The 144,179-nt window shown below is 39.3% G+C and overlaps 3 protein-coding genes across 6 annotated transcripts; 2 read left to right on the top strand and 1 right to left on the bottom strand.

Annotated features, from left to right (window-relative positions):
* The first annotated feature begins 2,528 nt into the window (after positions 1-2,528).
* On the top strand, positions 2,529-41,964 carry ARHGEF38 (Rho guanine nucleotide exchange factor 38). The gene is made up of 14 exons (XM_057404597.1): positions 2,529-2,724; positions 12,730-12,920; positions 14,951-15,074; positions 19,936-20,083; positions 23,033-23,050; positions 27,320-27,519; positions 28,016-28,149; positions 29,814-29,918; positions 31,100-31,222; positions 35,565-35,885; positions 37,500-37,640; positions 38,862-39,060; positions 39,242-39,498; positions 40,255-41,964. Exons 1-14 carry the CDS (start codon positions 2,529-2,531, stop codon positions 40,438-40,440), a joined length of 2,343 nt encoding a protein of 780 aa, XP_057260580.1. The 3' UTR covers positions 40,441-41,964.
* Positions 41,965-57,397: 15,433 nt separating this feature from the next.
* On the bottom strand, positions 57,398-74,448 carry INTS12 (integrator complex subunit 12). Of its 3 annotated transcripts, none has more exons than XM_057404588.1 (8): positions 74,138-74,448; positions 70,339-70,448; positions 68,669-68,832; positions 66,552-66,701; positions 65,834-66,021; positions 61,917-62,076; positions 60,390-60,542; positions 57,398-58,348 (listed from the first exon to the last, which is right to left on the bottom strand). In XM_057404588.1, the coding sequence occupies exons 3-8, from the start codon at positions 68,822-68,824 to the stop codon at positions 57,767-57,769; spliced, it is 1,389 nt and encodes a 462-aa protein (XP_057260571.1). In that variant the 5' UTR covers positions 68,825-68,832; positions 70,339-70,448; positions 74,138-74,448; the 3' UTR covers positions 57,398-57,766. The 3 variants fall into 3 exon arrangements, with proteins under 3 accessions (XP_057260571.1, XP_057260573.1, XP_057260572.1); XM_057404590.1 differs by having other exon boundaries at positions 70,339-70,445; XM_057404589.1 differs by lacking the exon at positions 74,138-74,448 and having other exon boundaries at positions 70,360-70,725.
* A 576-nt stretch (positions 74,449-75,024) lies between these two features.
* On the top strand, positions 75,025-132,635 carry GSTCD (glutathione S-transferase C-terminal domain containing). 2 transcript variants are annotated; one of them, XM_057404587.1, is made up of 13 exons: positions 75,025-75,042; positions 76,538-76,776; positions 79,423-79,854; positions 81,413-81,862; positions 87,263-87,517; positions 88,058-88,151; positions 120,447-120,562; positions 120,768-120,812; positions 121,222-121,350; positions 123,878-124,011; positions 125,616-125,646; positions 128,460-128,529; positions 131,966-132,635. In XM_057404587.1, exons 2-13 carry the CDS (start codon positions 76,753-76,755, stop codon positions 132,100-132,102), a joined length of 1,917 nt encoding a protein of 638 aa, XP_057260570.1. In that variant the 5' UTR covers positions 75,025-75,042; positions 76,538-76,752; the 3' UTR covers positions 132,103-132,635. The 2 variants fall into 2 exon arrangements, with proteins under 2 accessions (XP_057260570.1, XP_057260569.1); XM_057404586.1 differs by lacking the exon at positions 75,025-75,042 and having other exon boundaries at positions 76,166-76,776.
* The last annotated feature ends 11,544 nt before the right edge of the window (positions 132,636-144,179 follow it).

Below are 144,179 nucleotides of genomic sequence, written 5' to 3'. Positions count from 1 at the left end.
AAAAGGAAGACAAATTTTGCATGTGGGTAGATTGCTGTCGTAATAAACACCTGGGCAAACTCTACAATATCCTATCATGGCTGTAACTCTGCATATGTGGCAGAGTGCCTACAAAGCCAAGAGTTTCCTGAAGTTTGTTCATCCGCCTCCAAAATGTATTCCCCAGTTCTCCCCCAAACCACCTTAATTTAAATAAATATAATGAAATCGCATATAAATGATGGGACCTCTGTCTTCTGAAAAGCACAACACAGTACAATCCTGGCTGGTGGAATCACTTTCCCTGTGTTACACTTTTCCTGGCTTAAGCAACCACCAGTTTTACCCTCAGCTGCTTACACGTGCCCCTGCATCATAGAATCATAGAATCAACTAGACCTTTAAGATCATCAAGTCCAAAAAGTCTATCTTCCCCTGCCTCATGCTGCCACAACTGCTTGCGTAGCTGGATGATGAACTAAATACAAGCACAGACCCAGATGGAAAATAGCCCAGGGGGAAAGGGGGGAGGGAGGGATTTTCCAGACAGATCAGTTCCTCCATCTCTTCTCAAATGCAGGTGTTTACACCCTGCAGCAATAGTGGGAACAAACTTATCTGGGGAAGGGGGGCAGTCAGGGCGGTGACTGTTTAAACCAGTTTTACCATGCTCACTGAATGCCAAGCCATTGCTTAGAGGAAAAAAAAAAACAAAACCCTCAGGAAGTCCCCAGTGTAAGGAAATGGTGTGGCTGATTTCCCTCAACTCCCACCTTCATCTGTGTAGTTGTTGCTGGGGCTTTCATTCTTGTCATAAGGCCATCACTGCGTCTGTCCCTGCCTCCGCCTCTCCCCGCTGTCACCACTGCTCTTTCAAGGAACTTCTGTGGTCTGACTTGCAAAAGAAAGAGTTTCTTAGGGAATACCAAAGAGGAGGCAAGACATAACACATGAATTGCCTACGTAATATGTGACTTCTCTGTGCGAGCACAAAGTCTTCCCAGTATTCCCCTCTCCGCTTTATTCCTCTGCCAGGCTGTGTTTGGGCTGGACACTTTGTGCAGCACTGGCATGGTGCTGCAGTTTGACCCAGTAAATTGCTAAACAGTTTCATAACCTTTTCCTTTCACTGCTGGGTAGAAATGATGGGCTTTGATCAGGAGCTTGCATCACAGGGAAAATAAAAGTCGGAAACAAGTTTGTGCTACTACGTTGCATCCCTGTTTGTTATTTTTTACTACACGTCCTTCAGGGACAGAGCGTGGCAATACTGAAGCAATACGCTCTGCCAGTGTATGTCAGAGGGACATTAGCTGTGTCCCCTGGCAGATGCTGCAGCAATGAGCGTGCATGAGGCTGACACCGATTAGGCTGCACCACGGGGCTCCTGCCAGGCGTTTCCTAGGGCAGGGAGGGCCACAGTGGGTGCGTATCACAGCCGTGGCAGTGATTGCTACTGATGGCTGCTGGGGCTCTTCCCAGGGTAAGTCCCTTCCAAGCTTAGATGCCAGCAGCTCCTGCTGTTTTAACATGAGTTTGATTAGACTGGCGCTACAGAGGATCACTAGACAGTGCATGCATGCCAGAGGCCCTTGCTAACAGACAGGATAATGAGATCTCTTCCAGGGGCTGATCCAGAGGTATTACGAACAGGTGTTTTAGTGTCCACTTCCTCAGCCATCAGAGTGTGGTAATTTGTTCCAACAGCCTCCACAGGTTCTTGGCAGGCTTTCATGTTGCCTCTGTGTGTGTAGTGTAAAGCAGGACAGAGCCTGGCTTGAGGCAAGCTGCAGCTCCACACTGCTTCCCATCTCCTGGAGGGGCTTTCATCTCCTTCTCAGCCTTTTTCTTCATTGTCCTGGGGTTTCCCTTCAAACCTGTAGGTCAGGAATTAATCTACAGTTGGAACCTAGAGGCTACGCCTCTCGGTGGGGTGGGAGTCTGGCAGGTGCAATTCCGTATGTGAGGAGTTGGGGTCTTGAACGGGCTGCCGGTTAGGCACTAGCCTTTGGGAAGGGCAGAGTGTCAAGGGGGTGGCTGGCCTCCCCTTCCCATTTGTCTTGCCCTCTGCTTCTCCACTGCCCCGACAGTGCAGAGAGAGGTGGTGTCCAAAAGGGAAGGCATCAAGTGAAAGCATGGCATTGCCCTGCCGCACTGGAGTATCACCCTGCCAGCACACGGCCCAGGCAAAGCCGGGAGGATGCCTCCGCTTCAGGGTGCCGGAACGCACGGCCCCCGCGGCGGGGTGAGAAGCGCACCCTGAAGCAGAGAAAGGGGCCGTGAATGGCTGCGGTTTGGGGCTGGCTCTGAAACCGGCCCCGCCAGGCGTCCTTGCACACAAGGCAGGTGAATGCAAACACCGCCCGGGGCGTCAGCTTCCCGGAGGTGGAGCTGCTCCGTACAGGTGCCCTGCGGAGCCTGGGCAGCCCTGCTCCAAAATCAAGCCCAGAGCAGCCAGCCTTCACCTGGGTAGCGGGTTCACCAGCATAAAAGTCAAGCTGTTGACCCCCTGCCGCCACCACCACCATCACCACTGAGCAAGGCTGGCCATGACGAGCATGGACTGCCCAGGGAAGGAAGGTGGAGGGAGCAGGAAGAGGAATTTGGCCTTGCTGAGGAATAAGCTGTACGTGGGGGAGAGGAGGAGGACAGAGCCTGTGATGGAGAGCACGGCCGACCCTGGGGACCATAGCACCTTGAGGAGGAGTCAGTCTGACCGGACAGAGTACAGCCAGAAATTACAAGGTACCAGGGAAGCATGCTTGGTGCCTGGTTGCGAGGGATGCTCTGGGCTGGGATATCTTGATGATCTCCGGGCTACAGCCTCCAGTTAAAGAAGGGAATGGCAGTCTTTGCCCCCATGCACTCACAGTGACAAATTGTCCCTTCTCACCCTAGCCCCCTACTTCCACGGTGGAAATGCCTCCCCTATTTTTTCTGAATAATGTTGAGTAGAGAGGATGTAAAATGCAATTGAAGGGTTTGGGGTCTTACTGCAAAATGTGTATGCAACCGGGATCTTTCTCATTCGTCATCAGAACGCATTTGCAATGCTAACAGTAATATGGAAATATGGTGGCTCTATCCTATCTTTTTTTTGGCTGTTGTATCAAGTGGAGTATATGCTAAGTAATTAGAAGCACCAAGGGAACTTTTTCTTTCAGTTAAAAATACCATGATCTATAATATGTTTATCATTGCTCAGATTGTGCAAGCTTAAACTGAACTATGTCCAAATACATGTTTTGATGGATATGCTGATTGAAATTACACCACTATGGAGAGGGTTTCTTCCAAATAACCAAATTGCATCTGGACCCCAAATTGGTAAAGTATGTCAGTACTGGGCCTGTCAGTCAAAATTTAAATGCAATGCCACAAATTGAAGAAAAACATGAAGAGTGTGTATGGCTATCTCTGGGAGTGCTCTGGAACACAAACTGACAAGTTTCTGTGGGTTTCCAGGGTCTGGAACAACAGGGCCCCATCACAAATGGGGGGTTTGAGTACTGCTGTAATATAAATATTTATTACTAATAGTGATGTAACTGCCTCGTGACAGTCACTATTGTGGCAATAATCATTTATGGGGAGATAAAACAGGAAGATACTTTGGGTTGCTGTATTATGGTTTTGACACACTTAATTAGGAAGTAGCATTACTTCAGAGAGACAATAAAAGCAGAAAATAAAATAATAAACCTGAAAGTAATGGGATTTCTGGGGGGGCTAGGAACAACAGAGTGGCCCATTGATTATGCTGTTCCCTCCTGTGATAGCTAATCGATGAGAAGGGAAAAAATTTTAGTTAAGTCAGGCACTCGCTGCAGGTATCAGCGTGGTGCTTCTGGGCACAAACAGATTGCTGTGGCTGGTCAGGCAAGCTCCTGGCACATGTCCCACCAAAACAGTAGCTCTTTACTTGTGAAGGTGGTTGCCCAGGTGAGGTCAAGGTTATCAGAGCTGTATCCAGCAAAAAGACAGGTTTTCTGTCCTGTGTCAGCTGTATTGAAGCCATTAACGTCTCCTGTTTAAAATCTGGAGCAAAGGAGGCGGGGAAGCCTAGGTAGTCATGGCAGAGCATGAGGCTATGTTTATGGCAGCGGTCCAAGGAGACAGTAAATCCAGCTTTACAGCTCCTGCCACCAGCTGAGGCTGCCGTGGCCACCTATTGCAAAACACGGGTCTGGTATCAGCTTGCTCTGCTTGCTCACTTATGCTCAACACAAATGGTGATGAGTTAACAAGGTACCTGCAGGCTTTATATTGGATTAGAAGTTGCCTGTCCTCAGAGTGAAAAACAAAGTCAGTAGAAATTCCTGTGAAGTGTATTTACAGTTACAATGGAAAGAAATGTGGTTGTGTGCCAAGGCCTGATCTGGATCAAGTTTTGGATCATGGATCCCAGACCTAATGTAATACCTGCCAGCAGTTTATGATGTACTATGGTTCTATGCCTTTATGTTCTTCATTTTTCTCACTAGCACTTGGATGTGAAGCAGCTGACTCCAAGGTGAGGGAAGTGGTTTTGTTGGCACAAAGCTTTTGAGTTCTCCGTTCTTGGTAAGAAAATCCCAACTGCTCTGTTGGTGACATAAACAGTTCTGCCAGGTTAGGACTCCCTGATTACCCTGGAATGGTAAATGCTTTGCAAAAAGATACACATGGTAATAATCTACACTTGCTTCCCATATGAATTGAAGGGAAAACTCTGTGTTTAGTTTCCCCTCCATTCTTTAGTCCCCTGTTCATATGTTTTCTAACACACAGGCTGCAGAGCTGTGGTGGGTATTAGCACAGATGTGGATATGTAAGCCAAGGAGGTGCAACAAGAGCAAACTTCGCCAAGGGGAATCTCCTGTGTGTGGGGCAGGTTTCCACAGCAAGAGTCAGAGGCTGCAGGACCTCCATCCCTGGTAATGGCAAGCAACCCTGGCTGAGCATGGGAAAGAAGGTGTCTTTACGCCCCAATGCTTATGTCAGCATTGCAGCATGTTTGTGCATGGTGAGGCATGGTATAAACATCTCTTGAGGGCCTTCCAGCCCTTTGTGTGCTTAAAAAAGTTCCCTAAGTAGAAAACAGGCTATTTCCCCCCCCCCCCCCCCCCCAAACATGACCACAATAGCATTGTCAAAGGTGCAAACTTCTGTGACTGCTTTTCACTTTAAAATTAAGGATTCATTAAAAACACAAGAAAGCATTTTCATGGTTACTTATTATACCAGACACATCTATTCAATACCTTATCTGGTGTGAATGGTCATGCAACACCTCCTGGCTTTACTCTTCTTGAAAAGGAAATAAGATGCAAAGTAACCATTATATTCTCAGAGAGCTTGGCAAGCATTATTTCACTTATTTCAACTCATCCTGTGAGATAAGCAATTGTCTGCAGCCCCATTTTAGATAGGGGAAAATAAGGTGATTGCTATCAACTGGCAGGTTTGTGATACAACCATGCAGTCATCTACAACTCAGGTTGTAATTGCAATCCTGGATGAGTCCAGGAATACCTTGATCAAGCCATACATATATATTTTTCTTTCATAGTTCTGCATCAACTGGACAGAAGCATCACTTTTCTAAAGAGGGAAGAATGGGGTTAAGGGAGATATATTGATTAGCATTTGTGGTGGGTGCAGAAATAACATTAAGGGTCATTATAAGAGCTAAGACAGAGTTTCTGTGATATTTCTATGCAGTGCTCTGCTCTACATTCACTAGGAAATCCTGCACATACATCCTTCCAAGAGGAATGAAGAACCTGCTACTATCCTTAAGCAGTGGCACAAAATGGTATTTAGCAGCTCTGTTTTCTGAAGCTGTTTAGCTGGTAGGAATCGCTCTCTTTTCTACAGTGAAAATCCATCAGTAGCAGCTGTAAAAGTAACTAGTAATATCTATATATTACATTAATGTTGGGATCAGTCTTCGAATTAACCTAAAGCTGCCGTGCTGTGAATACCTATATATTTTATTAAGAGTTGTTTGGTGTCATTATTTGCACATAGATGTTTGCAAGATCAGGGCATATTAAGATACAATGTTTCATGGGGATAGGTGTTGTCAACCAAAAAGGGCAGATCATAGTTCACAGGGACAGGTTGTTGCTATTTTCCAGTGTAAGAAGGATATGGACCTTTTGGGGCAAGTCCAGAGAATGCTGTGATGGCTGGAGCACCTCTCCTATGAGGACAGAGAGCTGGGCTTGTTCAGCCTGGAGAAGATAAAGCTCTGAGGAGACCTCAGAGCATCCTTGCAGGATCTAAAGGGGGCTGACAAGAATGTTGGAGAGGGACATTTTAGAAGGGCATGAAGTGATAGGACAAGAGGTAATGGCTTTAAATAGAAAAAGGGTAGATTTAGATTAGATATAGGGAAGAAGCTCTTCCCTGTGAGGGTGGTAAGGCACTGGCACAGGTTGATCAGAGAAGCTGTGGCTGCCCACCCCTGGCAGTGTTCAAGGCCAGGTTGGATGGGGCTTTGAGCAACCCGGTCTAGGGAAAGGTGTCCCTGCCCATGGCAGGGGGTTGGAACTTAATGAGCTTTAAAGTCCTTTCGAACGCAAACCATTCTGTAATGCTATAATTCTATGATTTTTTTAATAATCATATACCAAACTTGTGCTTGCTGTGAAAAATGAGCTACAGAAAATGGTGGGTTTCCAGAAGGCATCAGAGATCCCATTTGCAGTGTTCAATGTGACCATGCATACTTTGAAATTACTCCTTGTTTTACAAATCATATTAACTCCCTTATAACTTTAGCTCTGAATGGGCCAACTGTGCTGTTAAATGACTTGCACATGCTTCAGTTTAAAATACATCAGTGACATACCTGTAATAGACAGTGATTCAAATCACACAGCTGCCACAATATATTGACTCAGAGCTTGTGTCTGAACGTCAGATTTGACATTCTGCCTGTGTCTAATGTAGTTACAAAAAATAACCAACACCAAAAATGACACAAAACCCTGCAAGCTTATACAAATTCCTGGAAAGCTGCTATCCATTGGTATAGTAAAGCCCAGTCAGAAGCAGCTCATCCCCCTTCAGTCCATTACAAGCAGAGAACCTTCCTTTATCCTCTCCTCCTCCCTGCCCGCAGAGTACACCAATTTTCTTGCATGGACTGCTGATGCACACAGCTCCTTGGCATCTCCCACCAGGAGTACAGATCCTCCACACCTCTTCCCAGTTCCTTATTTGCTTTGTGCTGTACTTACTGATTAACTTTCTATGGACCACAATGCAGAGAGTATCCTATTTCACTGCAAAATGTATTGATCTTTGGAGCAGTTGATTTGCTGAAGTACAGTAGAGGGCCAAAGTCCAGATTATTTCCTGAAGTGCAGGAGATGGCTTGATGAAAATATCTGTGTGTCCTGTGATGAGAAATCACAACCTAACCAATACCTTTTTCTCCTGTGCAAATTTAAGCTCAGAGGATCTAATTCTGTTAACTTGCATGGCAATAAAGCTGCAGTTACTCCTTGAACTTACTGCAGTGGCAGCCAGGCTGGGAAGCAAGCTCATCTTTTCAGAGCAGAATCCATTTTGTGCTGCTGTGTTTGCACACACAACCAAGTCCTTAGGCTTAGGTCTCTCAGGAGCTACTGCAGCATGACTAGTAACAGCAACTGGGTAAAAGAGTGAAGACTAGGACCCAAGGAGCTTTACAGATCCTTCTCTGATCATATTAGCAAGCATGTTATTAATTTGGATACTTTGCGTTGTGCCAAATCCTGAGGTGCATGTGTCCCAGGAGAAGTGGTTCAGATGCAGCCCTTCCTCAGTTCTTTATTAACATAAGCTCAATGCCACAGGAGTGGTATAGTTATACCAGTATATAACACACTGGAAAGGTTTATTTGTAAGTACTGACACTAACAATAAGGGCATTCTTCTGTCACCTGATGATAAGCTTTCTTCCTTTCCAGTGCGGTCACATGGGATCTCTCTGTAGTCCTGTCAGCACACATATAATTAAAGCGGTCTGCTGTCAAGGAATTGAAAACAGAACTTGTGCGTTGAATATAAATATTTTCTGTACCTTATGGAACAGAGAAATGAACAAAGATCAAATGACCTAATTGCAAAGAAGTCTCTGATGCAGGTTTTACGAGCAAACCTATGGCCTAGGAAGACTGGTGCAAGGTCAGTCTGCTCCTGCAGTGTTCTCCTCCTGTGCTCAAAAAAGGGGCTTTTTGCATGTGGAACTCACAGTCCCTGTGCAACAAACCCACTCCTGAACAATGCTGCTGTTACGTGCAGCTCTGAGTAAAAGGAAAAACTGTATTTTCCACAACCCTCTCACAATCCTTTTGTATTTCAGTGACCAACTTGGAATACAGTAGATCTGATTTGCACCATGTTTGCACCGTATTGTTGTACTGTAACAACTCTGGTGTAAAACCATAACAACACTCCTATGAAGTGGTCCCTCACAAGGGGAGTGGGATCTGGAGTAAAACTCCTTGTGTATTAACTCATGTGATAAACTTCTCCCACACAGAGCAGGACACTCCATCCTTTCCCACTGCTTGTCCCATTTCCATGTCTCTTACTTCCAAGGATCGCAAAGTCCCTGTGCCCCGCTGCCTTCCTGAAAGCCACAGTGGAAGCAGGAGTGTTAAGGGGCAGAGCTGGGGCCATGGCACAAGCAGATGTGTGGAAGGAGAGGAAAGCTGCCACAGCAGCAGTCTCTGAACTTGACTGCCTGCGTTTCCCAAATCCAGCTGATAAAAGCCAGTGTATATTCCCATGTGTAATAGCTAGGTTATCTGAGGGTATAGGCTATCTGAGGACTTGCTTTCACAGACAAGTAATTTTATCCAGGGTGATATGAGGTTCAGGTTTCACACATGAAAACAATAATGCTGTGATTTGTTTGTTATACCTTGATAACTTGTGCCTTCATGGCTCTCTTGTGTCAGGCAAAATCCCTGTGTCCACACAGCGCAAGTGTAGAACTTGGTGTTTCTTTGGCATCCTCCAAATGCTGCCTCAGTAGTGAAAAGGCCTGTTACTCACTCCATGCACTGACATCACTGTACTTGTTGCTATATTCTGCACCACTATCTTCACTTCCAGAGGGAAACCACTGGATGGGAGAGACCTGGGTCCCATCCCCAGGAGTAAACATAATGTCTAACCTGAGCGTTTTACCTAGGAGGAAGGATGGATAGAGCAGACCTCTCAGAGCTGCTCACTCTGGGTGGGAAAGTCAGGTAAATTTGCACACATTGATCTTGCAAATCTGCTATGACTGCTCATCTGGCCACTTGCTGTGGATCCCCCAATAGCCTAGAAGAGAGCTACTGCACTTGCACTGGGCAAGCTCTTTCCCTCCATGCTCTTATTCTGCATTGTTGGATGTCTCCATCTGGGGGATGGTTTTAGACTTCACACTTGCAAGAAACTTTTGTTAAGACATGTGGCTGCTTTGTCCATGTCATCACATAGTGAACCTCTTGTTGAATGCAACTAGAGCCGTGCACTTCAATACACAGCTAGAAAGCCAGTCATCACCTTCCTCTCCAAAGCAAAGTCCTCCAGAGAGGCAACTCCTGCAGGTAACTGACATTACAAAGCAACAATTGCAAACATTACCTTCTAAATGACATTCTTATACCAACTAAAAGTACCAATTAGTTTCCTGTAAACTGGCCTTAAGAAACAGCTGTCTAATAAACCATTCAGCAGACAGTTTTTCCTAAACCTGGTATCTCTGAGGATGAATGAGTCAAATTCTTACCGTAACAGTTAATCCTCAGCAATGTCTCTTCCTGCTAATCCTCTCTCTGAAACCGTTCTGGGGCTGGTACATATTACCAGGTAGAAACAAGTCTGCTTATATTCCAGGTATACACTTGCTGTTTGTACATTCATTAAACTTTCACTTATTCCACAAGGATTTCTGCAGCTACTAATATTCTCAAACTGGTCAAAAGCAATCAGCTGAACATGAAATCACAGGTTTTGGCTGTAATCATCACTTCAGGTTCTTGCTGTTGCATTCTATAGAGACAGACATGCCTGAAATGAAAAAGTGAACATATTGAGTGAAAATGGAAAATTATATTACTTTTAACAAAAGGATACATTTATTAAAAAACATGTTTTCTACAAGGAAACAGCATCTACCTGGTATTTCTCATGGTTAGTTCTTCCTGTTGAGAATAGTTTTTCTTTCCTGGCATTATTATCTATCATGCAATAAGGATAATAGATGAACCCTGACATAATTCAGGAATCAGATTTGATCAGGGTGATCTAATGACATAAACTGAAAGAACAGCCTCTTGAGGGATTGTGACTTCAAGCCTGAAGTGGGATAGAGTGGCTTTATTTTGCTCATATAATGCCATCCCCTGCCACCAGTATAAAACATTACAAAGTTCTTTCGCACATCATCTTGTGTTTACCTTAAAATTCCATCTGATACTGTAACAGTGCTGCATCTGAGATGAAATGACAGTTCTGAGGTCTTCCAGGATGTCTGGTCCTCTCTGCACTTTCTCAGGAGTCACCCTGAACTCTCACAGTCACACACACACAAACATTTTCACACCCAATCTTGAGAAAAATGCTGATTTTGGCACAGAACTGGAATGGAAATGGATTGTTCATGTGGTTCCTTGTGAATTTATAAGTGTGGTTATGTACTGTAAGTTTCTCGAGGAACAAGTACCTGCCATTTTAGTGCATAAGCAGCAGGCAAGGTGGTCTCATTCCGCAGCCCTAGCAAAAATTGCTCAGAAGGAGCTGTGAAATGATACTGGTAACCAGTTTTGCTCCGCTCCTGACTAAAATAAGGACAGAGTCTGATTTGTCTGGCACACTGCACCTTTGGTGCATGAGCTCTGCAGGAGTGAGCTCCTGTGCATTACGTGCCCTCACACCAGCACAGACTCGCTAGGACAAGATTCAGTTTAAAATTCATTTGATAGCTCAAGCTTTGCAGAGGGGAGATGTTTTCATTTTACTGTCTGTGTACAAACTTGAGGACAAAATGTTCCCAGTGTTATACACAGACTTCCAGGCTAAAATGGTAAAAAGTACATCTAAATACAAAAAAGGCTGAAAATACAGCCCCTCTCCCCTGGTTTGTTTGGGCTTCTTGTCCTCGCTGTTTAGAACTATCAGTAAAGAGGCAGAGGTGCAGCCCCAAAAGCCACTATTTAAAACAATAACTGTGGTCACATCAGTCTCACCAGAAAAGCTGATGGAGAAGCATTAATAACAAAACTATCCTTTCTGAATATCAGCAGTCAGCATAGCTGTAGAAGGGGTTGGGATGACAATACACTGGATTTATAACATTTTACACCTCTTAGCTAAAGACATCCCAGAGCTGTCCATCTTCTGAAAGCTGCTTGGTTTTCCCACAAGTCCAGCTCCAGGTTATTGTTTACAGCCTTGGCCAGTGTTGTCTGGGTGAGCTGTGCACTGTTCTATGTTCACTTGTGCGCTCCTGCCTTTACCCTTGACAATCAGTTCAAACAACTACAGTATATTCAGTATTGGCTATCAGTGAGCAAAGCATCAGATACAGCTTGCTATTGCCCCATTATACAGTGTGCTCCCTGCAAGAAGTTGACATGAAGGCATAGCTGTCTGATCCTCAGCAGAGATTCCCATCCTTTGCTGCTAAGTGCAATAAAACCCTTGCTGTCAAAGCTCAACCTGGGTAATGCAGAGTTGAGTACAGTAATGATATGTCCATCTTTGTTGGTGCTCTGCACCATCTTGTGGCTAGCAGAAAAACACCAGAATAACCTCTGAAATCCTTCATTTGATGTTATTTGTGTGTGTGTGGGGGGGTGTTTCCTAATGAAAAATACAGATTGTCAGTGTACACAGAAAAAAATTAGTGCCCTTTTAACAGCTGATGTGAATGTCTGCAGGCTGGCTTATGAACCAGCAAAAGGGAAGAGCATCATTACAGATAAGTAGGTTATGTGCAGGTCCTGTGTCATACATAAATTAGCTGTCTGTAGAAGTCTCGCTTGCATTTCCATGTATTTGGAATAAATCAGATATTCTAGGTCTTAAGTATGGAAATAATTTCTGTTATTCCAAGAGATGTTTTTATTGATTATTGAAGGTTTTCCATATTCTCCTGTAATTCCTTTGCCTTTTTCAACTAAATCTTTTTAAACAAAATTACGGGTTTCGTCATCATTGTTATTAATATTGTCTTCATTTGAAAAGTTGTCTTCCTGTATCTGCAGCCCTCAGCTTCCCATGAACAGACTCAACATTACATTGTACAGAGCAAAGGTTATTCCAGTGAAGCTTATTTACAGTAAACACAGCCTTCTTCTTCCACAGGAACATACTTTCTCCCATCCTCCAAATCATAATAGATGTCTGACCCAGACTGTGTTTTTCAAAGGAGTAGAAGGGCATCAGCTGTCTTTGAATTTCAGTATGACAAGAATCAGACTCTCCTGTGCTGGCAATGGAAATGGAAAATTTCTGCTGACATACATAACATCAAAGCCAAGAGAGCCAGTGATGAGAATCCCCTTATTGTCAAACCTGTGTTTGGCATGAGGAGGGAGATGGGACAGCAATTGGTGTGATCCAGGATTGCAATTTCTTATGCTTCTTTTCCTGCTCTCCATGGTGACTGGGGACTTTCCAACAGGCATGACTTCCATTCCCCCACAGCTGTGCAGGGCAAACTGAGTGAACACATGAGATTACAATGCTCCTCACAAACCTCCCTCTTTTAAACAGAAAAAATGGCCCCGCAGGTGGGGTCCACAATCCCTGCTGCTTCGCTGCAGGAGGATGAAGAACAAGTCAGCAGACGCATGATGGCCAAGAGGGTGAAAATCATCACAGAACTCATGCAGACAGAGAAGGACTATATCAGCGACCTGGATCTCTGCATCAAGGAAGTGATTCAGCCCCTGAGAAACAAGCAGGTGAGCTGGGGGCGGTGGATGAGTTGGTGATGTCAAGGTCTGAACTCACTCACATTCTGCTGGCAGATAATGTTAATGCAGGCACAAGTGTCAGCGTGAGTGACGTGGTACTGGGAGCTGTCCGGTGGTAGCTTTCCAGAAAGGGACATGCCAGGGCTCTAGCTGGGAATTCATAGAACCTTTTCCTCAGCAGTATTTACAGCTGTAGATAAACTGTGCAGCTGAAAGCTGGGAATAGAAGAGGCTGTCCAGAGAAAGATTTGTGGGGCCTGCCACATAGCATTCACTGAGGCTGCACAAATGATATCTGCTGCTGATATAGAATAAAAATTATTTTAAACATACCTTAAACCAAGTATTCTGTATGTAGGGTTTCTTACAAGATTGGTGATAAAATATAGGTATAGAGACCAAAGTGCCTTTAGATGACATTGGCACTGTCTCTTCAGGGAACGCTGGGGCCAGCTGAAGCCTGTGCTGTTTAAGCTCCTGCAAGACCTTTTATCTTTCTTGAAACTCTGTCAGAGTTTGTTCCAACCCATTTTCAGAAGAGCTGACATCTGCTGACATAACTTTAAAGAGTTCTTGACTTTTTTCTGCTTACTTGTTCACCCATTTAGAAGTAGTCACATCTTGACTCCCTCCCCAGCCTGGCCAGCACCAAACCAGAGTGTTCCCTGTTGAACTTGCTGTATTCCTTTGCACTTTTCCAGCCAACTGAAAATGTATATTTCAAATCTGTCCTTTGTCACTGTATTAACACGTGGAAGTGTCCATGCACAGCATAGTTCCAAATACTATGTAGGCAGTGTGCTGGAGTGGAGGTCAGAAGTCCTGTGTTAGATATATACAGGAAAAGTAATTTAGAGATTATAACAGTCTTAATTTAATAACCTCTGCATTTTTTAAGAATGTTGTATGGTTTTAAGGCTAGTTCTCAGATAAACTACCATATTGAAAGTTTGTAATGTATTTAGAGAAGGATTGCATTTAGAAAATTGACCTAGCAATGAATCTGTTTCATATTTCCAAGTGGATAAAACCTATCTTCGCCCCTATAATACTATAAAGAAATTAACTGCATTAGTAGTGAAAGTATATTTCTGATTCTGTTACAATGGCATGCAATTTGATCCTCCTGGCATCTGGTAAGCTGCTATGTAAGTCAGCAATTCAGTTTCTAATGGAGAGATACATTCAAAGGCTATCAGTATAGATGGAAATCAGTCTTGCCTTTGTTCTCAGTATTAGCACATTACCACTGGCTATCTCCAGTTGTCTCTGAATATTAACTATTGCCCGGCCCTGCAAGATAATAACTTCTGCATGAAAAATATGTGGCCTGGAAATTTTTTACTTGCTCTAAAATGAGTAGGGACATGGAACCCAGTTTTCTACTGCAGCAAATTGATGCAGTTCACTGAAGTCAGTGTTGTGTGCCCAAGCTCTGTAGGAAGCTCTTTAGGTTATACTAATAGTCAGAATTATAAATGAGTTTTTTTAGGGGAAGTTGTATGATCTTGATTGTATTTTTGGGTTTGTAGAACAACTAACTTAAAATGGTACCACCATCTGGAAGTCTTTGTACCTGGTAGCTGGCACCAAAGCACCACGGTCTGAGTTTATGTAGTGGCCTCTATTAGCAACTGGGAATCAAACCCATTGTCAACTATTCTGTTCCTCAGTGGGAAAGTAAACAAATATTTGAAAGCCAGCTAAGGATCTTTTCTGTATTCAGGTGATAATATTTATTTCCTTCCTAGGTAAACACTTTCAGATTAAGAATAGTTCAAAATAAGGTTAAAAGCACTTGATAACATGCCCTTTGTTAACTGCATCAACTATATTATACTAATCTGAAAACTGTGTATGTGTTCTTGAAGTCACAGGGAGGATGTTTATATGAGGTTTTGCAGAAGCGGTGCTTCCTGGAGTATTAAGCATTGAGGGCATAGCAAGATTAAGTCTGTAATACACAACATCCTTCTTTATTCTTCATCAGTAGCTGCTTAATATTTGTATTCCGCTAGATTGCTCGCTTTGACGTGGATGGCTTGTTTAGCAACATTGAATTGGTCCATCAAGTATCAGCCAAACTGCTGTCATTGTTGGAAGAAGCCACGACAGATGTGGAACCACCCATGCAAATAATCGGTATGTTTACTGTCCTCTTGAGTTCTACAAAGCTACCTGAAAGAATAAACATAACACTCTCCTGTCCTCTGCCCTCATCAGACTTAACTAGTACCACTCCCAGAGGCTAACATGCTATAAGATATCCAGAGTGACATAGGAAAAATGACATGTGAAACCTGTCCAGTTGTTCTATGATACTCCTATGATCATGATGCCCTTTTTTCATTCATCTGGATGTTGAGGAGGAGAGAATGAGTTTACCATGAGTGAAAACCTGCATCACTGATTTATGCCACCTACTAATAATGTAATAGAACCACAGAATTATAGAATGGTTTTCATTGGAAGGGACCTTAATGCTTATGTAATTCCAACTCCCCCTGCAATGGGCAGGGACACCTTACACTAGACCAGGTTGCTCAAAGCCCCATCTAATCTTGCTTTGAACACTTCCAGGGATGGGGCAGCCACAACTTCTCTGGGGAACCTGTTCCAGTGCCTCACCACCCTCAGTGTAATGCATTTTGTCCTGATGTCTAATCTAAATCTCCCCTCTTTCAGTTTAAAGGCATTCTCCCTTGTTGTATCACTACATGTCCTTGTAAAAAGTCCCTCTCCAGCTTTCTTGTAGCCCCCTTTAGATTCTCGAAGGCTGCTCTAGGGTTTTCATAGAGCCTTCTCTTCTGCAAGCTGAACAAGCATCCAACTCTCTCAGCCTGTCTCCATAGGAGAGGTGCCTCAGCTCTCTGATTATCATTGTGGTCTCCTCTGAACTTGCTCTTTCATCCAGGAAGGTCCACATCCTTCTTATGTTGGGGCCCCAGAGCTGAACACAGTATCCTTCTCATCTAGTTTGATACTGTCTAGTTAACTCTACTCACACTTAACACTGACTCTTAAATTGCATACTTGTAATTGTACTAGTCAAGAAAAGCATTAAAAATTATTTTGAGTAATAAATATGTCACAACCCCACCCCAAATGTTGTAAACATTGTAAACATGCATCTACTGGCAATACAATTTGTGTAAGATACGGTTAAATGTGCTTAACAGGGACATAGTCAGTAAAGGCAAGAAAGCTATATGATAGGGTGTTTGTGGGAATCTGGGCAGGCATATCTGCAGGAATTGTGGGTATTTAAAGCATGACAGCCATACATTCTGCAGGCCAGGCCATGAATGTTAAGGCTGTGATCTGTTCACTTGACATTCTGGCACAGCTGGAGAGATTTAAGAAGTTACCACTCATGAGCTCCCCCATAACTACTTCTTCAGTGCAGAGGCAGTAGGTGATCCACCTTAAGGGGTCAAGTGCGACTTCTTAGATTGCTTCAGTGCAAAGTCATCCAGTCTAGTTTAAAAAACTTCCAGCCATGATTAAGATGTCAGAGAGATTCTTTCTTCCCTAAACTGACCACATACAACAGGCAACATATTATAGAAAGGCCCCCTATTCTTGCAAATAATGGGGTAAAAAATTATTGGTTGCCATTTGACTAAGAAACATGGTATTAAAGCATATGAGTCTTGGGAAAAATATTAATCCTAGCACGTCTCAATCTGGTTTGCCAAGGCAACAGCTTAACGTAGTTTGATGCCACTGTGTTGTTTGGCGGTATTTCAGTAAAAGTGCATCATGATGAGTCATACCCTTAATAAGCAATGTTCTATTCTAGCAGGAAGTGCCTTTCTCTCAGCCAAGAGAATCATCCTTTTAGCTCCCTGCCACATCCAGAAGTAAAGACAACACTTTCATCCATCTATTGGGCTGTATTTCTCCAGAATCAGACAAAGAACTGTAAAAATGTATGGGATAATGGGTCACAGAGTTGTCTAACTTACGGCAGGGAAAAAGATGGCAAGTAAGGTGTGAGACGTTCTTCCAAAAGCCGAGACAAAAGCAGGAAGAATAATTGCATCACTATTAGCAATAAGTTACTAAGTTTCTCATCCTCTAAAAGTACATCAAGGTGATAATTTTGTTCTCAGGATTTTCATAATCAGTGTAAAAGTTGTTAAAGCCAGTCTATAGCAAAAGTAGGCTGAGAATGTTTAACATATCCATCATATTCTATCATGTTTATGTCATTTAAACAACTTGCATTGAAATATCTTAACTTTGGAAGGCAATCCTGTCATGGTGAGGTTGAAGAGAGCTGCTAGTTCACTGGTTTGAAATTAAAACAATGGGGTTGCTCATATTCCCATCTTATTTTAGTCTGTGTTCTCCATACCTTATGCTATGTCCACATTGATGAGTAGTAATCTCCAATAGGAGCAGACTTGTAGAGTGAAACAGTTGCTGCTGAGGACCTGATATCCATACTACCTGTTTCAAGAGGTTGTACTTTAGATTGCCTGTAGCCTGTTTCTGTGGCTTGAGAGATGCCCTTTATAATTGGACTGCATAAGATGTACCCTTGGAGTGCATCTTATGGTAATTACCATCCTCAAAGGGATCCAGTTTGTGTGTCTGTGACTGCTCTGCTGCATGGCCAAGGATGGGAGATCAGGGGTCCTGAGAAACTGGCTTCAAAAGCCCTCTCCTAATCTGAGCTAAAATGCTAATGTAGACGGACCTTTTGAGGTGCTTGGTCTTCTGATGCTAAACACTGTTGAGTTAAAAGCCCTTTCTGGTTCTCTCCTATATTTTTTTCTCCTCTCTGGTCTGGATACTGTGTATGGAGGAGTATGAAGACTTAGTAACCTTACCCTGACTTTAGCTAGTAGACCCCTTCTTCCTCCACCTCCCTATGCTGTCCTCATAGCACCACTGAAAGCCACAGGGAGAAACTGTTTCTGTCACTCAAACCTTCCTCCTAGGATTTTCTCTTTGAGACTAATGATCACCACACTTAAGATGAGGCATCAGGCAGATCTACATCTGTCATAGTCTGCAAAAAACTATTTTAAAGCTGTGCCCAAATACAATATGGTTTTAGTCCATAAAGCAAGTTTCCACAGTGATATGCCCAAAGCTCATCGGATTTGGTCCACATGGCTCAGAACCAGGAAGAGCTTTAGGCTTAAGAAATCTGTCTGCTCTTAAAAATCCCTATCCGTGAAATCAGCACATTATTTTTCTCATCATTGAGCATCAATGAAAATATCTGTCATTGTGGCACAATACATCACTGAAAGATCTTGCTCATTCCTTTCCTTGTGGAGAACAGAATGAATTTCTAGCCTCTAGTATATACTGAAATGAGCTCTAAGTCTACAGTTTTTATTTTTGATACTGAAAACATAACCTCACTTCATGGCTAGGCATAGTACGGGCTGTGCTAAACACTGGTAGCTCTGCATAAAGTTAGTGAAAAATGTTGAGAGCTCAGCATCTCTGAGAATCAGGCACCAAGGGAGCAGGATCAAGAGAAAGCTTGTTAAGGTTTCCCCTTTTGCTATAACATTGCCTGTATAGAGAGTTCATGGGAAAGTCAGGATGCAATGTACGTTGGTATCCATGAGCATTAGCATTATGCACAAGACAGAGAAGACAGACAGCTAAAGAGCAATTAACTATAGGATGCTCGTGCTTTTCTGACTGTGGCAGTACAGTAACTAAAATGAACTCGTGTGGTTTTAGCTCCAGCATTGTTCCCTTATTCGCACCTTGAAACCAACATGCATTAGACAGCCCAGTTAACCTTTGCTGGTAGGGGAAAAACCCAGAGCTGTGTTACTGTGGTAACTGAAACATTTTTCACTTTAAGAAGGAGCAGTTCAATGCAATGTGTTATGAAACAGCCCACTCTGGTCAGGATGAAACATGCAGGATGCCTGACAGCTTGGTGTTTACTCTGTAAATGAATAGAGAGCTCCCAATTAATGTGATGTTTGGCTTTTAACTTTAATAATAATTGCTGTAACTCAACATGAATGTTCATAAAACATTGGACAGGTTGCCACATAGCTGTAATTTTCAGTAAATGTCCAAGACAAGAGTTCTCACCATTGCTGTTGTTTCTTATATGCATTTGTGAGGATGCTGATCAGGGCACTGCTACATAAGGGTGTTAGAACTGAGTGAATATCTCAGCAGAAGAGATGAAGCATAATATCTCTTACATACACAGGAACTGACACAGGGGTTTTAGGCTGAAGAGGCATCAGAATTAAATGGGAAATGGGTGCAGGACTACTTTAGTGCCTCTAAAATTCCCAACTGTTCTTTGGGGGAAATGGTGGCGTGGAGGACTGGAAATGGAAATGGTTTCCTCCTTCAGTTATATATAACCTTAGACACTATATAAAAATGGCTGTAATCCACGGTTGTTTTATTCAATTAGGGGAGGGGTGAAGGTTGTTCCTCTGCCATGTGAAGAAAAAAATCTCTATTCTGGGCCATAGCAATTGCCATTTCAGGATTTTGCAAAACAGATAAAAGTGGAATGGCTAATGGGAGATAGAGTCATTATTCCTGTTATAACCCATTTAAGTTCATATTCAGTTGAAGAAAAAAAAAAAGTCAAAAGGAAAATTAACAGGCTGACATTCATCTCCCCTGCCAGCCCATGACACAAAAATGATCTCTCCTTAGCAGTCAAGCTCTTCTGTGTGGTTTCCACTGAAGGGGCAATAAGCTGGGGCAGTGAATTAGGGGGCTGTGTACAAAGGGTGCAAGGTATAGAGATTTCATGTCTTTTCCTGAGGGAATTTTTCTGCATTAACACTGATATAATGGTGCCTGGCTATGACAAAGATGAGCAGCTGAGAAATACATGTAATAAATAATGCACATAAACACACAAGATCATTTCTAAGGGAAGTAAAGTGGAAGCCAGCCTTTTTAGCTCACGGCTAATGTGGTGGAATAATAAAACTCCCTCTAAGATGCTGTTGTCTGGCTTGACATGCTTTGTTTTCCTCCTTAACAGGGGAAGTGTTCTTGCAGATTAAAGGCCCACTAGAAGACACATATAAAATCTACTGCTATCGCCATGATGATGCACACACCATGCTGGAATCCTATGAAAAGGATGAAGAACTGAAGCAGTATTTGAGAGACTGTGTACAGTCCTTAAAGTAAGATCTTTTCAAATGATGATTTCCATCCATAGTCAGTTGCCTGGCAGGGAACATTTTAAATGGATGTAGATGAAAGGTCCCCTGTAAATCCGGAGTTTTATGAGGCTTGCTGGGAGCTCTGGCTTACGCTGCTTTCATGAAAAGATGACAAGCCAGGGGCCATGATTAGATTTCTTTTTCTCTAAGACGGCCAAAAATAGCTCAAGAAAGGCTGCTCTTCCCTTAGCTTCGGTGCCCCATACTGGCAAAAGAAATGCTGCATCATATCATGGGCTATTTGTAACACCTTGCCCAGATGCCAGGAAACTTGCTGCCTCTGTCTTCAGCAATTCTATTCCTTGAATTTAAGTACCCTGTAATGGAGCTATTCACAAGCAGTGGTATATCTGGGTCCCTGTGGCAAGGCCCAAGGGATCTGGAGCAGCTGTGTGGTGCTGGACCCTTCATGATGAAGGGTATTTGAGAGTGATCAGTATTTGACCAAGCTGCCAGGTCCCGCCAGTGGAAAGCACTTTGTGCCACCATCTTCAGTGCCAGCCCCTTGGGGAAATGTGTCAAGAAGTGGGGATATTGCAGAATAACAGATCCATCCTCCTCCTGCAGCCAGCCACAGGAACCAGCTCATCCTCTCCATGGAGGGTGCTTCTCTTCCCACCCATAAATCTCCTTGCCCCCTCACTTTCCCAAGCTGTCAGGAGGGAATGTGCCATGGTCTTTCAGATCAGAGGTCTAATTCCAGCCCCAGGAAAGTGTGCTTATAGGAGAGATGTAACACTACCACAAATAATAGAGTGTTCATCAGCAATAGATATTTCAATCACACCCCAGTTAGTGGTCGGTCTGCAGAGATGTGTAAGGACCTAGGAGATGGGAAGTACGGCAAAGTGAAATCTAGGAAGAGTGGTAAAGTATTAACAGCATTAAAAAAGAAATGTACACTTTGAAGACAGGTTATATTGAAAATAAGGCTTATTCTGTGCAATATGTCCAGTTATTAATTACGTAATAAAGTGTATGTGCAGAGTACTTAGGTTTTAGCTACCCTGGAAGTTGAAGGAAATGGATTTTCATACAAACTCAGGCTTTCACCCTAATGGATGGTCAGATATCTCCCCTAAAGGGGTGTTTTACTTGCTGATGCTTACAGTATTCTTTTCTGGCTAATCAAGAGAAACCGCTACTGTCATTCATTCATTCCTGCTGCTGAGGCAAGGGGACATGGAAAGAAATAAAGATAAAAGATAGCATCCCCCTACATCCTAGGGTGGATGGTGCTACCTGAATTCCAGAGCCAGCAAGAAGAGCTCCTGTTCCAGTATCACAGCTGGGATTTGTGAAGAGAAAGGATGTTTTGTGCTGAGCCATTATAGCCTTTGCTAGCAGGAAGTGCAAAGCCTTCTTTTCACAATGAAGCCTTGTTTTGTTTTGTTCTTTCGTGATTAGCCTTTGAACAGGAACTAATGAAAAAAGCACTGGTGTGTGCATACTATGTTGTGTTTTTTTCCTGGTGCCTAGAGATTGCATAGGAAGACTTGAAAGTGCATACTCAAATGCAGAGCTGTGGTCATCTAAACCTTTACTACAGATTGGAGAATTCTTGCCCTGGGAAGAAAGCTACGCAACATTTTTACCAAAGAAGTTGTAGGCTGTTTTCCACTGTGAGACACAATATATGCAGGGGCTGGCGACAGCTATTCTTGAGCAATGTTTACTTAAACATTTCTTTTGTTCCTTGGAAAGAATATTGTTCCATTTAAAAAAAAAATATAATTCAAATGGGCTAACGTCAGCAGGAGCTTCTGTTTCTGAGATGAGTAATATCTGCCATGTGAAAAACAACTTCTATATCGGGAGCAATTTGAGAGTGGATCTCTGCACATCTGTACAGACAAATCAGATTCAATTAGCCATGCTGCGATGCCTATTCTTCCTGTTGACTGAAGAGGAGAAATTCCATCCCAAACTGTAGGTGTCTGCCTTGGAGTCATGTGCAAATCCCAATTCTGTGGAGTCTTGTGTTTCAGCAGCGATTATGCAAACTGGGGATGTTGTTTGCTAGCTTAGCCAAAGAAATGCAGCTAGTAAAAATGAAAGGATGCTGGCAACTACCTGCTCTGCTTTCAGCCTGAAGTAGCTTGGTCAACTATTACAGGAGCAGAGGGATGTCATAAGCATGCAAAGTGCTGACAGTGCAGAATCAATGAAAGCACCAGCTTCCAGATGCTCAGTTAGGCACCGGTGGACAAGGAGATAAGAGTGCAGGCAATAAGAAGGCAGTGACTGACAATGTGATACCAAGTAAGCCTAAGGCACAGATGGAGTGACATTTTGGTTCCCCCACATTTGAGCATATTCATACAATAAGCAAAATATTCTATATGCGTGCTTGCATGTTTCCAAACTTCAATTGGAAACATTGCTTCTTCCAGCATATGTATCAGCACCATCCTACTCTGAAGAGGTTTCAGCCTACAAAATACTTAACAGATTAATTGAGTCTATATCCTAAAAGTCTGAAATGTATTCTTTGACATTTAAAAATACATTTCTATTTTAAGAGAGTAGATAGGAATGTATGTAAAGTGTAAGAATTACTGTTTAATTTTACTTTTTTATATTAAGGACTTGATGTTACTTACCTTGGCACAGTGACCCAAACTTCCTACCAGTGTTAGGACAAGGCTGGGTCTTACAGCCAAAGCCAGGTTTCTGACAATCCTTTCTTATTTGGGGCTGTCCTTTCAAAAAGATATAGGGCCAGATTCACCAGTACCCTCTGGCTGTTTTGTGCAGCTCTGCTGACACACAGCAGCCATAAACCTGAGTTAATCGGGCCAGTTACAGCTGCTCTGTGTCACTGAAGTGTATCTGAGAATCTGGCCCCTGATCAGTACAAATCCTTTTGGGAGGAATCTAATATATGTTTTGTTTTCTTCTTTTTTGCAGAAAGATGTATGAGGAAGAGTAAGTACCATGCCTTTTTTACATGTAAAATAATCTTTAAAATATTGTTAATTTATCTTCAATACGCTTAAAACTGTGCATGTAGAAATTTTAAGAAGACGAGCCTTTTGTATCAGTATAAACCATAGATTTTTCTGGGACAGATGTGATAAAGAATCTCAGTTTTAATTTCCCTAAGCCTGTCTAGTTTTCTAATTACTACTACACTAACTTGCAGTATCTTTGAAAACTTGTGGTTTATGAAGCTACTTAATTTGGTTGCCCTTTCTTATCACCTTGATGTCTTATCCATGTGCTCCGAGAGCTCTGAGGTCCACAAGAGCGCTTGTCAAAACATGCTATTTGTCTTTGAAATCCAAACACTCTGAAACCATTTTGCATAGGCCTCTGTAGTCCTGCTGCAAAACACATTAGGTTCACAGGTAAAGCTATTTCTAAGACGATGACCTCTTTGGTAGCCCTATATGAGATGTCCACCATAAGGTCTTCCCACTGACAGTGGCTGGAAAAGCATCAGAAAAGGAACCAGCTTATTGCAGCACTTTGCCAGAATACTCACCCAGCCACCAATAACTTGTGGTTAAGAAACTTCTGTGCCAAATGCAACATCTTTGAAAAGCTGTAGAGTTTATCACAGCTACAGTTTCTGGATATCCAGCAGGTTGGGATCATTGAAATGCAGCGTCTCCTGAAATTACCTGCAGGGAGAGGTCAGAGGAGGGGTTAGCTGAACTGAAGAAGATGATTGCAATTCCAGATAGAAATGTTAAAAGAGAAAAGAGGAGCAAGTGTGCTCTGTATTGGTAGAGGAGGAACATCTGTCAAGTCAGTAAATTTGTTAGTCGATCACACATAATAAATAACATCAGTGTAAAATACACTTTGAAGGATTTGCATGTTGAAATTCTGTATCAGGGGTTTTCAAAGTTTAGTCTGTGACAGAAAATAGCTTTTCTTCCTTTTGTTTTGAGAAAGGACACTCCTGTATACTCCTGTGTCCCAAGGAGTGGGGCTCCAAGAGGAACACAATATCCAGAGTCACAATAAGACCATGTGAGACATCAATGCATATAGAACTGGCTGCTCTGCTTTGCATAATGAATGCCTAGTTTTCTCCTTCAAAAAGTTTCCAGTGGTGTGTAGGATACAACTCACTTTCTGAGTTTAAACTGGCGTTTATAAAGCAGTGCAGAATGCAATAAGACAGGTTTAAATGTGGTACCCACCTTTGGCTTGGCTGCCTCCCTTGATGTGGTGGTGTTTGCCTTCCCTGCTGATGGCAGGGCGCTCAGAAACACTATCTGCAACTCAGCCTAGAAGTTGCAGAGCCTCAGAAGCCCCTGGGCAGGACTGAGCCCCCAAATCTGGTTAATGTTAAACTGTAAAATACAGTGTTAACTCACCCCAAATGGTCTGTGATGTTGCTGCTCCCACATTGCTTTTCACTCGAGCATAATCAAGAAAACAATTACATAAATATCAGACAGTGCTGCCCTTTGCTAGCAGCAAGATAGATAGGTTAAATTCTGCTTGGCTTAACAGCTGTGCAGTCTCAGTGAATTCCCTGGGTTTGCATGGGAGTCTTACAGCACAGTGGATTGTTTGCCCTACGTGTCTTGTACTAAAACGAACTCATGCACAGTAAACTATGAAGCTTGAGACTTTTCAGTTGTGCTGCAGCCTATGATGCCTGCACAGTGTTTCAAAACTGCCAAGCTGAATATGACACCAGCCTCAGCTTTGCTGTACTGTGCTGGCTATTGTGTTTGCACTGTACCTAATTGCTGTATAATGACAGCAAATGAAACTAAATCCTGAATCACCTGTCTTTGCAGAGCTCACCACCATGTGTGTTTTAAACAGGCAGGAATCTTCCTGCATTTGTGATTTCGTTTTACTGGGATGAGGGAGGAAGGGTATATGCTATGAAGCTCACTGCAGCTAAGCCAGCTGCATGTACTGCAGAGCTACAGTAATAATTTACAATGAGATTAGTACAGCAATGTATGACCTAGAATACTTGCTAAATTCACAGTAACATGGGGGGACGGCTGAAGGAGCATCACAAATGAATTATCAACTTAATTTTCTGCACAATAGAAGTCACAAGCCGTTACTCACCTGTTTCGGTTGCGTGGCAAGGCCGTGTCCTGCCCATGTCCGTGTGTGTCCTAATGAGGGGTATTGCAAATGGGGCCTGTCCAGGGACAGTGGCTATCATCAGCTAATCTTGCTAGGGAGAATTAGATGAGCTGAACTTTCTGGCATTGAGTGCCCTAGGGAGTCATTATCTTATAACAAACCTACTATCTCTCCAACCATATTGCAAGACTGTGTCATGCAGATACGCGAACAGAGGGCTGTTTATCACTTGGGCAGCTGTCCAAAGTGCAACTATAAAAAGAGAAGACACTTGAAGATTTTTCCATTCATGAGGCAGCTTTTATAGATTTGCATTCATGGGCCTTTTCAGAGAAAACAATAACAATTTAAGATTTTTTTTTTTTCATTATTGCTGCCAGAAGCTGAAAGAAGGGAAAATAGCTCTCTATTTAATGTAGGATACAGGGGAAATGAGGGGGATTGAAATGATGAGAAGGTTTGAGGACATCAAGAAGCCTTAAAAGGCATCTACTGTTAATTTTTTTTCATGCAGAACTTTTTTACAGATAATGCCTGTGCGAGAGAGATGGTTTAAATATGCAGATGTCTCTTCTCAAAGGCATTCAAATTGTTATTTAATTCATCAGCAGTAAGGATCGGCTCTTGTACTTTTTATACATATAAAAGTGGAAATGGAAGCGCTTTTTTTCTGCTTTCTCTTACTCTTTCTACTGCACAAAACAATAGATGTCAGTCCACAAAACCAAGTGGCTGTTCCCTGGCTTTTGTACTCTCCTACTACATTGTGTTATTCCATCTTTCCACATGCAGAAATCCTTCTTTCCTAGCATTAACTCTTGCATAGTTAACACCAAACAACCTTTTCCCCTCCTAAGCAGCCCTTTTGGGCTTGCAAATGGAAAGCTTGCTCTGCTTTACTGCCCTTCACACTGTTACCAACAGCTGACATTGCATGCCAAAAGGGAGGTCTGTGAGTCACAGGTAGTCCATGCCAGCACTGGCGCTAGAGCATTGCCTGGTTATGAGGAGAGACAATGAAAATGTCAAGCAGGGATTGAGCCTGGAGCTGCAGAGCTCTTCCTGTGCTGGAAACTACCCTCATCCTTCTGCCACCTATGGCAGCTGCCTGCTTTGCCTTTGTGTAAGTGGCTTCCAGCAGGCTGGATCAAGCCTGGGTGAACATCCTGTATGTTCAGTGTTTCCTGAGGCTAGATCTGGTACCTTTTGTAAGCCCAGGCATTATTATACATAACCTACCAGCAGCCAAACCACAGGTAAAAGACAGTAAAGCTTAAGAGTCACTGTGGTGAGTCAAGAGATCATATAATCATAGAATAGTTTGGGTTGGAAGGTACCCTCAGATGACATCTCCCTGCAATGAGCAGGAACACCTTCAGCTAGATCAGGTTGCCCAGAACCGCATCCAGTCTGAATGTGACCTCTGTGGGGAACCTGCACCAATGTTTCACCACACTCGTAAAAAATTTTCTCACCTCTAGCCTGAATCTCCCCTCTTTTAGTTTAAAACTACTACACCTCATCCTATCACAACAGACCCTGCTAAAAAGTATTTCTTATAGCCCCCTTTCAAGTAATGAAAGGCTGCAATAAAGATGTGAGTGGGCATCCCAGTTACTCACAGCAGGGAGATGTTGCAATTTCAAGCCTGAGGGGCCAGGAAGCAATAACCCCACTCAGATACATTTCTCAAACTTCCTGTTATTTGTTCTTCCACCTACATCTCCCTTCCTGGGTGTTGCTGAGTGTAAGTTGTACTACACACCCCCTCAGACTGAGTTGGACAGTTTCAGAGGTAATGTCTAAACCATAGTCTGGTAGGTTGCTGAAAATACAGTGAACTCAGACCCAGTGTGTATTTCTTACTGAGGGGGTAAGAGGAGGGTTTTGTTTACAACAGCCCCTGTTCCCAATAGATGTATCTTATTTTTGACTTAAGTGGTAATGAATATGACTTGGTGCAGAGCAGTGCTTTGGTTTTGATAATTTCTGTGGTTGAAAGATCAGCTGAAGGATATAAAAGGCAGTGGCTTCAATGACTAGACAGAAATAATGGAAAGTTTTTGTCTTCAAGGAGTTTCCATTATGTGTCAATTTTTTATTTTTTATTTTTTAAATAAATTGTAGAGGAAAGCCAAATCTAATGGACATGGGATCCCTGATGATCAAACCAGTGCAACGGGTGATGAAATACCCCTTGTTACTCTGTGAACTCTTGAATGCTACTCCTGCTTCTCACCCTGACCATAAGGTGCTACAAGATGCCCTTTCTGCTATGAGAAACATAAATGTGAACATTAATGAACTTAAAAGGAGGAAAGACTTAGGTAAGGAAAAGGAACATCAAGTTCTTCTGTCTTTGTAGGTTTGGCGATTATGAGAGAGGTTTTAGCTCCAGTCATATCACTACAACAGTTTTGGCTGCTGCTACCCAACTTGTGTAGTACGCTGGGTTTCAAGAATGTAACAGATGCCTTAATGTTACTTGTCCTTAGTCAGCTATGTTATCTGACTGGTAACTTCAGAAGCGTGAAGGTTCATGTTATATCCATGTTCATTGTCCAGAATACAATTACAAACACTGGTAATAATTAAGATGCAGTAATAGCAATGTCTTACAGATGCCTTGTCGAAGCCCTAACTTCACTCTTCCCAAGGCTAGCATTGATAACAGGGTTTTCATCATCTCAAGCATTTTCACACAAGATTACAGCAAGTGACATCAAAGTGTCTGCTCTCAAATGGTTTCATATTTGTGTGCCTATCTCTGTGAAAAGGCCTGCGAATACAGATTATTAGTGTCATGAAATTCTCTATCTGCAGTGCTGAAGTATAAGAGGAATGATGATGATGAAACCCTTAAAGAAAAGTTTTCCCGACTGAATATCCACTCTATTAGCAAGAAATCCAAGAGGGTCACCAGCCACCTGAAAATACTGACAGGGGGAGAACCTCAGGTACTCATCCAACTGCAGATTTGCATTGACAGCTTCAGTTCTGCTTTTGCACTGGGTTTTTTTTAAAAAACATGTTGGAAATGGCGTTTGTGGTGTTACTTTTTTTTCTGCATCATTTATAAAGTCATTTTCTGATTGTCACAGAAGACAGGAAAGATCTTTGTGATTGAAATAGAAAATAATGTAATGTGTTCCCCACCTTTTCCTTTTTTATCTCAGAGTTTCTCAGACTTCTGATCTTCAGCAGAGAGGAAGTGACTGGTAGTTTTGTGAAGCTCAGCCTGAGATCAGTGCTTTGCAGGATAGACTGGCAATAGTTATTGTGGGTGCTGAGACTGCGTTCTGTCCGCCTTGCTCTACATTGTAACATTCAGGTTCTGAACCCACCAAAGAAGATGAGCAATACTTCTGATTAGGAAAGGCCCTGGGGTTTGCCTCTCTGTGTGTAAGGATATGGAACCATCAAAAAACACCAGAGGCAAAGAACTCTGTGATAAGCCTGATGGGTCCTGGTTGCCAAAAGTAAAATGCTCGTTCATAATTTCGAGGTTGTAATTCAAAACCTAGCAGGATAAACATTTTCAGGAAAGCTTAAATCTAAGTCGCAAAGAAAATCAATTACAACTGACCTTGAAAATAATATCCAGTGCACTTCACTGCATGAGATGGATGATTATACAAGGTCACTTGCCTTTCTAGATGTGACTTTACAAGACGTGCTGGTTTTTCCTGGTTTGTTTTTTATCAGTTTTCTCCCTTTCTCTGGTGCAAATTACCCACATATATATTTTCTGTTCATTTATTTGTACAGAGGGAAATTTTTGTATTCAGAATGGGACACCAGCAAGGCTACAAAATCAGAGAAAAACAGGGAATTAAATTTTGTTAAGAGGAGCTGTGATTTTTCTTCCTTTCTTTTTCATGAGAAGATTCTGGTTTATGTTTTGGGTTTGGTTTTGTTTTTAATTAAGCTTAAAACATTTGAGAATAATTTGTGAATCAGGATATATTTGTTAAATATTCAGCCCTCTGTCCTGCTTAATTAGACTGAGAAAGTTCCCAATTCACATCTCTGAAACACGCTGTGACCCTTACAGCAAGACCACTGAAAACAAGACTTGAGATTTCTCAAATTCCCCAAATAAAGGTAGGCAGAAATAAACGTATTTTCAGGTTTTTTTCAGCTAGCATAAAAAAACTAGTACAAGCCCATTTCCAGCTGCTGAGATTTCGTTGCTCTAGAGGTAACAGCTCCATCTACAGTGTGCCGGGGGGAAATCTCCCCATCACCCACACATAAGTACCCAGAGAAGCAATGCCATGACATAAAAAATATCTGAAACAATTTTCACCATTCTTTCCTCAAATTGAGTAATAACATACAGAAAACGAGGAGTTTTATTAGTAAATGTAAGTGTGCTTTTAATAAAGCAACTCCCTGCTTCCACAAGGATTAAAAATAAAACTCTCAGTCATGTTGCCCTGTGCCTTTGGCTTTTCTTGGATTAAAAGTGGAGCTTGGAAGAATTAGGGGCCGATCATTCTGTTTTCAAAGGGAGGAGTTCAGGGAGAGTTTGCGTTTTTTCCAGCAGTGCTCTGGATGTTTTTTTCATTAGCCAGACTCTTTTGGGCTGCCAAAATAACAGTGCAAATATCTATTTTAGGTGAAAGATCAAACTTTTAATAAGGAAGAAAAGTTGTTTCGAAGTTTAGAGAAGACTGTGAAACTGTGTGTGAAGAACATTGCACTCTTCTCACAACATCTACAGGTAGGTACAGGCCTTTTTGAAATCTGTGGCCACCAGCCATGTCCATGACCAGTTTAACACTGGTTAGGCACCACCAAATTACAAGCAGGCATACCTACACCACAATGTTAAATAAATGAGCTGTGCTGCCGCTGCATTACTGAGCCTGTGGCAAAGACATTTGGAAGCCCACAAGTCTCCATTCTTCCTCTTAGAAAAGCAGGCGCTATAGAGACCCATGGGTACAGTGCAGAAAAGAAGGTTCTGTCTGGTGGCACAGTTATGGCTTTCAATCACTGTGAAGCTGTCATAGGAGTCATGCACATCTGCTGCAGTGGTGCACCAACTGCTTCTCATTAAAAATGGAAGAACTGAGGTGCAGCCACATGAATTAAAATGTCCTAAAATGCATGTTTCAGCTGTGAGGACTCCTTTTAGCCTGTTGCTAGGTTGTGTTGAGGACTAGCATTACATCTACAGAATGTTCAAGCCCAGTAAAAGTCTTTGCTTTTATCCTCTCCAAGAATGTGGGTTGGCTTGTAATTTAGCCACACTCCCCTTCTCATGGACAACTTACCAACTCTGTAGATGGCATGAGGCCCTTCAAAGTGTAAGTGTGCCCAAACTGGACATGCAGGTTGCTTGAGAGGTAGGTAAGATCAACAGCCAGCTGCCAGAGCTTGTAGCAAATGCATGTTGTTTTGCAACTGTTCAGCAAACAGTGAAAGGCCAGTGAGGTTAGCCAACAAAGGTTGTTGCCTTGAACGGTGTTAACAGTTCCTTATTCAAATAGATGTGTACTTCATTAAGATTAAAATTCAGAGTAAGTGAAATAAATACACCACTGTAGTCCTACTTAGTCCCGCAAAAGAGGCCTTTGAGGGTGCATGGTCTTGACCTGGCTTCTTTCTGAGTAGTACCTAAATTCCAGCAAAACATTTATGAGGTTGGGGCATATTTTTTTCAGTTGAATATTAACTACTTGATTCTTAAATAGTTTACATGAAAACAGACAAAACACAGGAAAATGTTATCACAGTAAACTATTCCACAATGGCTGAACACTGCACAGCAGCTGCATGGGTGCCAGAGATGGAAAATATTTCTGATTCCATCAGTATTATTACAGCATTTGCATGAGTGAATGCAGTATAGTAAAACAGATCGTAATAGTTTCATCTTCCTACTACCTTCTTGATTAGGATTCTATACATCTGGCTGCACAGAATATAACTGGTCTGCAGGAAATCTTGCAAGACAAAGATGATGAAGTCAACAACTGTTTGAAAACAAGGAACAACAGAACAAATCTCTGCGAAGACCTGGTAAGTTTATGCAATGTCCAGCATTACCCAGCTATCTGTATGTGTGAGAAAACAGGTGGTCTATGTAAGGAAGACTAGGACAAAAAAGAGCAAAAAACCTTAGGAATCCTTTGGAAAAGATGAGTGAGTTTTTTGGCTAAGTTTCTGTAAGAAACAAGATAAAATTCAGTGCACTGGGTTTTCCTTTGAAGAAAACTTATCAAGCTAAATTCCTGAGTTTAAATGAAAATCTTTACGCTAAATTTGCATGTTTCACTTGAGCTTCAGACAAGAGCAACAGATCTTTAATTTGCTACTTTTGTTATCAACATTTGTAGTTTTAGATTGACTTTTGACTTTTGTGGTCTTTGTTGTGCTCATGAACATGCTCCTGAAATCAGAGATCTGTGCAAATCTCAGCTTTATTACATTTTTAAGTAAGTTACTATCCTTCATGTAGGAAAACCATGGAAATTCTGAATATAGCCTATAAGAATTACATAGCAATTAAAAAAAAAAAGTAATAGTTTTTCCAATAGTCATTGCTTTCAAGGTCCAAATGAACTCTAATGCCTGGCTCTACTAAGATAGAATCATAGAATAGTTAGGGCTGGAAAGAACCTTAAGATCATCAAGTTCCAACCCCCCTGCCATGGGCAGGGACACCTCCCACTAAACCATGTCACCCAAGGCTCTGTCCAACCTGGTCTTGAACACTGCCAGGGATGGAGCATTCACGACTTCCCTGGGCAACCCATTCCAGTGCCTCATCACCCTTACAGGAAAGAACTTCTTCCTTATATCCAACCTAAACTTCCCCTGTTTAAGTTTTAACCCGTTACCCCTTGTCCTATCACTACAGTCCCTAATAAAGAGTCCCTCCCCAGCACCCTTATAAGCCCCCTTCAGATACTGGAAGGCTGCTATGAGGTCTCCATGCAGCCTTCTCTTCTCCAGGCTGAACAGCCCCAACTTCCTCAGCCTGTCTTCATACAGGAGGTGCTCCAGTCCCCTGATCATCCTCGTGGCCCTTCTCTGGACTTGTTCCAACAGTTCCATGTCCTTTTTATGTTGAGGACACCAGAACTGCACACAATACTCCAGGTGACGTCTCACAAGAGTAGAGAGCAGAGTAGAGGGGCAGGATCACCTCCTTTGACCTGCTGGTCACACTCCTTTTGATGCAGCCCAGGATACGGTTGGCTTTCTGGGCTGCGAGCGCACACTGAAGCCGGCTCATGTTCAATTTCTCATCAACCAACACCCCCAAGTCCTTCTCTGCAGGGCTGCTCTGAATCTCTTCTCTGCCCACCCTGTAGCTGTACCTGGGATTGCTCCGACCCAGGTGTAGGACCTTGCACTTGGCATGGTTAAACTTCATGAGGCTGGCATCAGCCCACCTCACAAGCATGTCGAGGTCCCTCTGGATGGCATTCCTTCCCTCCAGGGTATCAACCGAACCACACAGCTTGGTGACATTGGCAAACTTGCTGAGGGCGCACTCAATCCCACTGTCCATGTCAGCCTTCCAGGAGAATCTGCTCCAAGATTTTGCCAGGCACAGAGGTGAGACTGACTGGTCTGTAATTCCCCGGGTCATCCATTTTCCCCTTCTTGAAAATGGGGGTTATATTTCCCTTTTTTCAGTCGTGGGGAACTACACCTGACTGCCATGAATTTTCAAATATGATGCTCATTGCTTAGCACCTTCATTCGCCAGCTCGTTCAGGACCTGCAGATGGATTTCATTAGGTCCCATGGACTTGTGCACATTCAGGTTCTTAAGATGGTCTCGAATCAGATCCTCTCCTACAGTGGGCCCAAGGTCTTCATTCTCACATCCCTGAGTCTGCCTTCCAGGACTCATGTGATGTGGTCAGTGAAGACTTTTTGTGTTTGTCAGTGAAGACTGAGGCAAAGAAATCATTAAGAACCTCAGTCTTCTCCAAATCCTGTGTAGCCAGTTCTCCTGATAGCTTCCAGAGAGGGCCCAAGTTGTCCCTAGTCTGTCTTTTATTTGCTATGTACCTGTAGAATCCCTTCCTGTTATCTTTCACATCCCCAGCCAAGGTCAATTCTAACTGGGCCTTAGCCTTCCTAACCTGGTCCCTAGCTTCCCGGACAGCATCCCTGTACTCTTCCCAGGCCGCCTGTCCTTGCTTCCACCTTTTATAAGCCTCTTTTTTCCTTTGAATTTTCCTCAGCGGCTCCTTTTCCATCCAAGGAGGTCTCCTGGCCTTCCTGCTGCACTTCCTTCTACTTGGGATGCAACCCTCCTGGGCTTGTAGCAGGTGATCCTTGAATATCAACCAACAGTCTTGGGCCCCTCTGCCCTCTAGGGCTGTATCCCATGGAACCTTACTAAGCAGGTTCCTGAAGAGGCCAAAGTCTGCTCTCTTGCAGTCCAGGGCAGTGAGCTTGCTGCACGCTCCTCTCACTGTCCTGAGGATCTCAAATTCAACCATCTCATGATCACTTCAACCAAGGCTGCCCTGGAGAGTCACATTTCCAACCAGCCCTTCCCTGTTGGTGAGCACGAGGTCAAGCATGGCACCTCTCCTTGTTGGCTCCTCTATTACTTGCAGAAGGAAGTTGTCTTCCACACAATCGAGGAACCTCCTGGATTGCCTGTGCTGGGCCATACCATCCCTCCAACAGATATCAGGGTGGCTGAAGTCCCCTAAAATGTCTCTTCAATATGGGACAGCTGCTCAAGCTGGAAAAATTCAGAGATGAAGGTTTCCTTACCCTTTCCTAGTTCTTTTCAGAGTAAAAAGTAGCCATCCAGTCCTTTCCAAAATACTGGAAACAGAGTCTGCCAAGAAACTGAAGGATCTTTGACAGGCCACATCCTCCCAGATAATGACAGGGAAGTAAGATGTATTTCCTTTCCTTTGAAGTTTTCACATTTGAAAAGAATCTCAAAAAATAATCACAACAATCAGAAAGATATTTTCAATGTCTCTACAATGAATGAGTTCGTAAAGTGCAGAATAATACCCCTCTATCATTGCAGTGGTGAGTGAGTCCAGTATGGACGATGCCCCCATATTCAGAAACATCAAAGAAAAGCAGAGGCAATTCCATATGCTATTAACCATGTTAATTTCTATTTGTTATCTATTTATTTCTGTGTCTTAGGTTTACAAGATCACAAAGATTCTCTCTCCCATGTATAAGGGGTTTTTTAAAAGAAGTTTTGTCCTGACATTGCGCAATGAGTAGGTGTTCTCACTGAATAACCCAGTGTTCTTCACATGTTCTCCTGAAAGGCTATTATCAATGGAGATCTCAGCAGTGAGCTTAGGTTATTATTCTTTTTTCCTTTTGTGCATTTGTCAATAATGAATACCTTCCTCTCCCATTATATTTTAGTGAAAAGTTTAGGACAGAAATCCACAATAGCTTCTTCTCTTCCAGAAATCAGCAGTGTGGAAAAACAGTTTTCTTAATGCATCAATCAAAAATTTGCTAAACACAGTCCGGTTTTTCAGGTGGAAATAAAGGGACTATCTCTACAGTATGCATCATCTTGGCCTTGGGAGAGCAATTGTGGTGCCAAAATGGATCTGTCCTCTGTGCTGTGTTATGGAGGGTAGAGGGACAGATGCTCTTTTATGCTCACATTCAACCCAACAGCTTAATTCACATAGAATGTGGAAGAGCTTTAATATGATGATGAGTTTTACTCACTACAAGCCTGTGCTGTATTTGAACAAGTGACTTACAAAAATAAATTTTATTTCATGCAATATTAATCCCTTGAGACAATTAGAGACTAATGGAAAAGTCTGAGACTTCTTTTTTTTTTACCAGGTGTCTAATTTTGTTGATTACCAGAGATAAAACCAACAAGCATAACATAATTTAATCAAATCAACTGATTGTTTGTGTTTGCTTAAACAGGAATTGAGTTACAGCTGTCGCCAGGAAAAAAAAAAAGGGGGAAAAAAAAAAGCTGCTACATGACTGCCATTTAACAAGACTCCATTGCCTCTAGACTGTATACTGGCATGGGCCTTCCAGTTAGGGAAATCCCACTTTCATTGCACCACTTCACTTATACTTGCCCAGTTTTTCCTCAGTGGGAACACAATGAGGGCCACACCACAGGCTGCATACTCCAAGGGACCACTACTATTACTAGACATTTTAAGCTACGAAACTGTTACCTCTCCTTTGCAGTGTTATGAAGAAGATTCCAAGTCATGATAGATGATGCTTGAAGCTGCCTCTAACAGCAATGCTTTGTGAAGAGTAATTAACAGGTTGCTTGATAGGCTACCATCGGGCTTAACCTTTACTGGGCTTGAAGGAGTGTATAAATAAAGTAATAAGTAGGTGTGTTTTTTTACCTTTCCAGATGGCTCAGCTGGACAAGCTTGTTTTGACTCCTCTCTCAACACTGCGAGCCTTGTTTTCAGGCCCCCAGAAGCTCATCCAAAAGCGCTATGACAAGTTGTTGGACTATAACAGCTACCTTCAGAGGTCAACAGGAGAAGAGCTGGACCTGGCAAAGAAAGACTATGAGGCTCTAAATGCACAGCTAGTGGAAGAACTTCAGGTATTTAACAGAGCAGCCAAAAAAATTCTGCTGAACTGCCTGCATTGCTTCATCACCCTCCTCAGGAATATTATGTCTGCAGCACTTCAATCAAATTCTGCTGTGGTGGTGCCTGTTCCAGTAAGTACCTTAGAAACAGGTGTAGCTCTGACTTCGTCTCTTTTCTTTCTGTATGATTTGGCTAGAGTTATTAAGGACACATGCCTGCAAACTACACTGATTTTGTTTGTTCTGCTGAATATAGGTTTGTTTTTTTTCCCCTTGCAAGCTCAGTAGAGGTTAAGTTCTGAGCTTGTCAGGCCTGGACTTTTGAATGAGAATGATCCAAATGCAGCTGTTGCAGCTGTTACAGCGATAGTATTGACAAGAACTTTACAGTAAGGCAAAAAAGGGGGCAGAGGCTAGCAGTTTAGTCATTGATTCTTAGCATCTACCCTGAGTAGCCCAGAAAACACAGGAAGAGAAATTCTAAGAAAGTACCTGCACACTCCTGGTGCTGCTAGACCTTCAGAGTCACAGATGACTGCAAAAGCCAGAAAGTTTGCAGATCTGATTAAATAATTTCTATGAAAAGCAAGTTGCTTTTAAACCCAATATACTGCAGAAATCTCTAGGCAGTAAGGAATAGCTTTGTCTATGCTGACATTTTTAAAATGTTCAAATCATTTCACTTAGTAGCCAAAGGTATTAAAGATGCCTGTGTGAGCTACACAGAAGGGCAGCAGTTGTTTCCAGCCCACACTACTCTTTCTGGGCATTCTCAGAGAATCATAGAATCAGCTAAGTTGGAAAGATCTTTAAGATCATCATGATAATTTCCTGAAGAATAACATTGAGAAATTATTGTTAATTTCTGTGAAAGTCACACAGTCAGTTTTGTTGTACTTTTGCCTAAAAGACTTGAACCCCTGGAGAAATGCAACTGCAACAATGCCTTCTGCACATCCAGATCCACTCACCTGAACCAGGGCAAGACTCTATATAGGAAACACACTGTAGTGAGGCAATTCTGGAGTATTCCTTTCCATCAGCCTTGAACAGCACATTACAGCCAGGAGCAGCTGAAAAATTAAGCAAGCAAGGTCATGATCAAAACAGAGCTGCAGTGTTTAATGGGAAAATGAAAGTTTTTCCTGCATGAAGAAATTGCATCCCTGTAATTTGACTATTTAATGTTTTGAAGGCTGTTGTATTGAGCATTGTTTTCTGTGAGGCTCTGCCTACAAAATTACCTTATTTTTCTTTTTTTTCTGTTTACATCAGCAAATACATTTATGGTTAGCACAGACCAAAAGCACTTACACAGTGCCACAGACAGAGCTTCAGCTTTCCACACAATTTTTAACCTGGTGACAGCTTCCAGTTGCACAAACACACAGCTGTGATGTAAGCTACTCCAAGCCTTACAGCATATTGGCCACTCCTGAGAGCTGCTGAGATGCACATTTGCATCTGAAAGCAGGTGGCTCGGTAGCATAAGAGCAAGGCTGTTCATTTTCATCGCTGTTTAGATTATTTTTTAAATGATTTAACTTAAATTAGTATGTCTTTTAAATCCAATAATGACTTTTTTTATTTTCCATCTTGGACCTAGCATGCCATAGTCTCTGCAGAAAACAGAAGTAACTTGTCAGATATCCTGGCTCCTAGGGTTCAGCCCCTTAAACCAGATCTGCTCTCTCAAATCTCCTTACCATTTTGTTTGTGAGATCTAATCCACCTTTGTGTTTGCAGCTGTCTTCCACAAGCATCTGTGAAGTGCAGAATCAATTGATGGAAGAGGTTCACAAGCTGAATTTTGTAAAAGAAAACAGCAGCGCCACTTTTATTGAGAGAAAATTGAGCTTGGAAAAAAAGAAAGTTGTCCCTTCTCCAGTGAGTACCATACATCCAAACTGTGCATGATGCATCCCCTTTTGGTCACTTTTGAAACAAATCCATCTTTATGCCACCTAGAGGTCTGGGCTTGATGATTTTACTGGGACTCTGAATCAGCTTGTTGCAATGAAGCTGTTCCGTTGACCAGTAACTTCTGAAGATCTTTCACTCTGTTTTCATGTTACCACCTTGAAAACCCACTTGAAATTATCTCTGATTACCCTTAGGTCTTCAAGCACATGTTAAATCTAACGTTCTATGTGTAAACTTTGATTATTTCTTTTATTAAATACTCTTACAGTGCATCTTAGTCTTCTAATTCAGAACATTTTTTTCCTCATCTTCAGCTCTGGCTATGTGTAGTGGTGTTCACACACATATGCACCCACATGCACCCCCATAGCAGAAGGTTCAGAAATTTACTAGGAAATCTGTGTCCCCCTGGTTCCCAATCTTACCAGACACTTCCAGAGCTTTTAGGAGTCTAGTTTGCAGTAAAATAAAAACTCAAGTGCAGTTCAAGTTTTTGGGAGGAGCTGAGGAAGCTGTAGAATTCCTTTTATCATCAGCAAGGCACAGGTGCTTTTGCTCCTATGGTGCATTAAGTTCACATTAATGTGCAGCACTTCCTTCCCTACCCTCTAACCAAAACCTGAGTGAATATGGTACCAGCAGTTAATAGCACCTTGCCCTTATTTAGCGAGGTAATTTCACACAAAAAGCAGACTGTTTGAGTACTACTGATTTTATTGTCTCATGCCTTACCATGCAAGTTGTTATGTGACCTTAGCACACCTCAGCTGATTTTTGCATTATGCTTTTTTTGGTGATATTACATAGATATTTGATAGGTATATTTTATATATATTACAAGATCATTGTTACAGGAAAACAATGAAGCAAGTGACACTTCACATACAGAACACCAGCTCTTTGAGAGCGCAGGGCAGACTAAGAGGTCTTTAATTAGTGCAATTCCTATGTTTCTTTAAAATCTGCCCCTTATTGCTCACCTATTAATATAGCAGTTCCACAGGTCATTGCTACATATGCAAAGGACACTTGGCTACATATAGCTGTGTAAGTAACTCCTTGATTTGTATTTAAAAATGTAGGGTCAGTCGCTGCATGCAACATACACTGGGTTTTATGCACCTGTATTGCGCTAGAAATGGCCTCAGCATTGTTTCCAGTGAATAATGTTTCTTTGATTTTAAGCTCGAATCCCCACGTCAAACAGAAGACCACAGGTCCAAGCTGCTGTCTACATACAGCACAGAAGTGCTATACCAAGCTAAGCGCAAGTGCAATGCCACACAGGAATTTGATATTGATTTACATGAAGGAGAACTGGTGGCTGTTGTGGAGCAAAAGGACCCCTTCGGAAGTATGAGCAGATGGCTTGTTGACACAGGAAGTAAGTTCTTTGCACAAACATCCCAATAACAGCTTCCCTTTGGGATATTGATTTGTTTTCATTCTGGCCCCATCTGTTTGCCTCTGTCACACTGACAGCTGCATAAAATGTTTGGTTTTGAAATGCTTTTAGCAGTGTCTTGCTGTTTGCTTATTTTCTCTCTTTTCATTCTGGCATCTAGTTCTTAAAGGGTATGTGTATTCCTCCTTCCTGAGGCCTTACAATCCAGCCAAAATGCAGAAGGACATGGCAGAAACCAGCTTTGATGGTGATGATTTTGATAATATCAGCCTCTTTGTCTCTTCACGGCCCTCTACTGACAGCAGCACAAGAAGTCCAGGGCACAAGAAGAGTGACAGCACCTCATCTCTTCAATTCTGCAAAAATCCCACAATTAATGGCACAGGGACCGATGCTTTTCAGGATACGGATGATCATGTATGTATGGTACACACTGTGCCTGTCTTCTTGTTCCTATTTCAAATCTAGAATTATAATTTAAATGTTTTCCTTTACACCGGAAAAACTGGCACTAATCTGTTAGTATGACATGGGAATCAATTATCCTCTGTTCTTTGCCTTTCTTAAATAGCTACAGGGTAGGAAAAGATAATCAGTTAAACTGTGAATCGCAGTCCTTGCTTACAGAATACACACCCCACCTCATGTCCAACAGGTCAAGGTTCTCCTGTGGAGCAGGTACCTGCAAAACAGCTCAGCTGGGGGGATTTTTTTCACTTACTATTGATAAGAAAGATGTGGAAATGCTGATCAGCAAGGCACCGAAGTTATAGACGGGTGCCACGTTTGAGTACAGGAGCTTTAGGAAAGGCGGTTCGCCCTGACAAAACCTTGCTGGAAATTTCTCCATCCAGTTCCAAGGCTGCTTGGTGTGACAGAAACAGACACCTGGTGTGAGCTGACAAGCTTACTAGTGTAGTAATGTGACGAGGTCTCAGAGCTTGATTTGTTCCTCCCCATGCAGAATTCCCCAGATCCTTCAATTTTACTTTTGATTTTGGCCCTGTTCATTGTAGCGTGTCTAGAAACTGCAGACCACATAGTTCCGTACTGGTTTGTATACATTATTACGCATTTTCTGCATACAGAATTCATACTAATACACAATGACAAAGTAAGATGTGGCTACATTTCTGAATTCAGATATTGTTTTTTGTGGATTTTGTTTTTCAGACCTTCTATGCTGTTTATGCATTTCAAGCAAGAAATGATCAGGAACTCAGTCTTCAAGAGTACCAGAAGGTTAGGATACTTCAGTTTTCTGACCTGAGTGGCAATAAAGAATGGTGGCTAGCAGAAGCAAAAGGTCAAAAAGGGTATGTACCATCCAATTATCTTGGGAAGATGACATATGCTTAGGAACAGAAAGGCCCATTGAGCCATTTTCCTATGAAGTAGACAGAATAATCATCTATCACGGTTTGCAGCAAGCAAGACAAACTCACAAATGATTGACAGAAGCCATAGTATCTGGTACAGCACACAGGTGATATTGAGAACCTCCATCCTCTAAAAGCCATCACCTTGTCAAGACCTGAGGGAGGAAACACTTCACAGGAAGACTGATTCTGATTAACATCCCAAAGAAGTTGCTTTTCTATTACCCCATAATTTTCTCTTTTGTCAAAGCATCCTACATCAAGAGTAAACCTGCAAGTACAAATTACAGGTAAAATCATGTTTTTCTTCCATGATATTTAGCAAATAATAGTCAAGATGAAGAGAATTAACCTTGGAAAAGGACAAATTCAGACTTCAGGGATGCTGTAGTTCTGCCTTAATTGTTCCTGAACCACTATATCAATGAACGCAGACACTTCTTAGATTTCATGCTTTTTGATTGTCTGTTTTTATCCTCAGCCACTTTTGTAATGAACTTTTTTCTCAGTGGAAATTATTGGAGTTGGAAAAGAAAATGGGTTTTATTTTTGTATGAAACATTTCAACTTAAAACGTATGAAAAGTGGTGTACCAGTGGCTGGTCCCAGGGCAGAAAGTATATTTAGTTAAATATGGGAATGGGGGCAGGGAAAGCGAGGGCACAAGAAACAGGTACTGTGAAACAAAATTTATAATTTTTAAAAGAATTACACAACTACTTCATATGGTAGGAAGCAGTTTCAACAATATGGAAGTGCCTCAGGTTTGAAATTCCACATATGTCTCCACACTAAGTGCTTTATAGCAAGTAGTGAATTGAAACATGTGTTATCAGACTTGGGAAATTTATTAAGATAAAAAAAGTAAAGTCAAGCAGTGCCTTTCAATGAATATATACTGCCTATCTGATTCCTTAGGTCAGCTACAGGGATCATAATGTCTAGTAAATAAGCTAAGACTTAAGATTCATCGAAAGTTCTCTGCCAGAAAAATAAGAAAATCATTCTTCCCAAAGTGTCTGACATTAGATTGAACAGTGAAGAATGTATCCCTGAGCTGATTCAGTGTTTACAGAATTCAGAATCAAAAGCCCTGTATTTTGCTAAAGTATCTTCAAAATGGTCAAGGCTGTTTTAACAAATTAATATAGTTCACATTGCATCCTCAATGAGCATAGAAAACAAAAAATCCCAAGGAAGAATCTGAATGTCAAGTTCATTAGGTTCACCAACTGCAGCAATCCTTGGGTCAGGCTGGTGCTCTACACTTGAATTAGATTGAATAGTGGTATAACAACAATTAGTCATAGAACAACATCTCAGTGTTGTTACCATCAATAACTGAGTGTTCATCACAGTTTATTTCAGTACAGCAGCGCCTAGGTCCTCTTGTGATAAGTGAGGACCTTCTTGTGCTAAGCATTGCAAAAAGGAAACAAAAAAAGGGACTATGCCTGCAGCAGACTGTGTGATTGAAGGTAAACTCCTGTCAGGTATTTTCTGTACTGCTGCATAATTGCTTATTACTGACTTCTAAAATTAAGGAGGAAGAGGAGTGTGTGTTTGGGGATCAAGGGTGTTGTTCTAAATTGTTCTAAAACCTTTGTGTAAATTTCTACTTCCTGTAGTTGAAGTGTGGGGCATGAGGATGAAACGATTCAAAAACTTTACTTAGACATGATGGGAAATAACGTATCAGCAAAGAAAGAATGACAAAAACTAGAGCAGTCAATGCAAATAATAGCTTTTGTTACATTAATGAACCCAGTTTCATTTTATTTAGTGCCCCAAATTTTCATATTATTTTCCAAAGAATGTAAAGAAAGTTCTCAGCCTTGCTCAGAAGGTGAGTGCAGTGGATCACAGAGATGAAAACCTGAAATTTGTGCTGGATTAAATCATATGATAGAGAAACCTTTTGCATTCTCTGAGATGGACATCCAGAAACTGGTTTGTGAAACTCTGAACTATTGCCATCCAATGAGCAGTGACAATAGGTAACACATTATTTTGCCTAATTGTACATCTCTTAATGCACTTAAATCTTGCTATTTCCATAGCAAACAAAAAGGTTCTAATTCCTCTTATTAATGGTGTATCTTTTTCTTAAGGAGGGCTTTTCCTTTATTTAGATGAAGAAAATAAAACATTGGAAAGGGAGCATCAGGTTGGAAGAGTGAACTGAAAGACTCTCCCCTCCCAAGCTTGCACTATTTTGGCTTTTGTATTTTAAGATTACAGGGAAGATGCACACAAGAAACTTCAGTATGTCTTACAATTTAGAATATTTTATTTGGAGATGATCTATACTTTGCAATAGTTGAAACAGTTTTAGAAATGACTGAATTGTACTTAATAGGCTTAATGCCATCATGTAAGCACAATGATGATGTTTTGTATTTTATACTGTGAAATTAATTAAGGGTAAGAATTGAAAAAAAAGATTCATGAAGCCCTAAGCTCTGAGAACTCTGAGTCATAGGGAGAGCTCTGATTTTGAGTGCTAAGTATATTCCCTATGAAAAATCAGGCTCTGTGAAGGTGTCTCAAAGCATACTCAAATGCTGCTCTCCAAAAGGTATCCTGAAGTATCAAGGAATGAAGGATTAAATAAACTGGAGCTGGCCACTTAAATTTCATTGAACTTTCGTGGGACTTGGGAACTCCCAGTAGGCCATATGAAACCCCAGTGTATGGTTAGGACCCATAATGATTTTTATATTGTGGTATAATTAATATGACTTTATTATAGCCTCAAAAGTTGGGATCCAGAAAAAGTACTTTATTGCATTCCCAGGTGGATTGATTTACTTCATTTCAGAAATTCAAAGCTTTAGCTGTTATTGTTTGATACTACAGATATGTTGCAAACTTTTATTTTTGTTTAAAACAGACGAATGCAAACATCAGTTGCAAAAAAGTAAGAGATGCTCTTTGAATCTAAAGCCTCCCTGTATTAAAGAGATTTGCAGAAATTCATGTTAGACTTGCTCAGACACATTTTTATTAAGTTACTGCTTCAAATATAAGAAATGAAGCTATGTTACAGGTTCCAGAAATTCCTAAGAATATGCAGTGGTTTTGCAGCTGTTTCTTTAATGTATTGAATGTTACAGTATTCCACAAGTTTTCTGATTGTGATTAATGACAAATCTAATTTATTTTGACTGAAGCAGGGACAGTCTGCAGTGTAATGGACCGATCTTACATTTATTCAAATGTGTGTTTTACTTATTGGAATTGTTGTGACAAGAAGAATGTACAAGTACTTCCAAGATCAGGTCCACTCAAACTGAAGTGCTTCTCCATTCAGGGAATATTTTTAAGTGTTGCCATTGATAACCTAGAATCCAGAAAATGTCCAAGCTGATGAACAGCAGTGTCTCTGGCTCTGACCTCTGCCACCTGCATGCTTCACTATCTTCCCTCTGCTTGGATGGTGCTTGTGAACTTTAAGTAAGGATTCACTTTTTCAAAGCAAAAACAGATTGAAGAATTATTCCTCGACTTTTTATCTTAGGAAGCTTCACTGAGAAATTATGTCTTTCAGACACTGAAGCACACTTTTGCTGTCATTTTAAGATAGCTTGTAAAGATGTGGATAAATGAAGCAGACCTAACACCAGCAATAGGAAACACAGCCATCATAATTCTTGTGTCTGTAGATCTACTACTCTGGCAATATTCCTCTGGCAATATTGTTTGTCCAAAAATAGTGGGGGAAAAAATATTCTTTTATTATAATAATAAAAATCTATTTTTATAAAGTTGTCTTCCTTTTTTTTTTTCTAAACAAGACCTTTTCCAGAAGCAGATTGCTTTATATGCTATCCAAGATCGGCCTTCTCTTGTGAACTATAAAAAGCATCACTGCAAAATTAGCAGAGGAAATAGACAGTTTCCTCAGGTAAAAAGTTGCATTCTAGTACACATCCCAGTTTATCTATCAGTTCATTAGAACTTGTCAAACACTATCAAAATACTGAGCAAGTTTCAAAATACGCTTCAAGTTGCCAAATGTCAGTTTAGGTCTGTTCTGTTCTTTTCTAGCTGCTCCTGAGGTCGTGACCATTATTTACTGTGTGTCCAGCCAGAGATCTTGATGAGTTGTAACAGATAAAAGCTGGTGTTACTAAAATAGCACAAAGTTAGATCTTTCCTCTTAGATTCAGGCATCACCAGCATCCCGTAGTCCAACCAGAAGGAGGACTCACGGAACCAGAGTGAACTATCATTTCACACTACTAAGTGTGTCGGAATTTGAGCATCAATGAAAAAACATATTTAAGTGGAAGTTTAAGTATTACCATACTAATTTATAAAATGGATAAGGAAACTCACATAGCTATTTTTTATAGTAAATCACAGAGCAATTTGATTTGGGGATAGGAAAATCGCAGGACTATTTTCCAGGCTTTTTTTCTAAATACAAGGTATGCTCCTCAAAATGCAGAAGGGCTTTCCTTCTTTCTGCCCTACAATAGATTCCTCAATCTGATGTGCGAATTCAAACAATCCTGTAGAACAGACTTCTTTCCTGAAAATATAGTTGTTAATTCCATCCTAACTATAACTTCAAAGCAAAAAAGCAACTGTTCTCTTCAATCTACTCTGGTTTTCAGCAGTGCCCATCTTACATATTCAAGCTAAACACTTGATTTAAAAGACCAGGTCTGTGATACAAATCCTTCATGATACAATACTTCAAAGAACCACAATCCTAACTGACATTTTTATACCAACAGAAGGAGACTTCATATTTCATTTACAAAGCTGTGAAAGTTAACGGTGGAAGAGTTTTTTGCTGAGAAAATTGCAGCTCTATTGCAGATTTTGCTAATACAGTCATATCAGCAAGACCAGCTAGACTTGGCCTTATTAAAGGGACAAGACAGACACACATAAAAGTTATAGCATAAAGTTATTTTATTCTAAGTGAATAAGAGATAACTTACAGTGTTATAGATGTAGAAATGTCAGAATACACTTGAATGAGGTCTCAGCACTAGCTGCCACAACTTGCAAAACAAAGATCAATTTTTTCTGCCCTTGTTCACTTCATGCATGTACCTAAAGTAACCTGCACAGTTCATATTAAGCCCCTGCACTCCTACAAGCAAAACTATATGCAGAGGCAAGAAAGACACAGATAGTACCCTCACCCGTCCTGTGGGAGCACGTTTTACTGCTGGAGTGTACACTTTACATAGGAGCACTCTAGCCATTAAAAAATCTACTCTCACACTCTTGATTCATAGTGCAGGCAACATTCTTCTGATTAACATTTAGGAAGAAAATATGTGTTCTGTTTGCTAATGAAACTGCTTCAGTGTCTTTTCCTACTATACCACCATTAAAAACCTTTTCTGCTAGAGAGGAAGAAGGATGGGCTGATCGAAAAGCAATAGAAGTTCTGGATTCCTCCTCTTTCTGCTGTTATTTTTAAATCACCCTGGAAGCCGCAGTCACTACAAAGACAAAGCCTTTCTTTTTTTCCTCCACAGGAAATAATAGTTGAAAAAGCATACAAAGTCCCCAGGTAGATAAAGCAATCCTGAATAAATGAAAATATTCCTTTGGATGTTTAAAGAACCTTAGCCTAAATCTTAATTGTGGAGAAGGGAAAAGAGGTATGGAAAATAGCTGCATGTATCAGCTTTATACGTACTTAAAATACAGGATGGCTAAGATGCAGCTTTTACCTGCCTACAAATATCTGTATGGGTTGACCTTGGCTGGATGCCCGGTGCCTACCAAAGCCACCCTACCACTCCCCTTCCTCAGCTGGACAGGGAGGGGAGAAAATAAAGAGGGAAAGCTTGTGGGTCGAGATAAGGACAGGGAGAGATCACTCACCAGTTACCATCATGAGCAAAACAGACTTGGCTTGGGGAAATTAATTTATTACCAAACAAATCAGAACAGGATAATGAGAAATAAATCCAAATCTTAAAAATACCTTCCCCCCACCCCTCTCTTCTTCCTAGGCTCCACTTCACTCCTGAACAGGGAATGGGTGTTGTGGTCAGTTAATCACATGTCCCTGCTGCTCCTTCCTCCTCAGGGGAGGACTCTTCATACTCTCTCCCTGCTCCAGTGTGGGGTCCCTCCCACAGGAGACATCCTCCACCAACTTCTCCTACATGGGTCCTTCCCATGGACTGCAGTTCTTCATGAACTGTCCCATTGTGGGTCCCTTCCGTGGGGTGCAGTCCTTCAGGAAGAACCTGCTCCAGTGCAGGTCACAGGTCTGCAGCAAACCTGCTCCAGCTGGGGTCCTCTCCATAGGGCCACAGGTCCTGCCAGAAGCCGCTCCAGCACAGGCATCCCACAGTGTCACAGCCTCCTTTGGGCATCCCTCTGCTCTGGTGTGGGGTCCTCCCCAGGCTGCACATGGATATCTGCTCCACCATAGACCTCCATGAGCCACAGGGGCAGAGCCTGCCTCACCATCATTGCACCACAGGCTGCAGGGGAATCTCTGCTCCAGTACCTGGAGCACCTCCTCCACTCCTTCTGCACTGACCTTGGTGTCTGCAGAGCTGTGCCTCTCACATGTTCTCACTCCTCTCTCCAGCTGTATTTGTTCTGGAGTGCAGTTTTCTTTCCCACTCCCCAGTTCTGAAACTCTTTATCCCAGAGATGGGCTCAGCCTTGGAAAGCGGCAAGTCCATCTTGGAGCCCGCTGGCATTGGCTCTATCAGACAAATTTCTCTTCCAGCACCCTTTCAGGTTTGTAGTATTATTAGCAGTTAAGCAGAGGACCCAAGATGCTGGTAGAATACAAGTCAGCTTGGACACCACCAACGTCTGGGTGCAAGTCTGCCTTGGCACAGCTTCTCTCCTGCACTAATCCCACAGCATCTGCTTAATTTGCTCCTGGAACTGAGACACTTATGTCTCTAACATGTCCTGGTCCTTCTGTCCAAATTGCATCTGTAAATCCAACCCTTCTCCTTAGGCTTAAACCAATCTATATACAAACCTTGACAGACACAATGCCAACATGCAGTTCAAAGAAGTTCCACAACAAACACTTGCTAGTAATTTCAAATACAGAGTTTTTCCAGAAGATCTGGGGAAGTGTGCATGAGCAGAGTGTTCCCTTTAAAACAGAAAACACGGAGGGGAAGGGGAAGTAACTGAACTTTTAGATTACACAGAATCCATTTGCTACTTAAAGTATCATGAATGAAGATATGCACTCATATATATCTACTGTCTCCTACAGAAATTGCTGGAAAAGCTTTTCCATCTGATTTCAAAACTCTGTAATAAACATTTTTTAAAAGTCAACAAACAACTACCTCCCCTTAGAAACTAGCTGACAGGAATGCAAAAGGGTTTTTTACCTATCTGAACTGTTGAACAGTGACCAACACTGTCACTAACTACTAAAGAGATTTCTGCCTTTGCTCCTTCCTGGTATGTAATTTCAGTACAGTAATTTCAGACAATAACCATACAGGCTGTGTTAGAAAAATTAAGAGACTAGAGTCTTCATTTTCCAAAATAGGCTAGCAGCCAATACTATTCTGACACATGCAAGGTTGTGAATATGATAACAAAACAGCATGGAATACCTAGGTAATCAAAAAGTCTTCTGTGTTCCAGGTGTGCCAGGAACGAAGCTAACTTACTGAAATATAAGACAATTTCCTTAGTTTTCCTCTATTCCCCCCTAACCCCCACATCATCAAAACAGTGTGGTTCAATTGGACTGGGTTTTAACTAAAATATATACTGCCTACCACTTATTTTCCATCCATATTCAACAAGACAGTATGAAGACTCTTTAAGAAAGCTGGAAAACACTTCTAGCTTTCTTCTGCACTTTTTACACTTTAGAGGCCATTTATCTTCTGGCAATGCTCTTTCTTCCTTCCTCAGGGAATTACAACAAGATGACACATACCCAAAGACACAGCGTTTGTCCCTGGGCAGTTTTCCCAAGTAGCCCTTCTCTCTGCAGTCAGGAAAAGCTAGGATATTTCACATTAAAACACCTCTGGGTTGTCGTCTACAGCAATTGGCAGGCAGAGCAAGTCCCTGATAGTAGAGAGTTGTTTCTCTGCTGATGGAAGAGAAGGCCTAGAAGTGAAAATTTGACCCAGAGTGATGCAAAAAGCCCAAGAGAATTCCTGCCCTGGCATTCAAAGGGCACATGCTGAGTCTGCAGAGCCAGAGTAAGTCTTCAAGAGTCCTACACCAAGGCTGCAAACACAACCTTATCTCCAATTCTGCTTTGCAGGTAGTTTAAGGCCAGAGGCAGGGTGACATGATCAAGAATATTGACAGATTACAGAGGTATGTAGGCCTTTTTTCCTGTTAAAATATGAAATTGGACGCAAACACCTTTGAGTATCCAGCCATAGGTGGCTTAGCAGCCTGTTTTCCCTAGACTTGCAATGAGATTAGGTTTACTTGTCCACATCTGGTTTGAAAATTAGTTACCTGGGGACCTTGGAAACCTCACTGCATCTATCTGTGTAAGTCCAGCTTGTCCCTGCTTTGAAAATGATGATACTGACCCTGTGTTAAGACTGAGCAGGACAGCATTGCTCACACTGCACAAGCTAATGAGGGAATAACAATGCTTTGTGTTCCCTAATGCCCTTCCAAGGAGATCAGGGTTACTGCTCTCTCTCCTCTGTATGGGGAGCAGGGTGGCAGAGAGACCCAGGCAATTTTCAGAGCCTGTATATTCCAGAGCCCCTCTGACACATGGTTCATTACAGGAGTTTTTTTTCAGAGCCTGCTGAGGAAGCTAGGCAGATTCGGTGTGCACATCAACACCATCAGGGGCGCTGTTGGTGCACCGGCTGTTGCAGTCGAAACAGCATTCACTGTTTTGGTGGTGTGCTTCTTCCGGCAGAGGCAGCAGGCCATTACCACTGGTCAGCTTGCTAAAGAGAAAAGGTTACTGGAGAAAAAAACAGCATCTCAATCCAAGTCTCCAAGTCCAACTTGGGTAACACACAGATAACCAACGCCACCATGGTTTTGCTTCAATTTCTTCTACATCTCTGGAAAACTTCCAGTGGGTGCTTATGTTCTCCTAATTTCTCAGAGAGGTTTCAAGTAGAAGGTAGGTTTTGCCATTGGCATCAAAACATTGATTTTACCTTTGAAAATGGAACTAGTCACAAAACGCAATTTGAAACAGAAACACACCCCACCTTGATTTAAAACTTACCTTTGAAAAAACTGGAACATGTCATCGAAAAGGTTGAATTCTGTTTCTCAGCAGGGGATTTGGGGAGGTTCTTAAAAATAACCAGTGAACCCTAAGCTTACTGGGGCTATTCTGATTTAGTGGCAGGCAGGTTTGTTCCCAAGCAGACCCCTTGTTTCAGCAGCTAGAGCTGCTGGCAACTGGGACCCTGCCCCTGCACTCTAACAGCATTTCCAATCTGCCTGTTGTCAGGAGGAGCATGAGCAACTCTGCCAAGAACACAAGTAGAAGTGAATTTCCACTAATCATTGTAAAGTATTTCTGTGATCAGTGAGCTTTTCCTGTTTGCCAGGTGTCACAGAACCTAGCAATTGTTCAATTCTGTCTTATTGCCCAGGGTTTGTCCCTTATTGATGCTCAGTATCACCAGGTACTGCAACAGTTCTTGCTAGCCACCAAGCCCCTAAGAATTTAATGTCTTGTCTGGGACCTTGGCATTTGGAGGGCAGAACATTTAGCCCATTTTTATTCACTAGAGTCCAGATGGCTCCAGCCTCTTGCCCCACTTGTTCTGTATTGTCTCCACCAATTAGGATATAATCTATATATTGGTATATGTGGACCCCTGCTGGCACCTCTACAGTATGGAGGGACTTGGCTAAAACATTGTGGGTAATTGTGGGGAAATGTTTACACCCTTGCAGGAGTCAGTTAAAAGTGTATTGCATCCCCTCCCAAGTGAAAGCAAACTCAGGTTTATCTTCCTCCCCTTAGAGGAGCCATAAAAACATAATATCTAGGGTGCTCATGTACTGTTGTCACTACAGAGGTTATGCTTGGGACAGCAGCAGTCAGTGATGGAGTATTACCATTCAGTTTCTTGTAATGAAATGTTAAACACCTCTGGCCTTACACAGTCACCAGACTGGATAGTTATAAGGGGAGCACATAGACTGATAACTGACTGATTACTTCAGAGATGCCCTGGTTGGCAGCAGTTTGCAGTGGATATTGAGAGACACAGGTTGTATAGATTGTGGTAGTGCAGGCACAGTCTGCAAAAGCCTCACATTAGTGGCTTCTGCCTGTCTGCATCCAAAACTCCATACCCTTCCTTTGGGTAAACACCATTGCTTGCCTGCTAGCATGTCAAATCCTAATATATTCTCTTTGTGAGGACTAAGAGCCACTTCCACAGCTGTCATCCTCTTCTCTCTGGTAGCTAGAGTTGGTTTTGAGCTATGGGGAATTTTTCCACTACATCAGTTATCTCCACTATATAGCTTTCCTTGTTGGTTTCATTCCCAACCTCTCGCCTTGCTGTTTACTTAAAACACTAATCTGGGCCCCAAATAAATAAGAATTTCCAAACTTACTTGCTGTCCTGGGTTCAGCAGTAGCAATCATTTTTCTCCTTCTTGGTAGCTGGTGCAGTGCTGTGTTTTGACTTTTAGCCTGGGAACAGTGCTGATAACAATGATGTTTTGGTTTGGCCAAGGGAGGAGGGGAGGCTGGGAGGAGGCAGAGACAGGACACCTGACCCAAACTGACCAAAGAGGTATTCCATACCACAGCACGTCATGCCCAGGAGGTAACTGGGAGTTAGCCGGAAGGGCTGGGAGTCTGCGGGGTTGGAGGAGGTATTGATTGGTGCTTGGTCAGGCTGGGGGGGGCAAGTTATTGGTCGGCTGGTGCTGAGGTGTTGTATTCTCTTCCCTTGTTATTTCCTTTATCATTATTATCATTGGTGGTAGCAGTAGTGATTTGTGTTATACCTTAGTTACTAAACTGTTCTTATCTCAGCCCATGGGTGTTGCATTCTTTTCGATTCTCCTCTCCGTCCCTCCGGGAGTAGGGGGAGGGCAAGAAGGGGGGGAAGTGAGTGAACAAGCTGTCTGGCTGGGTTTAAACCACGACACTCGCTTTGTCCCCACGGGGATATGCCCATAGGGCTCCTCATCAGCGGGCCATAGGCAGGTGTTCACCAAGCCGAGCAGGCAGCCTGAGACCCAAACTGCGGTTTCCAGGGTTTTAACCCCTTCAGGTCCCCTTGCCAAGGTGTGAACTGTTAAAGGCGCCATCGCTGGGGGCGAGGTGTCGCCTTTGTGTCTTTCTGGCTGCAAACCGCTCCTCCTGACAATGCCACCGGTTTCTGGATGTGATCGGTGGGTTGAACATGAAGCGCCTCTGGGGTTAGCCCTAGAAGGAATGCTCTTCACCAAAGATAATGTCTTTCTGAATACTAACTCCGTCCCGCTCTGTCTGTGGAAGGTTTGAGATCCCAGTGGATGGCGGCAGCCGAGCTGAGTGGGGCCAGGGTATGTGTCCGGCCCTGTTGGACTCCCCTGCACCGGCCCACGCCACGCTCTGGATTAGCCCAGCCCGTCTCGCGCCCACGGGTGACCATTTTGTGTGACATCTCTGCCCAAGTCAAAATCTGCATGGGGGGTGAGAAGAGCTGGGCTTGCTCAGTGGCTGAATTCTTCCCCACAAGAGCCTGAATGAATACTACCAGGGTGTCTGGTAATCCCTTAAGGAGGTGTCTGAGGTGGCTGGCCACCGGTACACTGTGTTGCTCTCATAATCACTCTCAGACTCCCAAACCCGCTTTTTTCTCCACAACACCCACTGTCCCCCCCGTCAGGGTGACTCTCCACGAAGCCGCCGCTGCCCTGTCGCCCTGCTTGCACCATTTGCAATTCCCTGAGCTCAGGTCTCGACCAGCAGCCGCACGGACCGTTGTTCGGGGTTCCTGGCTGCGGACCTGTGCCTTTTTGGTTGCAATAGGAGCTCTCACATTCCTTTCCTTGAGCTCCTCCACCTCTTCAGAACTGCTCTCATCAGAATCTCCCCATGTCTCCCCCTCCCAGTCCTCCGTGTCTGTGCCTGCAGTTCTGAATTTGGACAACACTGGGGTCTTTTTTTGCTGTTGCCAGCATAATTTCAATTCCTTGTTTCAATAAACACATCCGCTCACTTTCTCTTTTCAATTCCTCTTTTAAACAGTCCATCTCCAACTGCTTCTCCAGGTCAGTCCTTGCAAAATAGTCCTGTGCTGGCACCAAGCACAAGCCTAAGATGGCGCACATGCTCTCTTTACCATATCCTCCATAGCACAGCTCTGTCCCAGTCTCTTCAGGAGCACCTGTGGGCCGAACCACTCCTACACCCACTGTACACTTAAGGGAGAAGGGACCCACCAGTACTCCATAACAATTCCTCTATGGACATCCTGCCGAGTACACTAAGCTAAGTGTCATAGAAGAGGCTGTGTGGTGGACTTCCAGTAACTGAAGGGGGCTTACAAAGATGCTGGAGAGGGGCTCTTCCTCAGGGGCTGTAGTGATAGGCCAAAAGGTAAAGGGTTTAAACTAAAACAGGGGAAGTTCAGGTTAGATATAAGGAAGAAGTTCTTTACTGTGGGGGTGGTGAGGCACTGGAATGGGTTGCCCAGAGAAGTGGTGAATGCTCCATCCCTGGCAGTGTTCAAGGCCAGCTTGGACAGAGCCTTGTGCAACGTGGTCTAGTGTGAGGTGTCCCTGCCCATGGCAGGGGGGTTTGGAACTAGATGACCTGAAGGTCCTTTCCAACCCTAACTCTTCTGTGATTCTATGGAACAAATAAACTGAGACTAAACAAAATTGATCGTTCAAACTCAATTAAAGCTCCACCAACATCAGCTACAGATTCAGGATGTCACATGAGTCCATCACTAAACTGCTGGCTCTTAAAGTTTATGGCCAGTGATCCAAAATGTGCAATCATTCACCTGAAAAGGGAGAGCTTTCAACCTCGAGGAATTTCCTTGGCCAGCGTCGCAACCCAAGGGGAGAGTCTCTGACTGCAGGCCCACTGCTCCAAGGAGTACCGACTGCCAGTGGCTCTCTGGCAGGGCTCCTTTTATACCCTGGTTGAATCTGAGTTGTGGTCACATATGGTCATGTAGTCCCCCATGGGCTCAGGACTGAAATTCCTTGTCCCTGTCCCTGCTGACCACCACCTTGTCCTCCTGGGTGGGACAAGAGCCATGTGTGAGGGCAGTTGTCTGAGGGTTCTTGTCTGTGGCTGGAAGCTTTTGTGGGCTTTTGTTAGTGTTTTGTCAGGGCTTTGTCAGGACCTTGTCAAAAATACCACACCTGCATTTCCACCCTTTGAATATCAGGGAGGCCCAAGGGGAGTTGTGCCTGTTGTATCTGATTACAGTGGAATTACACTGAAATCCCCTTTCCAAGCTCCTCTCTACAGGGTGAGTGGTGTCAGGAGGTTTATGGTGGATAAGGATCCAGCTGACTTTTGTGCATGGCAGATGTGAATTTGGCTGAACAATTTATACTAAACCTCCCCAAACAATTTCCTTCCATGTGGAGAGCAAACACAGGAAATTTTAGCCTGAAGATAAACAATTGGCTCAGTGCTACATATGTGAGCAAGGGCCTGGGATGAAAGCTAGAGGCAGGATCAGATGCAGAAGGGCTGATTCACAAAACTTTATCAAGCCCAAATTAATCTCCTGCTAAAAAAGCAAAAGTCCAGAAGTGCTTCTTCTGGAAAACACAATGTCTCTTCCTTCTGTCCTCAGCTCATGCCTTCTCTTTGCTTCCCTGCACTAGGACTTCAGTGTTATTTTGGAGTCTTACTTTCCATATTTTCTTACATTTCCACTGTCCATAAACTTTTACTCTTTTCCTGCATCCAGCCAGGCAAAGCTCTTGCCTAGTCCTATAAGAATTGTCATTCATTATTCATTCTGCCACCTGTTTAGTGTATGATGGGAGAAGCATTGCACTTTTCAGGAGAGCAGGGAGACTGTAGCCTTTTCTTTATGGATATGAACCCTTGGTGGGGAAGACTGGCTGCCCACTCACTTCAGGTCCAGATGGAAACAGTGATACTGTGCCTGGAAGGGCTTCTTGATAGAACCAACTATGGATTAAGTCACATTTTCTCAAGACACTGAAAGAAGAAAGTTTCCTTCCTGTGGATGTTTTTGAGACCCTTTACTTTTAAATGCAAATATTTCTGGATAGAAAGCTGGGTCACACCCCATCATCCTCCTCACCCTGCCTCTTCTCCCCGCAGCATTTCTTTCTCGTCCTCTGGGCTCCCATTGCTGATGTTGGAACCTGCTGCTGGTGCAAGGAAGTAATGGAGAAGATAAAGAGGCCAGGAAAAAGCTGCTTTCAGGCTGCAGACTGCTGGGAGACACCAGGTGACATCTGTAGTAGGATTCAGTACTTTCCAGAGAGCAAATCTGCTCTTCCCTACTGTCACTGTGGAGTCCAACTCTGATCCACCTTTAGACCTTGTTATACTTGTAGCATCTGTAAAAACTGCATCGCATGCCATGCCTGGAAAGTGTCATTCCAGATCTCTTTGATGGGATTTCCATCAAGGTTTCTGGGGAAAAAATAACAGAAATTAATTGGGTCTCTCCTATGGGAAGCTGGAGCGAAGCAGTATTGCTTTGTAGGCAATATGCGAATCCAAGGTAGAACAGGGAGGAGACTGCCGTTTTATCTGTTCCAGGGTACAGCAAGCCTTCAAGAAATGGCTGTGTTTAGATAACCATGCTATGATCTCTCATCCTGTTGTGGGTCATGCAGCCATGCACTGATCTCTTTAGGTCAGTAGGTCTTTTAGCAGGAGAAACTTAGTCATTGTTTCAAAACCAGGAAGATTTTCTAGCACAAAAAGGGTTCTAGATGCAAACAGACTTCACTGAATACACTAGAAAGAAACTTCTGTAACTCATATAAGCTTCAGAAAAGGAACTGTCTCAAAAGCACATTCATCAAGCAAATGGATTTTATAGAAAGATAAATCCCTGTTAAAATGAGAGCACAAAATGTTAATGACATTTGCACCGTCATGTTTACTTTCATTTGCTTTTACACTGGCAGCACATATGTTAAATGGCTCTGATCTCACGTGGTGTTTCTGTCTGATACTAGCTTGCAGTGGTGTGTAACTTGTGATAGCACTCCTGACTGGAGGTGGCCTTCATCTCAGTCATTTTTTTCCTAGCACTGATCCCACCAGTTATTTAAGGGTTTGATTTTCCTCCCTGATAACAGAAATGGTACTTTATGCAAGCACAGTTCAGCAGCTGAGGATGAATTTGCATGGACCACACTGATATGAGAGCCTCTGGATGTGCCAGAGAGGCAACCTGCCTTCCCCTGGTGCCATTAGTAATTGGCTTGCTGAAGTCAGCCAGAAAAGCCTGAACAGCACCTCTTGTTTGAGGGCTCAGGGAGAGGCTGGTAACCACGTGTGTGACCGAAATGGTTATTTTTTTTCTTAATCCCTCTATCCTACAGCACTTTTGGTGTCCCAGGAGTGGCTACCAGGAATGAAAAGCCAAGGCAGGGAAGATGGAGGGGGTCTGCTCAGTTGGACTGTATGTGGTACTCACCAAATGGAAAAGGCCCAGAGGTGGGTGGCCAGAGGCATGCAGGCCAGGGCAGCATAGATGTAGTCCAGTCAATGCCATTGGCAGCAGCAGGGGCCTGGGAAGGGTACCGTGGGCTGCCTCAGGCAGGGAGCCATCGCCAACAGCAGCACCAGCAGGAGTGGGCCCATGGTGGAACAGGCCTGGCCAGGGGTTGTCAGGCAGTGGGAGAGCAGCAGGGCTGTGGCCTGGCACAGGTCTTGCTACCATGATCCCTCACTTCATGCCTGGGAGTGGGATGTGGGGCCTCTGGTGACCCCGTCACTGACAGAACATGTAATATAACATGTCATAATAGAATCTCCTTCAGAGAGCTTGTCAGAGAACTCTAGATTCTGGAGCAGCCTAAACCCAGAGCAGACCGAATCTGAAACATCTTATCCATGTACTGCACCAGCCAGTCCTGTTGCAGCAGCAGGTCAAGAACTCTTTGGAGACAAAGCCCCAATTTATCCTGTGTTTCCAGAGTTCACAGACAATTGCATAGAAAAGGAAACTTTTCAGCACTCGTCCTATGATTTCCTCTCTTTGAGTTGCAACACAGAAATGGGGGAGCACAGTGATTATGGGAACATTAACCTTTGGCTCAGGGCGCTGCTGGGGTTTTGAGGGGGAGCGAGGGCACATCTCAATGACAGCAACGGTTGATGAGGACCAGAGAGCCCTCCCCATCTCTGCCTCCTGCATGGGAGGTTCAGTCTCCTTGGAGAGCCTTTCCCCCCCACCTCCTGCATATGTAACCCTGCAAAGATAATACACATCCCACCCAAGACAAACTCAAGGTGCATGAGCTGGGCGTGGGACACCCAAGAGTTGGAGAAGCAAGCTGTGGGCACAGGGTGGCATTTCTCAGAGAGGAAGCATGGCTGCTTCAGCTGCGGGACTGCACCCACTGTTTCTTGACACTGGCCACCCCAGTGTCCCCAGCCAGTCACAAGGGAGAGTGGGACAGCAGTGTCCTTATAAAGACTCATCCACATGCCCCATCCTTGGAAGTGTTCAAGAACAGACCGGACTGGGGTTCACCAGAATTGTGGAAAGATGGAATAGAAAGGATTAACAATCCCTTGTTAATCCTCCTCCCTCAGAGAACTGCAACTAAGTGACACATGAAGTTTCTCACTGTAAAAACCAAACCAGGCCACTTAAAATACTCAATTTAAACAGCTAATTATTGAAATTGTTTAAAATAAAATACAATTTTTCCTAGGGAACTGTGTGATTTGCGGTAACTCTGCACAATATAGACAACTCTAAACAGCTGAAGCATTTTAAGTACTGGAAAACAAGATGAAAGAGAAGCAGCAATGATTTCTGAGGTTAACAGTACTTTTATTAGTAACATTTGAGAATGACAGTTTCAGTAAGTTCAATTTAGTAAGAGTCCACAGACATCTTTCTTTCTTTTACACTCCAAAATACCCAACTTTTTCAATTTCGCGTTTCAGTGCTTTGGGCTAAAAAGCCAGGCGTGAATTCGTCCAATATATTCAATTCACAGATTTGCAAAGTCAGAAGGAATACTAGGATTATCAAAGTTTGACCTCCTGTATAACACAGATTTTGGGTTTCCCTGATTTGACTACCATTTCAGTCCAGTAACCAGGGGATTTTCTTTAAGAAAAACACCAATGATGCTGTTTCACAGAACACAACCAACAAAATTAGCAAGCAGCCATACTACTTCTTCAGCTTCTTTTGAGCAGCCTTCTTCTTGACCATTTGTAACCTTTTCATAGCATTGAGTTGAGATTCCTGAGAAGTTGGGCCTTTTAAGGAGGCTGACTGATTACCAGTGTCTGCTGAGGTTTTACTTGCACTGCCCCCACTGCTACCTGCAGTCCCACTGTTGCCATTCCCACTGCTCAGCTGGCTGCTGGAGCTCGGCACAGTGCTGCTGGGACTGGGAAGACCCGCTTTGCTGACATTGTCACTGCTTACTGAACGGCTGAGAGTGGTCTTCCCCAGTGTCAGAGGTGGAGGAGGTTTCAGCTGACCAGGGTTTGTGCTGTTGTTGGCAGAAGCTATTTTTGACCCTAGTCCAGTTTTGGAAGTTGCCAACCCTGATAAACCCACAGGTTTCTGGTTATTTGAAGAAGCTGCAGGTTTCCCACTGGTGCTCTGTGCTGTTGATCCTAGTTTGGCAGTTGATGGATTGGCAGAGGAGGTTTTGGCTGCAAAAGCAGCCCATCCTGTAAGGCCACTGGTTGCTGAAGAGGAAACACTTGTACTGGCTGAGTTCCCTGAAATTGCTGCTGAGGTCTAGAATAAATAAAGCATTCTTATTATAGTAGCATCTATTTGTGTAACACACCACAGCAGGAATAGATCAAACCTCTGTCGCAGTTCTTTTCCAAGGATCACCCAGTGAATAATATTTCATCACTGATCATTACAGTTAAAAGTATTATCAAGAAAAGGAAGGGATGCCAGGCACGGCCAACTTTTAATTTCCCAGCCACATAAAGGCGGTATTACGTTTTCTTCCCTTCCTTGTATGGTTTGCAGGATACAATGTGGGTGATCCACCCATAAACTCTAAAAGATGGTTTAACTGAAGTAACTACAAAAAGCTCAAATTTGTAAAGTGTAAAAAATGGGAGGCAAGCCATCACCTTTGATTTTCTTTCTACTGTCATTACCTGCTGTCACTTTTTAATAAGATGGCAAATGCTCAGGCAAAATTCAGACACTGAGCAATTAAGAACTGCATTTATTAGTCTTTTGGTCAAAGTAGCAGTGTTTAAATTTTTTAATTTCCTTCTGTCCCCTCCTCTTGGTTCTTAGCAGCCTGTACCATAGATAGAATTAAAAAGGCACTAGACTTTTTCATGTAGTCCATCCATTCAGATATTGCAGATGACAAACTTATTGCAAACAATTTTTTCCTTCTCTGCAAAGACCTATACACATGAACTGCAGTTTCCACACCTTAAACCCTATAATCCTCAGTTTTCAGGTGGGGATAATACACAGTTGAAATACTACACCAGAGTTACACCAAACAACAGAGTCAAAGCGGAAATTAAATTCCTCTATTCAAGTAATACCTCTTCCATAATACATCCAGACAGCTTCTAAACAGTAAAGATGACAAATGAAACCAAGCCTATTACAACCCATTTAGGCATAGAAATAACTATGGAAGTGAAAAAAGTTATTCATTAAGTGTAACTGCTTAAGCAACAGCCATCATACTATTCATGATGGTTTGCATGCAGGCAGAGCAATGGCAAACATAACATTGAGCACATGAATAACTTTAATTCTGAGTTAAAGATGTGTTTTCCTAGGTAAGAGTCATGCTTTGGTAGACTACTGTGTTATTTATTACACTGCTTCTGCTTTACCAGCTTTGGCCAATTTGTGACTGTTTAATATTTGTGACTATTAAATAACTTGGAGAAACAGAAACATGAGGCAACATATGTAAGAAGCAGACACCTCTTAAATTAAATCTTGCAGAGTCAGCTGTTTCGCTATTATGGAATCATCCAGCTAGGCCGGAAAAGACCTTAAAGATCATTAAGTCCAACCACTAACGAGGCACTGCCAAGTTCACTATTATCATGATGAGAAACCTTCAAACTATCAAAATATGAATATGTTAATTGACCACACAGAAAAATTCATAGAATCATGGAATTGCTTGGGTTGAAATGGACCTTAATGATCATCTAGTTCTGACCTCCCTGCCACTCCTAAGAAACTAGACCAGGTTGCTCAAAGCCCTGTCCAGCCTGGCCTTCCAGTATCCACAGGGGCATCAACAACTTCTCTGGGCAACATGTTCCAGTGCCTCACCACCCTCACAGTAAAAAATTTCCTCCTAATATCTAATTTGAATCTACTCTCTTTCAGTTTAAAACCTTGTCCTATCTCTAGACTCCCTGATAAAGAGCCCCTCCCCATCTTTCCAGCAGGCTCCCTTTAGGTACTGGAAGGCTGCCACAAGGTCTCTGTGAAGCCTTCTCTTCTCCAGGCTCAACAAGCCCAACTCTCTTAGCCTGTCTTCATAGTGGAGGTGCTCCAGCCCCCTGATCATCTTTGCGGCCCTCCTATGGACCTGCTTGAGCAGGTTTCTGTCTGTCATATGCTAGGGGCCCCAGAGCTGAATGCAGTACTGCAGGTGGGGTCTTATGAGAACCAAGCACAGGGGGGAAATCACCTCCCTTAACCTTTTGATGCAGTCCAAGACTGCATCCAAGCCTGGCTTTCTGGGCTATAAATAACATAATTGAAAAAATTATAATATATGCAGTAAAATGTAAACTCTTCCTCTGGAAAATTTAAATTACATTACCTTGACCTCTGTTCTCTTAAATGCTAGAAAAGTTGTTGGGGTCTCAGGTTTTAACTTGATTTCTGGCTTCTTGACCAGTGGATCCTTCACAGCTGGTGCAACTGAAACCACTGCAGGAGCTGGTTTTTGAGGTGGCTTTTGTGTCTTCTGAGCCTGTATAAGTGGTAGGAAAAAAACAAAACAAACCCAAACCAAATTAGTTACAGGCCCAATAACACTGACTGTTTGGTCAATGGTTAACATTGACAGAAAAAGTGGTTTGACTCAGCAAAAAGCATGAACATTAGCAAATTGTAATCTAGCCTGTAAAATTTCAAGATGAATGGTGCTTGAGAAATAATGAAATAGGGTATGTGGAGGTAGTCCTGATTATGGCACTGAGGATGGGGTCCATCCAAAAAAAGATATTGAATAGGACTTGCTATTTCAGCATGGAAAGAGAGGCAGTGTTGGCACTTAGGGAACAGGAAAGCACTGGGCTTTCACAGAAATAAGGTAAAGACAAGTGGTCTTGAAGAGGACAGGCATAATCCAGCAGTACTGAGACGCAGGCTGCAAGAATGCTAAGAAGTAGCAGGTAAAATGGTGGAACTTATGCTGAAAGAAAAAACAGTAAAAGGCATATTGAAGGCAAATGCTGAATAGCTGTAATGGCTATCCTGTGCAGTAACTGACCTCAGGCAAACACTCCTCTGAGTTCAAAGGCCTGACAATCATCAGAATAATCATGTTTTTCAGTCACTGACGGTAACTCCCATGCTAGGATCTTACATGGATGCCTTCTCTTGTTTCTTAGTAGAGCCATTTCAACAGGTTACAATTTGCTAAGTTGTCACAGAACAGTTCCAAAATCGAACACACTTTCTGCTGTATAGAGGGCTTGATTTTCAAGTGTCAAAACTAAAGTCATGTGAACTAATACTTAATGTTTCCTGCAGCCAAAGAAGCTTTCTTACTCTGATGTTTTTTTCTTTTAATGAGATGAGTGGGATTCCTGTGGGATCAGGAATAATTAGTCTGTTTAGTCAAGAAATTAACATACAGATCAATCAAAATAAAGAAATTTATTTCCTGGAATATGCTACCCTCAGCTTGTTGTTGAGCCTGACAATACTTGTGTTGAGTGTTAGTAGTTGGACTGAAATTTGCAGTCTTGCCTTACAGGAAAACAACCATTCCTGTCCAAAGCTGAGAAGAAAACTAAACCTGTAGGGCTATCTGGTAGACATGTACTAAAACCTGAAATTAAAAAAAAGTTTTAAACTGCTGCATAGCAGGTAGGAAATAATCCTACTTCACTCTTCTTAAATTCTGCTTTTTAAAAAGCTTTGTTTAAGAAGCACATTACAGAATACTCTTTCAGATGCTACATTAAAAACCACAGCTGCAGCAAGGGAAGCACTGCTGAGAAAAGTTGCTCTCCAACATGCCTCCAAAGATTTCTGCAACCCATAGAATACTGTCATGGATCAGAAATAGCCTGCTGTATTCAAATAGAGTCATGCAAGACAAAAAACTGACTCCTACCATTCTTTTCATCTGCCTGGTACAGCGGGCACAATACCATACAAGTCGAGGATCATTCGCTTCCTTGTCTGTCACCTGAGGTTTATGGCAATCCTGGTGGTAGAGATTATGGCACTCCTGACACTCCACTAGCTGATTCCCAGAAATAACTGTCATTTGCCTGCAGAGCAAATAGTTGAGAACAGATTATAGAAGAAAGTACTTAAAGGATTATCCAATTGTTGCAAATTTTGCAAGGCTTAAGACAAAAACTAAAAAATATTTGCTTTCACTTATATTTTCTACCTGTGAAAAATGAAACACCGCGCGAGTTCTTCCCAACAAATATTTTAGAAATTTTGTATTTTTTTAAGGTAATTTCTTTCAAGAAAATTTAAAACTTCTATACTATTAAACGTGTGTAGATGACACTTTTGATTTCCCTGCTTGACTTTTGTATTAGAAATGTCTCACATGCTTTACTTCACCTGGGCATTTTATGGGTACCTCACTGTATACCAATTCTGACTTCCTCATTATGTTAGCATATGAAGGCCTAGTCTACATTTGGATAATTTTGCTATAGGCTGTACAGCAGTACAGTTCGAGAACAAATAATTTCTCAATTACAAGCCTTTAAGAGTGCTTTCTGCTACAGGATTTAAAACCATCATCATCCGAGCTGTATAGTACTTTAAAGATATTTTAGTAGCTATCCTTTTGGTCCCTACTACATAGAGAGATACTTGGAATTTGAGATAATACCAGCACCATGGAAAGATAGAATAGAAAGGATTAACTGTGCAGTCCTGCCTTGAAGCAAACATATAAGCTGCTGATGAGGACTTCATTTTGCGTGGGCTTCTAGTGAAAGTAATCATGCTGTATGAATGACAAATTAGTGATACACACATGACTGCGAATATGTCTGTGAATTAGCCAAATACCATTTTCCTTATGATTTCAGATGACAAATCAAGCTATTTAATTGCTAAGCTGCTTTTGCTCATATCCCCGAGGAGCAGGTATCCAGGTAACCATGGAAACTCTATTTGTACATGGGTGGGGAAAGGTAATCCCTTATTTCTTTATATAACAGGAAAATGAAGTCTGAAGGCATTGTCCATATGGATACTAGAGCATTTTCTAAGAAATATTTCTCTTTTAAATGGGTTATATAGAAAGAGAGGGAGAAACCTTTCTGAAATTCCAGGGCCCATTATTTTAGACACAGGATATTTCAAAAAGCCATGTTTGTTTCTTATTCCTAAGTAAACCGGGTCAGAACAAAGCAATGATGTTTCAACCCCAAGTCTCAAGGGGAGATACTCATCCTATTTTAAAATTACAAAGAACAATCCCAGACTGATTAAAAAAACATGAACTCTTCATTCCCAGAAACAAGTTAAACTGGAGATATTTTAAAATTATATGATAACAGAGAAACAAACCTGATGATTTTTTACCTTCAGAAAACAAATAGACAAAACAGTATTAATAAAAAATAAGGTTGTCCTTTCAAAACCAGGCTTTCTAAAAGACATTTTTGTTTTTTTTTTGTTGTGAGAGACAGAGCTCACTATCACCAGCAAATTGCATGTAGTATTTATAACTGAGCAGACATGTAACTGGCGAGTCTTGTTTTTCTAAGATCTGCAGGTATTAGAGTTATTTTAATACTCTCTCTCTCCTTATTCCTAACTTGGTATAAATGAAGAAGAAAAACACCACAGGCATCAACATTTGATACTCCTAATCACTATGAAAATACATTTCACACTTGGCAAATCTTGAAGAAACATCTGATTTCTCTAGTTTTTACATCTATAGAAAAGGAATAGCTAATATCCAGATGCACTCTTTTTGCATTTGTGAACCCAGAGCTGGATTCCTGTTAATTTGTCATCTTAAGCAACTTAAAATATAAACTCTTTTGCTGTGAACCTCACCTACTCTGCAATCAGACACAATGTTTTTATTCACGATTGAATAATGTATTGAGTTATTAAAACATGCCATTTTCTAAATACTACTCATACTTGAGTTATTTTACAAAGTGCTTTTGTATTTCCTATTTACTGGGATGTTATAATTTCAGCTTAAGACTGCCAACCCCAAAGACAGCCCACATGTTGACTGCCGAGCAGTAAATAGTGGAATACTGTCTAACTAGCGTGCTGGATTTGGAAAGTCTGAAGTATAAGTACTTCAAAAACATCCTGTCCAGCATGAGCTGGAGACTGAAAACCACATGACATCAGTTCCAGCAGGTTTCATGTAAAATGAAAACAAATACTGAGTGGTGGGTAGCTATTGCCAGCCCTCTATAATGGGTTGTTTCTTTCCCTGATGTGCTTCTCCCTTTTGCACCAGCTTAATGAGAGATATTTTAGTTAGCCAGGATAAATGTATCTTTTGCAAGAGCACTATGAATTTGTGACCATGACTAGCCAGAAGCAACACCTTTGGCTGCCTGGTTAAATGCTGAGTAAGTAACAGCTAATGGAACCATACACCTTGCTGGTGCTTTTTAAAGCAAAGTCTTGGCTATGCTAGGCACAGTAATTGCATTTTCTTTTTGTACTTCGCAGGCATTTGTCCTTATGCCTGTCATTTTCCCTTTGCCAGGGAAGATGCAGAATTAATAATCCACAGCAGCTCAAGACTATCTAAACAAAACTTTTCTTTGTCCCCTCCTGCCAAGTAAGTTAATAGCATGCTGTTTTAGTGGCATTTTAACATACTGCTGAACATGGCTTTGCCCCTTTAGGACACAGCAAAAATGGAATTTGCAAGAATATTTAATACTTCAAATGTTGTAACTGTTCTTCCTTTTTCAATGTCTATAATAAGAAATTAAACATTTGTGCTAACACAAGGGAATAATGGGACATGAAATATCATCAGTCCACGACTGGTTAACAGTATAACTAGTTGTAATAATTCTTCTCCAAGCATTGGAGAAACCTCCTTATCTGTAGAACAGGAATGACCATAGAAATGAGTGAAGAACAAAGTTATGAAGTACAGTTTCCTAACTGACTTAAGCTGAACTAAAATACATACTGCTCCCCGAAGCTCAGTCCAATGTTCATCTGTCCTGGCTCTCCATTGCTGCATCCACACATGTGCCAGCATAAGCATTTATACACACTAAACTGACTGAAAACTAAACCAACTGAAAAACCCAAGTGGAGAGATGATCCAGAAGCTGATTCAGCTGATCACAAACCTAAGTGGGTAATACATCCCCTAAACAGGACAGAGAAGGAGGTACAACTGGGATAGCCAAACTCTTCCTTTTGGCAGCAGTGAGGACATACAACGATATAAATAATCTGTGAAACCAAAGCCTAATGTGATTTGATCCCAGGGTGGATATTCAAAAGCGTATTTTACACTTCTCTTAACCCTAAATATATTGTTAGTGGAATGCTACTAAGATCCAATTTTAGAGCCCTTACTGAAAAGTAAAAAGAACCTGTGTTGACTGCAAGACGTATTTACACTATTAACTGAAAAAAACATTGCTACGTGTAAACTACAGTCAAATGATTACGAAGAGGACCAACACATATCGATCTTGTAATAACGCCTCTTAAAAGGTTTTAATTTCAGCTGATTTGTTTAAAAATGCTTATCATTGCCATTAATATTTTAACTTGTTTTCCAATAATTAAAAATTAGTGTTTGTCATGATAGGTTTGCACCATGTCTAATTATTTTATTTGTCACTTACCTTTTCCTGAAGAAGAAAAGCTGGTTTTCTCATTAAGGGTTGTATTTTCAAAAAAACATTCTTATTCATGAAGGCTGCTTAAATGTATTATCAATTTTGGATATGTGCTTAAGTGATTTTCAGAATAAAAACTACAGAAAGTATTAATACACAACATGAACAAAAAAGTGACAATTTCAATGAAGCAATGTTGACTGACCTGCAAACAACACAGGCTAATCCCATTTCCATAGCAAAGTCATCAGCACTGGTTTCCTCAAAGCTAGACAAATCAGGCATGGACAAATCCTTGCTTGTCTGAACCGTAATAGGAGAGGAACGAGCCTCTGGCTTCTCTACTCTGGGCTTCTTTGGTGTATCAGCTCCTTCAGTGGAATCCCCTTTTATCTATAACACACACACAGAGAATGTGAAAATGCAACAAGCTAATGGATATTATCAAAATGAAAAAACTACTGGAAAAATTAGGCTAGCAGTATAAGAAGATGTACTTTACACAGCATACACAAAACATTTTCCTCAGATATGTATTTTCATCAAAATATTTATGAGCTAGAAGCTCAAGTCCACTTTTTGTACTTCACCTCAACATCTCTAAAAAAGTTTTGGGAATCCCACATTTCATCTTGCTGCATACCAGTAACCTCTCATTACCAGGACATTTAAAACATAGGATCTCAGATTGGAAGGGACATTTTAAAGCTCATCTAGTTCAAACCACCTGCAATGATCAGGGAAAACATTCACAGAATAATTATGACAAGACTTCTGCTGGATTGCCTAAATGGCAATGTGACTGGATAACACAGCTCCCAGACTATGCACCATTAGATAAGTCAACAGGTTAAAAAGGAGAGCTTTTGCCTAAAACGCCTTCAAGTTTATTAACGAAGTTATTTTTAACAAAAATTACTTACTTTATCAGCAGACCTTTTTTCTGCTTCTTTTTTCACCTTTTCTGATGCAGTGGGCTTGCCATTGTTGTTGCCAGAAGGCAAACTAGAAGCTTTAGGCTCTTGCTTACTGGAAATAGGTTTGGTAACAGATACTTTCGGTTGCTCTACTTCCTAAAAACAGAAACAAAAATTGAAGGTAAATCCTACATTTCAATTAATTCCTAGTTTGCAATTACTTAGAAAACAGGATATACAAATAACATGTCATACAACATGATCATCGATTTAACGTTTCTTAAATGTCTTCATATCACACTGACAATTTAGTGTGTTTAAGCTGCAGACAATTATTAAAACCTCCCCTTATCAGTCATCTTCCAAGGGAAAAGGACTCCTTTTCCAAAAACAGATGCTCTTTGGAACATTATTAAAAAGGAAAACTTTTCTGCTTTGAAAATTCAAAGAAAGAATGAACACAAATTTTCAAATTAATTCTCAGGTCAAAATTCCATATAAGCTGAAAACTTAAGTTGACATCTGATGTCACTAGACAGCAATACTGCATTCCCTCATGGCGAAAAACATTGACTTCTGCTTAATCTCAGTCCACATTCACCTATCAGATTAATAAATTTAGCTCTCAACAGAAACCAATAGTTATTCATGATGCATTAGTGGCAGCAGCGGATAAGCACCAAGCGAGTCTGTAAATGAGTGATTAATCACACCGATATACATAGCCCCCCCCAGCCTGGTAAGAAGGGAATAATTGCCTGCTGTTTACTGGGACAGGTCCTGAGCCCTGAGCTTCAGCCGCATCGCCACCAAGTTTGCTGACTTCCTGTTGCATCCAGAATCAGAAATGGATTTCCTCATCTACTCGACAGTGGTTATCCTGTGCTCCTTACTCTGTTCTTGGATTTCATGGTCAACCATAAATTAACCCTACAACCTGAGAATGCAAGGAAAGGAATTCTTGTACTTTTTTTCCATTTCTGAGCTTTGCAGCCCAGCTGATACTGAAGACACACTGAAAAGAGGAGAACAAAAGATTTCTTCCTCTGGCATGAGCTTCAGTCTCACCTAAGGACAGGCAATTACCAGCCAAGCTATTATCAGAATTGGCTTCCAAGCCTCTCTGCACTATGATTTGGCTCCCTGCTTCCTCTTTGAACCACAAACTAATGCTTCTTTGAGTTCTGACACAGAGGGCACCTCAGAGTTTTGAGACCTGTGTTAGAAGGAACTGCAGTTTAGGTTTCAGGGAGTTAACAATTTGAATAGAAAGGAGTTAGACCAAACAGTACAAGCATGATGTATGCTGTAACAGTAATAATGCCTTTTAGTTATTTGGAACCATGTACATGTAGAAATGAAATATTACTAATATATCAGCATATAGACCATCATTTGCACATACCCATCTGACTTCTAGGCATCCTAAGGGAGAACACTACCTCATTATCCATATGGCAATATGTAGCAATATGAGGATGTCCCTGCTTGGTTATTTCCATACACTAATCTCAGATTCAAATATTCTCTCTAGCAGGTGTTTAGTGATTTCCAGGAGATGAAAAATAATGTTTATCCATTGGATGGCAATGGTTTCAGCCTGCAAATCATTTTTGCTTTGAACCATTTGGTGTTCTTCATTCTCATATGACTTCATCAACAGAATTTCAAGAAAACAGATCCAGCTTTATCAATAAATAGCTTGTTTTGTTGCATATTTATCTGTGGCATAAATAATCTGAATTTTAAAGACCTTTTAGCTCTGACTGTAACTGGAGAAATACATATTTCTGGGTTCACCTTAGTGTGTATGATGGCTTACATACAAAAATGACAAAACTGATATAAAAGTGAACACAAAAAATACTATTACAAAATCATGACAACCACAATATAGTACAGATCTTGGTACACTAAAAAGGTAAAGAAGGGTTGTTTTTTTTTTTCTATTAACTTTAATTTAATGGATTATGTTGCATAAAAGGGGAATGATGAACATTCCATAATTATATTTTCCTTCATTTCTGATTCTCTTTCAAGTTTTCAGCTATAGAAGACAGACGAGGAATAGCAAGAGCTTTAAAAAGGCATACAAAAAAATACATGCTCTCTTATACCAATACCTTCTGAGGGGGACGATAGCTTGAGTCAGTTCCTCTGGCCAAAGACTCATCAAGAAGGGCCTTCAGCTTTTCAGCAGAGTCCTTACTCTTCGAATGCAAGAAGCCCAGGGCTTTCAGAAAAATGGGATCAAGCTCCAAATTCACTGTAGCAGCCATAGTGTTATCTTTGGAAAGGAAAAATAATGACAACTTATATGGAGCATAACTCAAACAGCATGTGGCTAACTATCTCACAGATTTTTGTTTTAATTGAAATTATATTAAATCACAGCAAGGATGATAGGTGAATTAATTATCATCATTAGAAAATAACCGACTGTGAACCTCAGAGCTGCAGAACTTGAATTTGGCTTTATATCCAAAATGATGTCAAACTCATTCTTTCGCATATCTGATGCTCAGAAACTAAACTCATCATACTTTCATAAATGGTACAAATATTCCCTATTCTTAATATTCTGTAAGTACAGAATATTGAAAAGTATGTAAAGTAAGTGTAAACTTCAAAATAAAGCAGTTACTACCCTTCTCCTTCACATTATTTGCATATACAGTGATTTTTAGCTTGTTGCTCATTTAAGAATTACAAAGGAAAATCTTACTTGAAGAAAAAATAACTTTTGATACTTCTGAAAAGAACAGCTCATTGTAACATATAATATAAAATATATAAACCAGCTAGTGTATGATTTTTACATTACAATTAAAAATCTGGGAAAAAAAAAACGTTGTCCATTTTTAAATTCAGCTGAAACAGTGAGAAAGTTTATAAGTCAGACTGTGATTTACCCAAGTCCCCTTGTAACAGCCCAGGTTTTCATATCAAGTAATGATTATCCAGAGCTCTAAGATGCCTGCACTGCAGAGTCTTCTCTGTGGAAGCTCTAAGTAGTCCATTTACATCAGAAATTGACCTACAAAGATAGACAGCTCTCTAACTCAATCAGGAATTAACAATAATTTAAGAAATAACGAGGGAAGAAAAGTTTCCTGCCCTCTTCCAAAATGGTTGATAAATGGTATTAATAATCCCTTCAAATCCCATGTGAAACACATCAGTGGTTTGCTGTTGGTGTTGGTTTTTTTTTGGTTTTTTTTTTTGTTTTTTTTTTTTTTTAATACAGTTATCTAGAAAACATTCTTGAAAAGGCTTTTATTAGTTCTGCTCAAAAGCAGTTCTGCTCAAACTGCCAGGACAGCTTGTTCAGCTGGAGCTTCCAAGGTTTTGTCTGATGAATTCCTTTTCACATTCAAGGCAGTGAACTTTTACCTCTCTGGCCAAAACACCAGCAGTGGCAGCCTGCTCCCTCAGCACTTCCCTAGAAGTCTCCAGGAGCCTTTATCTCACGCTGAGCTTTTACAAGACACCAGAGAACTGCTTGACTGAAAACATCAAGGAGTTTGAGATACAGCAGATTTCATAGGGATTTTATCAATGGACCCAGCAGAGAGCTACGAATCTTCCTCAAGAGTCTCTTCTCTCTTCCTTCATCTTTGCTACTTGTCAAATCGCATTTTGATGGCCACAGAACTTCTAGTAAGTACCACACACCAGCTATCCTGCTTTTTCAATGACCAAGCAGAGACTGTGGTGTGAGCCCCATGCAGACAATACAGTCTCTTTCTGATGTTTATAAGAAGTGAATTCAATGCGCATGGAAAGCACATACCCTCTTTTTTAATGCATCTACCTCTGATAAATTTTCAGGCTGCTGCTCCTGAGTTCTGTGGGTAGGTTCTCTCTTCCATTTCTTAAATTAGGACTCTGCTAAACCCTCTGCTGAATGAAAACAGTAGAATTAAAAAAACCTTCAGAAATGTGGAATAATTCCCTGTTAAAAAACAAAAACCAAACAACCTTTCAGCTTCCTTTCTGAGCCTTCTTCTAGGAATATATATTTGTGTATGCAAGGAACAGGTAACCTCAACAGTCATTAGCAGCCAATTCAGGATGCCTGTAGTATTTAGACAGCAAGTGTAAGCAAATTAATTCCATTTTCATCTTTCTGTCGGTAACACTTCCCAGATTTATTTCTAGCTCTATCCTTTTAAAGACATATATTGTAAAGAAACTGTTAAAGCCCAAATTTCAAAAAGGTTCTCAGTATTTCTTGTTTTATTTGCATACCAAATTGAGCAATTCTTTCTCTGTTCCTAAGGGTGAATTATAATATCATAAGCTATTGCAGTTATAACTGGCATATCACAAGAAATTTATCATGAGAAGGGAAGGAACCGGGCTTATTAAACAGCTCAAGTATGCTCAGTTTAGGCATATATTTTAAAATTAAAATCTACTGTAAGTTAAAGAAGGTAAGTATATTTAATGGAAAGATGAACACATCAATTAAAATTGATGTGTTTTAAAATTGCCATAATCTGAAAAAAAGTAAATTGACACAAGGCTAATACCATTACGTGGCTGGCTGCAAAAGTCATCTTATTGCTTTTGCTAGTGGAATTTTCCAGGTTTACAGATCAGAACACTGGTTTGACACTTATAAACCTAAGACCGAATTGTATTCATTCATCTTTTCATTCAAAAACTGCTCTTCTGGTACTGAAGTCAGCATATAGCAACTTGATAGCCTTGGAGCTGTAGTACAGTGTTTTAACAATGCTGCCATATGTTATTCTGTGCAAGAGGACTCCTTGACTTTCCTGTTGAAGTGGTACCTTTATACAGAAGGTAATTTAAATGTTGCCTAGGAAAAAAAGTGAGTAGTATGATGTTTTTTGTGTATCAGTTAGATAATGCAGCTCTAAGATCAGAGAGCTGTGTTATAATCCTTCAACCCACAGGAGAACTGTTTTGCACAAAGCAGTAACTGAAGTGAACATGAAGGCAACTCATGGAGCAGGGACAGGAACTCAAGCACACACTCTTGCAACTAAGCATTAACCCATTAAGAGAAGGCTGCATGGAGATCTCATAGCAGCCTTCCAATATGTGAAGGGGGCCTACAAGGATGCTGAAGAAGGACTCTTCCTCAAGGGCTGTAGTGATAGGACAAGGTGTAACAGGTTTAAACTTCAACAGAAGTTCAGGTTAGATATAAGGAAGAAGTTCTTTACTGTGGGGGTGGTGAGGCACTGGAACGGGTTGCCCAAAGAAGTTGTAAATGCTCCATCCCTGGCAACGTTCAGTGCCAGCTTGGACAGCCTTGAGCAACATGGTCTGAGGCATCCCTGCCCATGGTAAGGGGGTTGGAACTAGATGATCTTAAGATCCTTTCCAACCCTAACTATTCTATGATTCTATGATCTTTCTTAACTTAGGTGTCTGTCTGACACTTCTTCACTATTATATGAGAACTTTTAATGATGGATAGACAAGACCAAATATAAGGTAACAAACCCCTCTGAAGTATCTGTGATAACATGAAAAATCCTACAATAGACGATCATGGAGCAACCTCCCAGTGAGCAAACTAAGTGGTTTAAATCACTGTGAGTGAAAAATGTTAGTGGGTTGTTATTCTTAAAACATCTATGAACTTTTTTGAGTCTCTCATTTCTTGAACATATTATTGTCTTCTGCCAAACACACATAAGCTTAATTGAGCACTATGCAGAATATGTGGCCTTCCAATTTAATAGACTTCTTAGATTTCCAGGGTGTGAGAGTCCCTTTTTTAAAAAAATTTATTTGACAGCTATTATTTTGCATGCCTACACATGTATTATCTTATTTATCATAACTTTCAGTTAAATGGATCTACTCACATTACATTTTCAGACATGACCGTATTTTCATCTATTTCTGAGCTCCTATTCCTGAGACAGGTATACAGTTTAAGATATTTTCCAAGGAAGTACGCACCTTAAATTTATTGCTATGCTATTATCAAACTACACTGCAATGCTATTATCACACCTATTCTTTATAAACTCAGCAATACTTTTTCTCTGACACTGAAGATTAAAAGGACTTCCACATATCCTCTTTAGCGGCCTTCAACATCTGTAGCAGTTAACTTAAAACATGAATCAGTAGCACAAAATTTCTTCCAGTGCACTGAAGAGTGTTCATCAATAATTTATCACCATAATATCAACTAATCTTTTCTTTTTCTTTCTCCTTTGGATTCTTCTATTCCTCAGGATTTTCTGTCTTCCTCACCAACCTAATGTCTGTGACAGTTGCAGATTTTGCTTATTTACCAACAACGCCTTTTCCAGATCACTCTCAGAGTTAAGTCTTAATAAAGCAGATCAAGAAAAATCTTAAAAGAAGGAAAAAACCAACTTCTACTTTCAGTTTTTGTTTTAGTACCTTTATCATGACAACATAATTAATGATAACGTAATTTCTCAGTTACCTCCCATGAGGGATATTTCAAAACCCACACACTTAAGTAGTATGGACAATTGTAATAATCAGAACAATTGTATTAAGCAGCTCTTATTCATTTGACATCTTCTGAAAGACTTTTAGAAGACTGGATTAAATCTTCTGCTATAGAGTTACTAGTACTGCTGTCCTTCATTTTACATTCTAATTTACTATATATTTTATACTGTACTTTTTAATAGTTCAATCAATACCAGAGTAACTTTGTAAGACTGCACTAGTGCCCTCTATTTGCTATTTTCAACTCATCACAAACAGCACATTATTTAAGAATCACAGAATCATTAAAATTGGAAGGAAGCCCAAGTGGTCACTCTGTGCAACCTCCTGCTCAAAGCAAAGTCAACACTGCATTCAGATCAGCTTGCCCAGGACTTTGTCCAGCTGGATCTTAAAAATCTCTAAAGGCAGGAATGTGACAAACCTTCTGGGACACCTGTCTCAGTGCTTGACTGTCCTAATTTCCTTACTTTGAACTGGAAGCTGCAACTTCTGCTGTCTCTTGTTTTCCTGCAGTCCACACGAGTAGAAAGACTAGCTCTGGCTTCTCTTAGGTATATAAAGGATTCCATTAGGTCCCCCCAAGGCCATGGTAGACGACATCCAACACTCACCCTTCACCTTCAGATCTAGTTATTTTGTCACAGAGGACAAGCCAGTTAGTCTGGCATGATTTATCCTTGGTAGATCCCAAGCTGTCTATTCCCAGTCACCACCTTCTTATGCCTATAAATGCTTTCCTCATGCAGGCGGAAGGAGTGAAGCTGACCAGCCTGTAATTCTCTGTATTGTCCTTCTTGCAGATGAGTGTAAGATTTGCCTTTCTGTAGTTTTGGGGTACCTCCCCCAATCTCATGGCCTCTCAAAGATGACAGTAGCTTTTGTTCCTATAGTTGTGTTGCCATAAACATCAGTTTTATAAAAAAAGTCTTTATTCAATTAAATGAGATAATCATCCCAACTCAACTGAGATTTGCTAATTCCTGCTACCACCAAGCTTCATTATTCTGCAAAAAAAGGACTAGAAGATACTGTTCAAACAGATGTCACTGCCCACTGGTTTAAGTTACTGGTAAATTGATTACATCTCCACCCTTCCCTAATTCAACGCCTACCAAAATTTATCAGGCTTATACATTCCCTAGATACCATTCTCCTGGCGATTTCTCAGTGGAAAAAACAAGCTTTCGTTAAAGCTGAACTGCCGAATTAGTGACACCAAAGCCAGCACCCGATCCTTTGCAACATTCCTGCTGCAAATTTCTCCCTGACTTTCCCCTTAAGAATGACAGAAAGTAACTCCTTCAAGACAAAACGCTTAGGAGAGCAAAACGCCACCACCTTTAATACCAAAATACCCGCACAGTGCCGGACACGCCGCCCCGAGACCCCGGCAGATCCCCGAGCGCGGCTCCGGGGACCCTCCCCCCGCTCCCGTTACTGCCCGGCCCGCTCTTCCTTCCAAGGATCGCGGCACCGGGAGCGACCGTCCCTTCAGACACAAACAGGAGGAGCGGCAGCACCCGCTGAGAAGAACGGACTCCAAGTGTGAATATAAACCGCACTCATCCAAACCCCTTCCTCCCGACCCCCTTCTTACCGAGCAGCAGGATAAAGACGCCCTCACGGACCTGGGTCCGACGCCTCACCACTCCTCGCCCACAACCAGAGCCCCAACACAGAGGTTCCGGCCGAGGCGGAGCACCGGCTAGGACCGCGCGCAGGAAGGGGCGGAGTCAGGGCGGAAGCGGCAGAGCCGGTGCGGTGTGTTGGCGGCCGTGTGCGGGGTCGGGAGCGCGCTGCGTGCGGGGCGGGGTAAGGCGGGAGTCGCGCCCGCCTCAAGCGAGGTGGCTGTGGCGGGTCTTGTCTTGTCTTGCTGCGGCGGGAAGAGGTCGGCGCTCCAGGGAGCTCCCTGAGAGGGAGCGGCTGGCGAGGCTGCGGCGGCTCAGGGGGCAGCCCTCCCGGGGGGAGCCTGGGCGCCCTCACACAGAACGGCCGCGGCTGCCCCGTTGGCTGCTGGGTCTCTCCTCAGTAAAGAAAGGTTGGCTGGAAACTCCCTGCTGAGGTGCTTATGGGGGAAGACCAGTAATAGTAGCTGAGGGAAAAGAGATTTGCTGTCGTTCAGTGTTCGCTACCAGGTCCGATTTTCCTGGACTGACAAACTGCTGAGAGAAGTTTGGAGTGGAGGTTTGATGGAGTACGTCTGCAAAGGAATTTTACCTCAGTAGTATTCTGCGATAACTGTGATTTAGTGTGGTGTTATTCTGAAGTTTGGCTTCTTTTTTTTTTTCATAGCCTGTATCTTACGCTCTTGAATTGTTAACAGCTCTTACCTTATTGATATACCTGTCTGAAATGCTGGTTTGAAGTGCCCCATGAAAGCTTCTATGCTTTTCTTAGGTTTCACTTGAGGACAGAGTTGTAGTGTCATAGAATCCCAGGTTGGAAGAGACCTCGAGGATCATCTCTCTATGGTGGTTCTAAACTCGTACAGCAAATTGTTGGTCTGGATAGAAATACAGCTCCAAAATCCAGGGGTTTGGCCTTAAAGCACATTGCTTTGTATTAAGTTAAATGCTTGCTGGAGGAAAACTGCTTTTTCAACTTATTATGTTGAGGGTTTTTTAAATGTTCATTCAGCCGAAGTTCTGGTTTGCCATCTAGTAATCAACTTGTTGGTTACATGTAGTGATCAGTAAGTAAATGAAATCTTTTTCAACAACTAAAAGGAAGAAGATGTTTATGTATTTATTTACTTTTTTTTCAGTTTAGTTTCCCTGGGAAACGTTTTTAAACCAATAATCTTCGATTACATTGATAACACAGCAGCTCAGTGAAATTCATTCATCTGTTGTACAGTGCATCTTGAAAAGGATAATGGTAGCAAGCAGCACAGTTAGTGAAAATTAAGTAACGTTTATTAGTTTTAAATAGCCATAGTGATCTTTATACCAAAGGCAGACATCGTTATTTATCTTGTCTTTAAGTTACATTACAATCTTGTGATGTTTGTTACTTCTGCCTTTCCCTCTTCCAACAGTGGCTACTGTAAATAAAGCCAGTATAGTATAAAGGGCATCTCTTCCCTCAGAATTTAGTCTAATTAGACAAAAAAAAAAAATCAGGAAAATTATTGTCAGTGAATAATGTAATAAGGTCTTGTAGGTTTTGTTAGTTCTGTGTTCTATGCTTTGTTTTATTGCATGTGTCTGGCTGCTTTTATAAGACTGAAAGCATACTCTCTAGTGAGCTCCAAGGGATTTATAAATTTATCACATTTAATGCAAGGGTGGTAGTTATGTGAAAATACTTACGTGAGAATGGGCAACCAGGAAGGCTGCTAAGTCTTTCAAGCTGTGCATAAATCCACAAGGCAGATGTACTCCTCAAAGCCAAAATAGTGCAGTCAATAGTTAAGAGTCTTAAAAATGCTTAGTTTGATAATTGGTCTTGAATTATTATGTATTTAAAGATACATAATCTGACATGTTTGTTTGGGCTCCCTTGTAATTTAGGTGCAAGTTCTTTGGCAGCTGTAAAGGAGATGTGTCCTTGGGCCACCATGGTGGGCATAGCGAAAGCAGAGAGAAACATCTGGAGGATGCAGATGGAAAATTCAAGTGCAACATTTCTTTTGTTTTGCTGCTGAGTGAAGCTCATCTTTTCATCCCTTGAAGGGCAGCTGCAGAAACAGAGAAATTTTACTGTCCCAAATGGACCCTGATTAAGAATGGATTTTGTTCCACTCCACTCAGTAAGTTTAATAACTCAGATCTAAATTGACCATATCAATAGCAGAACAGGGAGTATGGTTCTGGGAAAGCAATTTCAGTGTCGTAGCACTGCAAATTTGAGAAGAGAAAGGGATTTTGGTAGGAAAAATAGTAGTGATGTATGAGAAAAATTTAGGGCTATATTTGAAAATAACAGGACAGTATATTGCAAAGACACCTTCAGGTCAGGTACCATGAGTACTTGCAGGATCAGGGCTCTTATTTGGGAGATCTGATTGCTTGTATGAACCAGAATGAATCACTGTCATATAAATGATGAAGTGACAGATGGGTTTGTCAAGGTCTAGAAATCATTTGTGTGTTTAAGTACCTGTTCTGAGATTGAAGAACTGGTCTTGTGAAATGGACAATGTTCCATGGTGAAGTAATTTGTAAGGTGAATGTCTGAGTGGCTAGAGTGGCCAAGAAAAGATGGGGTTGTGTGCTTTACAGATTGCTGTGGAAAATAAAAAACACCCAAATGCATATGAGGGTACCATTTTATAATTAAAGAAGTACTGTAGTTGAGGATATGAGTTTAAATGCTAGTAAGTGGATCTAGCAGGTAAAATAACGCTATTTGACTAATCTCCTCAACAGTACCTTCACTATATAATTTCTTCCACAGAGCTGTACTTAGGGTATTGAATCTGTCTTAATTTATATGCTGTCAAGATTCATCCAAATAAAATAGCTTTTAGGAAAGCAGGTATTTCATTATGTTTTGTACTATTCTTTGTGTGGCACATGTATTAATTAAAAAAAAAGCAATAGTAGTACTATTATGTTGAGCCACTGTTGTTCTGAGACAAAGCCATGTAATGGTTTAAAAATACTCCACTATAAGAGTCATTATTATGACCTTTACTTAATGTTAGGTGGACTTGATTTTATTCTCACACTGCCTCTTTTTGGACAATTAATTTTGCCCAGTGATGGATAACATAAAGTAGTAAATTTGATGTACAAATCTACGTGGAAAAAAAAGAAATCCAATAATCTGGATCTAGCAGATAAAAACTTTTTTTTGTTTTTAAATAATTCCATCATATTCATGTAACCATATGAAGACCTTATTAATCTAGACAGTTATTTGGAAGACTGGTGCTGTTCCAGTGTTACTTGCGAGTTTTTATATATATATATATATATGTGTGTGTGTGTATATATATATGCATCTAAAAAACCATACATTTCTTTCTCATTAAAAGCAAGCTTGCTTCTATAATTCTTGTTGTAAGAGTGCCATCTAGTGTCTAAAGCTCTTCATTGCCAGTTATGATTTATCAGTTAATGGACAATTGGTGGAAAAGAAAAATTATTGAATCACTGTTTAATAAAAAAAGTTATGGAATCGTTTAATAGGAGAAATTTAATTTTCAACCAAGTATAAGGAAAATGAATTCAAGTTTTTAATATAATGAGAAAACATTAATTTTAGCTATGTTACTGTTGCACTTAACTGCTTAAAAGCAGTTGTGTGTTTGAGGTGTTTGTGTAGCATTCTTGAAATGAATGGGCTTTTTCTTGGTATGTGTCCTCTTGACCATAAATGAGTATGTCACCAGGCTCTAGATTAATATATAATATAGAAACTGATTATTATTTCCCATGGCCTAAATACCCTGTATATGTGAATTCTAACAATTACAAGAACAGAAAGGGAAATGTGTGTATTGGGAAACTGACCATTGTAGATATGTAGTTCTGGTGTCCTCAACATAAAAAGGACATGGAACTGTTGGAACAAGTCCAGAGAAGGGCCACGAGGATGATCAGGGGACTGGAGCACCTCCCATATGAAGATAGGCGGAGAAAGTTGAGGCTGTTCAGCCTGGAGAAGAGAAGGCTGCATGGAGACCTCATAGCAGCCTTCCAGTATCTGAAGGAGGCTATAGGGATGCTGGGGAGGGATTCTACATTAGGGACTGTAGTGATAGGACAAGGAGTAACGGGTTAAAACTTAAACAGGGGAAGTTTAGTTTGGATATAAGGAGGAAATTCTTTTCTGTTAGGGTGGTGAGGCACTGGAATGGGTTGCACAGGGAGGTTGTGAATGCTCCATCCCTGGCAGTGTTCAAGGCCAGGTTGGACGAGGCCTTGGGTGATATGATTTAGTGGGAGGTGTCCCTGCCCATGGCAGGGGTGTTGGAACTTGATGATCTTAAGGTCCTTTCCAACCGTAACTTTTCTATGATTCTATGTGCTCAGGAACATTTTTTCCAATAACGGATGGTTAATGTTGTGGGAGACTGTTGATTTAAATAAATATGTATAAAAAAATTCTGGCTATAAAATGTTTATACACTAAAAAAAAGAATAAATGGAAATGTTTTCTTTTGGTTTTGAATGTTTTTCTTAATGCCAGAAATGCTCTAAAATATAAAAAGAAGTCTTGCAAGTCACCGATAGGGAAATGATCTTTGTATGTGAAGAGGCAGTAAATACGTGAAGCCAGTCTTTTCTCTCAGGAAGGGCCCGCAGTCCACTTATTCAGGCTGCATGTCTTTAATAGTGTCTTGTGTTAAAATTGGGTCTAGTAGATAGTGATAGGACCACAGTTTCAAACCTCTTTTTTTTTTGTTCTAAATTCTTTTATGAGTACTGTATTCTGATTTTTATTCCAGGAACTTCAGCTCAGGAGGAAGATGAAAGACAGTGTCACTGAAGAACACCTATATTTGGGTTTTTCTCATCAGTATAGAGATAGTATCTTTCCCCTTCATACATCTGTTTCACTGTTTTTGCTATCCTACTGTGACTGCAAATTATTCAAAATTTTCTTAGTGCCAACTAGAGAAGATGTGGATGATCAGTTTGTGACAGAAAACCTCCTTGGCGATCTTGATGTCCATGTAATCTCCAGAAGCGAGCTTCCAGTAGTTGTGCAGAGCTGCTGTTTACCTGCTGTTGTTGTGAAAGACGGGAAGTTCTGCCGAGCTGGGCTTTCTGTTGTCTTAAGGCATGTAATACAGAAAACATATGAGGCAGATCCATCTAAAAAGGATCTTTTGGAACTCTTAGGCTTTAAGCAGACCTGCTTAAAAGCCTGTGCAGAAGTAAGTGCGTCTCTCTTTTACATACATGAATAGGATTTTTAATCAGCATTAATTATTCTCTGAAGTGAACTTATAATGTTGATGTAAACCAAGCTCTTTTAGTATGAAACTTAATTTGCTTAGAAATGGGAATTTCCTTAACAGAGAAGTATCTGTATTTTGGTGTAAAGAGGAAGGAGAATTCTTTTTAAAGTTACTTTTTTTTAGCAGCACTAAAAGAACACTGAAATTAAAAAAAAAAAAAAAAAAGGTTAGATCTTTGCTTCATCTGCAGGGTAGTTTCAATGAGTTATAAAGTACATCTTTTGCAGTTTGGAGGAACTAGGAAGCACCTGATTTATTGTTAATTTTGATTTCCAGAGCGCCATATACTGTTAACTTTCATTATTGCCAAGGTGCTGGCTTATGTTTGGCTTATGCTCACCAAGATATTCAGGGTCTTTTCAGCAGAGCTGCTGCATGGCCAGGTAGTCAGTCCCTAGCCTGTGCCATTATGGGACTGTCAATCCTAGGTGCAGTTGTTGAGTTTCGTGTTGGTTCCTGTCAGCCTGTGCAAGTCACTGTGGATGGCAGCTTGCTGTTGGAGTTTGGTGACTGCTCTGCTTAACTCACTGTTATCTTTGTGAGTATATTCCATCTGCCCCTCAGGTCGTTCGTAAAGAAAATTAAATAAGATGGGCCTCAGCACAGGTCCCTGAAGAGCTCTACTTCTAAGTGACCTTCAGGTAGAGTGCGAGACATTAACTAACCACTACTACCCCTTGAGTTGATACTTGAGCCCATTTATCTGTAGCATTTACTCATCTGGCGGTTCATCCATCTAGACTTGCCCTACTAACTCCTCTCAGGAGGTTGAACACCATTATTTCATGTTCACTACATCTATGGTTGCCACTGATAAGTGTGTCACCAACTCAGTTCATCCTTGTTGGTGTGTAGCAGGTGTGGGGAAGCATATCCCTGTGTTAGTTCATCCAGTACTTGAAACTGCTGGAAAATTTGATTCCATATTTCAGATGGCTGCAAAGTGAGTAAACTAAGTAAGGAAAGACAAGAATTTATAAGTTTTAAAACATTTAAGTACAGATAATAAGAAAAGTAGGACAAGAAACAGTAACATGAAAAAAAATTTTTTTTTAAGGTGCTGTTTGGTTAGAATAAATTTTTTTTATGTTGCATGCCAAAAAAAACTGTAATAATGCATGTCTGTAAAGTAAATGTGCTCAAAATTTGTTTGGTGCAATCTGGTTTTATTACCAGCACTTGGGAGAGATGACATATATAAGCTTTCCTTCTCATGAGTTACGCAGCCACTCTAATCTTACACCAATAATAAGGCATAAAAATATGCAATTCTGGATAAGTGTTCATTCTGTTACATGTAAAATTTAGCTTCCTACTTCTGCTGTTGCAAAAATAATACAGAATCCCTGAGTTTCTAAGATTATCAAAGAATGTATTTAAATGTGGAATTTCTTTGCTTAAAGGGGGTAGAAAGGTACTTTGGATTTTGTTTCTCTTTCTGTAGAGGCATTAATTACATATATTTATCTGACAGGTTAGCCAGTGGACCAGACTCTGTGAGATCAGCATACCTCTGGCTGTTGAAGAATTTTTGGCGGCATCTCCTGATCACTGTCAGACTATTCCTCCTGCCATTTTACAGCTTGAAAGGAAGCTCGGAGAGCCTGTCCGAGTACATAATGATGACAAAATTCGAAGGCAGAAACTTCAACAACAAAAGGCTGCAGTGCCTCTACTTGCTAAAGCAGTCACAGAGGAAAAAAGGTCACTGGAAATGCATGAACATCCAATCCCAAGTTTGGAACTGAGCATAGCTTTCTCCAAGATACTTGTCCAGGAAGCATCAGATGCAGTCAACAGGGAGGCTGCTCACATCAGGAGAACAAAAACCTCAGACCTTCCACTTTTGGACCACATTTTTGCAGAAGGGCTTTATTTTACCATTGCAGACATCGTGCTTTTGCCATGCATTCATCAGTTCTTGGTAAGATACAAGTTCTGCAAATACCAAGTTATATATATGTATTTTTTTTAAGAATTGTAACGTTGTAAAATACGTTAATTTAAAGTATTTTGTGACATTTGCAATGTGAACTTAACCCAAAAGAGAAGGTTTGGTTTTGTTTCTGTGTGAACAAAGAGCAGGGTGAGATCACCGAAACTGCTTTTAAATACATAGCATATCAATACTGGGGAAACACTGATACCTGTGAAATACTATGCTGAAATATTTTAGTACCAAGTTGCCCAGTAAATTTCTCCAAGAAAATACTTAAAACAGACACTTAAAGTACATTCTAATGTTCATAAAGCAATAATAGATAAACATGAACCTATTTTTTTGCTCAAATTTGGTGTACCAGATTTATGACCATGGCTCAATGGCTGTTTACTAAAATGAGACCATTTTATGCATGAGGAATTTTTTGAGGTTTGGAAGTTTGATTCCATCATAAATTTTAAATTTTGAAAAGGGGGAGAGTTGAGAGTGGTATTATAATTTTGAAATACTAGAAGGGATGTCCCTCATGAGAAATTTAAAATGAACATTTAAAATATGTTGTAATACGCATAGAAAAAAAGGAGGAAAGTATGAACCTATTTTTTATTTTAGTTTCAGTAAATTCCTATCCAGTTATTTGTACTTCTACTGCATGATTTTATCTGAATTAGAATTCTTTTCAGCAAAGATTTGAAACTTTATGTGACTTCATTTGACTTGTTTTGATTTTTAAGCAGATATGCCTAAAAGAAAAGAAGTATCTTCTAAGAAAGTAAGAATCCCTTTTAGGGAGGCATGGAATGGAAAAAGATTCAGGGACTATGATGGCTTTCATAGATGTAAATCCTTGACTATACTTACCTATACTAGAGCTGAAGAGGTACTCGGGTATTGACTAGGCAGAGACTTCCAAAAGCTCATTTGTTTATGCTACTAGTATATAATCTCTTGAGATTCTCTTGAGAATCTTTAGTCTACAGGTGTTTCCTTTTAAAATACACTGGGCTATGACTTCCAATTTGCTCATTTCTCTTCATAATAGGTTAATTATTCTTTATCTCTGCTGTTCTTTTCTTTTTGTTCCTAGGAATGACTTTTCTGTTTGGGAGGAAACATTCCTGTGTAGCCAACCCAGCTTTTTATCAAGCCCACATACAAAATAAGGCAGTTTTGTAGCACATCTGTAGGTAAATTGGGTGCCTGGGGAAGCACAGTATCAATGTGTCAGCAAACCTTTTATTCTTTGCAGTTTTGTTTTTACGAAACTTAATCTGTATTCTTCTTCAAGCAAGCACTGATTACTGTGAGCCTGCTTGGAAATGAGATGGTGTGTCTAGGGAAACAGATTTATTGGTGTGTTCTTCAGCCCCTGAAACTTCAGTAATCTGTAGTTTTGTCATTCATAGTATTGTTGCTACTAAACTGTTTTCCACAGGTTATGGGAGGTCCTTTGTTTACTGCAGTGCAAGGAGAAGTCCCTTGGGAAAGGTTACATTGCCAGAAGCTCTTGGGGTGAAGTTTCTAAGTGGAAAGTTAAATTCTCCTTGCAGTCCTATGAGGTTCACTGCATTTTAATTTCTAATAGAATCCTGTGTTACCTGTATACTAATAGAAAGTCCATACTTTCTGTTGAACATCTGTATATGGAGGAATTGGAAACTTTCCAAGAGTTTCATGAAGATAAGAGTGAAAAAGCACTGACACAGGTGGCGGTCAGGGTACCACACTGCCCGTAGAAAACTCGAGAAGAAATCTTTGCTCCCAGCAAAGAACAGCATTGCAGAAACACTGCTGGATGTAGCAGTTCATGCACTCTGTTATGCAGTTTGCCAGATACTGGTCATATTGACTGTTAAGTTGAATTAGTAAGGTCCTCATGTCTCTGTACCTTTAGATTAATGATCTGTTAAAAGTTTATTTCACCCCTTTTGTAGGGGAAAGCCATAGTCACTTGTTACTGAATCTTTTGTGGTGGATCTTTGTACAAAGTTCATCTGTGCCTTAGAAGGAGATTCTCTGTGTGTGATGCTTGTTTTTTGGTGTTTTTTTTTTTTTTTTGTAGTGCTTACTTAGTAAGTGCCAGTGTCTTGCAGATCCTGTCGTACAAATATCTTAACATGGTAACGTGGGGAATAGGAAAATACATCAAAATATGTACTGAGCCTAATAAAGCCATACAGCTTGATTTTTTTTTTTATTATTATTTTTGATTTTTTTTTTTTTTATTTACTTAAAAACAAAACAAAATACCCCAACAGCCCCTGCATCCCTTCTCTCCCTCTACCCTTTTCTCACCTCTGGAAAGAGGTACTACTTAATAGTACAACTGATTGGAGCTCAGCTTCAAAATGAGTTTTACAGTGGGAGAAGATTCTGTGACAGGACTGTGAGAGTCTTGCTCAGCACAATCTGCATACTTAGTTTTATGAGGATGTATGCACAGAAAACAGTTAAGGAAATGACAACTGTGTCTTTATTTCCCATGACAATAAAATGATGCAATCTTGCCTACTACCAGTATTCCTGCAGTTACTCTATGAGATTGATAGCTAAACTAGCGTCTGTTGCCAGGAAGAGTTTTCGAGTGAAGCTGGCATTTGCATTTTGATTTTGCAAGTTGGTTTGCCAAATTTGCCTTATGGTGTTTGAAAACAAATATAATTCCTGGAGAAGATGCTGTCAGTCAGATTTAGAGAAACATTTTCTTAAATCAAGATAATTCCTAGCTAACTCTGATATGTGACAAATGTCTGATTTATCACTTCTTTAACCAAGATGTCCTAAGTGGATTTCTGCATGATGATAGCAATACGGGAGTCCAGAGGTAGGTTAATATGGCTACCTTTGAACTGGGATGCTTAATCTCTGATTTGTTTGCTGCATCACATAACAGCAACTTCTATATGGATGATACTAAACAAAACCAGTAAGAAAATACTTTCCTACTGTTTTAGAACTTTAATATATTTCAGTTGTCTTTATTTTTCCAAGGCCTTTTTAATAAGAAGAGCATATTCTGTCCGTGGAAGTGTTCCAACAAATGGGGCCCTTAGTGACACGGTTTCGTGGTGAAATTGGCAGTCCTGGGGTAAAGGTTGGACTTGATGATCTTAAAGGTCTTTTCCAACCTAGCTGGTTCTATGATTCTACATACTATGAGCAGCTAAGAATACTGTATTTATTTGCTTTTCATGTGTGACCCTTGAACCCTGGTGGTCTGCAGCTTATGAACTATATATTGTATAATATATTTGTGTTATCTTGCACCAAGGATAGTCCTAAAAAATTTGGCCTTCAGTTTCATTTAACCTAAATTATAAGAGCTCCAGGATAATGTTACTTTATTTCTGTTCTCTGGTCAGTTACTGTCTTCTGAGCAATTATACCCTGATTCCTCCAGTTATCATCAAAATTAGGTAACTTGCATCTGAAAGCTTCTTGCATACAGTGGGTTAAAAATGCAACTTCTCTTGTTGATGGGAGTACTGGAGTTTAATTCCGTATTAAAATGTTATTTGTCACTTACATGACAGAACTTCCTGGATTGTTAAAATAAAATCATGGTAGTTGCACTTCCACTCTACTTTAAGGGTGTGAATAATAATGAATTCCTCAATGGGTATGTGTCTGGGAAGAATCATACAATAACTACGAGGAGACCTGTCTAGGAGATTGTAGTTGTAATTACCAAAAGTAAGATAATGAAGCTGAAGAGTTGTTTTTTATTACCTCATTCCATTTCTGTTATCTGTCTGAGGTTAGCTTTGTTACGCTTTCTATTGTAACTGTTTAAAATTAGTGGAAGAATAACAAAAGCTCCATTCTCCATCTGGGAGAAACCACCATTCACTTTTTGAAATACAGTTTAGAACACTTGTTATCAAGTGTAGTGGTGTCTCTTAGAATTGCTTTCCAAAAGACTTCTTCCTTAACTGAATTAATGTACTTCTGCCTGTGTTACTATTAGGATATTGGATACTAAAATTACCAAGTTCATACTCCCTTGGCTCCTGTAGCTGTTACTAATTACTTGTGATTGCCTTAAGAACATTATAGATGTAGCATGCAAGAAAGCTGCTTGACATTTTACATCATTTCAAATCTTCTTTACCAGCCTCTGCTTTCACACCGAGGACAGATATGTGGAGGAGCACTGCTTCCTTATGGCCTTTTCTGCCTTTTCCTGTAATAGTGATTTTTATTTTCTGCTTAAAGCAGGCACAGCATCACAGAATAGTTGAGGTTGGAGGGCGCTTCTTGAGGTCATTTTATGTAACGTTTCTGTTTGGAGCAGGGTCAGCTAGAGCCACTTGCCCAGGGCCATGTCCAATCAGGTTTTAGGTGACTTTAAGGATGGAAACTTCACAACCTCTCCTGTGCAAGGATGTTCTTCACCATTCCAAAACATTTGGGAGCCTGAACAAAAATTGCTTAAGTTCATCACATGCATCCTTTTTAAAATTAGCTGATCTTCATCTAAAAATAAGATTTGGGTATCTTTTTGAAATATGTGCATTATATTCTTAATTAAACAGGTGTTTGGTTTTTTTTTTACACTTAAAATTCTCTTTCTACTGAAGGCTGTTTCATCTCACCATCATATATACTTAATTCAGCAAAGAAGTCTATTAATTACCATTTTTGTATGTGAAGTTAAGACAGTAAAAAAGCTTGAGTAAATATATGACCTAAATAAAAAGTTTTGGATTCGATGCTAGTAAAAAAAAAAAAAGTCACAGATGTAGTGCAAAGACATCCATAAAGATCAGGGAAAATGTGTGCCAGTGCCTGTTGTGCTGTTACCACATAGTCAAAGGTGTTTAAGGTTGGGTTGCCAGCAAAACCGCTGTCAGTGGTGAGCTTTTAAGGGCTGTAGGGTGCCTGTGGGAAGCAGCAGCATTCAGGTACCATAGTGTCTTGCATAGAGTTCAGTATTTGTTTCAGATTACTGCTTGGGGTTTTGTTTGTTTTTGTGGGATTTTTTGTGTTTGTTTTCTTGTTGTTTTTTTAGGTTTTTTTTGTTTGCTTGGTTGTTTTTATGATTACCAACAAAAATGAATTATTCCCTTGCTAAGAAATAGCAGATAATTAAGAATATTAAAGTAGTGTTTTCCTGTTACTGATTGAAATTATGATTAAAATTGGTCATGTAAACCTTTCTGTCCTATTAAGCGAATGGCAATTGCAGATAAAGTCTAAATAGCCAACTGTCAGTTCTACCTGCAGGACCGAGCTTTTAACTAGCTAGCTTTTTTCATTAGCATCTTGCTATGAGTAAGCGTGCTTGGCATGGAGCTGAGCTCACTTCTGTAGTTCATGCCTTCCTGTGCCTTGTAAGAAGAAGTTTACAGTAGCAAGTAACCTTTCCATTTAATTTTCTAGGTTTCCTGCAAAACCCAAGGCAAAAATCTTTTAAATTTGCCTCTGATATCCAGCTGGTATCAAAGAGTTCAAGAAGTACCTGGAGTAAAGACAGCAGCTGCCAAATGCAGTATGGAGTTTCTCCAGCTTCCAGAGTTGAAGTCTGCTTCAGAAGAACAGTTACAAGACTTCTCTTCAGTTCCTGATAAATTAGAAGAGGAGAATGAAGACAATCATTTTATAGGTGGTCCAAGGCCAACTATGACTAAGTTAATGGTAATTTTTGCTTTTTAATGAGTTATTTTTAGTTGTAATGATCGGCTTGACTTGGAATAGGTAAAATTTATTGGAATAGCAAAAGCAAAGTCTGACAGCCATGAGCAGTTTAATACCTTTTGCCTATCTTCTGTCTGATATGCATTGACTTAGAAATGATTTTAAGTTTTTGTTTTGACAGTCAATTCAGGAATTGAGCAACTATAAGACTGCTGGAAGCCTTATCAATAATTCTGAATAATCAAAGTAAATTGTTGTTTGAATTGCAAAATTATATTCCTCTTTTAAAGTTATTTATATAACAGATGGCAAAAAACATTGCTTCTATGTTTGGCCTCTTTCTTGGGAAAATGAAAGAAATCCATAATTTGAATCCAATAAACTGTAGACTCAGACTCAGATGTGTGTTCAGTTTCAGTTAGGCTGAAAGTTAGTTGCACAGTTTGATTCAATGCCATTAAATTCAGCAGGAATTTTGCTACCAGCTTCGGTGGGTAAAGGATCAGGCTGTTAAGCCCTGTCCCCTGTCTTTTCTCATAGGAGAATGGTGTTGAAGCAAAGTTTGCTCCTCATCCATGCCCCACTTGGACCCTAGACTGGACCCATCTACCATCTGCGGTCAGTCCTGGAGAAGGTAAGGGGTTTTATGTATGTGTGTACATATTTAACAGTGCTGTCTTCTGGAAAAGCTACTTAACTGTTTCATAGGAAGATACATCACTTTTCAACGTATTGCAGAGCTAGGTAGCACAGGCAAGCAAGTTTTAAATCTGTTCTAAAATTCAGTCTCTTTGAGACACACGGTGAGATGACTTCCCTCAGGTCATCAACAGCTGGTGGCCAAACTGGGAGTAAAAGCTTGACCTTGTTTCTGAACCATATTTTTTCCCACTGTTTCCTACTTTCCTGAACTTATCTTCATATATAGAACAGTAAATTCTGACTAAATTATGTTGTTATGATTGTCATGAGTATTGTACATGGACTCTGTCTCCCAAAGCAGCAGCAGCCGATTTATTCTGATGAAAATCATATTCATTAGCAAAGTTTGGTAGCTACATATGAGCGAGTCTTTCCTTTTGTCCTGTCCTATAGTGTTTGTTTATTTTGCTGGATTGCAGGGCAGTTTGTTGCCTAGTGGCTATTGTTCTACAGAGAAAAAAATGGTTAATGATAATGTTTGTTGTTTTTATTAGTGTTATGAATGTTGAATACCTCTTCCACTATACAGTAGAGTTTCCTCTAAAAGTTCTAGCTACTGTCAGACAGTAAGAAGTTAGTGGAAAATAACTGCTTCATACAGGGAAGAAAAAAGATCATGTTTTTTGTGTAAATAGCATAAATTACATACTGCAGTCAGTCTAGCCTCAGTGGCATAGTACTTCTGATTTAAAGAATACAGAAATATACATGCAACATACAGATGCTCTTTGGTGACTAATACATTGTTTACTATCCGTCTGAATACAAGCATGTATTCCTATCTACAATACACAGGCTATAAAAATGAGATTAAATTTGGAGTTGGTTTCCTCTAGTTTGGATCTATGTAGCACACAAAACCCATCATGTGTACCATGAGCAGACTTACGGTTTTATATAGTGTCCATCCTCCTAACATTAACTGTTTACCTCTAGTTTTGTCCTGAGAGAACCCTTACTGGGAAGTTGCACACCCTGCTTCAGTGATTAATCCTTTCTTTCCTTCTGCATGAGAGGATAATAAAAACCCAAAACTTGGGTTTGCATATGTCAGCATTATGTCATGCTTCTTTAGACCTTATGTGAATGTTTTGGATATGCTTCTTACGTTAAAATAGCTCTGTAGTCTGACTGCTAAAGTGCTTAGGGAGGATTACGTGTGTTTAACTTCTGTGACAAGTTCCAGTATTTTTTTGGAAGTGAATAAACATTTTTGCTCGTTTCCAGTGCTCAGGGTTTTGGCTGTAAATTTTAGTTCATACTTTTGGCAAGATATCTCTTCTGTTTGAAAGAAAATTTTTAAAAAGATGCATAACATACAAGAACGCATTTTGAATATATATTTGGAAATTTTGTGCTGGAACGACTAGATTTGACTGGGGAGCAATCACGTCCTACTGTTTCCTGCCTGTGTCAGTGCGTGTTCGTTCTCTTTTCACATTTGCTGAAATAGTTACTAATGATGTTGATATCTGAAATTGGGTTTCAGTTAAATTTTGGGGAAGAATTTGCTAGCTCTGCAAGTGCTGAGAGGGAGATTTCGTCTTTCTCCACCCAAGATCAGAGTGATGCTGATGCCATTTTCTAATTTAGGGAACCTCCAAATCATTGTGGTTTTAGTCCAGGAGCAACAGAGTCACATGGGACAAAAAGAAATTTCCTGATATGAGAATTGATTTTACTTTTCAGTTGGATACATCTGCATGCTTACCTTTGCTGTTCTAAGTGGTACTGTTCTCAGTTTCTTGATTCTTTTGCTAGTACAGCCTAATTGTTGTTGTATGAATTGAATTTCCAATATTTTAATACTAAATCCTACCTGGTATGGTAAGAAAATAGTCACTGAATCTGACAGGGTTTTCAACTAGATTTGAGTAATGGAATTCAAGCTTTCAAACACATTACTCCTGTAACTGATAAATAAATTTCCTCTTATTAATGTTCATAGCAGCTAAGACAAAGTGGAGATGTTTCAGTTAAAACTCACTTTGGTTCTTTATCCCCAGGAAATTTCATTTGCTGGGAAATCCTAATTTAATAGCATACGTGATATACTTTCTTTGCTCTGTGTCAGCTTAGGTAACTCAATTTGTGTCATATGTATGTGGAAGTTCTGGGATTGATTCTACTGGAGTCATGTTTACATTTAGAAGTAAAGGTAGATAAGGTTGTGAATGTGTACAAACAGTCAAAGAAGAGTGTGGCAGGTCAGAATATAAAAGTGTAGGTGGTCACAATGTGAGACTGAAGGGAAATGAGGTACTTGCATCAGTACTACAGGGAAATAATCATATGGTGTAAGTCAGTATAGAAAATGTTTTCATTTTTTCCCAGACAAGGCAGTGACTGAAGTTTTGGGAAGAGGGGCTTGTTGAAATAAGAATGTTGAGTCGAAATTGTGTGCTACTGCTGATTAAACCTCAGGCCTTGGAAAAGGGAGGTTATATTTCATTAGATTTGTGGCCAACAAAGAAATGGGGGTGTGGTTTCATAGTTCATGTTAGGCAGCAGTAGAAAAGGTTTGTTTTTTTTTTTTTTTGTTTTGTGATCCTTTTCTAACTTCAGTCAACCCCGGATTTTTTAGTTGTGTTCCTCATCTCATGTATGTATGGAACCCTTCCTTGTCTTCAGGTTAATTTCCTATTCACTGCAAAGGCTTTGTGGACATCAAAATAAGTTTGGCTTGTTATGAACAGAGGTGCTTCCTTTGGCCATACCCAAGGCACATTAAGGAGAGAGGGAAAGTGAATGTATGTGGGGATGAAGAGTGATAACTCTTGTTGCTGCTTTATTATTCTGACAGAATATGCGGATGTAAGACTTTGGTACTGGCCTTTTTTCATCAAGCATTGTGTTCACTGTGACGCAAACAGAGAAATGTTATATTTTTTAACAGGAATCTATTTTTGTTTCTTTAAAACAGCAACTGTGAAATTTGGGAAATAACTGACCCACAGTCTCACAAACCCTTACTTCTGTTCTCATCAATTGAAATACTTAAGCAGGAAGTACTTAAAAGTGCTTTACTTGTGGTATCTTATTCTGAAATTACTAGGTAGCATGACAAAGTGTGCATGGGATGGTATTTATGTAAAAAAAGTAGCGTTTAACTTGCACTCTTCCTTCCAAAGTGGGAAACTGCTCACAGAATGAATGTAGCAAGTAGTAAACTACATTCTGTAAGCTTGTGAGTAATACCCTTTTCCTCATAATTTTTTTTTTTCTTAAATGAAAGAATTATAGTAGACCAGAAAAGAGTGCCTTAGCTGTAATACAGCTACTGACAGGTGAATGTGGAGGGACCGCTGTAATAAAAACTATGTGTGCACAGCAGGAGACATGAGTTTGAGGTAGAAGTCAGTTTAAAACATGTAGGCAAATAAATAAGACTAGATCAAAATAAATGAATGCATTTTACAAGTGCTTTTACAAGCTTTACAGCTTGCTTTTTAACAATTAATTAATTAAGACACATAGCCCTTTAGTGTTGAAGATGGTCCTGTTCATAGGGCTGGTTTCTCCTAAACAAGTGCCTTTTAACGGATTATGTATAAACATGACTCCCAGTGGAATATGTGAAGTATTTTATATGCTTTGTTATTCCTAGTGAGAAATTCATTCCTTGTATTGAATTGATTGGATCAAATGTTTCATTGAGGAGGTGAAATTTTCCATGTATGAATTTAAAATAGCTGGTAGGGAAAAAGAAAAGGACTTTAACATCTTTTGCTTCTAGCACACAGGTGTAAGAATGGGTGTTGATCTGTTGCAAGGCAATGTATACCTGCCTAGCTGAAGACAGAATGACCCTGATTTATGCTTGCTTTGTGATGAGTGGCAAGTTGATGGCAAAATTAAATGGCTATATAAAACTGTCATAGAAACCGCCTGAATAAAAGTAGACCCTGATCGATAGTTGCCCCTTGTTTCCATTCAAGTCTTCAGACTTATGAGATGAGAATGCTTGGCTTTTGAAATGAGACAAAATTTAGAAAGCTAAGCATTCATTGTTGTGACATAAGGCTGTCCTTTAAATGGTTGTTGAGATTTGTTACCTTGATTTATAAGGCACAGAAGAATTTCATAATATATTAAAAATGGTTTCTTGGGGAGTTGTGGCTTTTTTTTTGTTGTTGTTGTTTGGGGTTTTTTGTTTTTTTGGGTGGGGGGTTTGGGTGGGTATGGGAGAGAAGCAGGAAATAGAAGTATATAATATTTGAAAGGTTGCCTTTATGTCTTCTTTTTCCTAAATAATTTGTCTCACATGAGAATTTGATCTTCAGTGCTTCTTTTCCTTTTTGAGAGGCTTGCTTATATTAATAGGAGTATTTTAATATATGCATGAATATGAATCTTACTAAAGATGCCATCTTCAGTTATTTATGTTGTCCTGGGTTCAGCAGTAGCAGTCATGTTTCTCCTTCTTGGTAGCTGGTGCAGTGCAGTGTTTTGACTTTCGGCCTGGGAACAGAGCTGATAACAAGGATGTTTTGGTTTGGCCAAGGACTTTGTGAGCCTCATGCTCTGCCAGGGAGGAGGGGAAGCCGGGAGGAAGCAGAGACAGGACACCTGACCCAAACTGACCAAAGAGGTATTCCATACCACAGCACGTCATGCCCAGGGGTAACTGGGAGTTAGCCGGAAGGGCTGGTGGACTGCAGGGTTGGAGGAGGTATTGATTGGTGCTTGGTCAGGCTGAGGGGGGCAAGTTATCGGTTGGCTGGTGCTGAGGTGTTGTATTCTCTTCCCTTGTTATTTCCTTTATCATTATTATCATTGGTGGTAGCAGTAGTGATTTGTGTTATACCTTAGTTACTAAACTGTTCTTATCTCAACCTGTGGGAGTTGCATTCTTTTCGATTCTCCTCTCCGTCCCTCTGGGAGTAGGGGGAGGGAAAGAAGGGGGGGGGGGGGAAGTGAGTGAACAAGTTACCTGACTGGGTTTAAACCACGACAATGTATAGGGTACAAAATGTTGATGTTAGAAATAGAGAGCTTGTCTGATTTGCAGAAAGAATGGTGACATGAGCATGAAGCTCTTCTTACTGTGACACCTTTCTTTATGTTTGGTAGTGGTGGTAATTTTTCCCAAAAGGAGATGCTACATTTTGGGGATTGGGATATTGTTGTACTTGGCAAAAGCATAGGTGCAACTGTATGGACATAATTTCTTATGACTGGTTATGTCAAATCATTGGAGTGTGATAAGAAATGATGAGTAAGTCTAGTATGTGGCGTTGAGAACTGACATCACAATATGTATGGTGAGATGAAGTATTGAAAATTTCCCTTACATTATTTTTAAATAAACTGCTTATGAATTAAGAATAGTTGCCTGACTGGGTTTAAACCACGACAGGGAAGATGGAAATTTTCACCATCTTTGTGTTTCACTCTTGATGGAATATGTCTGTAGAGGAGATGTTTGTCACAATGTATTCTCTTTCAAAATGCATCCTTGAAACCACAAGGCACTGAAACTTGCTTTCCTGTAGGAGGAGGGTCTTTGTGTTCCACAGCTGTCACACAGAGCTAATGCTGATGTTTTCTTTGTAGCATGAATTATTTGCAAACCAGGTTTTGTTTTTAACCTACTGACGAACGTATATTAGGGTTATTGTAAGAGAAATCTTTTTTGGCAGAAAGAAAGATGAAGTACAGATATTTTGCTGACACTGTTACATTGGAATTGTTAAAATGGTGGCAAGAGTGTTTTTCTTCATTGGCAAAGATGAATTTGCTAAATAAAAATTCACTGGCATATGGACCTCAGATTTATTTTTTTTTTTTACAGTTGGGCAAGTGTTGATCTTGGAGATTCATTTATGTATATTATTGCAAAGCAATTTGGTTTGTGCTCTGGGGTCAGCTCTCAAGGATTGAGTTCGTTCATTGAAAGTGCTTTTCAGATACTGAGTACTGTGTCAGTAATTTGCTACTCCCTACCTACTGCTCTTCCCTTCTCTGGCTTCCAACTAAGTTCCCTGTATTCTGGACATAATGTTGATTCCTTGGGTCTTACTCTTACACCAAATGACTATCAATAATTCTCTAAATTAGAGAGATTAGAGATTATTGATGGTTTAATGGTGGCTGCTTTTTTTTTTTTTTTTAAACAACATTGAAGGAAAACAGCATTAAACAATGTAATTATCTTTTAACCAATTGTAAAGTTTGTGGACTTGGGTCCATGTTAAAATTGTTTGTAATTGCTAACAGAACTAACGTTAATAACTGTGGAATAAATGCTTTATTAGATACAGATTGATTTAATTTGAAGTTGTGGTCAAGCTTGATTCAATATATCCAAGTTGCTTCTAGGATCATTTTGTGAAGACAGGCCACAGTTATTTTACGTTGTTCTGCTTTTTGTATTGGTACTACCTTTTCAAGATGCTTTCTGAGATGAAAATACATGATGCTTAAAAATCAAAGCTGTTTTAGGGAATCTGGTATTTTATCAAATCTTGCAAATTGAGAAATGCGCATTATGTGTTTTCCTTCAGATGTTAAAAGCAACAGTGTTTCTAAAATGAGATCCAGGCAGTCATTTATTCTATAAAACCAAAAAGAGTTAAAAGAAATGCTTTAAAGTTCTCTATTTCCCTTCCAAGCCTGTCAGAACTTTCTGAAATACTTTGAAGATTTTTTTTTTTTTTTTTCTAATAGTTTGTAGCCTATTTCGGTATCTCTAGCATCCTGAAGCAGGAACTCATCCTTCTTCTTCAACTGAGTTTTCTGTATTAAGACAGCTCTTTGCCTGCAAGCCACATGGGTAACAGTGCAAGGCGAACTCAGCTGAAGCTGCTTCTCATTAACCTCTCCTTACAGTTTTTAAGCCACATTTATGATTGTATTGTATTGTATTTTGCAGTTCAAGACCTGGAAAACCTGCAATGGCAATGGAACCGTCTCATATTCTACTTGCGAAGTAAATAATTTTCAGTAACAAAGGAAAAGGGGAAATGCTTATGGCTTGAATGTAGGCAATATTGATAGCTGAGAGTGATAAGTGTAATAAAATTGAAGCCTATCATTGCGATTTCACTCTTTTATGTGTCTTGTCTTTAAAGGTGGATTCCTGCAAATTCTAGATTTTCCTTACAAATGTGAGTTCTTTGGATCGGTTGACTGTTCTGGGATATAGCATTTCATAGTTGAACTGAAGACAATTTTGATGGGGGCTTGGGTGCAATATTTTAAACAAAAATTCTTTATGTGTAGCTGGAAATAATAAATTATACATGCCAGCAAACCAAAGAACTCTTCCATGGCAATATACACTGTTCCTGTTCCTATTATTACTGTGCTCTCCCTCAGTTTTTTGTCTGTGATTGGCTTTGTTTACCAAACTAAGCAAGAGAAGGGCATGCAGTATTTTATATTTTTAAGATGCCTGTTTAGAGACAGAAGGCAAAGCTATTATATGAATAAGTTAAACTAGTATGTAATGATGATTTTTAAGTACAATGAGCTACTGAAACAAGCACTTCTGGAAATACAGAAGGTTTGTATGCCTCATTGAAACAATGCAACTGCATTATGAGGCGTACAGTTTAGTTATGCTTGCTCAAAGGCTGTAGCATTTTTTAAGTGAAGTTTTGATCTAAATAACATGCTTAACCTCTGAAATATTCAAAATCTGCAAAGAAAACCAGCAGTTGCTAGTGTATCTTATTGAAAATCATACTATAAAGAATAATATCAAGTTCTAACAGCTGTGTTTTTGTTCAGTTAGAACACATTCTCATTGGTGTTTGGCCTGTTCTGTAAGAAATTATTATGGTGGGGGTGATTGATGGACTTTTTCCATAGGGCTTGTAATGATACTGAAAAGTGCCACCTTTACTTTAGGCCCTTGCTTTGTACGGTAGGTGTAAATCCTCAGAGAATTACTGAAGCCTTAGCCTTTCATACTGAATATGCCTGTAACAGTTTAGTTTTTGTTGAAGTTTAATCCCTAGAGGTGTGGTTTTAAATTCACAAGCCCTGGTTAATTGTGAGTGTATTAGGCTTCTGAGATTTGTTTTATAGAATGCAGTATATAAAGTTCAGTGGAGGCTTTTTTTAGTCCCATTGTGGTTTGTGTTTGTTTACTGAACATATCTATAGAATTAAAGTTAAATGCTGCAATTTGCCAGTGGAAATGTGTTAGGGATTTATGAATTGGGAACTGGAGGCAATTCTTCATGATTTATTTTTGTAAATTTACAAGTATCTTAGTTCTGACAGTTAAATTAAAGTATGTTCTTGATTAATCACAGAACTTTTACCAAGTGTCTGCATTTGACAGTCACTGGTTTAAGTTGGCTACATGTAGATAGAGTCTGAGTGCGATCTGCCCTAGATAGAAAAAGTGGTTTTATTCATTAGACTGTGTTTTTTTTCCCGTTTGTCGCTAAAGTTCTCACACAAACAGAAGGACATAAAAACCAGAACCCCTAAGTCATAGACGACTAGCAGGTTGGTTTGTTTTTTAACAGGAGTGTTAAATTAATTTTCTGTGTCTTCCTGAGGAATCCTTAATGAATGTTCAATAGCTTGCTAAGTAACTCTGGCCTTTGTTTCATTTAAGCTATTTGTTCTTTCTTCTCCTCCTGATATCATTGTAGTAGAGCTTACTGGTTTCTTTTCCCCTTTTTAATATTTTTGTGTTCCTTTTTCATGGAATAACAGAGCCCCAAAGTTGTATTATTTATCTCTTAAGCCAGAGGTTTAGAGAACAAGTTTCTGCTAAGTACTCCATAGCATGGATGTACAGGTAATTTTTTACACAAGATTTTGGGAAGGGCATGTCCTGTTTATAGCATTGCCATTTTATAATACATGCTCTCTAATCTGAATTACAGAGATACCAGCCATGTGTGCAGTGCTGGCCCTTAGAAAGTCTTCATGATAGCTGGATAACTAGTTGTAAGGAAAATCTGACTCTTAGACCTTCAGCAAAAGTATATAAACAGATAATTAGATGGAGGAATGCTGGCTTTTTTGTTCATGTTCCATTTATTTTCCCTTGCTTGCTTCTGAGTAGGTCAAAATAGACTTTGTCTGCAATTACAAGGAAGAACTGAAGTTCTGTTTCAGGAATGTCACTCTTTGGACTAGCAGATGTGAACTTTACTACAGACTATATATAGTGTTTGAACTTGCAGCAGATTCATTCTTACACCTTGTCCGGTTTTAAATGTATGTACCTGATTTTCAGCATGCTTTTGTAATGATGTGCTCACTTTTGGAATATGAGGAGGAGGGGGAGTTAATGCTTTTCTTTGTCTGTAAATATGATGAATATGCTATTGCATAAAATATTAAATTGTTGATGACATCAGTCTTTTTTTTTTCCAGAATATGCCAGTATTTTAGTATTCCAGTTGCTGTACAATTTAAATTGTTCTTTTGTAGCACCAGCATTGTCTTTAAAAGAGATACTTAATCTCCTTCAGTGTTCTGTTTTTCTTGGTGTAAAATGCCTTTACTGCTTATTTGAAGATTGTTTTTCAAGTTTTGGCACTAGGCTTAAATCCCAACTACATTGATGATAGAATGTAACCACCGTACAGCTTGCATCCTTCAGCTGTTTCGAGTGTCATTCATTTGCTGTATCTGAGTGTATGGGGATTCATAATTCTTATAGCTATGTAGCATAATCAACACAAGGATCTAAAGTTAATTTTTTTCCCTTTCTTTGCAGTACTTTTATAGGTCACTTGCACTGATGTTTTCTGCACATTATAACTGAAGGACAGCTGAGTTGTTAAGTTTGTCAACTGAACTGTGAGCATGACTGATCTCTCTGTTTCTGCTACAAAGCCTTAGCGGGCCTTTAATCAGAGGCATCAGGAGACTTTCGTTACCAACAGCTCTTTGGCTTTTTTACTTTCTTCAAAGTGTGATGTTGAGCCGTGCAATCAGTCTTTCAAGAAAAAGGTCTGACTGGTCGAGTGGAGTCATTTTTATTTAGCTGGCCGGTGCGGTTGGGGGGGTGTGTGACTTTGAGAGCTTAAAATCTTCACAGGCCACAGGAGGGCAGCAAAATCTCTTTGGATAAGGATCCTGGATGGATGGAGCTGTGCCGTTCGATTATGAATCACCCTAGAGAAAGGTGCTTTTTATGAGGCAGTTCTCAGCTCAGTAACCCCTAATCCCAAAATCTGGGACCACCTGTTGGAAAAAATTATTAAAAACATTTTTTTAAAATTCGAATTACAGTTGATGATTTAGCAATTGACGTATTCATTGGCTTGGAATAGGAAAGCATTAATTTCAGAGTCTGTTGTACTAGGTGCTGTATAAGCACATAGCAGAGTAATGCCTTCTGGCTTGAATGTTTCCAAAGACTTGTACCTCAAAAGAGATAACAGTTGAGCAGGGCGTAGTGGAGAGGGAAATTTGATCAGCTCATTTCTTCTGCTGGAGTTTTATATTCTCTGGGATAAAGGAGAATGCTTGGTGTAAAGAGGTGAATTTTAAACATCTAGCCAGTACTTTTGTTTGTTTGTTTTTGTAGCAGCACTCTGAACACATGAGACTATGTGACCCTCTTCATCAGGAGGGGAGGGCGTTAGTCAGCATGTGAAAAAGCTGTCTAGCTAATGCTTCAAAATGTTCCCCAGAAACAAGTCAAAAAAAGATTCTTATTTGGACCCCTCACATCTTATCTTCCTGGGGTAATCTTGCTCGCAAAAAAAGACAATGTCGGCACTGGGAAATCACACAGAAGTTAAGATTGGAAGATTAACTGAATTTGAGAAGGAAGGCATAGTTTCAGTGCTTGAGCACAGTAAAGACTGCAGCCCAGAGAATAGCTGCAACTGAGCCTGTGTGTCTTTGTCTTCTTCCTTGGTAACAAAATACTGCACATGTATAGAAAGATTTTACATGTCTCAAGTTATTCATTCATATTTTGTTCTGGGGATAGGTTCTTTAAAACAATTATTTCTTACTGATTTGGAAGGGATGGAGTTGATGATCTGCTGTTAGTTGAAATAATAGCTGGTTTACATTATCTTTATTGTAATGGTCTTTGGAGAACCCATTAGATTATTTGTAGGTTATTTGTTAACAATAATTCAACCTGTGTTCTTGTTTTGCAGCTTCTTATTTTACCAGATTAATGAAACTATTAAGCTCTCCTACTTGGTATTTAATATCCTTAAGAAGTCATTTCTAAGGCTACTGATTGTTTCCAGAATTCAGGATTGCTTAGATTTTAAGTCAATTCATAAATGATCATAATAAATAAAACAAAACTTTGTTTTGTGTTTACTAAACTATATGGTTTCCTTCAGAAATGTAGGCAAACATGTTTTGAACCTTATTTTGCAGTGTCAGTTTTGTACATTGTGGAGATGGGAATGCCTGCTTGTAACATAAAAAGCATATCACTGTTGAAGTGCTGTGAAGTTTTGTGCAGCATTAGTGAATTTCTGTAAGCCATTAATGGACATTTTATAAGGAGTTTATGAATCACAGCATTTCATCAAGGCAACACAATCGGCTTGTGTTTATAAAACATACTTTGAAGCTGATGTGTCTGCTTAGAAACACAGGCGTTGTGTGTACTTTTAAAAGTGGTAAGCATTGTGCAAGTGGCTGCATATACCTTCTTCTTCTACCCCCCAATCTTTATCTGTTGCAGATTTGAGGTACAGAATTCATTTCCAATCCAAGTGACAAAACATGCGATAAGGAGGAATTTTTCTCTCTGTTGAAGTTACTTATGGTTTCCATCTGCAATTTCAGTGTTTTTAGAATTCCATGTAAAGAGCCATGAGCACATTACTTGATTTAGTTATGATTTCACATTGGATGAGATCAGGAGTTTTAGTTTTGCTTTTCCTGAAAGTGAATTTTTAAGCCACAGTTGTGCATTTAAAGTTGTAATCAGCAACTTGAAGGAAGACAGCACTATTATGTTTAAGAAAAAAACCCCAAACCTAGTAGTGTAAAAAAAAAAAAAAAACAAACAACAAAACAACCCCAATAGAATTATTTTGTTATGAGTGATTCATAATCTGGTCTGAGCAATCTGTTACTTTCAAAGGTTTTAATTGCACAAAGGAAAGGCCAGACTACTGTACGCTTAGTGTTCTAGTGAAGGTGGTATTAATTATTTTGTACTTGAAATGCATCTTCTCCAGATGGTCTGGAATAGCTTCTGAAAAGTTAATTTTTGGTGCATGTCTTGTGTCAGATTTCTGGCATCTTACCGTAGGAATATCAAAAGGAATTCACATCCTTTAAAAACTTAGAAAGTATTGAACAGCGAAGGCAAGTAGGAAATTCAGCGGTTTGTAGAATTATCTTGTAAGTGTAGAAGAACTGGAGAATCTGTTAAATGAATAAAATTTGTCCCCTGTTGTAGTGGAATATTAACCTAAAATGCCAGAGATAACAGAGGGAGATATGATGCCTTTATTGCACTTTGCTATTGCAGTATTGCCAGGAAGTTACTTTAAAACTTTTGCAGATCTGTCACGGAGTTGTTGGTCTTTGTGTTGATGTTTACATTTCTTGCATAAGTATTGTGAGTAGACCAGTTGAGATAGTATTCATTTAGTCATTCTATCACCACACTCTACATGGGATTTTCTAATGTGTCTGATTGGTGAAATTCTGCTTAAATGCTTTTGAATATCCCATTTGCAAATCTTTTCTGTGTTCCTGCATTCTTAGTGACAAGAAATAAGAAACAAAACAGCATCCCTTTCACCCTGAAAGATTGAGGTATCTCTTAACACTAAACTGTTCTGAATGCTTCCATGAAGAAATGCTAACCAGGACAAAGCTCTCAGTTACATTGCATGTTTTCTGCGGTCTTTCCTTTGTTAGGAAAAGTATGCTGGAAAAAATAAATGACTCCTTGCTGTCCTAGGCTTTGTACCTGATATTTTGAAGGCTTCACTGAAAGCTAGCTCAGGTTGTAAATGGTACTGGGCTGTATACATGATCTTAGGACTGTGGAAACTGGCTTCCTGAAGATGCTGAGAAATACTGGTAAATGTCATGGAATTTCATGAGTTATCATTTCCTGCTGTGTCCTCAATGGGTTCATGTGTTTATCTGCAAGTTCAGTAGGACTTAACTAGCTAGTATCTGTAGGAAAGACCATGATGCTGTTACTCACAGAGTGACAGGCTTATTTTATGCAAGAAATAAAGCAATTTGTAGATATAATACCTTGAATCATGCCTCATATTTCCATTGTATTTTATAGTAATATTTGTTACGTTTTGCTTGAACTATTATTTAGCTATCTGTAGCATTCTTATGCTTTGGTATCACCAATAGTCATCAACCACCATCAACAATCCTACTTGTACATGTGTTGCCTGTTTTCAAAATGCATGTTTCAGTAATGAGAGTAGGGATTTGCTGTTTGTAGCTCATTTTTCATCATACAGGGAAAAAATGTAATTAAATCTTTTTTTCATAAGTAGTAGCTTGAAAAATGAACCATAGTATCAACTATATATAGGTAACTTGACAACCCATCACTGTGAAGAGTGTCCTCCCTGGACACTCCTGGAAAAAGGTTACTTTTATATTTAGCAAATTGAAAATAAGGATGAAGCAATAAAGCTAACACTGAAAAACTATTCTTTTACTTCTATATTCTATGTTCTTGTGCTCTATGTCTTCTTAAAGTCATGGCTTTAAATTGTCCTCTCTTGAGCAAATAGCACTGTAACATATTTCTGCAGTGTAATGCTGCAGAACAGTCCAGGTTAATAAGAGGGACTGCCTCAGTCTTTGCTCATTTTGAGCTTTCCAGTCCTAGTAGGCATCTGTTGGGTCTGCAGAGTTCTAAGGCCAGGGACTTTTCTGTTTTTTTTGTATTCCTGTAGTACTTAAGTTTCTCAACAGAAGCAATGGTTTCACTGCCCGATCTCTGTGCGGTACAAGTCTGATCTGAATTAGACACTGGCATGCTGTTGTATCTGTGACAAATTAGCACACAGTTTGGAACTTGTGTCTGCATACTGCTATGGAAGCTCTGAAAGGACACCTGAAACCTGACCTGGCTTGAAACCAGTGCTATAGATAATGTTATGTACATTAAAGCTTTTCAGTACAAGCTAAATGTCAAAGAACAGGGCTTGGTGGTGGAATTAGATGTGTTATTTAAGTCCCCAGAGGGGTGTTGAATCAGTGTTTAGCAGAAGACGAAGCTGCATTTTTGGCCTTGTAGTAGTAGGGTGTGATCAGGTGTGATTCAGTAACTTGTTTAGCTACCACCTGACCTAGAATCCTTTCTTCTGTTTAATAACTGCATGTATCCGTAATTAGAGCCCTTGTCCTAGCAGAGGTTGTTGCCTGGAAAATCCTTCCCTTATTCTTCCTAGAAGAGTCTGATTCTGCCACTTCCTCCATATATGGAATTGTTCTTCGATTTTGCTTGGCTTATTTCCAGAGTAATTTCCTAAGGAAGAAAAGATAAGGATGTAGAACTCATCGGAAACTATAGGTATCTCAGCTCTAATATCAAATCCTTCTTCATTTCCCATTCTGAACATCCGAAAGGATGTGTGACCAGTCTGTTCATTTCACCACCTCATTACTATCAAATTTGTTGCCCACCAACTCTGTGAAAACATTCTGAGCCCAACTCTGGACTAACACAAAACTAATGTAGTATTTTGGGTTTTTGACAATAATTCAGCAGAATGACTGGTTTTGAAATAATTTGGCTGAGATCACTGCATCTGTAATTGCTGTAAACCAGTAAATTAAGAAACCCAAGGTCATTCTAAGGGGTTTCATGATTTAGTTTCATGGGGGTTTTTTTTGAACCAAATGTCTGTATTATGACATCAAGTCTTCATTCTGTCTTTATGCAGGTAGTTGCAATTGTTTGCAAGACAATTAATGTATATCTGCACATATTCAGTTAATATAATCACAGGGATGTACACTTGTAATATTCCTCGTTACTGACTTCTGATTTCCCAGAAAATCTTGATTAGATTTGGCCTAGCACTAGTTAGTTTTTTTTAATGGATGAAGGAGGAAGAGGTTGCAGAGCAGAAGGAGGTGGATTAATGTGTTTAGTCTTTCAGCATACACTGAGACTAAAACTAAAATAAAAAAATACCACAGGAAAGCATTCATAATGTTCATCTTAATCTCTTCTCCTGTTTGCTTTATACAATCAAATTGTTGCATTTCTGCCCCTTGTTTGTGCAGCCTCTGAAATACTTTAATTATCTGTACCTTAAAATCTTTTCTGATGAGTAGGTTGTTGCAGTGTGGTTCTTCCTTGATTGGGCTTTTCCAACATAGCTCTCTTTCACAAGTTTCTCCTGGAAGTGGTAACACTTAATTTATCCTTTTATTGTACATGTCTGCCACTGCTATTGCTGTGCTATGTAGTTTACAGCTTCTCAGCTGTTAAAATTCAGACATGGGATAATAGCAATACGCACATAACAGCTGAGGCACTGGGCTTAGCTGATGTGCCTGAGGAGGTTCACAAAAGAAATATGAAATAGCCAGAGCCATGTTTCCACATTCACATAGTAGCTAATGACTTATCTTTTTCTCCTCAAATGAAATTGAAACTTTATGATTTGTGGTAATGTAATAATGACTATATTTTAATCATGCTGGACTCTGAATACTGTGGTTGTGCTGGACTGTGGGATTTAACTGGTTTTTGAATAATTTTTTCCTCTCCCATTTTTTCACCTTTAAAGGTTAAGAGAAGGAGGAATATCCAGGAAAGTATGGGCAAGTTCAGTAAACAGCTTAATCTGAAATGCACGACTGCTTAGTATTGAGATTTATAGATCTATTTCTATAGTAACACAGCCTAAGAATTTAGGCCTTGCTTGTTGAAGACTCTATGGAATCCTGATAATAATTTAAATGGTTTCTAAAATAATTAGTTGGGGTCTTCAAGCCTAATTTACCTGTAATCCAGAAACTTGTTATTGACCAGTGTGGTTTTATATTAAGCAAGTAGGAAGAACTTAGTTTTAGTATAAAAGTGTATAATAAGATATTTATGACATTCTTTACAATAATTATGTTTATGGATCAGTGTATATGTGTATGGATATACATTCTTATTAATAATGGAAGTAAAAAACTGTAAGTAAATACTGTGAAAAGTCTTATAGCCAGGGGTTTTAGAGTTATTTTTTCACATGTAACATTCAGAATCCAGGCTTAAGAAAGAGTGTTTACTCTTGAGCAGCTTCTGAATTTATTCTTGTAGCTCATTTGGCTTTTTAACCATAAAGTAGGTGTGCAGTTTTATTATGTGGGCTAATCATGAAATTGTTTGCATTCTTTGGTGGTTTCTGTAGCAAAATGGAAGTAAGCAAAAATAAATGTCACTATGCTTTAAGTATAGGAAATGTGGAAGCACATCCCAAGTTTTATATCCTGATCCTGTAGCTTCAGACTATTAGTTTCGAAACAAAACATTTCATTTGTTAGTCATTTTAAACTTTGAGTTTTATTTGCTCTGTCACACCACTCACCAAAAATCTGGCAACTCTCAAAATAAGTCTGGCACTTCAGATTGTGACAACATTTTATTCTGTATTTTTTCTCCAGGTTTGCAGAACCTCCTTGACCGTGGGTGAGATAGTTTTGGACCTCTTTGTAAAACATTTGTTGATGGTGCTAGTTTTTGAGGGGAGGCAGTTGTACTTTGAACTAATAAGTAAATCAGGTGAATGTTTCATGCTTTCTTAAATTGGCCATTGTGGCTTCTAATGATTTTTTTTCTTTTTAAGTATATAAATGTAAACACTAAAATTCTTTGTCTGGAGACTTCATTGCTTGCCTGTTGCTAGACACTCATTCTTTTAAATTCAGGTTTCTCATCCCAAAACTGTGTCAGATTTATGTGAAGTAACCATATCCCTGCTAGGAAGTGCCATATGAGTTTTGGAGAATTTGAACACTAGAAATTAATTTTGTTCATGTGGTTCCTATCAGTTTACGTGATCTAAAATACGAAAGCCAACATACATTGGTATATAGCCATCATTCAAAGTTGTTAGTGTCCCCCTATTCTGATATGTGTTTTTTGAACATGACCTATTGCTGTAAAGTTTTTGTGAGGCATTGCCATTATTTGTTTGGTATATTCGTATCTTTCTTGAAAGACTGGAAATGATTTCTTAATTAAAATAATCTGCTTCTCTAGAAACACCCAAAAAACAATTTGAACTGAGACCAGAACACTTCTTAATCCTGTGTGCTGTGCTATTCAGAAAACATCTGCCAGATGGATTACTTTCCATCTTATCTGTAGCACGTATACAACATTCCTCCGCTTGTACTTGTTACCGGATGCTTTGGCCCAGTTGTGATCCCACTTGATGTATACTGGAATTATACATTCTCTTACTTTGGATGATGTTAACTAAGATGTGATGCAGATAGTAATCAATACCTTCAGTCAACCTTTCTTGACTTTTTGGATCTTAACTGCTTTGTAAACAAAGGTTAGATCATTCCTTCTTTATTTGTTTCCCTATTTTTTTTCTTGTTTCATGGTGAACACATACATTTTAAGTCTCTCTGGTTTTAATTGTGGCATAAAAATTACAACCACTGTTGATTCTCACTTGTAGGGAGCAAGTAGAACGTATGGAAGAGATTATGAATATTGAACTCCTATTTGAGCCATAATGTCAGAAGGTTTGGTTTAAAGATTGGTTTGTGGCTGTTGCAATGGCAAACAGTAGGGCTGAAAATCACTGCAGTAACTTTCTGCAGAGCACACCAACTGTTTGTAGATGCAGCTTCACTTCGGTTTGTGTCAAGTTCAAAATGTGCAGATCTGAATGAACTTATCTGTTCATAATTTGTTACTGGGGAGATGAGCTATAATGTTTCCTGATGTTCCTGCAAGAATAAATTAATCCCTAACAGTTTGGTAGTATCTCATTATCTAGTTTGAGGCATTTTATGAATGTAGAGCTTTTTTTGCATGAGGCGTTCATCATTTTAATAAATACCAAAGTGAAATATTTGCTTAAAACCAGTGATTTCTAAAGTTAGTAAAAAAGGATATAAGGAAACTTACTTTTGAAGTGTTTTTTTTCATTGTTTTTTATTTACTTTTTACAGTGACTTGTAGAGCATATACTTGTCTACCCCAATGAATGGGTTACCCAGGGGCCTGTTTTATTGTTGTAGTTTAAGCCCAGCGCTGATAAGAATGTAACTCCCACGGGTTGAGGTAAGAACAGTCCAGTAACTAAGGTATAACACAAACCCACTACTGCTACCACCAATAATAATAATGATAAGGGAAATAACAGGAGAATACAACTGGTCACCACCGGCCGACCGATACCCAGCTCGACCCAAGCAGTGATCTAGCCTTTCCAGGTAACTGCCCCCAGTTTATATACTGGGCATGACATGCTGTGGTATGGAATACCTCTTTGGCTAGTTAGGGTCAGGTGTCCTGTCTCTACTTTCTCCTGGCTTCCCCTCCTCCCTGGCAGAGCATGAGACTCACCAAGTCCTTGGTCAGACTAAACATGACTGAGCAACAACTAAAAACATCAGTGTTATCAGCGCTGTTCCCAGGCCGAAAGTCAAACCCTCAGCACTGCGCCATCTACTAAGAAGGAGAAAAGTGACTGCTACTGCTGAACCCAGGACAGGTATTTGCATGCTTGGGGTTTTTAAAGACCCAGCTAGGCCTGACCAAGTCTTGATGGTAGCTGTAACCGGAATAAGAGGTTGTCCCAGAGTTACTCCAGAGGTCCTATCCAAAAAAACCTTGCTGTGATGATTTGTTGTACTGTTTTCTTTGTGTGTTTTCCAGTTTTTGGGTCATTTGAGATTATACTGGCCTAGAAACTTCGTGTTGGAGACCATTTTCTACACAACACCCTGCAAATATTTGCCTGTTGTTTAAACATCTTAGGTTTATGTTCTATAGTACTTTCAAACTACCTCATGTTTTTACTGTTTTCTTGTGTTTAGTTGTGTATTTTTCATTAAGGCAGATGTTTTGATGAACCTGCCTTCTGGTAATTAGTAGGAGATTTAACTTCTTTTAGAGTTTCTGAAGGCAGCTGTTTCTTAAGCCTGAGTCTTTGTTTAGTTGTGTGAGCTGATTAATTTATGTTGGAAAAATGTTCATCATTTTTCATTTCTGTTGGCTTCAGACCAATTTCTGAGATATTTATGGAAATTCAGCAAACTGTTTGAATGAATTTACTCCATGCTAACCAATTTTTCCATCTCTCCATCCCCTCAAAACTGCCTCTCTGATTTTTTTTTTTTTTGAAGAATAATAAGATAATTAATGTATCTTGGAGAGAGCAGGGAGAGAAATGAGCCGATGCTTTTCCTTCTGCAAAGGGAGAATATTAAGAAGAGGAAGATACTGTTGGACGTTTCTTTGTCTAAGTTAATACAGAGTTTTCATGTTGGATGTAAGTTTATGAATGACCTTACCGTTTTCTTAGATGGCTTTAAGTATGCATATGCTTTGTATAGTAAACAGGAGTGACATGTAAATTTAAGCTGGAAGTTCTGCTATTTGTCCAGCAGCCAGCTGTTCAAAACTGCTTGCTATGGAAGGGCTAAATGAAATAATGTCTTTGTTTCCTACTGTTCTTTACATGTAAGGCCTAGGGGACTGGACTACAGTTCTGGGCTAGTGCCCCCAGTTTCATTAACTTTTTTTTTCCATTTAAATCCTGGTCTCTGTTTCAAAGGTGGTTGAAGGGATTTACGGATTTTCCTGGCTGTTTGCTTTCATAAAGTACGTAAAAAATAATACAAGAGGCCATCCAGTAGGAATCTATTTAAGACACAAGTAAAAGGAGCTTTTTGTTATTAGAACCATTGCGTAGGCAACAAGTGCCAATTGTATTTATTCATTGTCTTGGAAACTAAAGTTTTGCCTCTGCTTTGGATTTCAGGAAGATACTTAACCTGTGACAAGTTAATACTTGATAAGCTTGAATACTTACAGTATCAGTAAGGAAAGACTCTCTTTTGTCCAAGCCATGTATGCTTGTAGGGAAGAGCTGTAGGAGCTTTTCAGTAGTGTTTCTGAAGTTACCTTACATTCTATTAGCCAGAATTAAAGTATTTTCTATTGTTAGGCAGCTTTCTGAATTGATATATCCAGATTGTTTCTAATTGTTATTTAATACTTCTTGTGCAAATCTTCTAGGAATGTATTTAATTGTGAATCAGCGCTGTGTAGCACTGTGTTATGTGAAAGGTATTTCCCCTTATGCATACTCCTTCAGAAACACATTAAAATGTTGACATTTTATTATATTTCCTTTTTATAAGCTATATAAAACATTAATGTTTGCATGCTTCATGTTTTTGACCTGTCATGAAAATTTTCTGTTTATGGTGAGATTGTTTAACTTCGCAATCTTTCTGTCATAACATGTGCAGTGAAATAGCATTTGCTTGTAATGGACAATTATTGCGATGAAGTATGATCCAGATGATCACACCATTATTTTTATTTATTAAAAGGAAAAAAGTAGGTGTTCTTTGTTCATTCCATTGGTTTGTCTTCCACTGAAGTATAATTACCTTGTGCTGATTATAGTCGGCTTGTGCTTTACCTGATTTGGAAGGGTTTGAATGGGTGTTTTACTGACAACAATAAAAAGGAGCAGTTTGAACAGGAGTATTCTCCAAGTTGCCCTGATTCTATTAGTGTGGGTAAACAGTGTGTCTGCTGCCTCTCTAAAAGTAGCAGGAGTACCAATGGGCCATCTTTGTGAACACATTTGTTATGAAGCCTGGTTGTTTAGGGTTTGTTTGTTGTTTTTTTTTTTTGTCATAATAGTAAATGCCAAGGTTGCTTAGCAAGTGGTCTGGTTCTATATAGTTACAGTGCTCTTGAAAGCTGAGAATGCTGAGGTTTCGGTTCTGACCCAAATTAGTTATCCAGAGAATCACAGACATATCAAAAGACTGCTTGGTAACTGTACCTGGCTGTGGTATGCTACCTGCAAAACTGCACAGCTTGCATTCAATAACAGGAACTTAATTATGGCTAAAGGGCTGTCATCTCAGACACTTGTGCCTTACTCATTTTGTGCTTGTAGTATGAGAAAGCACTGGAGGGAAAAGACTAAGGAAAGAGAAATGCAACTTTAAAAAAAAACAAAAACAATGCAAACCTGTCATATCTACTTTTAATTGAAGTTTATTTATTATTGAATGCAGTTCTGCAGGTTATACAAACTTTAATGCTGATCATCAGCATTTACAGTGGCAGACTGGTAACCTGGCAGAAACAGATACTGACCTTCAGCATCAGACATTAAAAGAGTACTTACTCGAAGCTGGTGACTCACTGCATAGAAGAGCATCCTAGTTAGCTAGATATTCAAGGGAATTAATTGTGTTTACTGTCTAAACTGCAGTTCATTTTGATTCCCTCCCACACCAACTTTGCTAAGAAAGTTAATTAGAAAAAAAAAGGAAGGAAAACAGTTAAGTGATGAAGCAGCTACTATGACTGAATTAAAATTTTACAATGGTGTCATGTAATTTGTCTTACCTGTGAACTCTTGAACGGTTTGGGGCTTTTTTCCAGCTCTTTTAACTAGCATAAATGATGTGAATATCAAAGATGCTCATTTAATACAGTAAAATTAATTGAATTGGATGAAATTTTCATAAATTTCAGATTTAACGGGCTCAAGCTATAAGTGCTGTGATAACTGCAGTGTAGGTCAGGCAAACTACGGATCTGTAGCCTGGATTTTTCCATGTGCCTTTGTTTGGAAGTCATATCCAGCCACTGTGAAATGATGTGGTTATTTGCATATTAAAATGTTAACGAATTATGACTCAGTCATCAAACACTTTGCAGTGTGGGATTTAATTCTTGTAATGACTCAAATGCAAGATGAAATTTCAAGGATAAAATTCCTTTTCATCAGGGTAAGTGTTTTGGAGGGATTCCTGCAGCCATGCGTCTTTGTACTGTAAACAGACACGACATGTCACATTAAGCGGAAAGTACTGCTCTTCATCCAGCAACCAGCTGTTGATTGCTTGATACCTAAGGGCCAAATGAAGCGTGTCTGTCTTTTAAGCCAGCTTTTCCTGTTTCTGAATTGTTAGCTAAGGCTGTCTCTTATTGATAAGCAAATTAGAGACAAGAATAGTCCAAATTGTTAATATATCTAATATTTAAAATTGGTTTGGTTATTTAGAAGCTGTGGTTGGTATTAATGAGATCATATATATATATATATATATATATATATATATATATATATATATAAACATCTCTCAGAAGGTGTCTTTTGGTCTTCAACTACTTGTGATTCACTACTTATTACTACACAGAGGCACTTAGCTCTTACCTTTTGCTTTGCTATCAGTTATAGATACTCAGCATAAGGAGCTCAGAAAGGGAAAGCTGTGTGTGAAAAGGTTGCCTTATAACTGCTGAGAGCTGATCCCCTGGAGGCAAGATCCTGCTGAGCAGTTGTGAATGTGAATGGCAGGGGCTTCTGGCCCTTATTCTGACCTCAGCAAGAGGCCTGCCTCTGGTTCCTGCTGGGGAAGGAGCTCTCCTGTTTCTTCTCTTATCAACCTACTCCTAACTGTTCTTTCTGCTCTTAACAACCACACTTAGCCTCTGATGAGCACTGAATTCAGCAGAAATTAGCTGTTCCTGTTTCGCAGCAAGGCAATAGCTGTCAATCAACATATTAAGCTTGTGAGAAGTAAAGAAACCATTTGATTCTTGTTTCCTTGTCAGGCAGTGACATCTTCGTCTGAAGATGAAGCCAGCCCCTACCTCACAAGCCTGAATGTTGCTGAGATTTAGCATAATATTGTGCATAGGTAAACAAGCGCTTTAAGAGTTAGAGGCCTTTTCCACATCTAGTCCAGTAAGGTCAGTTATGAGGTCCTGCAGCTGCTTATGAATTCTGAATAGAATCATAGAATCAACCAGGTTGGAAAAGACCTGTAAGATACATTGACTGCTCTTTGTGGCATCATTACCCTAAAGAAGTGAAGGCAAGGGAGAAAGCTGAATCAAAAAAGGCAGGGGAAAAAAGAGAAAGCAGTGCAGGAGAGGTGATGAATGAATAAATGTTAGAAGTGAAAGAAAGGGTAAATGCAATTTTTATCTCACAATTGTCATGACATATTTGATATATTCCTTGAAATTGCCTGCTTTCATTTTAAAACAAAACAGTTCCCTAATCTTTGGGATTCTGGAAAAATAGCTTGAAAATGTGAAGCTCAAGGGCTTCTGAATGAAAAAGACTATGAACAGACATTGTCAGCTGAAATGTATAGTAGCTCAGAATTTTGGAACTAAGCTAGCTTTTTAGGAAAGGTGCTGAAATACAATTTTTCTAAAGATTGCTGTTGGCAATCTTATAACGTGAAAAACTTAGTAGAGCATGACTCTAATATACATACCAGTGTGGCTAACACTCATTAATTTGAGTACATATAGAGGCTTCATAATTTAGTGCAAAAATGGTAAAAAATCAGGTAAATACTAGATAAAATGTGTAAAAATAATTCTAGCTGTTTGTGTCTGGATTGCTTTTTGTTGAATATTCAGAAGAAGGGGTGTGAAGACGAGTAATTGGAAGAAACCCAAAACCATTTATAAGTAGAACATAGTTACATTCAGGAGAGTCTAGCATTAATTTTAATTTCTTTTTACTGACATCTGTTGATTTTATTTTTTTTTTTTTTTAAAGGGTGGTTTATTCTTTTGTTGCTTAAAATCCTCAAATACGAAAAAGGAAGCAGGCCAAATTCCAGCTTAGGTTATCAAAGGTCAGTTTTCATAGCTGTCTGACCTTTTTAGACTACACCAGATAGTGTATGTGGGATGAAGGTTTTTCTATGCCTGAAGCGATGAAGCTATTTTGCAAAGCTTGCCTTAATAAAGAGCAGATTGGTTAGTAAGACTAGGAGGAACTCCTATCTAAAAACGCAATAAAACACTCATTCAGTTGTCTTTCCTGTCCTTTTTTATTTTTGTCCTATATCTATATATTTTAAACCATGCATCTTAGCTATCTCTTCTGCTACTCCCTTGACTGTAGCTGAAGTTTGATCATAAAAGCATTTATATAGTAAAAATGATGTGTACTCTTGAGGTTTTCTTTTCTGGCCGTATCTGTTGACTAGAAGTGCATGATATGCATTCTCCAGAAGGATAGTTTATGGGCTTGTGATGTTTGGGTTTTGGTATTTCTGTTTGGGTTTTTGTTCCTGTCCCATGTCCTCTCCCAGCCCCCTGAATGCTAAGATGTTATTTTACATGTGTGCACATTAGTAATTTCATGGTGCTGTTAGATCTATTAGGTTTGCAGGAACATTCAAGTATGCAAAGTCTGGTCTTTGCAGAGTGAAGACTGGTGTATTGCGAAGTGCAGAGCAGCTATTCCCAGCTGTATTGAGGCTCTGGGCACCAAATGTTGGCTTTTGTGAATCCATTTGTTAGTCCCATCCTTCTCAGAGGTTAAAAAGTTAAAAAACAGAATACCCCAAACCAACATAGCTTTCCTGAAAATCTAAATCTTGTTACGATGAACTGGAAAAGTTAAGACAGAAAGTAACTATGAAAACATCCAGTGGTCTTGTAGGAAGAGGTAAATGGACTCTGTGCCAAGACAACTTACTGGCAATTTTCTTCATTTAGTAGAGGTTGTTGCTTCTAGTAGTATATATAGCTAGCAAATGTGTTACCTCCTTTAAAAATTAAGCATTTACATGCCCTTTTGCCAATAATTAAAGGCTTGTGGGGTGTTTCCAGACCTCATAGTTCCTGAATATGTTTTGATAAGCATCCACTCAGGGGAGAAAAAAAAAACCACAAACAAAAGAGGCAAACAAAAAAAATCAAACAAAATAATAAAAAACCCCTAACTCCTTCATCTGAACTGTTTGGCTAAATGTTGCTGCTGATTATGTCTATTCAAAAAACTGCACTCTGGGCAATCCAGGGTATCTTTCTGTCTGCTTCAAACAGGCATATTATAAAAGAAGTGATTTTGTAAATGGTTAGTAGCAAAAATAGAAGAAAATGAGTTTTTCTCCATTGCAGCCTGATCTGTAAAACAGTGTTTTCCTTGAATCTTTAGCTCATGCTTTTGTTCTCTAAGAGTGAATTGAGAGAGAGCTTAATAATGGAAGGAGGTGAGATGTAGAGAACAGCAATGAAAGTACAGTTCTTCAGTTAAATCCAGTGTTGCTGGGTTTTATTACTCACTTGCTCCATTTTGCTTATGTCTGTGTAAAGAAGGATATTTCGTGATAGGATTAATGCATTAAAATTCTGATGCAGAAGGAAATATTTACACAGTCGTACAATCAGAACTAGATTTTTTTAATTATTATTTTTTTATATTTGACCCAACTTTGTTCCTTTTGAAATTAAATCAGATGGAAAACTTTTAAGAGGAGATCTAGTTAAATCAATGCAGGAAGTCCAAGTTGAGAAGAAATGGAGCACTGGCATTTTTCTAGTGTACCTGTATTATATTAGCTAATGTTGAATATCTACATTGTTTTTTCTTAAAATACTTTTCTATACAAACATGTACTTATATATGTATGTATATATATACATATCTCTGTATATCTCTCTATATACATTTTATAGATGTATACATGCATATATATACATCTAGATATATAAAAATATGTATGCATTTTCATATTCAGTGTGTGGTAAGAAAGTTTAGAATAGCAATTTCCAGAAGTAAAGGAAAAGCAAATGAGTAAATAGTAGTACCGAGATATGTAATCTTGTAGCCAATTGAATGAATGTTTTAACCTCTGTAAAGAAACATGACAATTTAAATGGAATAGAATGGGCTCCTGTTTCTCTGAGAATGAAAATGATGGATTGTCTTGAGTTACATGTGTAGGAGAGTTAGGGTGTGATTGCTCACCATAGGTGCTGTTCTGCTTTACTTATGTTTTCTATTGAGAATTGTTCAGTGAACTCACCTGAAAGCTCTTTTTTGTACATTAGGATTCTTTTTATATTATATCCGGAACTGGGGAAAAGGATGGTTAATGTTGTTCCTTGGTGATACAAGGAGTAGAGCTTATCTTGTAGTCTGATTTTTCATAGGAATTTATGCCTGGCTAAATAGAGGAAGTGATTTATACTTTGAGGGCTTCAGTCATGGCCATATGCATAAGAAAGCCTACAGTAATTTTTATAAGCAATCTTTGTAAGTCCAGAACAATTCTGTTCTGTCCTAAAATGCTGTTTTGTTTTCTGGGACAGCATCACAGTGTCTAGAGAAAGCTGAGGAGGAAGCTGAAATGTGTGTATGCCATGTAAATATGGAGTACAGCACTAGGGCATACTAGGATCAGCACTGAGACATACTTCATGAGCACCTTACAAAGAAACAAGCTGAGGATCCCTAAAATGTAGTAGTAGAGACAAAGAAATAGTAGACAAAGTAGTAGCAGAGACAAAGAAATTTGAGTTTAACACTGCACTAACAGGGGTTTTACCACTCAAAGAGCCAGTTGCCATCATCTTACATAACTCCACCATTTTGCCTTCACTTGTAGATACATTCCTTGAAAACACTTGAGCATTTAGTTCTTCCAGTATGGAGATCTCTGGCCCCTCTGTCTTTATATCACATTACAACTCTTTCAGATTGTCTGCGGAGCCACCTGCAAGCTGCCTTTTGGGTGTATATATGTATTTTAGGATGAAGGTCTTGGAAAGGCAACAATATCAGAAGAAAGAAATATGGGGGGGGGAGGTTTGGTGTAGTTTTCTTTGCAATAAATTGTAAGTTGTAGTGTTCTATGTAAGTTGAATGCTCTATGATTTCCAGCATAGAGCGTTGGCTGCAGAAATACTTAATACTTTGTGATGCTTAAAAGGAGGTCTTTTTTGTTTCTGATGGTTCTGTTCCCTGGCTTCCCAGAGTGTCAGATTCTTAGTCTTCACACATTGCTGTAGGTAGAACAACCCAGAAATATCTCCTCAATATGATGAAAATGCTAACGAAATAGCTGCTTAAAATTCTTTGAAGCTGTTCTGGGTTAAATGTTTCCATTTATTTTTTTATTAGGGTGATTTGGAATATTCACCTCTTGTGAAATTATATTAAATTTTAAAGGGAGCTGATGTGGTGGAATATGAAAAACAGTGCCTTTTTTTTTCTTTTTAATAATTTGTCTGATGTTTTCTTTGTCTTTCTCAATTCCAGCAGATTCAGTATCCCACATTACAAAAAAGACTTTTATGACCAAATTCAGCAGAGTTTGCATTTGTTTTTCAGCCTTGATTCATATCTATTTCATATCTTCATAAGTTCATAAAATTTGATTTTAACATGTCAAATAATTTAGCATTGGACTGGACCAGACTTCATATTTTTGGGTGGACTCTAATTTATTTTTCACATTTAGATGTAGCTTTAATATAAATGTTAGCAAAGGAAAGAGAGTTCTCAAGATGAAAAAGCAAGATTATTGCTTTGTCCTGTGTGTCAATGTAAAATAGTAAAAACAAATACCCCAAATCCATTTTCAAATGTAGCTTCTGCTGAGAGCTTTTGAATGCTGCGTTCATGTCAGAGCTCAAAGTGTGACTCTTAGACTTTATGCACTTAGTGAAGGAGTACATTCTTTGTAAATAAGAGGCAGACTTCCAGTGACAGATACATTTTAGTCCAGCATCAGTGGTAACAGCCAGACTGAATTATTTCACAAAGCTATGCAACAATAAGGGAGTTGGACATAAAGAAAGCAATTTCTACTAAGCCCGACAAGTGGAGGCCAAGGTCAGTGTCATTCTACAGTCTAGACTGCTGTGAGGAATCGGGGACATTTTGCAGTGTTCATCTTTTTACAGCTACTCTGGAGTAAGAGCCTGTTTTATTACTGAAACCATACTCAAAGCAATACAAGTTTTTGCTTTTAAATGGGCAGATGTTTATGAATTAGAGGATACTCAGGCCTCAGTGACAGGATGTGGTCAGTTCACAGTTCCATTCTTGGGAAGGAGAGGAAGGGAGACAGGTCAGTGCAGTGAAGAGGGGGAGGTGGAAAGTGGCCCCAGACTGGAGAAGGCGAGGGCAGGTCTCCAGTTTTCAGCACTGGCTCACACAGGTTGAATTAAAGTATCTGAAGTTGAAGAAGAATATTGTTCAAGTAACCAAGGTGATCACTGAACTACAGCCAAGTTATTGTCCTTGCTAATTACATTTATTGCAAGATTTGACAGAATTCTATATAAGAAAGTATTACCTTTGTGACTAAATGCCAGCTGAGCTGGCATCCTTCATCTGTTTCAATTCTGCTTTTTCTACCAGTTGTATGGGAACCACTGCACAGCTGTGTTAATCTGATGAGTACTATACGTAAAAAGAAAAACCCCACCTATAATGCAAACCCACAACAACCACCCCCAAAACAGAGAAGCAAGCAACCCCTCTACCCTCCAGCAGGTATCAAAAATAGTGTGGCAGGAGATAACGTCATCAAGGTGAAGGAGATAAAAGATGAGTGTTAAGAAATAATTGGAGTATGCCGAATTATCACAAGGAACTACCAGAAAAAAACCAACCAACCAAACTTGTTTTCAGAAAAACTTGTTCAGCTTAGTATAAAATAATAAAACTGTCACTTTTGCTTTATAGTTATTTCATCTTTTTGCAGTACTAACTCTTCTTAATCAATATAGCTATAAATATACCCTACCTGAATTTCCATGGAAAGTAGACTCACTTTATTGTTTGAATTAGTTAGTTGAGGCTTATGGAAAACCTAGTAGAAAGATACTTGTGCTAAAATAGTACAAGCTCCATATAGCAGAACAGGTGAATGCATGTATTATGTGTTACATGTTTTGGTAGTGGTGCATTCAGACATACTTTGCTATGACTTAAAAGTTCAATAGGGTTAAAGTCTTACAGGTGATACTTGGGGTTTGCTTTTTTAAGGAAACTTTAATGACTTTTCGTATTTAACTTGAGGTATACGGAAGTATTATTTGAGGACTAAACAATCGTATGAGCTTGAACACTGGCAAAAGGTAATATAAAAATAAAGGGCTTTTTGCCTTCTGAAAAGTTTCTTTGTGCCAAAATGAAGACCTCGAAGTGCTACAGAGGCTCTGTTTGACAAGAGCTGAATTAACAGTAATGTTGGATTTGTGAAGACAAAATATTTTTGTATGACCGTTAATTCAGAATGAAAATGAATCTTTCTGGACTGTATGGCAATCTGTCAGTTGGGTTCCTAAGAAGGGAGCAAACCGTTTGATGTGGGCCTTTTAGAGTATTGTAGGAAGAGGTCACATTCATCAAGGTTTCGTCTTGTAGGGCAAAATGTCAAGCTACTTTCTCCCTCATTGTCCTTGAAGACCACAGTTGGCATTATTGATCATCACAGGGCTTAGAAATGCAAGATGAGTTGTAGCATTTTTAAATGCAGAATTTTTAGTTGTATTTATTGCCTGTTGCTCTCATGAAGGACTAGTTAGCCCTGCTAACTAACACTCTCTACAGGCTGCACCACAGCTTGCTGTGATTCTGCAATTCTAGCTACCAAGCTCAAAATACAGAGGTAAAGCAGACAAAAGACATACTGACTCCAGCCTGGTTTTCTCAGGAGAATGGCTCAGAGCATTTCTGCTAATTCCTGTTGAGGGGCAGGAATTGGAAACAAAATTGTCTACCTGGTCCCTCTCATAATTAGGAAAATGGAAGTTGAAATTGGATATAAAAGAACAATACAAAAGCTACCAGGGGAAAAAAAGCTTTTACAACAAATCCCATTAAATTAATTGTGGCTGTTACATGAGCTTGGGAAGCCTTGCAACTTCATACTGTGAATGAGCTTTAAATATTTTTATTGTTTTCAACAAAGACAAAACTTATGAAGGCTGAAATTTGTTGTTGGTTGGTTGTTTTTGTTATTTATATTTTTAAGATAATGCTGTGAGAACCAACCCCTGTTAAAAATGAGTTACAGTATAAATGAAGCCACCTAAGTTTATTTGGCAGATTTTATTGTCCATTTTGGACAACAGAGCTCACCTTTTAACTTCACAGTGTATGTCTAACTAAGGGATTCTGTGTGCTTTGGCTGACTTGAGATTAAAAGGGCAAGTTCATGCTGAATGTTAATATAAAAAACTCTGTTTATGCTTTTATCATGCTTTCAGAAATCCTGTTCTGCTTTTAGCTGAATCTAAAATTTTGTCCAGTACTGATCAGGAGTTATGTACGCAGAGAACATCCTGTTTTAGTACAGGATTTTCTAGGTATTAATATTACAATACCTGTTTACCTAACAAATTGGAGGTTTGGCCCCACAAGCTGAATTTCTGGCTCAAACACTATGATAGCACATGGTTTTGTACATGCTGGAATGTTGCATCTTGCATTGACTACAATTAGAAGTGTAGGTGTTGAGAATGTTTAGACATGAATCAAATAGAAGCATGAAAATTAGAGGTGAGCTGTGGAGCACTTCAGATAGATATTTGGCACACAAGGAATGAGGTTTTTACAGCATAGTCTTTCCTAAAAGGTTTTTCCAAGGATCCACTCATGTGAAAGAGATAATTCCTTAAAACATATTTAATATTTTATATCAAGTGGTGAAGGATTCGTATCCACAGTCCTTATATATATTTTTGTCATTAGAAAGCTTAATTTTCTGAGTCTTTATGGTAACTTTCACAAAGTGTAAAAAATGTTTGAAATGGAACAGTGATTTTATTTTTATAAAATGCACACTCTTATACTTACAAAGTTGCTAAGAAGTGAGGAGCTTGTGTTCCGTCTCTTAATTCCCATTAGATAGTAGTACACATTTTAAGATGTCATTGTGCAGTTACCTAGGAATATTTTTTGTCATTACTCTTTTTTAATTATTGTGCAGTAACTGTGCACAGAATGAACTCTGCCCTGCTTCCTTTGTCTTCTGTTGTCAGTTTTTCTCTTTTCCCTGAGTATATTCTCTCTTTTCCAGTATAGAACGTAATATCTTGAAAAGTTACTGTTTTTTCTTACTCAACCCAGAGCAATGTAGTGATAATGTTATCTGATGAGTTTGTTGAATTTGATGGATTATGTGTAAAGTGAAATGTTATTTACAGTAAAATACAATACCAAAGAATGTATTTTCAGGGTAGGGATTTAAACAATAAACTGTATAATAAATGCAGTTGATGATGATAATAATTGAACTGCTTTTGTAATAACCAGAAAACTTCACTGATGTGTGGGCTTTATTCTAAACTAATCCTCAGTACTGGGAAAAAATGTATTTTTAATAGGCCAAAATTAATTAGTTTAATACAAAACTAGAGAGTGCCCATACTCAACTATAATGTGATGCTCCAAGTAGGAAATATGTTCATATTTCCAAAAACATTAGGATTGTTTGGTACACCTAAACCTCCTCCTTCATGAAAACTCATTCAAGAGAATTGTTTCAGTACTTTTTTCCAATTGTAAAGATGAGCTCCTGAATATTTTTACTGTCAATATCTGTATCAAACTCTGCTTTCTGAACGAACAAGGAGTATTAAATAGGTCTGTCAGCATTCTGTTAGCCCCACTGAGACAAAATGTGTCTTTACAAATATGTGAGTGCTGACTAAACAGATTTGTTGTATATGAAGCACATTTGGAAGAAATCAATAGTTTTTCCATTTGTGGTTGTGTTACAGATGCGATGAAAAGCCACACTTTGCTATGTAGGAGTAGTACCTTGTACACACAGTAATTAAAACAAACAAAACTGCTTATTACAAAAAGTGAAAATTGACAGGAGAAGGAGTAGAACTTTAAAAACCCAAGATGCTTAAGGGCAGTGTATAGGTAAAGTAAATAGGAATTTATTCTGGCACCCTTACTGTGAATGTGCTTGAGCTCTGTTTCCAAGCATGATTCACAGGTTTGGAACATAATCAGGCTAGAGCTTACACTGATTTGATTACTTTATATGAAACTTATATGCGTATGTTCATAAGGGTACATTAAAGCAACAACTAGAAAGTAAATTCTTAAATATGCTAAAGGTATAGAGAAAGATCTACCAAATATTTGTGAATTTAGCTAAAAGTATATTTGAATGCCCAAGAGTTCCAGGCAGTTTTTAGTCTCAGCTGTAATTTTCAATGCCAGTCCTTTGCCATTACCCATAGCAATTAACATTTAAAGTTATTAATGTTGAGAACTGCTTATCACTACCTAGGCATTTTCTTTGTCATCCCCAGGAAAGATGTCCAAAGACCGGGCTCTAAGGAAGCAGCAGCAATTGAATAATTTGGCATCAGCAGTGACAAAGCTTGCTAAGCCTGGAGATGTGATTGTGGATTTTTGCAGTGGAGGGGTAATGTATATTTTTGTTTACATGATGCAGTTTCTTTCAGCTTTCATCTTTGCACTTCTAGCTGGTTGCTGCTGCAAAGCAAAAGAACACATGCTGAAATTTTAGCTGCTTTCAAAGGTTCTGTCACTGGTTAGGAGATGTTTATCACGTGTGAGTCAATAAGAGGAGACACTGAAAAGTGACTCAGTTGTTTTTCTTTTCACAGGGCCATGTTGGAATTGTTCTTGCTCACATGATGCCATCATGTCAGGTAAATTCTGAATAAAAAATAAAGAGGGTATGAGCTTTGGGTCTCTGGTAGTCATCTTAAAAAGACGTGCATGTAGGGAGAATAAATACGAAGATGTAATTGTCTCAGCAGAGGACTTAGATTTGAAACATGAATATTTTTAGCATGATCCCAAATGTGTGCTGTGCTTTCCTGAGAAAACAGAAGTTATAGGGAAATATAAACTATTTGCAGGCTGATTGATACTGGCAAGTATTAAATGCATTCCATTGTTGTTGCATTTCCTACTAATAATTTTGGAGATCTTGAGCTCTGCCACAAGTAATTTTGAGGTTTTCTCAACTAAACTACAAAGTTTTGTGCTAATTGGTGAAGTACATTGATTTCTTAGTGTTATTTTGCCTTACTTTCTCCTGTGTATTTGATCTAGGTGGTGCTCATAGAAAATAAGGAGTTGTCTCTGATCCGTGCTAAAGACAGAAGTGATGAATTAGGTTTAAACAATATTTGGTTCATTCAAGCAAATTTGGACTATTTTAATGGAACTTTTAATATTGGGGTAAGTGATTAAAATTTTTCCACTTCAAAACTTCAGTGTCTGATGAATTGTTCTTGGAACAACTAAAATACCTGGGAGAAGAATATTCCGTATGTCCTTACAGACAGGTGTTTTTGACACTAGGAGATGTACCCTTGTTATATTAATGTGTATTAAGTTAGTTTTATATTTTTTACCTGTTTCAAGTTAGCACTGCTTCTGCATCATATGAGTGAAGAAGGAGATAATGTTTGTATCTTGTTACTTTGACATCAACTCTGCATTACTTGGCTGTTTTCTTATTTGTTATCTGCCAGGAGTTCAAAATTAGGTTTTAAAAGTGTTGACCACTTCCTTTTTGCTCCACATAACGTTTCTGCCCTTATGAATTGTTAAGGTAGTGAAGGTCAAGGTTCTGAAGCAACCTGTTGGAGTGCCAAACGAACTGGTACATTGCACTGTTACATGTTGTAGTACAGCCATCAACCACAGTAAAGGATTTTGTTCTGTAAGTGAAGGTTTCCAAATATTTGCATGCAGTGCTCATTTGCATGCTGACACACAGAGGATTCTGTGAAAGCTTACTCGGTTTTAATACTTTCATAGTACTCACAGGATCTCAGCTAATTTGTGAGAACAAGTTGAAAAATTTTAGGTTTGGTGGGGGGGGGGGTATATATTTTTGATCATGTTGAGTTCTTTCCTTTTTAGGATCACTAAAGTGAACCTGAGGTTTCATGAAACATTCTTTTGCCTTCACTTTTCTGTGTGCACTGGGCTGTTCTGTGGAATTGCAGCTCCAGAGGTGTAAGACAGGGCAATGCTCTCACACTGCATTAGCCATTAGCTCTGTTGCTCTCTTCAGGGTCCACTTTGTTTCCATGTATCTACAGATGCATGGATTTGTGAACTGAATGCATTATCTGCGTTAGGTCTCACTGTTTCAGGTGGTGAGTTCAATTTGTAGGATATCCCGGGAAAGCTTTGTCTTGGATTTTATTTGTGATTTCTCACCTATCTAAATTGATTTTGAGAAATCCAAAGAAGTAGTCAGTTGGTGTACAAGTTCATAGAGGCTCAGCAAAGCTACTGGTTTTATCTGCTGCTGTTTTAAGGTCTCTTTTCCAAATGTGCAAGTAAAGCAAAGCAGAGGTCTGTGTTTTCTGCTTGGATAGATGACCAAGTACTGTAATTATATTCTATGATAATTTAATAGCTATGATATTAAGAATCTATTTCTGACATTAAACTAGTTTTATTTTTGTTGTTAAATTCATATGTACAGAAAACTTTTGTTGTGAAATTTTCTTATTAATGTTTTAATGTTCTGCTTGAGACAAGAATATTTGTTACCATCTGTACGCAGTTATAGTTCAGTTGATGATTAATGGTCTGCTCAGCTGAGCTTACATCAAGCAGTCTGCAAACAAAAAGTTTTTGTTTTGATCTATATCTTAGAGCAGAGTTTTTATCTTCCAATTGCTGTATCTGGAAAAAGAACTTTGAATCCTGAAATCTGAGCTTGCAGCTTTAAACATTTTCCCTAAATTTACAGTGAGCAAAGAAAACAATGCAGATTTACAAATCCACACCAGTGTATAACGATAAAAATGTGCCTCAAAAATGTCCCTAGTTTCATGAAAGCAGAGAACAATGTGTATGTGCCAGGCCTACTCTGTGAGCTACTGAGTACATTGAAGAAGGCAGAGAAAATAATGCTTCCATTTCACCTGGTCCATTTGGTATCACAGGTATTACAGGAGACTAGTGCTTTTCTTTTCTTGCAGTACATTGAGTACAGCGAGAACTTGCCTTTTTGTAGGAGGGCAAGAAGAATTTGGGTGCAACCTGTGCATTGCTCAGACATGCATTAGTGTTTACAGGTATTCAGTTGTTGTGACTGAATGGCATTCTAGTTTTAGTTCTAGAGCCCATTGCTAAGAAAAAGAAATAGAAGTATAAGAAAGAAAAAGAAAAGGAGGGCAAGTTGTATTTGATGCTTCATCCTGGCCAGTGTTTAGTTTCTAAAGTTTTTACTCAATACCTTACATTCAGATGATCAAAATTTATGCAAAAATGTTGTCCTTTAAATGTGACCTTCAGGTATATCTTTTACTTCTCTTGTAGAGAATTCTTGAGAGAGGTCTTTATATTTCTTAGTAGTTATTGCTTAACAAAAACTTCTGACTCATTATGACAGTAGTTTTTCCTTTAATACTTCTCTGGAGCTTTGTTTTTTATTTATTTGATATCACAGTGCATTATACCTACCTTTTCAACGCTTTTGGTGAGTGACCCTTGCTTGTTGATGGTTCCCTTGTTAATGGAATAGGCCATAAATATTACCTCAGCATAGATACAAAAGAGAGAAATGAAAAACTGAGGAATTGAGGAGCGGCCCTTCGTTGGAACAGCTTTCATTGCAAAAACTTACTCGTATGTTTAAGTAACTCAATCAACAAAAAACTACTACTGCAGTAGGATTGTATTTAGAATATTACTGTAAAGAATTCGCTTTTTTCTTCGTTTTTTCTTTTTAACATTGTAGGTGGCTCTGCATGCATGTGGTGTGGCAACAGACATGGTGATCGAGCACTGTATCAAGGCACAGGCAGCCTTTGTCATCTCCCCTTGTTGTTATGGCTTCATTCAAAACACAGTGAAGTTTCAGTACCCACGAAGGTAAACTAGAGCTAACAAAATAAGCTTTAAAATATCAAGTTAAATGAAGGAAAAAAGTACTAAAAGATTATAGAATTAATAAACTGAAGATCATTGCAAGTTATATAGGCAATGATAAATGATAACGCAGCTGTTCCCTCCTGTTTCTCTTTGCAAACCCATCCTGAAAGAGAGACGGATTGGTAATTCCTGGGTAATTTTTCTGGATTTATCTATTCATAGTTCAGAAGACTTTTTACTACCAACATAATAAATGGAGTATGTGCGAATCTATGTGATATTCAGACCTTTTACCTTAAAATAACTAAGATAATATAAAACTCATGAAAATTACTATAAGAAGTGGAATTGGCATTTTAATGTTGGAGAAAGATGTTAGCAATCAGGTTAAAGAAAGGGATCTGCTTTATACCACAGTTTACTCCTTGTGAAACTCCACTGATTTATTCCCAAGTGGACAAGCTCTTCTGTATTTCGGTTCATAGTTTTAATACTTTTTCAATGGACATGTTATCTTGAAATCTGCTGTGTTAAAGATACATAAGGCTTAAGAATTTAGATGCCTTTGATATAAAGAAAAAATTAAATGATAAGCATAAAGTGGCAGAAGATAAGACACTAGCAGCTGTCTGAGGTGGAACTAGATGAGGGAAGAACTTTGTGGTTTCCTCAGAACAAGAAACTGAGACTTGCTATCTTAAAAGAAATCAACAAAGGGAAAAAATAAATATCTTAAGCACCCATGTTAAATATTTTGCATATTTTATCTAAGTGTGCTGTCACAGAAGTGTGCAGAGAGCAAATATAATGATTTTGTCTGATAAACTTTGCATTTAACAGTGTTTTCTTAGTTTGGTTCTTTCTTCTCTTTGTGTGCCCCTGTTTATTTTCTCCTGTGACAGAGTAAAACAAGTAAGTATTGTTAAAGAAAAGGCAATAAAATTTTAAGCTTGCTACTGTTTAGCTTTTGACCAGTTGTTTTTAGATCATGAAGGCTGGAAATGCTCACTATGTTAGAAAATTTTCATTGCTGTAGATGCTGTGAGAATGTAAATTCTGGGTTTGTTTCCTGAATTCGAAATCTAATATTGTAAGCCTATGTAGAAAACTGTCAGCCTTCAGTTGAGCTAGATTTTAGGGTTTGCTTTTTCTTCTTTCCTTATTTGATATGATCATAAAACCTGATAGCCTGCCCATGTGCCCGTATTGCCTGTGTTCTATACTCGGTTCTCTTGCAGAGGTACCTTTTGTGATACAAACAAAATATATGCATGTCTAGAGGTTGCATACGTGTAGTGTAAAGTATTTATGTGACAACGTGGAAGCACCAGTAAATCTGTGTTAGCATTTATAATGATTTAAAGAGAGATTTTTTTTCTGAATAATACAATGGGTGGGGAGGGTGAAGCTGAAGACAACACCAAGTATTGTGCTTCTTTTCTAGCCAACTGGAACTGTAATGGTTTCTGGAGTTTTTTTATGCCTTTCTGTAGGATACAGATATCGGTGTTTGAAATATGTTCAAGTATGTGATGATTGCTTCTGTTTTACACCTCTGCTTTTTTTAGATATTAATTAAATTGGTCTTTTTTTTTTTTTTTCAGTCGTCTCTTCAAAGAAATTTTGTCCTATAAGGTATGTAAAAAGTGGTGGTGGGGAGAAGGCTATGTACAGTTTCTGCATTTCACTGGATCTCTTATCAAATAAAAGTTGTTATATTGTAATTGCAAGGAGGAGCATGTGTTATATGAAAAGTTCATTATCAGTGCAGATATCATTGTGTTGCGTTCTCTCCACCATATATTTTTTTAAAGCTTTTTTTCTTCAATAAAATTAAGTAGGTTCTTCACAAAAGATCTTTTTTATCATTGAGGTATGTGCAAGCCATTCCTAAGATATTTCAACATTTATCAGTTAATTACAGAATACCAACTTTTACAGGTCTTAAATACAGCTAATTATACTGTGGAAATGTCTGATCATTTTTTAGGTAAAATTCCTGCTTCTATAGATATAGTTTTCTGATAAACGTTAGATTTCTCCCTCTAATTTATGTCTGGAAGATTGGACAGAGTGAGTAGGAAGAGTTTATACTTACCAGCAAGAATTTTATTACAATATTGTTTTAAGAATATTACTAAAAATTGTTTCAAAAATATTCAAATGTGTTTTGACCCTGGGGAGCCAGGGTCTGTGTGGAGATGGTAGGAGAGAAAAAATGGGAGGAAGAATCAGTGAGGCATGCAGATCTGACAGAATGAAGATAACAGGTAGCAGAGAAGTGAAAAAGGACAAGAGCAGAGTGGTGGACAGCAGACCACTGGTACTGATCTGTTAAACTTTGGTGCATTTAAACTAGTTAGTGAAGAGCAACCAAAAATTTGAAGGTTAAATGCGCTCAGTGTGGCATGGAAACAAAACATTGACATTTGGGAATAGTGGGGCTATACAGAAACTCTGCTAGGTTTATATGTCAAATCCTAAACCAGGGTCTTGGTGTTTGCAATATAGAAATAAAATTCAGTAATACAGAATAATAATTTGTAGCAGAAATATGAGACACATGTTATTTCTAATATTCAAATTTTTTTTTGGCTGTGAGCTGTAACAAAGATGCTCTTTGTAATAAATTATCCTTTTTAATCCTCAAATAAGGGGGCATTTTAAAAATACAGAAAATTTCCAGCCATCTTATATAAGGAAGTTCAGTTATATGGTGGTATGCGCGTCTTATCTTCATGACAATCTGCTTTGTGTACAGTTTACACATGGAAATAAATGTTCATAGATGGAGGTTATAAAAGTGGCACGGAGAATTTGGACCTGCCGTTATTTTTACCCTTGATTAACATTCTTTCTAACACATAACCATGAAGAACTCAGGTTTCACTTCAGAAAGAAAGTTGATTTACTTTTATTAAAATACATTAAGAGCAGACCTGTTGACAGGACAGAGGAAAATGGTGGCAATTACAAAGTCAAGATGCCTAGATTAGGATGGTGTGTATAACCTCATTAAAGCTCAGTGAATTCTTTTCTTAATCTGCTAATTCATGGAGGTTTAAATCACAGGGTTTGTCAACACTATAGGAGTTTCAGCATTTTATTATTTGTGCTGCAGAAGGGCACAGGGGCCAAGGACAAGGTTAAAAAATATTACTGCTCTTAGTAGTGTAAGATTCTGTACAAACGACCTGGGCTGGTTGGTGCCTTAAATAATCCTAGTTATAAATAACTTTTGTTATACAGCTAGCTATATGCATTTTTATGTTTCATATTAATAAATTGTTAAAGGTTATTGGCTAGTAGCCAGAGCTGCCATGTGTTAGCCAGACATTGTGTGTGTCACCTCCCTCCAGTTCCCATTTGAGAGTCATTTCTCTTATCTTTCATTTTAGTGAGATCTACAAAGACGTCCAGAAGTCTGGCAATTCCAAAACTTTTTTGATGAGAACTTTTTACTGTAATTCATTAGTTTATATCTGCAAGGAATAAGGCTATGATAGCTGTAGATTTCTATCATGATACATTTTGAGACTTTATTTGTCAGACACTCTCCCTATAGGAGAATTGGAAAGTAAAACTGAATTAACTTTGCACATACAGCTTTGAAAACTCAATAGGAATTGAAGGTGTGGGTGTTCTAGTAAGCAGGTTAACTGTTTATGCACACAGAAAGTTTGGGCAAGTTTTAATTGTCTTTGTTACTTTAGAAGTACTTTCTTCTTTCTGCAACAGGGAATATGGCAATTTAATGACTGTCATGGGGAAATGATGTAGTCATAACTTAGGCTCTAATTTAACTAGGACAGGGATAATTCAAAAGTGAATTGTGCTCATTTTGATGTAGGAAAATTTATTGTTTACAGCCAGGTATTTTCTGCCTTCAGGATCAGTTTTTCCTTCAGGATCTTTTGGGTTGATCCTGAATGGTTGTATTTGGTAGGGCAGAGGAATTTTGACCCACAAAGTGATTGATTCTTCTGGGAATTAAAAATCACTGCTTGGGTGACATGTGCAGTAGATCAAATCACCTATTTAAGTATTTTGTCTTGGCTGTTACTGATGCAGGGATGCTGCCACGTGCTGGAAGAAGACTGTTGCTCATCAGTAATTGAAGGCAAAATTATTCTGCAGAATGTCTTTGAAGAATGCTGTCTTTTCTACATTGCATCTAATTCAACTGCTGCAGAGAATTAGAAAATTTAGCAAGAATCAGATACTTATTAGTAGCCATGTGGTCGTGGTTACAAATGCTTGATTTAAACATACACTAACAAGCCAAAGCAGTATCAAATCTGGGAGTTGTACACAGATAATTTTCCTATAAAAATAGTCTTCCACATGATTTGAATCCTTGAACCATTTAATTAGATTTTTCTTTCTTTATTTGGAAGAGGGAAATGTGACTGGAACAGATTTATTTACTTTTTCATTCTTTTTTCTAGGAGCACATGACCCTTTGCAGATTTGCAGATCAGACAGCTGTTCAGCTTCCACCTGAACGGAAGCTAATTGGTATGAATTTCTGCAGTTGTTGTGTAATCTAGCTCTGTAATTATTTTACCTTAATACACAAAGGAAGAAGTAGTACTTTCGTGACCAGGACATTAAGTTACTGTCTTCACACAACACTTGAAAAATCTGAATTTCTTCACATTTCACATCTTGCTGTTCTATGCTGTGGAATAGAATGGTGTAGAAACTCTTCTTTCAGAATGATCAATTCTGGAATGGACGGTTTGCCTTTTACTGATTTTTAATTGTTTCACTTTCCCTCCTCCCGCCCACTCCCTTCTCCCACCATTCTCTGGCAAGAATGAGGTGTTTGTAAAGTTCACTAAAGTCTTGCTATTGCCAACATATTTTACATTAAAAGCACATATCCCTTTGTCCTGCTTGTAGTCACTGGTGATAACTCTCTTACAAGGGTAAACATCTAATAGAAACAATAAGGCTGAATTGCAGAGGTTGGGTTAGCTTTGGTCAGAAGGACAGCAAAATACGTAACACTTTAAATATTTGGAGTAAGCAAAATCATTTCCTCATTATGCAGAACATTCTAGTATTCTTTGACTTACAAAAGGGTATAATGTGTGCCTGTCTGGTATTAATGTTCTGACGGAAGCTATAAACGAGCTTCCAGGTCAGAAAAGACAGAAGGGAATTCTCGGGTTATAACGGCATTCTTGGCTTACATAAAACACTGAAAAAATATATTAAAGCAGGAGTAGCAAATAATCATAGTGTTTTAAAAAGCTTTCTTTGAAGAATTCAAAGTTTTTCTTATGCTCAATGCATAAAAATAAAATAATACAGATTCTGAGATATAGATAAGAATACAGATTTTTTTTTTATAATGAATTTGTTGGTGCTTTTGCTATCATCACAGTATTTGAAAAAAATTAGTGTTCAGTTACCAGTGTAGAACCCTACATTGTCTCCTGCTGAATATTTGAAAAGGACCCAATGTGTTTTTGAAAGAATGTAAATTTTATCTGTTCTCTGTCTCAAATGTCAATTTTTTTTCCCCACAAATGTAATTTTTATGTGCCTTTGCCCTGAACAAAAAACAAACAGAAATCTTAAAATCTTATTTGCGTCCATTTCCCTATATCATTGCTTTTTCTGTTTTAAAGAAATGATATTTTTTTTCTTTTAAGTTCCATATAACACAAATGTGTTTCAGTGAAGATCATTCCCACTTCAGTGTTCTGTTTCAGCTTTGAAACTGGTTTTATGGGAATATTGTTGGGATACTTGCAAACAGTTGAAGATTTTTTTGTGTTTCGTGCAATGCATGATCAGGTATTGAGAAAACTGTGTAGACTTCATTTAATGAAAATATTCCTGAACAGGCAGAGACTTTTTCTACTCTATTGCAAATGGCAACATTTTTTACTATTTTAGGATTGTATTGTAAACTGTGTTTTAGCAATTACCACTGAAATACATGCAGCTCCAGTGAAGTGACAAATCATTTTGTATCATTACATGTAAGTGCCTAAAGTGTTCAAGTACAGTGTTCTGTCTGTGTCTGTTATGGCTGAAACAACCATTTGTCAAAGAGGTTATCACCAATTTCTGTAGTATCTGTGAATGTAAAAATATTTAGTTGTGCCCAGTTCTGCTATACGTGGCAATTCCCTCTCTTTCTCATTTTCACCGGACGTGTGTGCTTTATCCAGTCTATGCAGCAGTGGGATCTGAGTGCAAGCATACTGAATGGTTTTGTGACCATCACTACAGCCCACGTGATTTATTCTGTCTGATCACAGAACTGCTCTGTATACTTCACATAGACTTCCTGAGAGCACATGGGGAACCAGGCCCCAGTTGTGGCAATCCCAGCTGCACCTTAGTGTTTACATTTTGGATAATAGTGATACTACTGTCAGTGGCAGGAGCATGTACATGCTACTTTATTCAACCAAATGCAGAAGGTGATTTTCTGTGGAGCCGCAAATACAGGAGAACAGTGCCACAAGAAGTAATTTACAGAGATAGAATAAACTGGTATATACATTATATATACATATATATTACAGAGATATAATAAACATATAAATCCATACAGTTGAAAAGTTCTTTTTCAGGCCTAATCTCATATTATTGTATCGTTCGTGTGTCTCCTAGCCAGTTACTACCTCTCTCCAATTCCAAGCCACCAACAGAACCCAAACAGTCCAAATGTCAATGTTGGTGAAGTCAAACCTAGGGAACTTCTTTTGTAGCTAAGGAATTCAGCTGAGAAGGAGAAGATATTTTGGGTCATTGGCTCACTGTGTAAAGACTGAAGAGATTGGACTGAGTACTGGAGAGTGTGATGTGCACCAGCTGCTCTGAAATACAAGGATGCTGAGGAGCATACTTACGCCACCTGCTCAAAACTTCTGCAGGCACCACAGATGCATGTCAGGGCTTGCCATGGTACAGGCACTCACACTGTATATATTCAGGGAAGAGAGGTAGGCAGTTCCAGAGGGTAGTTTGGAATGACAGATTTGTATCCTGATGGTAAACAGAATGGGTACTCCTGTCTCCCATCATCTCAGACCCCAAATATATTTAACTGTACAGTTCTGTCAGGAACAAGAGAAGAGGTAGGATCATAGGCTTTTGAGACTGAAGCAGGACTGTGCCTTGTTTGTGACTTGAGACTGTATGTGATAAAAGATTTCATGGAAGTGCTAAATCTTTCTTGCAAAAGAGTTTCAAACTGATGAAAATACAGTCTGACAAGTCAGTTCTGTATTTCAGAACATAGTAATTGTAAGGATTAAATACGTAAAGACAAATGCCCTCATCAGCTTGGCATGGCCGTATCATTATATAAACTTTTAAGCTGAAAAAGTCCTGGAGTTTATCCTTTCCATTTTTTCTGCAGGTAAATCTGAGACAAGTTTAGTTTTTGTTAGTAATTTAGCATTTTTTTTATCAGCAGTTACATTCATATGTCTCAATTACACTGGATCACTGTCTGGTATTTTAGTCTTTTGCTGCTCCTCAATAACCAGAGATTTTCAGATTTTAGATGAAAATGCAAGAGAAAGACAGTTATGGATATAAAGGGAGTAGAAGTTTGGCAATTCAGAGAGCTCAGCTGTAAACCAGGCATATTTTTTCTTCTGTGGGTTTTACATTAGTGCATGGATTTTTCTGTAAGCTTTGGGAACACTTAAAAATACTTGTGCCTGTAACACTTCTCCATATATAGAGTTAATAATTTTTCTCAAGAAATGCTAAATGAGGGTTACAAGTCACAGATGTGATTTAGAACTATTAATGATTGTCTGTTTGAAGTAAACCAGATGAAGATAGTTTTTAAAGTAAATTTGGAACTTATTTTTTAGATGACTTACTGATGTGTTTTCGTAACATTAAATATTGAAGTGCATATTTCTGATAGTTTCTACGTTTTTGTTTTGCATGCTCTCCTTTGCTCTCTTTTTAGGAAAGCAGTGTATGGGGCTCGTGGATTTGGATCGGGCATTGGCTGCAGAAGAGCAGAAATACTCTGTCCAAGTTATATCTATGGAGCCAGAGAGTTGTTCTCCAAAGAACAATATGATTGTGGGCATCCCTACTTAGAGTGCAAAACTTGCATTTGATTTGAAGTTGAACATCAATCTTCAGTGCATAATGACATCCAGCAGATACAAGCATAGCTGGGAACCAGACGTTGGACCCATTGCATTTGAAAAAGGAAGCAGCATAGAAAGTCTTAAAAAGTGAGCTGCATGCAGAGCATCACAAATCACACTTGTAATGTGTCATTAAGCAACTTTTGGTTCGCTTCCTGAGAAGCTTCTGGATCTAATGACTGGTGTGGAATCATATCCATCTGTAAAGGTTTAAAAAACAGTTGGTCTTGTTGAAGAGAAGGTGATTTCCTTTTTAGTACAGCTGTCTTGGCTGCTTCAAAATTACATCCGTGGTCAAAACTGCATTTGTGTTCATAAGCAGAGCAGTTATCAGCCAATAATGCAGATCGTTAGAGGAACAAAAAAGATCAAATTTATGGTGTCAGTGAAGAAGACTGTGCAACAGGTGGTGGCTTGACTTTGCTAAAGAATGCCAAACTTCTATAGGAAGATTATTTTTAATAAAAGTTCATTGGAATACTTTGGGCATTGTTCTGCTTATTGTATTCTAACTTACCAGTCTTTTTAAAAAGACTTAAAATTTATCTTTAAGTATTACACATGTATTCTATAACAAGGCATTGGAAAATGTGTTTAATTAGAGAAAGCAAACCCATAATTATCTGTTGAGCTAGCAAGGATGTCAGTGAATGGATAGTTCACTGCCGCCTCTGCCAAACAAAGTGTATAGCTTCCCATTCTTAAGAACCTTGCTGTCAGAAGAAATTTTTAAGGACAGTTTATGTGTCTGTGTACATCACCTTCATTGATTTTATATTCAGTTTAAAATTTGAACAAAATTGCAGTTGTGCAACAGTTTGAAAAGATCAAACACAGTCATGTACTGTACAGTGAAAATAAATGTTCTATGCTCTGATTAGTAGGCAGTCTTCTACCCTAATTTAAAATCATCTGTTGACACTAGCACAGTGGAAAATAGCTCCTAATGAGATTTTACTGCATGTTTATGGATTTGATACATTTATGAATTCTGCCATGGTTTAATTTAACTATAACTGATTTTTGGTCATCGTGAACATACCTTCAGTGCATGTGGTAAGCAGAAGAAAAGGTTCCTGAAATAATTTATTCTTCATGAAACTTACATCTCTAAAAGATCCAAATAGTTGGGTATGTTTTAATGCGAAGACTGAAGGAAACTGCAACTTGCCTGGAAGCACAAATGTTAGCAGGTAGGTATGGATTAATACCTTTAGCCTGAGTTCTTTGGTATATAATGATTGAGTACTTTCTCTGCAGCTTTCTATAGTTACAGGAATAACTGGAGGTTGGAAAGATATGTAGTAAATACAAGAGACACGGCAATACGAGTTGCCTCCGAGATTTTCTGTTGTACTTGCCCAAAGATTTCAGTTTTTAGCAGTGTGTCAAGTCTGAGCATTATTCATGTTAAATTACTTTCTTTAGAACTCCAGATACTACATCTGGAGTGAGAAAATGTCTCTTCATTACCATTTTGTGCTGAAGAAAGAACCCATCAAGGTGAGACATCTGATGCAAGCTTTGATACTGTTTACAGTAAGTATTTTCACAATGCTGTGCTCTAGACATATTTTGATGGCATCTCATAATATCTATCATCTTGATACCTTACGGGATAGTGAGACTGCATCCCATTTGTAATACTGCTTTGTGACCTTGTCACACATGGCATCAGTTTGCTTAGGTTTCTTCTTGGGAGAACAGAATCTTCCTCTTGTCTAAGGGTAGAGTTATCTTACAATGAAAAGTAAAGCCCGAACTATAAGTGAGGTGAACTGATGTTTGTTGAAAACTAAAGAAAAGGAGATGAAAAAAGCATAAAAAAGAGAAAGTATTTTCAACAGCTGATAATAGCTAAGTGACCGTAGATTAAATTGCCACTCTGTGCCATGTATTTCTAGAAGTGTGAGCTCAATTATATTAATTTTTGGTATGTTAATTTGTTTAATGTTTCCATATGCATAAATGGTGTGGAACTAATAGAGCCTGGAATTCCCTGAACAAGGTGAGTGGACATTGTGGTCCTGGTAAGTGAACAACTGTTGTTGTTTTTCTAGTAGCTTGTTATGCAAGGAGCTAGCTTGATGTCCCAGATGCAGACCTAAATACTGTTATTGTTTTATGTGTCTGGCCCCACTGCACCAGCTGTACGATGAACGAAATGTTGTCCTAACACAGTCATAATTTTCTGTGGTCTTGCCAGTCTGCCTTTGTATTACCCTTGTAGGCAATAATACTGGAAAAAAGTAACAGGAAACAGATGACCCAACTGAACTGAGCTCTTCTGTGTGTTAGTTATCTGTATGTACCATATATCTTTATTTTTGCCTTTACTGTGTTAATTATCTGCTTCCTCACGCCTATTTTAAGAGGTTTAAGTACTGCCATATTTAGGAAGGGGTAGTAATCTACAAGGGAGGCTCCTAGTAGGTACATTGTCCCCTGATTTTCCTTTGGCTTGATCTTAATAGAAAAAGTTAGAGATGTTAGTATTACTCTGCTAAAGCAATCTATTGATTGTTCTCACAAAGACACATATAAAATACCTCATTCATAGAGATGCCATAAATCTTAGACTGATGTTTTCTGTTTCTGATTATTGCTTGACTTTCAGCTACCTGGTGGATCTGTTCTTTCAAAGGGCAAGGATAATAAGCAGAAATGTCTTTTCAAATAGCTGTCTTCCTAGGACAAGTACTACTTTCAGTGGTTTTGCCTGGGAGCATTTGCCTGTCGTAATGAACTTCTGATGGACAATCTCAGTCCAAGTTCCTGTGATTTTATTACTAATTTTTTTTTCCTCTTTCAAAGTGAAGATCTTGATATGATACAGGTACCTGCCTGTATGACTGCTATCAAAAACATTACTTACCTGTCTCTTTAATAAAATGAAGAAAACCTAAGAACTTTCCATGCTCAGACTTGCACTGAAACTACCTGGCTATCCGGGTTTCAGCTCAGTAGCTTGTCCTTAGCGTGTTTCAGCTTATTACAACTATCGTTAAAAGAAATTCAATTTCCTGACTTAATAAGATTACATACAAACAGTAAAACTAGAACCAAACAAAATTTCTCTTTGCTTGTAGCTTTTATTTACTCAGAAATAAAATGATTAATGAAATGTTCTGGTTTGCATTCTTCTCCTCAAAGTGAATTTAAGAAAATGGCTATATTCTCAAATTTCCCCCAGTAACGCCTTATGGGTAAGGCAGAGTGTTTAGGGTAGTTTTATAATAAATCACTCTGGTAATTTCTGAGTGAAAACAGAACAGTTTTTAATTTTTTTATGTGTCAAGTGGTGTATTTCCTAACTTGTAATTTGAAATTATTTTACTTCAGTGTTTGAGTTCTTTGCATAGTTTGAGTTGTTTTGGTTTGGTTTGGTTTGGTTTAAGGTGCTAGCAGAAGTGTTCGTTTTATGGGAAGTGAGTGGTATTTTTTGAGTATTCTTGTTAATTAAGTAATCACTGATTCTAGGAATTAAATTATTGACTAATTCTATGCTTTCTCCCCTTCAGACTATATTTTATTTGATTATTGCTGATCTTTCATAAGTTTGCACAGCATCAGCTCTTACGGAGTCCTTGAAACAGGTTTGCTAAAGTTACAGTTTTACTAATATTGAATATAACTAATTTTAATGCTAATCTTTTATTAAAGAAAACCAAACAAAATCCACAAAAAGCCCAAAGACATGTTCCAGTATGATTGAAAAATATGAACCTGTTACGTGAATTGAAATGTGCCTGTATCAGCTTTAATGTCGCATTCCTTGTGACAGTAAAGGATTTGCCTTGAGCTTTATGAATTAAAGAGCACTTACTCAGGATACACTTAATCAGGCAAGATGGCAAGAGATCCATGATACTGAGGCCAAGAGGTTTTCATGCACTGACTTTCAAAGACATGAAACATCATTTTTTTGACTCCATTGCTTGTGGGTGTTTGAAAAATTTTACGTGGCTTCTTTTTTAAAAACATCTTCATTAGCTTCAAATACTAATTTTTTTGGGGGTGTTAAATTGACCTTTTGAGAGGTTGTGTGCACTTTGGCTAATAGAAGCTGTAATACCATATTGGAGTTGTGACCTGATGAAAAGCTCTTCAACTGTTTTATATTGGACTTGAGCAATGGCAGAAATCTTCTCTAGCTCGCTATGGTAGACATGCCTGCAGCAGAATGGAAAATGGATACGCAATGCAGAGCTAGAAAAAGAAATACCTGGGGTGAGCTCTTTGTACTTTCCCAGAGGGGTACAGCTGGTAGTTGCTGAGTGGAGCAGATATGGAAGTGAGACAATCCATGGGGTATGTAAGTACCGAAGTGTAACAGTGCAGTGGTAGCACAGAAGGTGTGTCACGTGTGCCCAGTACAGTACAAAACATACAGATGCTTTCAGCTTTTTGGATCTGCTGTACCTAAACACTTCTCTGCCACTTATGGTTTGGTTAGTTCACAGGAAGTACAGAAATAATTTATTGCTGATCATATTACTGCTAATACTGTTTGTTTGGGGTTTTTTTTAATTACTCCCCCTTTATTTTCAGTGGATGTCTTTCTGAGTTTGGAAACCATTCATCAGCACCAGTACCCAGTATGGTATTTATGTGTTGGTGAGGATTGAGTTACATTTCTTGAAGCTTAGAAATCTCTGTTTTGACTGCCTTCTGAATCGGGGTACAATTAAATGAATGTTGGAGTCAGAAAAAACTTCCGTATGTGAGAACTAAAGTAATGTCAATAATTGTGTTATATAGTTATATAGTTGTAACACTTGGATAAACCATTTGCTAGTTGTGAAAGAATTAGATACGTTGTACAGAAAAAAAGGCATTTGTGCTTCTTAGCTGTGTTCCCTTAATACGACAAAGCCAAAGTCTAATTTCAGGAACTGTTTTAATATTTTTGTGGACTTTAATTCATCAAAAACATTAGTTCACATTAAAATTCTAATATTTCTGTCAGTCCTAAGTAATTTTATTTAACTTTCTATTAGTGTGTTGTTATAGCTCTCATTTTTTTTGCTTTCCCTTCTTCCAGTGTTAGTTTTCCAACCCAGGTCATTGCTGTTCCAACACGCCCAAAGTATTTCATGCATATTTTTAATTGCTAATGGCTTTTTCTGAGCATTGTGTCAATTTAAAATAACGTGCCAGTGTACTTATTGTGCCCTTCATTCTAATATGTCGTTGTAATTTTTAACATTTTTGTTAGTATTTGGTTGCTTTTGCTGCATTTAGTGTTGTAACGTTTTACTTAATGTTATATTTAGGATTTGAAGGTTTCTGGAAGGAATGTATTTTTGAATGTGTGAAGATAGAGTAAGTTACTGTGTTTTGAACTGTTACCTGTGCAACTGCGTTGTAGCTTGCACACCTGCAATTATAGCAATACAATTCTAAGTTATATTCAAGAGAAATGCAATTGTCCAGTCATGGATGCAAGAGACAAAGGGAAATCACCTCTGTTATGTGAAAGTAATTTAGAGGAAAAGACATATTTAAGGTAAACAATGCAATGATAAACTCATCTGCACCATGGACCAGGAAACTCAAAACTTAACTTTCCTTTATCTCCAGCATCGCTTTGATGTCCAGCTTCTGATGTGTTTCTTAGTCTTTTCTTCCTTTGGATTTCTGTAATTTTGTTCATCCCCAAACAGTAACATATCAAAAGGCCTTGGCATGACTTCAGCTAGAGAGGCATCATTTTTGATTGATCTGCCAGAACAAATGTTCCTAAAATGTTGCAGGTAAGAAAAAGGAGTGAGAATTTTTTGCCGTTTTAAAGCTTATGTAGGGAGGTGATACCTGTTTCTGAAGGATGCTGCAAAGTTAGATGGAAATCATAGATGTATTGGGTTGAAGGGCTTTCAGGAGGCCTGGATCTGTGATTTTCCCAGGGATGGAAGTGACCTGCATGTAGTTACCTTTCTGAAGTCATTAGGGAACTTCCCCAGGCTTCACAGCCTTTGAAAGACAATAAAGGACAGCCTCCTGATGCCAGCCACCTCTTCCTGCGCTCTCACATGTGTCCTATCTATTTCTATGGACTTGAGGAAGAGAACTGCATCCAAGTGGGGGGATGTACCATACTTGGATGAGGTAGAGGACTGTGGCCAAGAGAGAGTCCAAGTAAGGGGAACATGTTGGGGCTATGGTATGATGGAAAATATAAAGCATGGAGGAAATAGCTAAGTTTTCTTGCCTATAAAATAAACATGAACAAGTCTAAAATTAACTTAAAATTAACTTGTTTAAAAAAAAAAAAGCCACACTCACTATTCCACCAAGGAACATCTGACTTTTATCAGATAGCTTAGCCTAATATTTTCAAGACAGCTGGGATGCTTTCAGTGCAGGCATGTGAATGGAAGCAGTGGGGTGTAAATGTGGAGAGGGAAGGGTTAGTTGCATGGAGGATGGTTATTTGAGATACTCCAGCTGTGGAACTCACTCCCTCTAGCAGTTTCTTTTCCTTACCCCCCATATGTTTGCAGGGACATTTTTCATCTGGTATTTCCTGGACTGTGGACCAATTCTGGGTTGTCTATGGCTATTTGAATTTATAAATGCAAGAGCTGCTCATATGTTTTCTTGAAACAAGCTGACCTCCTATTTGGTTGCATTCAGTCTCTATAAAAATACATACCAAACCACAAACATAAGGTGAAGAAAATTATGATTTTAATAGCTTGTATACGAAGTACCCTGTAATTTTGCAGAGAAAATACAAAAGTGGTGGCCTGGAATAACATAATTGACTTACAGTAGAACTCTGGGGGTGCCAGTAAGTTTGCAAACTTAAAGGTAATTCATCCTGTTTATAATATGCATGTTTCTTTGTGGCATCTGTATTTAGCTAGTGGAATTCTCCATGACAAGCTATTAGTCTGCCAGGTTTTAAACTGGGGTTTTAAAGAGAGGTTTTCAAATACAAGTTTTTAAAATAAGGGTAATGAAGTTATCTGTAGTTAAAATAGATGATCAGGAAGGATCATGGAGGCTGGAAGCCTCATGTTTTAGAACTTAGTCCAAGAACTTTGAGCCAACTCCTGTTCATTAAAATGTTGTCTCTCCTTTCTCAGAGGCCTCCAGTCTGGAGGGCTGTTGGCAACCAGAAGAATCAATGTTCTGATTCACTGTTGCAAATCCCGGATGCCTTCCTTTAATTGATGGCTGCAGTGGCTGACTTAATAAAATTGAATAAGAGTTAATTTTGATCTTTAACTACTAGAAGGCTGTTCAGCTTCTTGTTATTACAGTTTTTGTCCAGCTAACATTATTTTCATGTACTTCAGCATAAACCGTAGATTTCTGTAGACAATCATTTTCATGCCCTGCTGTGCTAAAGCTGTTAAGCTATAATGCATATATATTGCTGTGGTTCAGTATAAGTTTAGATAATGACATAATGAACTGGTAATAACTACTGGTGTGTTTTATCAACCTTGCTTTCTTAACCAAATTCACATCAACTGTAGACTAGGGGTTTTGCCTGAGAGGCCAGTAGGTGTGTGTAATTTTGCACATTGCTTTTGCATGCTTTTAGCTAATTCTGTAAAGTAGCTAATATTTGGCACCCATGAAGGTTGTTTTTATTCATCTGGCTTTTTCCCATGCAAATACCCATTTAATGTGGTCACCAACTATAGAAATAGTTAAACAATGCTGTAAATGGAGATGTTTTCTTTGTTGGGATGATTGCTGACACATTGAATTCTTTTCATTAAGTAATTTGACCACAAGAATCTCTTTACTTTGGAAGAAGTGGAGGAAAAAAGCTCTAGCAAATAGATTTTTCTCTCTCGTATTTGCAGGGCTTATATATAGGGCAGTAGAATTCAGGATAAATTACACAAGGTATTGGATGAAAATCAAGACTAAAATAAACATTCAATTCCTCTTTTTTGCATTTGACCATTACACACAAACATTTGGTTATAAATAGATACCTTGTCCATGCTGGAGTAACATTTCATGTTCAAAGGAGGATTCTGGAAAATGATTTAAAGCAATTATGCAATTTGAAACCCTCAGTTAGTTTGTGAATCTTTGGTGCAATTGGATTACTTTTTATATGCTTTGTAATAAATACCAAAAAGCTCTCTAAAGTAAAACACGTTCCAGCTGAGTAATACTGAGAGAATTTGCAACTGCAGTTGTTTTTAGCTCTTGATAATGGGTGTCTGTATGCTATAGGTATATATGATAGCTACTGTTACAAGAATAAATGCTATTGACAAGTATTCTGTCAACCTGACGGACATAAATCATCTAATTAATTTGCTGTTAGCACCTACCTTGCTTAAAAGCAGTGGGAACATTCAAGTTCTGAGGATAACACAGCACATTCTATGTCTACCATCCTTTTCAGGATAGTCTTGTGGGTCTCATCCTGAAGTTAGTGTCTTTGTGAAGGTCATTTTCTGACCATGAAAATGCAGGCTTACATGTACAGAATTGCTGTGACTTAATATCTGCCTTCGTGTACAGGGAAGAGTCAGTGCAGAAAACTGTAAGACAAAGTTTTTAGCTGTTGCTCTCAAGCTGTGTTTGAACAGTAACACTTTATGCCTGGGTGACCAAGTGTACCTTATATAAAGGTTGAAAGTGCTCTCCTAATTGTATGCACCTTCTGCACATTGAAAAAGAATAGAAAATACTTCTTTATTCCTTAATTTTCTGGTTTGAACCATGAAAGCCAAAGCTGAAGTCAACATCCATGAAGCCAAACAGGAAGAAATGACTAAAAGCAGTAAATCCCAGAAGGGACTAGTTTAATTCTAAGCTATACTTCCAACCCTGCTGTCACTCTGTGAAGAGTAAGAAAATCAGTCAGGTTTTGACATACAGGAGGAATCTGTACGGATTTCTATGACCCATCAGCTTAATGAAATAAATCCCTAATGCACACTGATGCAGTGTTCTTTAGGATTGCACATAATACAGAGAGTTGCCCTACATGTGTGCACACCTAACTTTTTATTCATTTTAGAAATTATATTCATGTGGGGTAAATGATTCATAAACTAAATGAACTACCAAGTTCAGTACAGCTAGGTTTGGTTTCAGTTGGTTGTTGGTTTGAATCCCAAAATCTTAAGCTTCTGGGAGCCAGGAATCAGAGATGAGCATCTTCAATGTAATTTACAGTATAAACCTGACACTTCCAGTGAACTTTGTTGGATAGCTTCCTGTTTTAACATATTTAAAGTGTATTCCTTTTTCCTTAAATGTTCATTAATTATATAGCTTCCATAAAAGTAGAAACTGAGTGCTATGCAAGCTTGACAGCGTAATTTTCTGGTGGGCAGCTGACATTTTTTAACTGCACTTGAAGGAAAAATGACACCTCGTTTATCTGGATAGCTTCCCTCTGTCTTTTTGAGACCTGACAGTTTGTCAATTTAAAGGTGCAGTTTTTACACTGTTCAGATTACTGCAAAATATTTTAGAGTAGTTCAGGCTGTAGTTCTTGAAAGAAGACAGAGCTTTTTGTAGACATTCCCCTGTCTGTCTTTTTCAAATCAAATGCTTCCCCTACTTGACCAAGCATTAGTTATCAATCATGGTTATTTATGTGTTAGAACTAAAAAGAGAAGAATAAAATGTACTTTCTGAAATGTGACGTGAACCAACTTTTGTCTCTTTGCCCTGGTTGCATCTTCTGTCTGTCCATACAACTGTTTGTTAATTCTGCCATTAATTCTTTCACTTGTGGATTCTGCTATTTAAAGCTCTACAGAGCCCTTTAAAATTTGGACTGTTTTTCATTTGTCCTAGAACATTTTCATGTCTGCCAACTAGGTTTTAAATTGTCAGCAGTTGCTCTGGTCTCATTCTTAGGTTTCCCCTCTCCTTTCATGCTAGATGTTACGGTTTGTTTTCTATTCCTGAAATTTGTCACTTTTTCTTCTGCAGAGTATCTTCATTACTAGTGGAAGAAGCTTCTAGTCTGGTGCTCCCAGTCTGTCGCAGCTAGAGCTATTGTATTTCTCTACATTATGAAAATCAGAGTTCAGGAGAATTCTGATTTATTTCAACAATTCAGGCATGGGTTAAATTGCATTTTAAAGCAGAATCCCAAATTTCTTGTCTTCTCTCAAAAGGTAGCTATGAAAACCCACAGAAGTGTTTAGAAGTGTTGTTTGGATTTATGTACCATATCTGAACGTACAGCTTCAAGAAGAGAATTGTACAAATTAAAATTGAATGTTACTGCATTATTTTAGTAGAACATGGAAGAATCGGTAACTGTCTACCAAAACTGGTAGATAATCCCAAAACTGCTTCATTTCCTTTCATACTGAGCACTTAAACCCATCTTAAATCTTTTCCTTCCTCTTGTCTCTCCGAATGTATTCTGAAGATGTGATTTTCATGCATGTTTCAGTCTCTCAGATCCTACCTAATGAAAACCACAAATGAAATCTATACTGCTGAAAGGCACTGCAAGGCTCACAAGCAGCTACCTGTGCAATCATACCAGTTGTGTGCTCTATTTAACTGTTACTACACGATACTTGTGTGAGATCTTTTTTGTGTTTGATGATACTTTGTTGGTATAAATTATTTCACACAGGTCAGTACTGCATCCAGTTCTGTTTAACATCTTCGTTAGTGATCTGGGTGATGGTCCTAGTGTACCCTCAGCAAAGTTTACTGATGACACACGGCTGGGAGGAGTGACTGATATGCCAGAGGGTCATGCTGCCATCCGGACTGTGTCAGGCTGGAGTAATGAGCTGACAAGAACCTCATGCAGTTCAACAAAGTCCTGCACCTGGGGAAGAACAGCCCCATGCTCACATCCGCTTGGCTGGAAGGCAGCTGTGCAGAAAAGAGCCAGGGGGTCCTGGTGGACACCAAGTTTGATATGGGCCAGCAATGTGCTCTTGCTGCAAAGGCAGCTGCTGGTATCCTGGGTTGGATTAGGAGGACTGTTGCCAGCAGGTAAAGGGAGGTGATCATTCCCCTCAGCACTGGTAAGGCAATACTTGGAGTGTTGTGTCCAGTTCTGAGCTTCCCAGTGCAAGAGAGAGAAAAAGCTACTGGAGACAGTCCAGCAAAGGGCCACAAGCGTGAATAAGGGGCAAGAGCATCTATTCTCTGAAGAAAAGCTGGAACCGTTCAGCCTGAAGAGAAGATTTGGAGAGAATTTCATCAGTGTGGACAAGTATCTGGTAGGAAGGTGTAGACAAGATGGGGCCAGGTGCTTTCAGTGGTGTCCAGTGGCAAGAGGTAATGGACACAAACAGGAGGTCCATCTGAACATCAGGAAACACTTTTTCACTGCGAAGGTGGCTGACCACTGGTACGGATTGCCAAGAGAGTTTGTGGAGTCTCCTTGGACCTATGCAGAAGCTGCCTGGACCTGGTCCTGGGCAACCAGCTGTAGGCGACCCTGCTTGAAGAGGGGGTTTGACCACATGACCTATAGAGATCCCTTCCAACCTCAACCATTCTTTGATTCTGTGAAACAATGATGGAAATAATCAGCTATCCATACTCCATCTCCATGTTCTAAGTTCTGAAAGTTCTGTCAGAGATTGCAGTTCTGTAGAATTGAACACAGGAGCCGAGTCAGCAGTACCACAACTATGTGAAAACTCTCCTTCAGACCATCCATAGTAGGTTTTCCTGCCTACAAGTTCGCCTGGCATCTCAGAACATACTAAGAATTTTCTATATGTCAAAGCAAGATGGAAATTAAATAAGGAATTCAGTCAATTAGACATGCCCATTTTCCCCTTGAGAATAGCAATTTAAACTCATTTCTGTAAGCAGTTCTATGTCAATTTATCAACAACCAGTACTAGAGGATCCATCTCATTACACAGATGTAGCTCAGCTCAGGCAAGTAAAGTTACAGCACCTGAAACCAAAGGAAACGGGGAAAATCAGGACCCTGAGTGATTTATATATTTTGAGCTAATTTATTCCATCTTTGCCAGAATTTATGTAGCAATTCAGGTTCGGTATGAAAAAGGAAGAATAGTCTGCAGAATCAGGTTAAGG

Source organism: Pezoporus wallicus, unplaced genomic scaffold (genome assembly GCF_028554395.1).
Source record: "Pezoporus wallicus isolate ANWC-B61680 ecotype Strahan unplaced genomic scaffold, APGP_CSIRO_Pwel_v1 contig_1583, whole genome shotgun sequence".
Taxonomy (NCBI): Eukaryota; Metazoa; Chordata; class Aves; order Psittaciformes; family Psittacidae; genus Pezoporus; species Pezoporus wallicus.
This window is presented reverse-complemented; position numbering and strand designations above follow the sequence as displayed.

Coding starts and splice junctions, on each gene's coding strand:
- ARHGEF38 (XM_057404597.1), top strand. CDS start 2,529: ATGACGAGCATGGACTGCCCAGGGAAGGAAGGTGGAGGGAGCAGGAAG. Junction 15,075..19,935: donor ACCACCCATGCAAATAATCG/GTATGTTTACTG, acceptor CCTCCTTAACAG/GGGAAGTGTTCTTGCAGATT. Junction 31,223..35,564: donor CAAATCTCTGCGAAGACCTG/GTAAGTTTATGC, acceptor TTACCTTTCCAG/ATGGCTCAGCTGGACAAGCT.
- INTS12 (XM_057404588.1), bottom strand. CDS start 68,824: ATGGCTGCTACAGTGAATTTGGAGCTTGATCCCATTTTTCTGAAAGCC. Junction 66,022..66,551: donor AAAAAAGGTCTGCTGATAAA/GTAAGTAATTTT, acceptor TGTGTGTTATAG/ATAAAAGGGGATTCCACTGA. Junction 60,543..61,916: donor CCAGGCAGATGAAAAGAATG/GTAGGAGTCAGT, acceptor CCACTTATACAG/GCTCAGAAGACACAAAAGCC.
- GSTCD (XM_057404587.1), top strand. CDS start 76,753: ATGGATTTTGTTCCACTCCACTCA. Junction 88,152..120,446: donor TGCGGTCAGTCCTGGAGAAG/GTAAGGGGTTTT, acceptor TGTCATCCCCAG/GAAAGATGTCCAAAGACCGG. Junction 120,563..120,767: donor TGGATTTTTGCAGTGGAGGG/GTAATGTATATT, acceptor TTCTTTTCACAG/GGCCATGTTGGAATTGTTCT.